Source organism: Balaenoptera musculus, chromosome 8 (assembly GCF_009873245.2).
Source record: "Balaenoptera musculus isolate JJ_BM4_2016_0621 chromosome 8, mBalMus1.pri.v3, whole genome shotgun sequence".
NCBI classification, from domain to species: Eukaryota; Metazoa; Chordata; class Mammalia; order Artiodactyla; family Balaenopteridae; genus Balaenoptera; species Balaenoptera musculus.
Genome location: NC_045792.1, coordinates 101,390,790 through 101,534,968, shown reverse-complemented (window position 1 = coordinate 101,534,968; position 144,179 = coordinate 101,390,790). Strand labels below are relative to the sequence as shown.

General features: G+C 37.9%; 2 protein-coding genes across 3 annotated transcripts; both read right to left on the bottom strand.

The window, feature by feature from the left end:
* Nucleotides 1-45,522: 45,522 nt before the first annotated feature.
* LOC118900279 (solute carrier family 22 member 9) lies at nucleotides 45,523-84,537 on the bottom strand. Its single transcript, XM_036862715.1, has 10 exons — nucleotides 83,896-84,537; nucleotides 83,107-83,210; nucleotides 63,473-63,627; nucleotides 63,202-63,370; nucleotides 61,937-62,060; nucleotides 50,730-50,845; nucleotides 49,847-50,061; nucleotides 48,126-48,234; nucleotides 47,456-47,659; nucleotides 45,523-46,555 (listed from the first exon to the last, which is right to left on the bottom strand). Exons 1-10 carry the CDS (start codon nucleotides 84,295-84,297, stop codon nucleotides 46,495-46,497), a joined length of 1,659 nt encoding a protein of 552 aa, XP_036718610.1. The 5' UTR covers nucleotides 84,298-84,537; the 3' UTR covers nucleotides 45,523-46,494.
* Nucleotides 84,538-110,384: 25,847 nt separating this feature from the next.
* On the bottom strand, nucleotides 110,385-143,804 carry SLC22A10 (solute carrier family 22 member 10). Of its 2 annotated transcripts, XM_036861037.1 has the most exons (11): nucleotides 143,732-143,804; nucleotides 133,707-133,823; nucleotides 132,574-132,677; nucleotides 121,436-121,590; nucleotides 121,165-121,333; nucleotides 119,863-119,986; nucleotides 119,278-119,393; nucleotides 115,559-115,773; nucleotides 113,920-114,028; nucleotides 112,932-113,135; nucleotides 110,385-110,473 (listed from the first exon to the last, which is right to left on the bottom strand). In XM_036861037.1, exons 2-11 carry the CDS (start codon nucleotides 133,785-133,787, stop codon nucleotides 110,413-110,415), a joined length of 1,338 nt encoding a protein of 445 aa, XP_036716932.1. In that variant the 5' UTR covers nucleotides 133,788-133,823; nucleotides 143,732-143,804; the 3' UTR covers nucleotides 110,385-110,412. The 2 variants fall into 2 exon arrangements, with proteins under 2 accessions (XP_036716932.1, XP_036716931.1); XM_036861036.1 differs by lacking the exon at nucleotides 143,732-143,804 and having other exon boundaries at nucleotides 133,707-134,271.
* Between the last annotated feature and the right edge of the window lie 375 nt (nucleotides 143,805-144,179).

Below are 144,179 nucleotides of genomic sequence, written 5' to 3'. Positions count from 1 at the left end.
GTTTCATGTGTTTGTCTTATGCTTATAATCACCTTTTGTTAGCCACAAGCCTCCTGCTTGCTGTGTGTGGGGCGGATAAAGGAAGGGGCCAGTGTGCATGGCTTTTAGCACCCGAGAGGGCTGCAGCTACGGGGAGAAGAGGTTCAGGGACCCCCAGAGGGAGTCCACTGGGAGCAAGCAGACCAGAGTTTCTGTGTGGGAGTCCTCTGGAATCTTCTGGGACAGAACAGGATTTCCTGCAGTCAGGCGGGAGGGGAGCTTGTTCAAAAAAGGAAAGATTTTAAAGGGAATCATGACTTTTGATTCTGCAGGACTGGGATTTTTATGTCACACGTAGTCAAGCACAGCACAGGGGAGGGGGTGTTGGATGCATGGCATGCTGATGCTAATAGACCATTCTGACCCTGCACTGTGCCTACTGACACTTCTTTTATCACTTTAGCCGAACAATACAAACTCTAAGAATGCTTTCTGAGCCACTCAAAGTTCTGTTCTCTTTTTTTTTTGCTTGTTGACATTTTTTTTCACACACACACAGTGTATTTTATTTTTACAAGAGATAAATAGACTGACACTAAGCATTGTACATGGATGACCACAACAAAAACAACAATGATTGCAATTACCAAACCTGAAACACACTCATACTATGTCATAATATTGACATTCAGTCCAGTAATCCTCCACTGTAACAGCTCCTTTACTTTGCAGTGAAAATTGATTTGTATATTCTTTGCCTCTGAGTCCTTGTGGGATTTTTTTTTTTAAATTCAGACAGAAAGTCACAAAAATTATACTTATCCTCATCAGTTCACTCAGTCCCATGTAATTAAATTTTTTTTTCATCTTGATCTTTTGTTAGCACTTTTTTGAGTTCATCAGTTTTTCATTAGAGTTCTGAAAATGCTTATTCATTCAGTTCAGCAGTACAGTCAGTTACCAGAAACCTGTACTTGTCAGAGTCAAAGTTCTGTTCTCTTGAAGTGTCTGTTCCCAGTGCTTTTGAAGCCCACCAGCCCATCGTTAACTGGGCAGATACTTTAACCAGAAGACAACTATTTATGGACCACATGATGTTTCTTGGTGCAAAGTGGTTCGTTGTTTTTTTTTTTTTTTCTTCTTCTTTTTGTTTGATTATGGTGGGTATTAAAAAAGATATATTCGGTTTGCTAGGTTAAATATAAAAAGACTTAATTTTTTCTGTGTGTTTTCAGAAAGATTGCTTAAAGTTCAACTTCAAAGTTAAAGCATATTTGAGTTTGTAGTAACATGGGGGGGTGCCTTGTAAATGAGTAATTTGGGGTTCTTCCAGTTCCATTTCAAAAGAAGGGCGTTTGAAAAGAAATCAATGGAGGCCACAGGTTTCTGGCATTTCCATCTTGATGCAGGATGTCTCCCCCAACCTTTGCTTGATCCTGCGAGCCGTGAGAGCGTGGTGGCAGGGAGAGATCTGAGTTGGAAAGACAAGGGAGGTCTGGCTGGCTTTAGTGGATTTTCCAGAGCCCTGGCTTCTGCACTTTGCATGAGCGTCAGAACCCTCCCTTTAGGCATAATATCATCGAGCTGCCTGATGAGTGAAACGGGAAAAATGGAGCAGCTCTGGGTTAGGCAGGGCCCAGAGCTTCACTTGGGCAGCCTGGGGGGCGTGTGCTAGACCCGAAGCCCTGGCGGACAGGCTCCGCCAACAGTTGAGGGGAATAAAGTAATAATGACAAGGACAGCAGTGACATTCGCGGAGCGTTCACGCTGTTCCAGGCACTGTTTCTTTCTTTTTTTAAAATTTATAGTAAATTTTATTAAAAAATTTTTTTTAATGTAATTTTTATTTTATATTGGGGTATAGTTGATTTACAATGTTGTGTTAGTTTCAGATGTACAGCAAAGTGGTTCAGTTATATGTATACATATACCCATTATTTTTCAGATCCTTTTCCCATATAGGTCATTACAAAGTATTGAGTAGAGTTCCTTGTGCTATACAGTAGTTCCTTGTTGATTATCTATTTTATATATAGTAGCGTGTATATGTTAATCCCAGCCTCCTAATTTATCCCTGTGCTGTTTTAAATACTTCTGGATGACCTTCAGTCACCCTGTGGCTCTATGTGTTCATTATCTCCATTACAGACTTGGCCCCCGTGAACAAGTAGCACCCACTCACCCAGCTTTACACAGTGCTCCAACTGGGTAAATGTTTATAGCAGTCATGTCTCCACTTGGCAAAATAAGGACTTTAAAATCAAGAGCTGCTTTATCATGAACCCAGAGATAAGTACCGGAAGAGGGTATTTAAGGCCCGAAGATGCATAATTGAAAAGGGAAATGTGGGCAGGGAGAAAGGGCTAGTCATCCACGGGGCTCACAGCAGAGGCAGAATTAATTGCATATAATCCTAATACCAGACCTTGGCTTTTGGGTGAATAGTAATAGATATTCATGAGTAGGATAAGCTTTCGAGCTGACCTATGATACCTTTGGGACAGAAAGCCCCTGCAGGGTACAGACACTGAATTGTGATTACCCAAATGCAGTGTCTCTCACAGGGCTGAAGCAACAAGGTGTGTCCTCTTTACCGGGAGGTGGTGGGAAAAAACTCGATCCCGGGAGGAACTCGGGAGCCATGGATCATCAGAACCGCTTTGGTGCGAATCCACTTCCAGGATTGATGCTGCACAGGGCCACCCACCAGTGGCTGCAGCAGAACTTGCCCGGACGCTGAAACCCATCGGGAGGGCAGCTCTGGCGTCTCAGGGATCCCGTCTGGCACGTTGTAGCGGGAGCAGCCTTCACCACCATCTCGGCTCGGGGATAAAACGAGAAGTTTCAGTATTTCTCACTCACATGCAGACACTGAGGGTTCTGTTCCTCCATTCCTCTCTGCCCCATAGGTGGCAGCCCTGGGGCTTCGCAGGGCAATAGGAAAACAGTGCTCTAAACTGATGAAACTGCCTTTTGGGGGCTCACACTCAGGACTTCTACTCTGCAAGGCTGGGCTCCGGAAGGGTGGGGCGGGAGAGGCTCCCTGAGCCTTGTCTGTTTAAGGGCATTACCCAGACCCCAAACACGAGGACCCGGCCAGATATATAATATTAAGAAAAGTGTGGAAAGAAGGATATTTGGCATGGTTGAGCTGTCACCCTCCAAATACAGGGAAATAACCTGTGAGAGATGTGTTGAAGTCTCACCTCTGGATATTCCCTGAGCCACAAGTAGACCTGTGTTAGGACGCTCTTAGTTTCAAGGGACAGAATACTCAACAACAAAATTGCTTAAGCAAAGTGACGAACTTACTGGCTTAAGTGACTGTCAAATCCTGGAACAGAAAAGAGTACATCTGGATTTAGGCCTCATAACATCAGCGTCAAAATACCCTGATGGGCCAGTTCTCCAGAACTGTGTGATTATTGTGGATTAGGAAGTGAAGGAGCCAGGCGGGCAGAAACAGCAAATGACCACAGTACACCTTATGATCTTACATCTTTGCTCTTCCGCTCCCAGTAGGACCCCAAACATGACCTAGTGCACAGAAGCTGATCGTTCTGTCCAGACTCATGGCTGGGATTCCTTAGAGAAGCTTTACATGTAGTGAGATACACGGGTAGCACTTGTTAACAGATTTCCCCCCTTAGGTTATTCCATAGGAAATGTGTGTTTTGGGGTATACAGTTTTTGTGGTTTTAGTTCAATTCAGCATCGTAGAGAATCTATGGTTACAGATCGGGCTCCGTGGAAAACAGAGACTCTGAGGTGGAGGTTCGTGGGCAGGAAGCTTACTGGGGAAAGTAGAGGAAGCAGGCTGGGGCGGAGGGAGAAGCTGAACTGTGATGTAGTCCCAGCAGAGGCCCAAGCCAGCCTAAAGGGAGCTCTGGGGCTGGGATGGCCTTACAGAGTGGTCCTGCGTTGAGGCAAGAGGGCAGTCCTCTCCACCTCTCCATTTATTAGTGTGTGGCTGCTAGCTGCCAAGGATGCGGGGGTGACCTTCCAAGAGAGGGACTCAGCTGGGAGCTGTCAACCACCACCAATCCTAGCAGTTGGGGGAATTTGCCCCTCAGACCTAAAGACGGGGAACCGGGCAGCACACACTTTTCACCGCACCTACTGTTTTCTGGGCAGTGTGTCAGTTTCTGGAGATTCAGTGATAGAGACTCCTTGAGAAATTCAGCCTCTGGAAGAGACACCCACAGGAGAGAAAACCACAGGGTTGCCTGCCCTCACATATGCTATCAATGGGATCCTGTCGGCAAATGTGAAAATGATTTCCATGTTAGGGGTGTTTGGATTTTACTCACTAATGTAAAAGTTGCAGATGGGACTTTCTTTACAGCCAGGTAACTAGTTTGTGCAAAAGTGTAACTTAGAAAAAAGGAATATAACTTCACCTCTACTTGGAGTCCCAATTCTGTCTGATGGCAGACAGCACTGGTAAACTCAGTCATTTCAGGTTTAAATTGAGCCATTTCAGAATATTTTCTTCTCTTTCTTTTGCTCAAGAATGGTACCTAAGTGACACGGGAGGAGGCTGGAGTCCAGTCTTCTACTCCCCTCTGTCCTATGCTTGCATCTGCCCCAATTGAACTTATCCTGTCTCGGTCTGTGACTGTCCCTCTGACCCAGCATCTTGCTGAGGAACTTGCAGGTTTGTTCCTTTCCCAAAGGTGCAGTTCATACCACTTTCCAGTAGGGCGCACCCTCCTCAAGACTCTGAAACTCTTCAAGCCATCAGCCCCCAGCCCCCTTTTAAAAAATGGAAATATAGTTGACGTGCATATTATGTTAGTTTCAGGTATGCTACACAGTGATTTGACATTTGCATACATTATGAACTGATCACCACGATGTCTAGTAACCATCTGTCCCCATACCAAGTTAAATATAATATTATGGACTGTACTCCTTAATGCTGTACATTACATCCTTGTGGCTTATTTTATAACTGGAGGTTTGTACCTCTTAATCCGCTTCACTTATTTCAAGCCATCAGTTCTTAGCTTTAGCTGTTCTCTTGGCCTGTTTGGAGGCCTTGAGAGTCTTGGGTCTGTCGTCACGCCCTTTCTGATATATAGTTGCCTTTACTCTGCTGCTTCCTTATCTTGGGGCAGGGGAACATCCAGACTAGAATGCAGGGGATTTCCCTGGTGGTCCAGTGGTTAGGATTCGGCGCTTTCACTGCAGTGGCCTTGGGTTCAATCCCTGGTCAGGGAACTAAGATCCCACAAACCACATGGTGTGGCCAAAAAAAAAAAAAAAAAAAAATTCCAGACTAGAATGCAGTCAGCTGACAAAAGCCTCCCTTGGGAGCGGGGCACAGATTCCTTCCGCTCTCATTTCCCTAATTTGAGGGGGACAGAACCTGGCGTACATGTCACCTGGAATGGGTCATATTTTAAGCACTTTATCCTCTATGTCAAAATTATTTTTGGTAATAGTCATGAAATGAAACAAATAATAGTAATAGCCAGAATAAAATATATAGTGAAAAAAATTTTTAAACTTCGTATACATAACCATGCAACAAAAACAACAGAATAAAGTAAAAAAAAATTACAAAGCACAACTATTTACTCAAAAGTTTTAATTCTACCTTACAGCTTGAACTTTAGTTCTTTAGCTACAGCCTTATATAATAACATTTTATGTAAATAACTGTCCAGTAAGCAAATTAAAAAAAAAAGGAAACATGACCAAAAGGTACAATCTAGGCAACTATTAAATTGTACCACTGATACAATATTTTGTTTTCTTAATTTTTCTCTTTAGTTTTAAATGAGTTAATCACTTAAAAACTGTAAAATTCAATGTAAAAATATTATTCAAATTCAGTAAAATATTTCATATGCAAAATGATATGTTCACTCACCGAACAAAAATTTACATCTCACAGTTTTTGTTTTACTGTTTTAAATTTTAAACACAGATAAAACTTCAAGTTGTCACATAAAATGACATAGTCAAAGTCATTCAAGTTCAGGTTCTCTATCTTTCCAATCACTATGCTTTCATTGTTTATTTTGAATCCTCTATTTAAAGTCAGGAATATGTCATACCACAGGGACTGCAGACATTCTTATGTCTGCAAAGTGAGCTGGTATGATTCTGAATCCTCACGAACTTGTTCTTGAAATGAATGTGTGTAGCTGGGCCCACAGATGCCTGAAACCAACTGGAAAACTGGGAGTTCTCCAAATCAATGTCCATGTAGGGTACAATATTTATTAAGTGATAAGTAACAAAATGTGCTAATTTGAAGCCTGCAGATATATTATTAAAACTTAACAGTAGGGACTTCCCTGGTGGCACAGTGGTTAAGAGACCGCCTGCCAATGCAGGGGACACGGGTTCGATCCCTGGTCCAGGAAGATACCACATGCCTCAGAGCAGCTAAGCCCGTGAGCCACAGCTACTGAGCCTGAGCACCACAACTACTGAAGCCTGCGCCCTAGAGCCTGTGCTCTGCAACAAGAGAAGCCACTGCAATGAGAAGTCCGCGCACCGCAACGAAGAGTAGCCCCCTGCCTCGCCGCAACTAGAGAAAGCCCGCGGGCAGCAAGGAAGACCCAATGCAGCCAAAAATAAATAAATAAATAAATAAAAACAAAAAACAACAGTAATCACATCAATTATTTAGAACTTAGACCAACAAAATACTGTTTTTGGTTGGTTAGAAGGAGCTTATCATTTACATGAAAGTCACCGATGCTCGGTGATAATAAAACAGAGACTGACTTTGGGTTAAGTTTTATTATTGTTTTCAAATTCTCTATGTAAATGCACCTCCTTTGTTTCCTACTGAGTGGGTGAGTTCATTGTCTCCGTTGTGGAGGGTGGGGTGTGTACCCTGACCAAAGTTCTTTATCAGCTCCTACTCTCTCTCTCAATTTTTTTTTTTTTGAGTCTTAAAAGCTCCTACCCTCTTGTTTCCTCTCAGACACTCCTTCTCCAGCTTAGAAGATCTTTGGCTAGTTTTGGGGTTGAGGGAATGACATAGAGGACAGGATTTGCTAAATACAATGCCTTCCTAAATCTTTCTTACACTTGGACAAAGATTTTTGAACCCAAAGTAAAAAATTTGCTCACTTCACCTTGACAGTCTCCCTCCTATGACATGGTCACTTGCTTTTAGGTTTAATAATTCATTTCTAAATGGTTCTGAAGAACCTAGGGGCAGGACAGGAATAAAGACGCAGACGTAGAGAATGGACTTGAGGACACAGGGAGGGGGAAGGGTAAGATGAAGTGAGAGAGTGGCATTGACATATATTCACTACCAAATGTAAAATAGATAGCTAGTGGGAAGCAGCCGCTTAGCACAGGGAGATCAGCTCAGTGCTTTGTGACCACCTAGAGGGGTGGGATAGGGAGGGTGGGAGGGAGACGCAAGAGGGAGGGGATATGGGGATATATGTATACATATAGCAGATTCACTTTGTTATACAGCAGCAACTAACACAACAATATAAAGCAATTATACTCCAATAAAGATGTTAAAAAAAATTCATTTCTAGCTAGTTGACCTGAAAAGAAAGGTCTTAGGTAGGATGATCATAAAAATGAAACAGGCACTTTCGGTAGTAAAAGGAGACACTCTGAATAATTATTCCAAGATAACAGGTGTAGGCTGGGCAAACCAGGATGTATCCACCCTAGTGCATAAGTGAAGAAGTTAAATGGAGGGGTGTGTGTGTGTGTGTGTGTGTGTGCATTTGGGGCTGGAGAAAACATAAGACATAGTGGTTATTACTTAAAAATGTTATCTTGTTTCATGTAAAAATATAATATACAGCATAGATAAATACCCCAGGCCTTTAAGATACATTTTTGATGATATAATTCTAGCATTGCATATATTATTTTAAATTATGTTCTTTCCCTTTGCACTAAATACAGAGTCTTCTGGCTTAAGCCAAAGTATCACCTAATGTAACCAAAAAAAAGGTTTCTAGTTTTTAAGAATGCCAGATAATTTTTTTCTTCTCCTCAGCAATCATTTTCTGAGACCGTATGTTTCTTTTTTACTAAAAAAATGTGGTGCTTTCATTTTTACATTTTCCAGTTATTTTGTAAAATTATTTGCTGCTTTCCCGGCATTGCTCAGAAAAGTCATTAACTATTCTTTAATAAATCAGTTCCTGATGTAACTCAACCTGGAGTTCACTACCGGGATTTGCCCCTGTGTGAAGCAACTGGATTCCAAATTCCAACTCTTGTCATTCAGAGCATTTGTTCTTGTGCCCTTCAACTGGGGACCGTATTTTAAGTTATACTTGAAATCACATTGTTTTCTCTGTCTTTGGCCTCCTTTGGGACTTTAGGTCCTGCTGCTCTAGAGGGTGACTGCTCGTGCTCTTGAGGTGCTTTGAAGGTCTAGCCAAGAAAGTTTTGAGCCTATGAATGGTCTAGATTTTAAGGCAGACCACCCCCCAAATAAATTCCAAATTTAGTGAAATCCATCCAGCAGTTTTGTGTGATGTTTTTATATACAGACAGAAGGTAGCTTTTGTTTATACAGATAAAAGTGTCAAATACATCAAGTATAAGTGCCCAAACTCTGCTATGTAGTCAGAGATGGTGGTGCTGCCACAATGGAACCGTTAATCTGGTGGGCAATATAACTGCTCGGTAGCTGCAAATGTTTATCCATTGGTGTATGAAGAGCAGCCCATCAAAGGTGCGTTAATGTACTAACACATAGAGATGAAGATTGTATGAAACTCAAGTGCATGGAAGACGAAGCTGTTCCTTGCCCCGGTCAATGCAGTATCACAATAGCTACCCAGAAATGCATTAGTCTTCCAAAAGGCAGGAAGTGAGAGAAGGGCACTTCTTCAGAGAAGAGCCTATTCCCTGCCTACTGATAAAAGAGCCATTTATTCATGGCCATGGATGAATACATTTGAACTAAACTGACCATCTTAAATGGGGTATCTCTGCCCTTGGATTAATCTTTCACAGCTAGGGTCGACTGGATGTGAAATATGTATGAGGTTGCTGGAGAATCTTTCTGAGCAAACATTTCTGTCCTGGGAATTTGAAACTCGGCTGAAGAGATGCACAGAAGGGAAATTGTTGGGCTGAGTCATTTTAATGGCTTCAGAGTACAAGTTCCAGATTCCTGCTGCCCGGGCTCCAGAGGTACCCTCATCCCTGCCTTTCTGAGACCTGTTTCTTCAAATCTTCTTTTGATTTTCTAAGCTGCCTCAATATCCTTTCAAGAACCCTCCTTTTGTTGCGTAAGCTAGCTGGCTCTATTGCTTGAAGTTTGAAGAGCCACCTCCACCCACCAAAAAAATCAGAAACCCTGTTTGATTGTCAGGAATTGTTTTTCAGGCTAAGATGGGTCAAAAGTCAGTGAGACTTCCGTTCCTTACTACTGGATGGGAAAACTGTAGCCTGTGACACACGGTGGGGAATCAGTTTGTGGTTGTCTGTTCTATGTCTTCGGTGAGAAAGAAGGTGCTGTCTAGACCAGAGGTAAAGAGGATGAGGAATGGGAGACTCTGGGTTGGGGTAGTGGCTTCTAGCTGCTCTGCATACCTTAAAATGGAGCTCAACAGAGCCAAACCTTGACATCATTGGTCCGGCATATGAAGCTCAGAGCATTGCCTGAGCCCCCGAATAGCCTCTTAACCACTGCGAGATAATTGAAGGGAGGAGACCTTGGTGTTGTGCGTCAGGACTCTCCTCTCACTGGAGAGTCAAGTTTTAGTTACCACAAGCCCTCCACCCCCCCACCAAACTTTAGGGGCTCCAAAAAAAGCCCAGGGTTCAGGGAGATGGGGTAGGAGAAATACGGCCCCTCTTTATCCATTGCTGGTCCTCCTTTTGCTGGAGGGTGGGTGCAGGTCCCCAGTGCCAATAGGCTAGAGGAAGGATTCCAAAATCCTTTGATGTTGCCAGCTCCAGCGTTATTGAGGTAGAACAAGCTCCTCAAACTGGCTGCTACCAACGTCTCCAGCGGGAGTCCCATTTCCCTTCTGCCTCTCCAGGGGGTTCTCCAAGATCAGCCAGTGGGTCTGACCCAGGCTCCTTTCAAACTACTACCTCTGTGCTAGGACTTGGAGCTTGTGAGATTTTGCGTGCCCCATTTAAGAGTGGACTCTGTTTCCTGCAGCTCTCTGGCTCTCCTGAATATAATCCCGCTGGTTTTCAAGTGAGACTTTCTGGGGTCTTGTCTTCCTGGTGCAGCACCCTTGGGCTGGGGAGCGTGATGTGGGGCTTGGACCCCTCACTCCTTGGGGAGGACCTCTACACTTGTGATAGTCCTCCCATTTGTGGGTCACTGACCTGGGGGTCTGGATCATGACAATATCGTGTCTCTGTCCCTCCTCCTGTCTCATTGTGGTTTCTTCTTTATGTCTTTAGTTGTGGAAAATCTTTTCTGCTAGTTCTCATAGATAGCTGTTCTGTAAGTAGTAATTTTGGTGTGTCCATGGTAAGAGGTGAGTTTTGGGTCTTTCTACTCCACCATATTGGTCACCTGCCAAATCATTGAATATTGAATTTAGGAATAGGAAAAGGGAAAAAATCAAACTGACTCCTAGATTTCTTTCTTCTGCATCAGAATGACATTCTCTAAATACAGAATACAAGAAGGGCAGATTTATGCTTTCCTTCTATTATTTTCTTGGTGATGTTTAGGTAGGGTTTTCTAGTTGGTATTTGAAATAAACGTTTAGACAAACTAGAGGGTCTAGGCTGTAGACATAGCAGGTACAGGTGCACACTAAGGCCCTATCAGTGTCAGGAGTACCAAAGAAGGTCATGTCAAAGGAGAAGAGAAGAGGGCTAAGGATAAGCTCTTGGAACTCTGATTTTAAGTAGAGCATTGAGAAGAGAGAGCCAGCAAAGTAGATATTAAGAGTGGCTAGACAAACTACAAGAGAAAAAGAAATGTATCTTGCTACTATCTCCTTCTGCTATTCTACCTCTTGCTACCACTTGCTCCTCTTGTTTATCTCTGTAAATGGTACTCCCCTTCACCCAGTTACCCAAGTCAAAGCCTTTACAATACGCTTTGACTCTCCTTTATACTCACTCAAGGCTCAGTCAGTTCCACATCCAGTGAATCCTACTTACTAAACATCTTTCCATCATCACAATAAGACCAGAGAGAAAATTGTGGTGTTGCCTGACTTCATATGGTTCTAGCCAAAACTGAAGAAATGATATTCATGTTAATTTGGGCTGCTTCACTGCAGACCCATGAACACTTTAGTATTTGTCTCGGCTTGGTTTCCTGGAAAAGAAGTTCTGAGGCACAAATGTGCACACAGGAGGTTTATTACAGTGTACTCTTAGAATTACATTCCATAAGTACGTGATGGAAGCCTGATTGTTGAGAGGTACATGTTGAATCATGATAGAAAATCCATTTCATGCGCAAGTGTGGAGATGGAATGGCCCTTCAGAAGTGTCTGGAATTAAGCCATAGTGGGAACCTTTGTAACCCCACATTGACTAGTCAATAGATACAGGCTGCCCCTCACTGGAGGGATGTAACCTTGGGAAATGTAGTTCCCTTTGACCAAGGGCAATTCTTTCGGAAGCTATGAGCCATCACTTGCCCAAACTCACAGCAATGGGGGATTAGTATTTTGGTCCTTAAAGGGAGATTTGGGTGGTACATCAAAGCTATCACAGTTTCCATTACAGTCCACGATTTGTGCCACACAGATCCACTTGACTTGTATGAATTCATCTCACCAGGGAACAGCTCCTTCAGGGAAAACTTATAAGAGAGAGTTAGAGTGGTGATCTACACACAGATCCCACCATTGTAGCTGGTCTCAGTGTTGCAAATGTTACTTATCATCTCTCTCCTGCAAGATCCATTCTAGATATCTCTTGGTCTCCTGGTCTGGTCTGCACACCAGGAGGAATGACACAAATCCAATCCCTGAGGCATCAGAGGTCCTATTCACCATGGCTTTTTCAGGTCCTGGCAAATTCTTATGTCCCCTTATTGTCAAAATCATGCAAGGTAGTACCAAGAGATGTCCCAATGGAACACTGATAGCAGAGAAAAGTGATGTCAGGCACACTGGGAAGATCAGCTCTACTTCCTGCTGCTGATCAGGGTCTGTTAATCTAGTCAGATTGGTGACTCCCTTCTAGAAATCTGATGTGAATTAAGGTAGGCATAGCTTAATGTTTGAGGCTCTCCCTGTGTCTCCTGGTGGAAATGTTCCCATTCTGTATACCAGGATCTCTGTACTCAGAGACCCTTGATTTGCAGTGAGAGAAAGAACAAACTTCCCAAATGGGGCGCTGAGAGTTTGATAAAATTGAGCCATTTCAACTTCTACCATTTTGTTCTCAGGCTATTTAATTCTACCTATGGGGGAACAGTACACCATATACTGGTCATTGATTTAGAGTATATACTGCATCCTGAAAAAAGTTTCCCATTTTAGCAGAGTATCATCTCCTAACTGAAGTCTCAACTGCACTTTCACAAGGCTGCTCCATTGCTCTTGGGATTGGCATCTTCTAGGTAGTAGAGTGTGTGACAGAACCAGGGGATCCCATGGTTGTGAATCCACTGCCATGCTCTTTTCCTTCCACGTCTGTTGGTTCAATGAAATGTTATGAAGAATCCTGTTTGGTTGACCATACATTCTCAATGCCTTTGGATAGTTGAGGACTGGTTGAGGGCATGAAGGCAAAAAAGAGAAATCTTTGCCCAGAATATATGTTAATTTTATTCAAGATGACCTCTACCCCTTTGGAAATGAAAGGGATCTAATGTAATCAATTTGTCATCAAGGTGCTCGTTGGTCTCCTTGAGGAATTGTGCCATATTGGTGACACAGCGCTTATCTCTATTGCTTGCAGTTTAGACATTTGGCAGCAATGACAGCTAGTTCAGAGGTAGTGGGTGGGATCCCATGCCATGGGACCTGTACCTAACCTCAATCCCTGCCTCCAATCAGAAGCCAATTTTGCTTACACTGGAGAGGCTGATGACAGACAACGGTGGGCATCAACTCTAAGTCATTTTGGTTATGTCACTGTTTAGTGCCTCGTCTATCCTCTGTGGGCTCTAGTGGGTGATAAATATGATACAAAGACCTTCACAACTCATGCCACTCCCATAGGCGCCTCCACATGCCTCTTGCCCAGGCCTTCTATCCCCCTACTATCCAATCTTTCTGTGTTTAGGCCCAGACTAACAAGCTAAGCCATTTGAAAATCTCTTTAATCCATATATATCTGATGGAAGGCTACTTCTCTTTTTATACAAAGTAGATGATCAGGTGTCATGCCTGAATCTCTGCCCATTTAGAGAAGTTCCTGTAAGCACTGACATTCAAGGTCACCCAGAGTGGGCCAATAGTTCAGAAAACAGTCAGTTTGTGACTTGTATGCATATACCGAGTCATTCCACATGTGAACCTAGCTCAATTATTTTCTTCCGCTGTCTTCTAGTCATGACAGATACCCAGGGGGGCTTGGTGTGAACTGAGATGAAGTGTAATATTAGTAGATAACAGGGACTCTGAACTACACTCTTATGTAACTTATTTGTGTCCTCTGTCCCTGCCTGTGCTTGTCCCTTGCTTCAGAATTCTTGATCCTCAGAAACTGTGAGAGAAAACAAATGTTTCTTGTTTTAAGCTGCTAAATATTGGAGTGATTGTTTTGCAGCAATAGATAACTTCACATTTCTACCAACGTTTATCTTTTTTCTTTTTGATAATAGCCATCCTAACAGGCATGGTTTTGATTTGCATTTCCCTGATGATTAGTAATGTTGAGCACCTTTTCATATCCCTATTAGCCATTTGTATGTTTTCTTTGGAAAAATATCTATTCAGGTCCTTTGCACATTTTTTAATTGGATTTTTTTTTTTTTTGCTATGGTTTCATGAATTCCTCATTTTCAATACAGTTACTGTATTTTTCAGCTCCAGAACCTTTTACAATTTCTATCTCTTGTCCTTATCTTGTTCATATACAGTGTTCCTGATATCTTTCAGTTCTTCGTCCATGTTTTCCTTTAGCTCTTTCAGCATATTTAAGGCAGTTGTTTTAAAGTCCTTGTCTATTATGTCTGAGGCCTATGTTTACAAAGGGATATTTTCTGCTGCCATTTTCTTCCTTTGATTGCACCATATTTTTCTGTTTCTTTGTATACTTTGTTTGGTTGAAAACTGGGCATTTGAAGAAACAGCCACCTCTGCTAATCTTTGTACATTGGCTTTCTGCTGGGAATGTCCATCACTAGTTAGCAGAGTGTGTTTTGAGCCTTAAAATCAGCTCAAGGTGAAGCTTAAGGTCTTCTCAGGTCTTTTCTGAGAATGCATCCTGTGTGGGTCTTCATGTGGCTTTTACAATTCCTCTGTATACACTGCTGCTTTTGAATTTCTTAATTTTGCAAAGAGTCTCACCTCAGCTTCCCCTCGGGGCTTTCATGGTTTATTGTATTTCTCCACCAGTAATCTCTGCCTGAGGCTTCTGTAGATCTGTGGTCCCGCCCAGTTTTTATAACCATTGCCCCTTACTCTTAGTTTCTTTTTTTCAGCCTGAGATCTGAGTTATGCACCTTTTTCTGCCCTGAGCTCTTTGGTGAAACAGAGACCAGTACTTCAGGCAGCCCCCAAATCAGTTAGAACATTGCAAATAAGGTCGTCTTTGCTCCTTCCCGTTCTGCAGAAGGGATTGGGAGCTGGGCTGCTACTTTCCCTGGATTATCACTGTGTTACACTGGGGAAGGGATGGAGTAAAGGTGAGTAAAAATTTCTTACCCTTTTGAATGTACTTTTTCTTGATTGGTGTTCTCTTGGTTGCTGTAGTCCTATGATTGTTTTCCATATCTCCTATAAAATTATTTTAGGCAGTCTCTAGTTTTTTTTTTTTTTTTTTTTTTTTTTAATTAATGTTGCCATGGGGGAATGAGTGCTTTGTGTTTCCTCATTTGCCATCTTTCTCCTTCTTATATTTTGAAGGTCTCTTATTAGGTGTGTAAATGTTTGTAATTGTTAGATGTTCATACTGCATTGAAACTTTTATTAATATATAATGTTCTCTTTTGTCTCTTGTAAACTTTTAGATTTCAAGTCTATTTTTTCTGATACTGGTATAGCCAACCCAGACCCATTTGCATGGAATATCTTTTTCCATCCTTTCACTTTCAACCTATTTGTCTCTTTGGCTCTACAGTGAGAACTATAAATATATCAGCCCCTGCCTTTTTACCCTTGTGTCTTTCCCACATTCCTATAGTTTGTCATGTCTGTGCTTCTTTGTCTCCTGGAAGGCATTTTGCAGGTGAAAAACAGAACTAGCTTGTAAGACTGATTGACTTTGTTTTAAAACTCTGAAGTCCATGGGGATAACTAGAATGTCTCTGGAAGAGGTAATGAAAGAAGGGGAAAGACATTGAGTGTTTGGGAAGGGTAGAAAAATGGGGGAGATTCTGTGGGTTATGGAGGAGAAGGACCCAGTAGTGCCCTGGGGAAACAACAGACCCATAACAGAGTGGCTGCATAAACTGTTGATCAGTAGGCCAGATTCCAGTGCCTGATGTGGCGGTGAATGGCAAGGTGGTAGCAACCAAGTGTGTACAGGGCCAGTATTAACAGATAACTGACAATCAGCTATCTTGTTCTTAACTCATCACTGTGGCATTGCATATGCCCATGAGATCTAGACAGTCCTGGTAGGGAAGGATTATAGAAATAATCCCCCAAACTAACTGACTTGTGATTGACTGTGAACCTAGAGGAAAAGGGAACTTAAAATTATGTTCACCTGTAGAAAATAAAGATGTGAGACCACACCTGTAACTGTGTACTGAGATATATACTGTTACACCTGCTTTAAGCCCATATTTTTCATTTCATCTGTGTACATAGATTGCTTACCACACTCCTTGATAATTACTATGTGCTCAGTCAACGGCTGCTGGATTAATGAAAGTTTATTTTAAAGCTCTTGATAATGATGCCAAACTGTGTTTTTAGCACCCATCTAGCATGAATTATTTTATAATTCCACCATCGATTAATACGTTTCCGTTGAACTGCACTCTCACTAGTCTTGACAATAAACACACTTTAATTTTTGGTCTTTTGAAAATAAAAGTTGATATTTCATTTTAACTTGTAGGTCTTTAATTTCCAGTGGGTTTGTACAGTTCTTCATACATTTATTACCCATGTGGCATTTTTTTCTCTTAAAACTGTTATGTTCTGGCTCTTACCCATTTTTCTATTGACTTATTATCTTTTTTTGGTAGATATTTATGAGAATTCTACATATTAAAATACACTTTGAAAATTTTTTATTTTGTCATTTGTGCTTTCATTTTTGAAACCTTATAATATTTTGAAATTTTAAATATTCCTTGATTAAAACTTTGAATACAGAAACTTATAAAAAAGAAAATAACAATCACTTAAAAGTCCACCATTAAAAGGGAATTGTTGGGGCTTCTCTGGTGGTGCAGTGGTTAAGAATCTGCCTGCCAAGGCAGGAGACATGGGTTCGAGCCCTGGTCAGGGAAGATCCCACATGCTGCAGAGCAACTAAGCCTGTGCGCCACAACTACTGAGCCTGTGCTCTAGAGCCCGTGAGCCACAACTACTGAAGCCCAGGCGCCTGGAGCCCATGCTCCACAAGAAGAGAAGCCACCGCAATGAGAAGCCCACGCACCGCAACGAAGAGTAGCCCCGGCTCACCGCAACTAGAGAAAGCCCGCACGCAGCAACGAAGACCCAACACAGCCAAAAAAAAAAAAAAAAAGTGAATTGTTGGGACTTCCCTGGTGGTGCAGTTGTTAAGAATCTGCCTGCCAATGCAGGGGACACGGGTTCGAGCCCTGGTCTGGGAAGATCCACCATGCTGCAGAGCAACTAAGCCCGCAAGCCACAACTACTGAGCCTGCATGCCACAACTACAGAAGCTTGTGTGCCTAGAGCCCGTGCTCCACAACAAGAGAAGCCACTGCAATGAGAGGCCCATGCACAGCCACGAAGAATAGCCCACCTTGCTGCAACTAAAGAAAGCCTGCGTGCAGCAACGAAGACCCAATGCAGCCAAAAATAAATAAATAAACAAATAAATTTATAAAAAAAGTTAACTGTTTTTATCATTATGGTGACTATTTTTCTAGTTCCTTTGATAAATTGTTAGACTTTTGTCAAGCATAGGCTTTAAGTGAGTATTATTCAACCTACCTGTCTTTAAATTTTTGGCATTTGCTTTACTATTCAGAATTTTTTTTAAACATCTTTATTGGAATATAATTGCTTTACACTGGTGTGTTAGTTTCTGCTTTATAACAAAGTGAATCAGTTATACATATACATATGTCCCCATATCTCTTCCCTCTTGCGTCTCCCTCCCTCCCACCCTCCCTATCCCACCCCTCTAGGTGGTCACAAAGCACCGAGCTGATCTCCCTGTGCTATGCAGCTGCTTCCCAATAGCTATCTATTTTACGTTTGGTAGTGTATATATGTCCATGCCACTCTCTCACTTTGTCCGAGCTTACCCTTCCCCCTCCCTGTATCCTCAAGTCCATTCTCTAGTAGGTCTGCGTCTTTATTCCTGTCTTGCCCCTAGGTTCTTCATAACCTTTTTTTTTTTTTAGATTCCATATATATGTGTTAGCATACAGTATTTGTTTTTCTCTTTCTGACTTACTTCACTCGGCATGACAGACTCTAGGTCCATCCACCTCACTACAAATAACTCAATTTCATTTCTTTTTATGGCTGAGTCATATTCCATTGTATATATGAGACACATCTTCTTTATCCATTCATCTGTTGATGGACACTTAGGTTGCTTCCATGTCCTGGCTATTGTAAATAGAGCTGCAATGAACATTTTGGTACATGACTCTTTTTATATGATTTTCTCAGGGTATATGCCCGGTAGTGGGGTTGCTGGGTCGTATGGTAGTCCTATTTTTAGTTTTTTAAGGAACCTCCATACTGTTCTCCATAGTGGCTGTATCAATTTACATTCCCACCAACAGTGCAAGAGGGTTCCCTTTTCTCCACATGTCTCCAGCATTTATTGTTTGTAGACTTTTTGATGATAGCCATACTGACGGGCGTGAGATGATATCTCATTGTAGTTTTGATTTGCATTTCTCTAATGATTAATGATGTTGAGCATTCTTTCATGTGTTTGTTGGCAATCTGTATATCTTCTTTGGAGAAATGTCTATTTAGGTCTTCTGCCCATTTTTGGATTGGGTTGTTTGTTTTTTTGATATTGAGCTGCATGAGCTGCTTGTAAATTTTGGAGATTAATCCTTTGTCAGTTGCTTCATTTGCAAATATTTTCCCCCATTCTGAGGGTTGTCTTTTCGTCTTGTTTATGGTTTCCTTTGCTGTGCAAAAGCTTTTAAGTTTCATTAGGTCCCATTTGTTTATTTTTGGTTTTATTTCCATTGCTCTAGCAGGTGGGTCAAAAAGGATCTTGCTGTGATTTATGTCATAAAGTGTTCTGCCTATGTTTTCCTATAAGAGTTTGATAGTGTCTGGCATTACATTTAGGTCTTTAATCCATTTTGAGTTTATTTCTGAGTATGATGTTAGGGAGTGTTCTAATTTCATTCTTTTACATGTAGCTGTCCAGTTTTCCCAGCACCACTTATTGAAGAGGCTATCTTTTCTCTGCTGTATATGCTTGCCTCCTTTATCAAAGATAAGGTGACCATATGTGCGTGGGTTTATCTCTGGGCTTTCTATACTGTTCCACTGATCTATATTTCTGTTCTTGTGCCAGTACCATACTGTCCTGTTTACTGTAGCTTTGTATTATAGTCAGAAGACAGGGAGTCTGATTCCTCCAGCTCCGTTTTTCTTTCTCAAGATTGCTTTGGCTATTCGGGGTCTTTTGTGTCTCCATACAAATTATGAAATTTTTTGTTCTAGTTCTGTGAAAAATGTCATTGGTAGTTTGATAGGGATTGTGTTGAATCTGTAGATTGCTTTGGGTAGTATAGTCATTTTCACAATGTTGATTCTTCCAATCCAAGAACATGGTATATCTCTCCATCTATTTGTATCATCTTTAATTTCTTTCATCAGTGTCTTATAGTTTTCTGCATACAGGTCTTTTGTCTCCTTAGGTAGGTTTATTCCTAGATATTTTATTCTTTTTGTTGCAGTGGTAAATGGGAGTGTTTTCTTAATTTCACTTTCATATTTTTCATCATTAGTGTATAGGAATGCAAGAGATTTTTGTGCATTAATTTTGTATCCTGCTACTTTACCAAATTCATTGATTAGCTCTAGTAGTTGTCTGGTAGCATCTTCAGATTCTCTTTGTATAGTATCATGTCATCTGCAAACAGTGACAGCTTTACTTATTCTTTTCTGATTTGGATTCCTTTTATTTCTTTTTCTTCTCTGATTGCTGTGGCTAAAACTTCCAAAACTATGTTGAATAATAGTGGTGAGAATGGGCAACCTTGTCTTTTTCCTGATCTCAGTGGAAATCATTTCAGTTTTTCACCATTGAGGACAATGTTGGCTGTGGGTTTGTCATATATGGCCTTTATTATGTTGAGGAAAGTTCCCTCTATGCCTACTCTCTGGAGGGTTTTTATCATAAATGGGTGTTGAATTTTGTTGAAAGTTTCGCTGCACCCGTTGAGATGATCATATGGTTTTTCTCCTTCAGTTTGTTAATATGGTGTATCACATTGATTGATTTGCGTATATTGAAGAATCCTTGCATTCCTGGGATAAACCCCACTTGATCATGGTGTATGATCCTTTTAATGTGCTGTTGGATTCTGTTTGCTAGTATTTTGTTGAGGATTTTTGCATCTATGTTCATCAGTGATATATGCCTGTAGTTTTCTTTCTTTGTGACATCTTTGTGTGGTTTTGGCATCAGGGTGATGGTGGTATCGAAGAATGAGTTTGGGAGTGTTCCTCCCTCTGCTCTATTTGGAAGAGTTTGAGAAGGGTAGGTGTTAGCTCTTCTTTAAATGTTTGATGGAATTCGCCTATGAAGCCATCTGGTGCTGGGCTTTTGTTTGTTGGAAGCTATTTAATCACAGTTTCAATTTCAGTGCTTGTGATTGGTCTGTTCATATTTTCTATTTCTTCCTGGTTCAGTCTCGGAAGGTTGTGCATTTCTAAGAATTTGTCCATTTCTTCCAGGTTGTCCATTTTATTGGCATAGGGTTGCTTGTAGTTATCTCTCATGATCGTTTGTATTTCTGCAGTGTCCATTGTTACTTCTACTTTTTCATTTCTAATTCTATTGATTTGAGTCTTCTCCCTTTTTTTCTTGATGAATCTGTCTAATGGTTTATCAATTTTGTTTATCTTCTCAAAGAACCAGGTTTTACTTTTATTGATCTTTGCTATCATTTCCTTCATTTCTTTTTCATTTATTTCTGACCTGATCTTTATGATTTCTTTCCTTCTGCTAAATTTGGGTTTTTTTTGTTCTTCTTTCTCTAATTGCTTTAGGTGTAAGGTTAGGTTATTTATTTGAGATTTTTCTTGTTTCTTCAGGTAGGACTGTATTGCTATAAACTTGCCTCTTAGAACTGCTTTTGCTGCATCCCATAGGTTTTGTGTCATCGTGTTTTCATTGTCATTTGTTTCTAGGTGTTTTTTGATTTCCTCTTTGATTTCTTCAGTGATCTCTTGGTTATGAAGTAGTGTATTGTTTAGCCTCCATGTGTTTGTATTTTTTACAGATTTTTTCCCTGTAATTGGTATCTAGTCTCATAGCATTGTGGTCGGAAAAGATACTTGATATGATTTCAATTTTCTTAAATTTACCAAGCCTTGATATGTGACCCAAGATATGATCTATCCTGGAGAATGTTCCATGAGCACTTGAGAAGAATGTGTATTCTGTTGTTTTTGGATAGAATGTCCTATAAATATCAACTTAGTCCATCTTGTTTAATGTATCATTTAAAGCTTGTGTTTCCTTATTTATTTTCGTTTTGGATGATCTGTCCATTGGTGAAAATGGGGTGTTAAAGTCCCCTACTATTATTGTGTTACTGTCGATTTCCCCTTTTATGGCTGTTAGTATTTGCCTTATGTATTGAGGTGCTCCTATGTTGGGTGCATAAATATTTACAATTGTTATATCTTCTTCTTGGATTAATCCCTTGATCATTATGTAGTGTCCTTCTTTGTCTCTTGTAATAGTCTTTGTTTTAAAGTCTATTTTGTCTGATATGAAAATTGCTACTCCAGCTTTCTTTTGATTTCCATTTGCATGGAATATTTTTTTCCATCCCCTCACTTTCAGTCTGTATGTGTCGCTAGGTCTGAAGTGGGTTTCTTGTAGACAGCATATATACGGGTCTTGTTTTTGTATCCATTCAGCCAGTCTATGTCTTTTGGTCGGAGCATTTAATCCTTTTACATTTAAGGTAATTATCGATATGTATCTTCCTATTACCATTTTCTTAATTGTTTTGGGTTTGTTATTGTAGGTCTTTTCCTTCTCTTGTGTTTCCTGCCTAGAGAAGTTCCTTTAGCATTTTTTGTAAAGCTGGCTTGGTGGTGCTGAATTCTCTTAGCTTTTGCTTGTCTCTAAATGTTTTAATTTCTCCGTCAAATCTGAATGAGATCCTTGCTGGGTAGAGTAATCTTGGTTGTAGGTTTTTCTCCTTCATCACTTTAAATATGTCCTACCACTCCCTTCTGGCTTGCAGAGTTTCTGCTGAAAGATCAGCTATTAACCTTATGGGGATTCCCCTCTGCGTTATCTGTTGTTTTTCCCTTGCTGCTTTTAATATTTTTTCTTTGTATTTAATTTTTGATAGTTTGATTAATATGTGTCTTGGCATGTTTCTCCTTGGATTTTTCCTGTATGGGACTTTCTGTGCTTCCTGGACTTGATTAACTATTTTCTTTCCCATATTAGGGAAGTTTTCAACTATAATCTCTTCAAATATTTTCTCAGTCCCTTTCTTTTTCTCTTCTTCTTCTGGGACCCCTATAATTCGAATGTTGGTGTGTTTAATGTTGTCCCAGAGGTCTCTGAGACTGTCCTCAATTCTTTTCATTCTCTTTTCTTTATTCTGCTCTGCAGTTGTTATTTCCACTATTTTATCTTCCAGGTCACTTATCTGTTCTTCTGCCTCAGTTATTCTGCTATTGATCCCTTCTAGAGAATTTTTAATTACATTAATTGTGTTGTTCATCACTGTTCGTTTGCTGTTTAATTCTTCTAGGTCCTTATTAAACAATTCTTGTCTTTTCTCCATTCTATTTCAGGATTTTGAATCATCTTTACTATCATTATTCTGAATTCTTTTTCAGGTAGACTGCCTATTTCCTCATCATTTGTTAGGTCTGGTGGGTTTTTGCCTTTCTCCTTCATCTGCTGTGTGTTTCTCTGTCTTCTCATTTTGCTTAACTTGCTGTGTTTGGGGTCTCCTTTTCGCAGGCTGCAAGTTCTTAGTTCCCATTGTTTTTGGTGTCTGTCTCCAGTGGCTAAGGTTGGATCAGTGGGTTGTGTAGGCTTCTTGGTGGAGGGGACTGTTGCCTGTGTTCTGGTGAATGACGCTGGATCTTGTCTTTCTAGTGGGCAGGTCCACGTCTGGTGGTGTGTTTTGGGGTGTCTGTGAACTTAGTATGATTTTAGGCAGCCTCTCTGCTAATGGATGGGGTTGTGTTCCTGTCTTGCTAGTTGTTTGCCATAGGGTGTCCAGCACTGTAGCTTGCTGGTCGCTGAGTGGAGCTGGGTCTTGACGTTGAGATGGAGATCTCTGAGAGATTTTCGCCATTTGATAATACGTGGAGCTGGGAAGTCTCCTGTGGACCAGTGTCCTGAACTTGCCTCTCCCACCTCAGAGGCACAGCCCTGATGCCTGGCTGGAGCACCAAGAGCCTGTCATCCACATGGCTCAGGATAAAAGGGAGAAGAAAAAAAAAGGAGGAAGAAAGAAGAAGATAAAATAAAATAAAATAAAGTAAAATAAAATAAAATAAAGTTATTAAAATAAATAATAGAAAATAGTTATTAAAATTTTTTTTAAAAAGTAAAAAAAAAAAAAAGAAAGAAAGAAGAGAGCAACCAAACCAAAAAACAAATCCACCAATGTTAACAAGTGCTAAAAAATATACAAAAAAACCAAAAAAAAAACCACGGAAAACGGACAGACAGAACCCTAGGACAAATGGTAAAAGCACAGCTATACATACAAAATCACACACAGAAGCATACACATACACACTCACAAAAAGAGAAAAAGGGAAAAATATATATATATCATTGCCCCCAAAGTCCACCTCCTCAATTTGGGATGATTTGTTGTCTGTTCAGGTATTCCACAGAGGCAGGGTACATCAAATTGATTGTGGAGATTTAACCCACTGCTCCTGAGGCTGCTGGGAGAAATTTCCCGTTCTCTTCTTTGTTTGCACAGCTCCCGGGGTTCAGCTTTGGATTTGGACCCACTTCTGTGTGTAGGTCGCCTGAGGGCGTCTGTTCTTCACTCAGACAAGACGGGGTTAAAGGAGCAGCTGCTTTGGGGGCTCTGACTCACTCAGGCCAGGGGGAGGGAGAGGTATGGAGTGCGGGGTGAGCCTGCGGTGGCAGAGGCCAGCGCGACGTTGCACCAGCCTGAGGCACGGTGTGTTCTCCCGGGGAAGTTGTCCCTGGATCACTGGACCCTGGCAGTGGTGGGCTGCACCGGCTCCCGGGAGGGGCGGTGTGGATAGTGACCTGGGCTTGCACACAGGCTTCTTGGTGGCTGCAGCAGCAGCCTTAGCATCTCATGCCCGTCTCTGGAGCTCCTTTAAGCAGCACTCTTAATCCCCTCTCCTTGTGCACCAGGAATCAAAGAGGCAAGAAAAAGTCTCTTGCCTCTTTGGCAGCTCCAGACTTTTTCCCGGACTCCCTCACGGCTAGCTGTGGCACCCTAGCCCCTTCAGGCTGTGTTCACGCAGCTAACCCCAGTCGTCTCCCTGGGATCTGACCTCCGAAGCCCGAGCCTCAGCTCCCAGCCCCCACCCGGCCCGGCGGGTGAGCAGACAAGCCTCTCAGGCTGGTGAGTGCTGGTCGCCACCGATCCTCTGTGTGGGAATCTCTCCGCTTTGCGCTCCACACCCTTGTTGCTGCGCTCTCCTCCGTGGCTCCAAAGCTTCCCCCCTCCGCCACCCGCAGTCTCCGCCAGTGAAGGGGCTTCCTAGTGTGTGGAAACCTTTCCTCCTTCACAGCTCCCTCCCACTGGTGCAGGTCCAGTCCCTATTCTTTTGTCTCTGTTTTTTCTTTTTTCTTTTGCCCTACCCAGGTACGTGGGGGAGTTTCTTGCCTTTTGGGAGGTCTGAGGTCTTCTGCCAGCGTTCAGTAGGTGTTCTGTAGGAACTGTTCCACATGTAGATATATTTCTGATGTATTTGTTGGGAGGAAGGTGATCTCCATGTCTTACTCTTCTGCCATCTTGAAGCTCCTCCCCCAGAATTTTTTTATTCCAAGATTTTGTAGCCAAATTTTCTATTGAAAATTATCGTTTATTGATTCCATTTAAATTTTTATTAAAGTAGAATATTTTTTGGCTTAGGGTATGAAGTTACATTATTAGTCATTTATCTTTAAATAGTTATGCTATTTGTTGCATAATTATTTTGCCCAAGATTTATAATGCCAAAATTATATATTAAGTGTTACATCTGTGGTTTGTTTCTGGACTTCCTTTGATATTTAAACGCATCTTCTATAACTGTTTTGACTACTGCATTTATAGTAAAATCCAGCATATGCTACTGTATAGACTAGCCAGCCCCTGCTCACTCCATGAGCCTCTCTTTTTGGAATCATCTTGTTTATTATTAAATTCTAGATAAATTTGTGACTATTTTTTCAAATTCTTCCAAAAGTTTGTGGTTTTTCTTTGTAACTACTACATCAATTATTCTACTAATTAATTAGGGGAAAACATTATTTTTAGTACCATTCAAACTTCCTATTCAGAAACATGCTCATTATCTACAATTATACAAATATTCAAAGTCCTTTAAAAATATTATGGTTTTCTTGCAGGGGAACCTTTAAGATGACGGAGGAGTAAGATGAGATCACCTTCCTCCCCACAAATACATCAGAAATACAACTACATGTGGAACAACTCCTACAGAACACCTACTGGACACTGGCAGAAGACCTCAGACTTCCCCAAAGGCAAGAAAATCCCCGTGTACCTGGGTAGGGCAAAAGAAAACAGAAAAAACAGAGACAAAAGAATAGGGATGAGACCTGCATCTCTGGGAGGGAGCTGTGAAGGAGGCAAAGTTTCCACACACTAGCAAGCCCCTTCACTGGTGGAGACAGGGGGTGGGTGGAAGGACAGCTTTGGAGCCACGGAGGAGAATGCAGCAACAGGGGTGCAGAGGGGAAAGTGGAGAGATTCCCACACAGAGGATCACTGCTGACCAGCACTCACCAGCCTGAGAGGATTGTCTGCTCACCCCCTGGGGCGGGTGGGGGCTGGGAGCTGAGGCTTGGGCTTCGGAGGTCAGATCCCAGGGAGAGGACTGGGGTTGGCTGTGTGAAGATAGCCTGAGGGGGCTAGTGCACCACAGCTAGCCAGGAGGGAGTCTGGGAAAATGTCTGGACCTGCTGAAGAGGCAAGAGACCATTGTTTCAGGGTGCACGAGGATAAGGGATTCCTTCCCCATGTGCCCACAGAAGGCAGAGCACCACCTAAGCGAGCTCCAGAGATGGGCACGAGCTGTGGCTATCAGCTTGGACCACAGAGACAGGCATGAAATACTAATGCTGCTGCTGCCACTAAAAATCCTGTGTGCAAGCACAGGTCACTATTCACATGCCTCCACCCCAGGAGCCTGTGCAGCCTGCCACTGCCAGGGTCCCATGATCCAGGGACAACTTACCCGGTAGAACACATGGTGCACCTCAGGCTGTTCCAACATCACGCTGGCTTCTGCTGCTGCGGGCTCACCCCACATTCCAATTATAACTACTGTACTCCTCCCTCCTCCCAGCCTGAATGAGCAAGGGTCACCTAATCAGCCGCTGCTTTAACCCCCTACTGTCTGGGCCTGGAACAGATGCCTGAGGGCGACCTACATGCAGAGTTGGGGCCAAAACCAAAGCTGAACCCCAGGAGCTGTGAGAACAAAGAAGAGAAAAGGAAATTTCTCTGTGCAGCCTCAGAAGCAGTGGATTAAATCCCGACAATCAACTTGAGGTACCCTGTATCTGTGGAATACTTGAATAGACAATGAATCAACCCAAAAGTGAGGTGGTGACCTTTGGGAGCAACTGTAGACTTGGGGTTTGCTGCCTGTGACTGACTTGTTTCTGATTTTTATGTTCATCTTAGTATAGTTTTTAGTGCTTGTTATCATTGGTGGATTTGTTTATTGCTTTAGTTGCTCTCTTCTGGGTTTTTTTATTTTTAATATTAAATTTTTAAAAAAATTTTAATAATTAAAATTCCAATTTTTTTCTTTCTTTTTTTCTCCCTTTTCTTCTGAGCCTTGTGGTTGACAGGGTCTTGGTGCTCTGGCCTGTTGTCAGGCCAGAGCCTCTGAGGTGGGAGAGCCAAGTTCAGGGCGTTGGACCACCAGAGACCTCCCAGTCCCATGTAATATCAATCAGTGAGAGCTCTCCCAGAAATCTCCATCTCAATGCTAAGACCCAGCTCCACTCAATGACCAGCAAGCTCCAGTGCTGGACACCCCATGCCAAACAACTAGAAAGACAGGAACACAACCCCACCCATTAGCAGAGAGGCTGCCTAAAATCATACTAAGTTCACAGACACCCCAAAACACACCACTGGATGCGGTCCTGCCCACCAGAAAGACAAGATCCAGGCTCATCCACCAGAACACAAGCACTATTCCCCTCCACCAAGAAGGCTCCACAACCCACTGAACCAACCATACCCACTGGGCACAAACACCAAAAACAACGGGACCTAGGAACCTGCAGCCTGTGAAAAGGAGACTCCAAACACAGTAAGTTAAGCAAAATGAGAGACAGAGAAATACACAGCAGATGAAGGAGCAAGGTAAAAACCCACCAGACCAAACAAATGAATAGGAAATAGGCAGTCTACCTGAAAAAGATATCAGAATAATGATAGTAAAGCTGATCCAAAATCATGGAAATAGAATGGAGAAAATACAAGGAACGTTTAAAAGGACCTAGGAGCACTAAAGAGCAAACAAACAATGCTGAACAACACAATAAATGAAATTAAAAATTCTCTGAAGGAATCAATAGCAGAATAACTGAGGCAGAAGAACAGATAAGTGACCTGGAAGATAAAATAGTGGAAATAACTACTGCAGAGCAGAATAAAGAAGAAAGAATGAAAAGATTGAGGACAGTTTTAGAGACCTCTGGGACAGCATTAAAGCATCAACATTCGAAATATAGGGGTCCCGGAAGAAGAAGAGAAAAAGAAAGGGACTGAGAAAATATTTGAAGAGATTATAGTTGAAAACTTCCCTCATATGGGAAAAGAAATAGTCAATCAAGTCCAGGAAGTGCAGAGAGTCCCATAAAGGATAAATCCAAGGAGAAACACGCCAAGACACATATTAATCAAACTATCAAAAATTAAATACAAAGAACAAATATTAAAAGCAGCAAGGGAAAAGCAACAAAAAACATACAAGGGAATCCCCATAAGGTTAACAGCGGATATTTCAGCAGAAACTCTGCAAGCCATAAGGGAGTGGCAGGACATAGTCAAGTGATGAAAGGGAAAAAACTACAACCAAGATTACTGTACCCAGCAAGGATCTCATTCAGATTCGACGGAGAAATTGAAACCTTTACATACATGCAAAAGTTAAGAGAATTTAGCACCACCAAACCAGCTTTACAACAAATGCTAAGGGAATTTCTCTAGGCAGGAAACAAAAGAGAAGGAAAAGAAAAATAAACAGAAAACAATTAAGAAAATGGTAGTAGGAACATACATATTGGTAATTACCTTAAATGTAAATGGATTAAATGCTCCAACCAAAAGACATAGACTGGCTGAATGGATACAAAAACAAGACCCGTATATATGCTGTCTACAAGAGACCCACTTCAGACCTAGGGACACACACTGAAAGTGAGGGGATGGAAAAAGATATTCCATGCAAGTGGAAATCAAAAGAAAGCTGGAGTAGCAATACTTATATCAGGCAAAATAGACTTTAAAATGAAGACTATTACAAGAGACAAAGAAGGACACTACCTAATGATCAAGGGATCAATCCAAGAAGAAGATATAACAATTGTAAATATTTATGCACCCAACATAGGAGCACCTCAATACATAAGGCAAATACTAACAGCCATAAAAGGGAAAATCGATAGTAACACAATCATAGTAGTGGATTTTAACACCCCACTTTCGCCAATGGACAGATCATCCAAAATGAAAATAAATAAGGAAACACAAGCTTGAAATGACACATTAAACAAGGTGGACTTAATTGATATTTATAGGACATTCCATCCAAAAACAACAGAATAAACTTTCTTTTCAAGTGCTCTTGGGAAATCCTCAAGGATAGATCATATCTTGGGTCACAAATCAAGCCTTGGTAAATTTACAAAAATTGAAATCATATCAAGTATCTTTTCTGACCACAGCGCTATAAGACTAGATATCAATTACAGGAAAAAAACCTGTAAAAAGTACAAACATATGGAGGCTAAACAATACACTACAAAATAACCAGGAGATCACTGAAGAAATCAAAGAGGAAATCAAAAAGTCCTTAGAAACAAATGACAATGAAAACATGATGGCTCAAAACCTATGGGATGCAGCAAAAGCAGTTTGAAGAGGGAAGTTTATAGCAATACAGTCCTACCTCAAGAAACAAGAAAAATCTCAAATAAACAATCCAACCTTACACCTAAATCAATTAGAGAAAGAAGAACAAAAACCCGCAAAGTTAACAGAAGGAAAGAAATCATAAAGATCACAAATAAATGAAAAAGAAGTGAAGAAAACAATAGCAAAGATCAATAAAACTGAAAGCTGGTTCCTTGAGAAGATAAACAAAATTGATAAACCATTAGACAGAGTCATCAAGAAAAAAAGGACAAGACCCAAATCAACAGAATTAGAAATGAAAAAAGAGAAGTAACAACTGACACTGTAGGAATACAAAGAATCATGAGGGATTACTACAAGCAACTATATGCCAATAAAATGGACAACCTGGAAGAAATGGACAAATTCTTAGAAAAGCACAACCTTCTGAGACTGAACCAGGAAGAAATCGAAAATATAAACAGACCAATCACAAGCATTGAAATTGAAACTGTGATTAAATATCTTCCAACAAACAAAAGCCCAGGACCAGACGGTGTCACAGTCAAATTCTATCAAACATTTAGAGAAGAGCTAAAATCTATCCTTCTCAAACTCTTCCAAAATATAGCAGAGGGAAGAACACTCCGAAACTCACTCTGTGAGGCCAACATCACCCTGATACCAAAACCAGTCAAAGATGTTACAAAAAAAAAAAAAAAAAGAAAACTACAGGGGAATACCTCTGAAGAACATAGATGCTAAAATCCTCAACAAAATACTAGCAAACAGAATCCAACAGCACATTAAAAGGATCATACACCATGATCAAGTGGGGTTTATCCCAGGAGTGCAAGGATTCTTCAGTATACTCAAATCAAGCAATGTGATACACCATATTAACAAATTGAACGAGAAAAACCATATGATCATCTCAATAGATGCAGAAAAAGCTTTTGACAAAATTCAACACCAAATTATGATAAAAACTCTCCAGAAAGTAGGTAGAGAGGGAACTTACCTCAACATAACAAAGGCCATATATGACAAACCCACAGCCAACATCATTCTCAATGGTGAAAAACTGAAACCATTTCCACTAAGATCAGGAACAAGACAAGGTTGCCCACTCTCACCACTATTATTCAACATAGTTTAGGTAGTTTTAGCCATAGCAATCAGAGATGAAAAAGAAATAAAAGGAATCCAAGTCGGAAAAGAAGAAGTAAAACTGTCATTGTTTGCAGATGACATGATACTGTACATAGAGAATCCTAGAGATGCTACCAGAAAACTACTAGAGCTAATCAATGAATTTGGTAAAGTAGCAGGATACAAAATTAATGCACAGAAATCTCTTGCATTTCTATACACTAATGGTGAAAATTCTGAAAGAGAAATTAAGGAAACACTCCCATTTACCATTTCAACAAAAAGAATAAAATACCTAGGAATAAACCTACCTCAGGAGAGAGAAGACTTGTATGCAGAAAACTACAAGACACTGATGAAAGAAATTAAAGATGATACAAACAGATGGAGAGATATACCATGTTCTTGGATTGGAAGACTCAGCATTGTGAAAATGACTATACTACCCAAAGCAATGTACACATTCAGTGGAATCCCTATCAAACTACCAATGAGATTTTTCACAGAACTAGAACAAAAAATTTCACAATTTGTATGGAAACACAAAAGACCCCGAATAGCCAAAGCAATCTTGAGACAGAAAAACGGAGCTGGAGGAATCAGGCTCCCTGTCTTCTGACTATAATACAAAGCTACAGTAAACAGGACAGTATGGTACTGGCACAAAAACAGAAATATAGATCAATGGAATAGGATAGAAAGCCCAGAGATAAACCCACGCACGTATGGTCACCTTATCTTTGATAAAGGAGGCAGGAATATACAATGGAGAAAAGATAGCCTGTTTAATAATTGGGGCTGGGAAAACTGGACAGCTACATGTAAAAGAATGAAATTAGAACACTCCCTAACACCATACACAAAAATAAACTCAAAATGGATTAAAGACCTTAACATAAGGCCAGACACTATAAAACTCTTAGAGGAAAACATAGACAGAACACTCTATTACATAAATCACAGCAAGATTCTTTTTGACCCACCTCCTAGAGAAATGGAAATAAAACCAAAAATAAACAAATGGGACCTAATGAAACTTAAAAGCTTTTGCACAGCAAGGGAAACCATAAACAAGATGAAAAGACCACCCTCAGAATGGGAGAAAATATTTGCAAACAAAGCAACTGACAAAGGATTAATCTCCAAAATATACAAGCAGCTCATGCAGCTCAGTATCAAAAAAAACAAAGAACCGAATCCAGAAATGGGCAGAAGACCTAAACAGACATTTCTCCAAAGAAAAAATACAGATTGCCAACAAACACATGAAAGGATGCTCAACATCACTAATCATTAGAGAAATGCAAATCAAAATGACAATGAGGTATCACCTCACACCAGTTAGAATGGGCATCATCAAAAAATCTACAAACAATAAATGCTGGAGAGGGTGTCAAAAAAAGGGAACCCTCTTGCACTGTTGGTGGGAATGTAAATTGATACAACCACTATGGAGAACAGTATGGAGTTTCCTTAAAAAACTAAAAATAGGGCTTCCCTAGTGGTGCAGTGGTTGAGAATCTGCCTGCCAATGCAGGGGACATGGGTTTGAGCCCTGGTCTGGGAAGATCCCACATGCCGCGGATCAACTAGACCCGTGAGCCACAACTACTGAGCCTGTGCATCTGGAGCCTGTGCTCTGCAACAAGAGAGGCCGCGACAGTGAGAGGCCTGCACACCGCGATGAAGAGTGACCCCCACTCGCTGCAACTAGAGAAAGCCCTTGCACAGAAACGAAGACCCAACAGAGCCAAAAATAATAAATTAAAAAAAAAAAGAACAGACATATTGATCAACGGAACAGAATAGAAAGCCCCAAAATGAACCCACACACACAGGGTCAATTAATCTACCACAAAGGAGGCAAGAATATCCAATGGAGAAAAGATGTAAATATTAACCATTCAATTAATGGTGCTGGTAACACTTGCCAGCTACATGTAAAACAGTGAGATTAGAACATTTCCTCACACCATATACAAAAATACACTCAAAATGGTTTAAAGACGTAAATGGAAGACCTGACACCATCAAACTCCTAGAAGAGAAGATAGTCAGAACACTCTCTGACATAAATCATAACAATGGTTTTTTGGATCTGCCTCCTAAGGCAAAAGAAATAAAAGGGAAAATATACAAATGGGACCTAATTAAACTCAAAAACTTTTGCACAGCAAAGATACTTATCAACAAAATAAAAAGACAACCTACTGAGTGGGAGAAAATACTTGCAAATGATATGACTAATAAGCAATTAATATCCAAAATTAATATAACCCCCCCCCCCACAAAGAAACCAATTAAAAATGGGCAGAAGATCCAAATAGACGTTTTTCCAAAAAAAGTACAGATGTCCAACAGGCACATGAAAAAATGCTCAGCATCGCTAATCATCAGAAAAATGCAAATCAAAACCACAATGAGATATCCCTTCACACCTGCCAAAATGGTTATTATCAAAGTCTACAAATAACAAATGTTGGCAAGGATGTAGAGAAAAGGGAACACTAGTACATTGCGGGTGGGATTGTAAATTGGTGCAGCCACTATGGAAAACAGTATGGAGGTTCTTCTAAAAACTAAAAGTAGAACTACCATATGCCCCAGCAATTCCACTGCTGGCTATATATGTGAAGAAAATGAAAACAGTAACTTGAAAATATACATGCACTCCAATGTTCATAGTAACATTATTTAAAATAGCCAAGATATGGAAGCAACCTTAGTGCCCTTCAACAGATAAATGGATATATCTTTATACACACATACACACACACACACACACATACACAATGGAGTATTAGTCATAAAAAAAGAATGAAATTTTGCCATTTGCAACAACATGGATGGACCTAGAGTGTATTATACTTAGTGAAATAAGTCAAAGGCAAATACTGTTATTACTTATATGTCAAATTTTAAAAATAAAACAAATGAATATATGTGACAAAACAGAAACATACTCACAGATACAGAGTAGAAACTAGTGGTTACCAGTTTGGAGAAGGAAGGTGGAAGGGGTGAGATAGAAGTAGAAGATTAAGAGATACAAACTACTATGTATAAAATAAGTAAATATATATATTATACAGTATAGGGAAATATAGTCATTATTTTGTAATAACTTTAAATGGAATATAATCTGTAACAATATTAAATCTCTATTTTGTACACCTGAAGCTAATATAATATTGTAATTCAACTATACCTTAATGAAGAAAAGGTAAGGAGACAACCCTAAAGGCAGCAAGAGTAAAAGCAACTAGTTTTGTACAAGGGAACTCCCATAAAACCATAAGCTGACTATTCAGCGGAAACTTTTCAGGCCAGAAGGGAGTGACATGATATAGTCAAAGTGATGAAAGGAAAAAAAAAATCAATAACCTAGAATACCCTACCAGGCAAGGTTATCATTCAGATTTGAAGGAGAAAGAAAGAGTTTCACAGACAAACAAAAGCTAAAAGAGTACAGTGCCACTAAACTGGCTTTACAAGAAATGTTAAAGGAACTTCTCTAAGCCAAAAACAAAAGTCCACAAATAGTAATGTGAAAATTATGAAAGTAAAAATCTCACTGGTAAAGGCAAACAGAGTAAAAGACATAGATCAACCATAAAGCTTGTAAGATGGTTAAAGGACAAAAGTAATGATGAAATAAAAATTTGTATTCTAAGGCAAGTCAAAGAAAATTTAAAACAAAAGAATTTTCTCTGCTCTTTGGCCTCCTCTTTCCCCTCTACTGTGCATCACGTATCTGCATTTTGCGTCCACCAAAGCTCCTCATTGGCAGAAACACTTGCTCAACCATAATGAGTAACATTCTCCTGGCATTAACAAGACAACTCCTTAAAAGATAACATTTCTTCTTGATCTTGTAAGGGGTCATCATGACCCACCACTCTGTACTTACAGATTGGGATTATGCAAACTATGTCATTTAATGTACAGCCCACTGTCTCAAAAACCTATATAACTGTTCTTTGACCTCAGATGGGTGGAACAGTTCTTGGAACATTCTGAGAGCTTATTCCTTGGCTACAATCATTAATTTGGTATGGATAAAAACTTTCATTTCTTTCTTAGATTATTTTTTTTGTCAACAGTGGTAAAATCATCTATAACTATAATAAGTAGTTAAGGGATACACAATAAAAAATGATGCAACATATGATGTAAAAAACATTAAATGTGGGGTGGGGGGGAGTAAAAATGTAGGTAACCATCATCTTAAAATAATCATATGTACATATATATATATATATATATATATATATATATATATATATATATATATATGAATCTTATGGTGATCACAAAACAAAAACCTAGATACACAGAAAAATAATAGATACACATGCAAAAAAGTGAAAGGAATCCAAACATAACACTAGAGATAATCATCAAATCACAAGGGAAGAGAGCGAAGAAGAGAAAGGAACAAAAAAGAACTACAAAACAACCAGAAAACAATTAACAAAATGGCAATAAATACATACCTGTCAATAATTACTTTAAACATAAATGGAGGGACTTCCCTGGTGGTGCAGTGGTTAAGAATCCACCTGCCAATGCAGGGGACATGGATTCAAGCCCTGGTCCGGGTAAATCCCACATGCCATGGAGCAACTAAGCCCATGTGCCACAAAGCACTCTAGAGCCTGTGAACCACAACTACTGAGCCTGCATGTCACAACTACTGAAGCCCGAGCACCTAGAGCCCACGCACACCGCAATGAAGAGTAGCCCCCACTTGCTGCAACTAGAGAAAGCCCACATGCAGAAATGAAGACCCAATGCAGCCAAAAATAAATAAATAAAATAAAATAAATGATAAAAAAAGTAAATGGACTAAAAGTGGCTGAATTTATGAAAAAAAAAAACCCCCACAAGACCTATACATATACTTCCTACAACAGACTCACTTCAGATCTAAAGACACACAGAGACCAAAAGGGGGAAGATGGAAAAGGTATTCCATGCAAACGGAAAAGAAAAGTAAGCTGGAGTAGCATTACTTATATCAGGAAAATAGACTTAAAAACAAATACTGAAATAAAGGACTAAAAAGGACATTACATATTGATAAAGGTATGATTCTAACAAGAAAGAATAACAATTGTAAACATATATACATCCAACATAGGCGCACCTAAATTCATGAAACAAATATTAACAAACATAAGGAAGTTGACAGTAATACAATAATATTAGGGGACTTTAACATCATACTTACATCAATGGACAGATTATCCAGACAGAAAATCAAAGAGGAAACACTGGCTTTAAATGATACCTTAGAGCAGAGGGAATTGATATATAGAGAACATTTCATCCAAAAGCAGCAGAGTACACATTCTTTTTAAGTGCACATGGAATATTATTCAGCATATCCCATGCTAGGCCACAAGAGAAATCTCAGTAAATTTAAGAAGTTTGAAATCATATCAAGCATCTTTTCAGAGCACAATAGTATGTGAATAAAAATCAACTAAAAGAGAAAACTGTACAATACACAAACATGTGGGGGTTAAACACATGGCGACTAAACAATCAATGGGTCACTGAAGAAATTAAAGAGGAAATAAAAAAGTACCTGGAGACAAATGAAAATAGAAACATAATGATAAAGAATCTATGGGCTGCAACAAAGGCAATTCTAAGAGGGAAGTTTATAGCAATACAAGCCTACCTAAGGAAACAAGAAAAATCTCAAAGAAATAATCTAGCCTAAAGGAACTGGAGAAATAAGAACAAATAAAACACAAAGTTAGTAGAAGGAAAGAAAGAATAAAGATCAGAGCATCAAAAAATGAAACAGAGACTAAAAACCCCAAACAATGGAAATGATCAAAAAAACTAAGAACTGATTTTTAAAAATTAATTAATTAATTAATTTATTTATTTATTTTTGGCTGTGTTGGGTCTTCGTTTCTGTGCAAGGGCTTTCTCTAGTTGCGGCGAGCGGGGGCCACTCTTCATCACGGTGCGCGGGCCTCTCACTGTCGCGGCCTCTCTTGTTGCGGAGCACAAGCTCCAGGCACGCAGGCTCAGTAGTTGTGGCTCACGGACCTAGTTGCTCCACAGCATGTGGGATTTTCCCAGACCAGGGCTCAAACCCGTGTCCCCTGCATTGGTAGGCAGATTCTCAACCACTGTGCCACCAGGGAAGCCCTAAGAACTGATTTTTGAAAAGAGAAAAAATGGCCAAACCTTTAGCTGGACTCATCAAGAGAAAAAGAGAGCTCAAATAAAATCATAAATGAAACTAACACACCATTGTAAAGCAATTATACTCTAATAAAGATGTTAAAAAAAATGAAAGTGGAGAAATTATAACTGACACCACAGAAACAAAGAATCATAAGAGATTACTGTGACCAATTATGTGTCAATAAAATGGACAACCTAAAGAAATGGATAAATTCCTAGAAATGTACAATCTCCCAAGGCTGGATTCAGTCAGAAAACTGGAAGACTGGATTCAGGAAGAAATAGAAAACAAGAACAGACCAATCAGCAGTAATAAAATTGAATCAGTAACAAACTCCACCAAAACAAATGTCCAGGATCAGACAGCTTCACAGAGGAATTCTATCAAACATTTAAAGAAGACTTAATACTTATCCTTTCAAAAGTTCCAAAAAATTGAAGAGAAAGGAACACTTCCAAATTTATTCAAAAAAGCCAGCATTACCCTGTTACCAAAACCAGACAAAGACACTCACACACACCAGAAATACAGACTAATACCACTGGTGAAAATAGATGCAAAAATCCTCCACAAATATTAAGAAACTGAATTCAAAAATACTTTAAAAGAAAGATACAACATGATGAAGTGGGATTTATCCCAAGGATGCAAGGATGATTCAATAGTCATAAATCAATCCATGTGATATACCACATTAACAAACTGAAGAATAAAAATCATATGATCAGGCCAACAGATGAAGAAAAATTTTTTGCCAAAATTCAACATCCATTTATGGTAAAAGCAGTTGACAAAGTGAGTAGAAAGGGAACATAATAAAGGGTTATATATGATAAACATACAGCCATCATCATACTCAATAGTGAAATACTGAAAGCATTTTCTCTAACATTGGGAAAGAGACAAAGATGCTCACTCTTGCCACTTTTATTAGACATAGTACTGGAAGTCCTGGCCACAGAAATTGACAGAAAAATATTCAAGGGATCCAAATTGGAAAGGAAGAAGTAAAACTGTCACTGTTTTCAGATGACGTAATACTACATATAAAAATCCCAAAGAGGCCACCAATAAACTGTAACAACTAACTAATTTTGTAAAGTTGCAGGATATAAAACTAATATACAGAAATCTGTTGCATTTCTATACATTAAAAAATATTAGAAAGAGAAATTAAGAAAACAATCCCCTTAAAAATTGCATCAAAAGAAAATTTAACCAGGAACATGAAAGACTTGTATTTGGAAAACATAAGACATCAATGAAAGAAACTGAAGTAGATACAAACAACTGGAAAGACACACTCATCTACAACACAAACCACAAGATTCTATATTTGTCTCTATATTTACCTTTATCAGGGATTTTATACTTTTACATGGTTTTGTGTTGCTGTTTATTGTCTCTTTGCTTCAACTTGTAGGACTCCTTTTAACATTTCACGTAAGTCTGATCTAGTGGTGATAAACTTCTTCATCTTTTGTTTGGGAAAGTCTTACCTTCTTTTTTTTAGGGATAGTTTTGCTGGATATAGTATTCTTGGTTGGCAGTTTTTTTTTTTTCTTTCTTTGAATTTATCATTCCACTCCATTCTAGACCACAATATTTCTGTAGAAAATATGCTGATAGTCTAATAGGCACTCTCTTGTGTATAACAAGTTGCTTTTCTCTTGTTGCTTTCAAGATTCTCTCTTTATCTGTGGCTTTTGACAGTATGATTATAATAATGTATCTCAGGAAAGGTCTCTTCAGATTTATCCCAGTTGGAGTTCTTTGTGCTTCTTCAACTTGTATGTCTATTTCTCAGACTTGGGAATTTTTTGGCTATTATTTCTTCAAATAGTTTCTCTTCTCCTTTCTCCCTTTCTTCTCCTTTCAAGACTCCCATAATGTGCATGCTGTTCTGCTTGGATGTGTCCCATAAGTCCTTTTAGCTCTCTTCATTTTTCTTTATTTGTTCTTCTTTTTGATCCTCTGCCTTGGTAATTTCAAAAGTTCTGTCTTCATGTTCATTGATTCTGTCTTCCGCCTGGTCAAGTCTGTTGCTTAGTCCTTCCCATAAATTTTTCAATTTAGTTCTTGTATTCTTCAGTTCCAGAATTTCTGTTTGGTTTTCATTTATAGTTTACATCTCTGTTGATAGTCTCATTTTGTTCATGCATTTCCCCCCTGATTTTGTTTAGTTGCCTTTGCTCTCTTTAATTCATTGAGCATCTTTATCATGGTAATTTTGCATTCTTTGGCAATTCATGTATTTCTGTTTCCTTTAGGTTCAGTTTCTGGAGGTTTAATTGGTTCATTTAAATGTGTCATGATTGCCTGTTTCTTTTTATGTCTTGTTATTTTTGTTATTGAGGTTTTTAGCATCTGAAGAACCAGCTAACTCTTCCAAACTTTGTACTCTGGTCTCATACAGGGAGGACTTTCTTCACAAAGCCTGGCTAGAGATTCTGGAGACCTCTCAAGCCTTTTCTTGGTATGTGCCCTCTCTGGCTTTTGTGTGTAATCTCCAATATGAAGAAGTTGGCTGATTTTTACTCAGGACCTCTCCCTATTGTTTGTAGTGTTGAGACCTAGCAGACACTGTAGTAAATCACTGTCCGGGGTCTCCACCTAGTGTCTGTTTGTGGTATTGCACATTCTGGTGCAGGGTTTATGTCTTTTTTTCAGAGGATGCCCCCCCCAACCTGGCATCCATTCTTATTTGTATAGGTGATGGTCTCCCCAGAAGTGCCCCCCCCCAATAAATCACTTGGACATACAATCTTCTAATTTCCTCCCCAGAAAGAAGATAGGAGTTGGTGGTTTCCAATCCGATGCACCTCAGTGTGAGGTGTGGGGAGGGGCTCTAACTAGAGAGAGTGGAGAGTGTCAGGAATTCCCTACTGGTTGATGCTGTTGGCTTCATGCTCATCTGGGGTGCATGAATTTTTAACTGGCTTCTGGATTTCTCACAGAAGTTTTTTGTCATCTTCTTGTTGTTAAATCTGTGGGGAAGGAAGGTCTAGGGCTTCTTATTCTGCCATCTTGCTAATGTCACTCCCAGAATTAATAGAATTTTTACTTTGAATTGGTTGCCAGTGAGTACCTAAGGAAAAGTGAGAAAAATCCTATTGGAACCTGGAGAAGTGAGGATCCATATTATATAGTTGCAGAAAGCTTAACAACACTGTCCTTACTAATATGTGGAAAGTGGAAAATGGGCTTAATAAACTGGGTGATATAGCTAAGAAAATTATCAAGCAAAATGTCAAAGATGTCACTTGATTTTTCTTGCTGATTTTACAAAAAAATGAATGGAGAGAGATAAATTAAGAACTACTAAAGTAAGAAGAATGAGGACATGATGGGTTTTAGTTTTATTTCTAGATAGCAGGTGAGCTAAAAATTAGCATTGGATTCTCAGGAAAGACCAAATCCAGGCTATTATCAGAAAAAACATTTTTACACATCAAGTAGAGATGTGAGTATAAAATCATTTGATAAGACCTCACAAGGATCAAGGTGTTGCTACAAATGAGTTTATGTTATCTGATAAGCTGCTATGGATGAGAATATGGAAGGCTATAAACTTCCATTATGGGTATTGTAATTCAGGCCTAGGTTTGTAATTGAAAATAAGATAATGAGACATTCATCCAGATTCAGACAGACCAATTTGTTCAATTTGCAGCATCAAGCTACTAGGGACAATTATGTTTTCTCTTGCTCCTTGGACAATAACATATTCTCTTGTGTTTCTGGAAAATGATTCCACTCCTGGGCAATAAAAACCACAGAATTAAAGCCTGAACACAAACTATGGTATATGCTCTCTAGGCTACTGGGCAGTTAAACAGGCCAGTTGAAGATCCATACTGTAGGACTCTTATGTATCTGATGATTACTTTAGGGGGTACCCATGGGAGTGACTGATAATGTTCTCATGGTGGATATTACCTATTGATAACAGGCCAGCAAATGGCAATAAAATTTTAAGATCCAGATTGAAGATCAGTGAGCTCTCTCATTTATAGTGCACAATCTGGCTCCCTCCCGCCTGTGCTGTGTGGACTGGTATTGATTCAATGACTTTGACATATAGTCATACTTTATCCGTTCAAGGAAAAACAGAACTGGGGCAAAGTCTAAAATTCATCAGTTCCTAAGGAGCACCAGATACATTATGCACTGATGAAGGTGTATTGGGGAACTTATGGCAACAAAGGAATCTCTTCATATTTTTGGATACTGAGGAATAATTCACGGTGCTGCCAGGAGGTACTCATGTTACATTGGGAAATTACTTTAACTGGATATGGAAATAACTTTCAGATTGGACAATGGACTGTTATAATTTTGTGGGTGGGAACTTTAGGGCCGATACACATCAAGTAGTGGTGATTGATACTGCTGAATGTATTGTGGGAATAGATATGTTATATATGTGTAGTACTCTGGTTATTGTAAGGGATGTTCCCAATGGGGAAATGTTGTAATTCGAAGCAGATTAGTAAGATAAGTGTACACCAGGAACCATCTATCTTCCCCAGCATTGTCACGTAGTTCCTTTGTGATAGTAGAGGATAGCATTGTAGAGGGAAGCAGGTTACTACAGTAATCATGGAGATAATGGAGGAAGAAGAGCTTAATTAAAATATCACATTATTAAATAGCTTTGTGTGATCAATCAAAAAAGTCCAATGAAGCTTGGTGCTCCACTGTGGACCCCTGAAATTTAGGGAGGCATTATCTCCTCTGCAACTGCAGTTGTGATATCATGAAGTTGTGGAGTCGTGATGGAGTCCATTGTGCAGACCGAGGGCACGTGTTAAGCAGTGATGACATTGCTAATGCCTGTTAAGAGACAGTTTCTCGTTGCCATTTGGGTTCTAGTGAGGTATGAGCCTTCCTGCCCTGCCTCCCTCAGAATGGAGCTGCCGAGTATAAAATATATACTTTAGCTGCAGACTAGCATCAGCTCTTCATCAGTGGGGTGTCCCACAACTCAGATTGTAGTCTTCTGGCCCCTTTTTGTGACCTACTTTGTGGTTTGTGGGACAAAGACTATGAAGAACTTGTATCCTTGGCTACTCTTCACTTCACTGTCTATGTAGATAAATAAAAATGGTTTGTTTTATCTGTACTCTCTGAATTAGTTAAGGCCCTGATCTTTTGATGTGATCTTGACAGACTAAGGATGAGCTCTTGGAGTTGTGGTTCAAAAATGGAGCATGGAGGAAATGTAACCAGCAAAAGAGATATTAGGAATAGCTAGAAAATCTATTTTAGATATTGTCTACTTCAGATATTCTTTTACTTATTATTGCTTGCTTCTCCTGATATCTCTGTAAATTTTACCCTCATCCATACAGTCATCCAAATAAAATGCCTGGTTTTCCCTTAACTCTTTATTGTCATTCACTCAAAATTCAAACAATGTCAAATTCGGTCAATTCTATCTACTAAATCTATTTCTATCATCATAATGAAATCAGAATGAAAATCATAACATTTCCTGACCTAATACAATTTTAGCCCAAAATGAAGAAACAGTATTCATGGTCTCTTGGTGTGCAGTAAAGATTTTAACTCAATGGCTTAGGATGTTCAAAACCTGCTCTATCTGAGGAAAGGGCTGGCCTTTTTCTCTCTCCTGGGAGACAACCTATAAGCCTTTTGAATATTTGATTTGATAAGGGTTTATTTGTATATTTGGGACTTGGGCTATGACAGATAGTTTAGCTATGAATCTGATTTATGGTGAATGAGTGCTTTTGTTAACCTGGGGCCATGGGTCATTTTATATCAGTCTGACCTCTTGGGGGTCCATAACTGAGTAGTTAAGGGCAGTCACTTGGGCCTGTCCATCTTACAAGACAGACACCCAATAAAAACCCTGGACACCTAGGCTTGGGTGAGTTTCTGTAGCTGGAATTTCTTCATACATCTTGTCATATACCACATATGTGTTGCTGGTAGAATTAACCAGTGTATGTAACTCCAAACAGGAAAGGACAACAGGAAGCTTGTGCTTGATTTCTTCTGGATTCCACCTAAGGCATTTTTCCTTTTCTGATTTTAATTTTTCTTTCCACTGTAATAAACCATAAGCATACTATAACGGCTTTTCAGAATTCTGTTACTCCTTCCAGTAAATCAGGAAACTCAAATGTGTTCTTGGGGACCCCCAACACTCTTGGGATACTTCAGTGAAGGTAGATCAACAGATTAGTCTTTGTTTTTTTTTTTTTTTTTAGTCTTTGTTTTGCATCTGGTGTTTTGGGATAAAAAAACCTCTTAGCCATTAATTTTCATGCAGGAGGTTTATTAGAACTACAATCTATAAGTTTGTGAGGAAGGCATGACTGGTTACAGCTAAATGTTGAACCAGTATTGTTGTAACAGAGTGCCCAGGCAATCTATGGGAGGAGGTAGAGATGGAAGAGCCCTTCAGAAATGTCTGGTATCGAGTCAGAGAATGAGCCAAGTTAACACGACAAGGACGAGTTATTGTGTATGAGCAGTCCCTCAGGAGTGTAACATTGAAGGATGTACATCACTTTGACCAAGGACCAGTCCAAGGAATAAATGTGTGCATTAAGTCATACTCTTGTTGTAGCCCATCTATCTTGCCCATAGGGATGGTATGCTTTATTTATCATTGCCATAAGTTATCTAAAATGGAACAGTATCTGCTATATCTAGGAAGTGAAACACATTGATAAATGACAAAAAGCAGCTCTTTAGTTGAGATATCCTTGTATAAGAGTTTTCAGCTCCTATAGAACATGCTATACAGACAATGGCTTATGGTGACTAAGCCACTTAGTCTCTGTCTTGTGATCAACAGCAACTCATGGACTCTGGAGAAAATAGATTCTGGGAAACAAGGATCAACTAATGTATCTTTGAGTTTTCTGAAAAGAAGGATGATAGGATGGTAAAAAACAAAAATAAACAAACCCCACCTTTACTAAATTGCATAAGTGCAATTGCAGGTCTCTAGTTTTCACACATTTCCTTTTCTCAGGTTCACTACAAGACTATATTCCACTCAGTGATGTCATAATAACTTTGAGAATAATAAAGGGTAATAACTTAGAGAGGGTACCAATGGAAGCCTCTTTCAGCAGAGATTTCCATGCCATGTCATTCCATAAATCACCTGCTGTCCTACTAATAGCTGCACTTGCTTTATGTACTATCCTTCTTTAGGAACCATTGACTAGATTCCATGATACTATTTCTGAATAATTAATAGAATCAGGTTTTATATAACGATTGTCAAAAATTATATACAGCCTCATGGTTCAAAAAGGTATGGTTGCCAAGGCCTCTGTTAGTGGGTAGTCTGTGTCTATGTCCAGGAAGAAGCTCTAATATTACAATTAGGAGACAAGATTTGCCATATAGCATTTCCTCACTTGATTTTAAATGTCATTAGTTATCTGAATTCGCTTTTTCCTTTTATAAAAGTCCTTTTAAGAAATACTACAAAATACAGAGTAAATGAAACATGTTCACTGATAATCCTGTTGCAAAACAGTGACAGATTGGAAACAATGGACCATGTTCACTGATAATCCTGTTGCAAAACAATGGCAGATTGGATGTTTTTGAAGAATGACCCTGCAACTCTGTGTCAGACTGAAAGGAAAATTCCCCAAGCCTCTCACCACAATTTACTATACTTGTGCATACTATACTTCTCCACCAAAATATACGTCACTCTACTCTCTGTATCACAGAGCATCTGCTGGGCCACAACTGCTGGTGTAACGTCAAAGACCCATGAGGACCTGTGGGACTTTTTCTGCCATGAAACATCAGATTTTATGGACTGGCAGCTAGCCTTTGGGGTGATGTACAATAGATGCTGTCTAGTCTTTCCCATGATGGGATATCAAACATTTCATTAGGAAGAAGACCGAATAAACCAATGACATTCATTATTGATAATTCCTTGGCATTTCCTTTCTCTCTTTCCCACTTTTTGCAAGTGGTAATTTCTGTGCTTCTTGATCTCTTGGAAGTCATTTGGCAGGGAAAAGGCAAAAGAAGACGTAAGACTGGGGCTTCCCTGGTGGTGCAGTGGTTAAGAATCCGCCTGCCAATGCAGGGGACACAGGTTCAAGCCCTGGCCCGGGAAGATCCCACATACCATGGAGCAACTAACCCCCTGAGCCACAACTACTGAACCCACATGCCAAAACTACTAAAGCCCATGCGCCTAGAGCCTGAGCTCTGCAACAAGAGAAGACACCGCAATAAGAAGCGTGTGCACCAAACGAAGAGGAACCCTCACTTGCTGCAACTAGAGAAAGCCCGTGCACAGCAATGAAGACCCAAAGCAGCCAAAAATAAATGAATAAAAATAAAAAATAGATAAATTTATTTTAAAAAGAACTGAAATTTAAAACAAAGAAGACTGTAAGACTGACTTGATTGTGTTTCAAAAACTAAAGCCCATGGGGTAACTAGAAGGTATGTGTGGACGAGCTAATAAGAGAAAGAAGTTGAGTGTCTAGGAAGTCTGAGGATGGAGGAGTGCTTGTAGGTTCTGGGGGAGCAGGGACCCAGTCCTGAGCCCTGGCAACACTCTGTGGAAACAGAAGACCCCTTCCATTGTGGCTGTAAAAGGAGCTGAGCTGTCAGATGAGAAGCCCCAGATTCCAACATTTCATTGTGGTGTGGATGGCAGAATTGCTGCACCTGAGTGTCCACTGGTCCAGTAGTAACCTCTTTGAACAGGTAACTGATAACCAGTGCAGCTCCTCCTTGTAACCGTATATACTCCTGGAATCTAGATAGCTCTGGTGTGGAAGACTTGTGGAAATAATTTCCCAAAGTAACTGATTTGCAATTTTCTACCAGCCTGGAGGGAATGAGGACTTTAAAATAAATTTTCTTTGCCCATAGAAAATAAAAATGTGATGCCACGCCAGTACACATAGAGTAATATCTGCTACATCTGTTTTTATAACTTTTTTTTCATTTCCTCTTTGTATCCAAGGTTCCTATGATACTGCTTGGTGACTATTACATGCTGAATAAATGGTTGCTGAATCAATGAAAGATTTTTAAAGCTCTTTATAATGACACCATTCTGTTTTATGCAATTGTATGGCATATGTTATTTTATAACTCCACCATCAATTAACAAGTTTCCATTTACATTCTTCGGAAAATAAAAGTTGGTATTTTACTTAGTTTATATGTCTTTAAATTCCAGTGGTTTTGTACAGTTTTTCATAAATTTATTAGTCATAGGATTTTTTCTTTTGAAAATTATATGCTCTTGCCTTTTGACCATCTAATATTGAATTATGTATTCTTTTCATGAATATATATTAGAATCCTACATATTAATATATAATCATTTTGAAAATTGTTAATTTGTCTTTTGCAGTTTATTTTTGATAGTATCTTATAATATTTTAAAATGTTGCATTATCCTTTTAAAATTTAGAGTACAGAAACTTACAAAGAAGAAAGTAAAATCTCATAAAGGTACACCACTAAAAGTTAACAGCTTTTATCATTTTGGTGAATATTTTTTCTAGATTTCTCCCATAAGTTTTTAGAGTTTTGTCCAATAGAGGTTTTAAATGAGTATTTAGTCAAATCTACCTGTATTTAAATCATTGGCATTTGCTTTACTTATCAGAACATTTTCTTAATCCCAAGATTTTGTACCCACATTTTCTATTGAATAACATGGCTTAATTGTTCCATTTGTCATTTTAACCATATGGAATATATATTTTTTTGGTTTAGAGAATGAAATCAAATTATTAGTCATTTATTTCTAAAGTTAGTTAATGATATTTATTACATAATCATTTTTTTCTACCAGTGATTTATGATGCCCAAATTATCAAATTTTAAGTGTTCTACACACCACCGTCTCATTCTGGACTTCTTTTGATTTGTAAATGCATCTGCGTTTCATTTCAGCATATGCTGCCCCAAATACTTGCACCACCTACCCTCCATAAACTTCATTTTTCTGGATCTTGTCTATAATTAATTTGTAGATATATTTGGAACTTTTTCAAATTGTCCCCAAAGTAATTATTACATCAATTACTCAGTCATTAATTAGAGCAGAATCAATGTTTTAAATACTATTCTAGCTTTCTTTCCAGAAACGTGCTAGGGTTCTACAATTATACACATATTTTATTATGATTCCTTTAAAAGTATTATGACTTTCCTCAAACTTCTTATTATGATTAGTCATAGGCATTTTATATATAGTTATTTAGAACTGCAATTGTAAATGGGGTCCATTTTTCCTTTATATCTTTTTATTTATTTGTTTTCCAAATTTTGCCAATATCTGGGAATGATCCCAATTTTTCTTGTTTATCTTGCTCTTTGATTAGCAGTTAGTTCCTGGAATCCTTTAAAACTGTGTCACTTTCATGGAGGTATCTTCCTGCTTTGCTTTTCTTGAGCCTCTTCTCCTAGAGCAAATACAATGAAAACAACAAACAAACAAAATTTTAAAAACATGGAAAAACATCTATGTCCTGCATTCTTTAGAGCAAACTGATTCTTGGTCCATGAGTTTTGATGAAAACCATGACACCTGCCCTGAGAATCTGAGTGAATTTTGTGAAGAAAAAAGCCAAGCTCCCAGGGCAGGATCTGGAGACGCAGCTTTGATAGTTTCAGCGCTCACCCTTGGACACCATGGTATTGGCTAATGGGGTCTTTGGAAGAGGAAAGGGAAGTATATAAAAGTTTTTAAACCCTTTCAAATTATTGATCACTTAAAAATACCAATAACTACCACCTTTTTCCTCTCTTTTCTTAACACTTTCATTCCCAGTGAAAACCAGACGGTCTGAATCTTACAGGCAGCACAATAGGACTCCTTCCCCTGAGATATATTGTCATCTGTGGAAGGGGCTCTTGTCCTCTCCCTGATCTCCCTCAGATCTTCAGTGACCAGGGCAGGTCACAGACCTACAGACACCAGCAATCTCAGAGAGGTTACTGCCCTCACTGGGCTGAGGGCTGCCAGGATCTGAGGGATGAGAATCTGGTGTCTGGATCTGTGCATGTTTGTGAAACACCTTCAAGGGTATGTATGTCACACTAGGGCATTAATTTTGGCTTCTTCATCACTAAACCTACTGGTGCCTACTGGTGTTGGTCTGTGCGATCTAGGGAGGCTTGGGGGAGTCTGAGGTCACTGTGAGGAGGGATGAGGCTGTAGCTAAACCAAAGGCACTGACCACCTGGAGTAGTCTAGGTGTAAGCCTTCTCCTGGGGACAATGGCCCTGCATGGTGCCTTGCCCTCCTCAGCACGAACCTATATCACACAGCAACCCTAAGGGAGAGCCAGTGGTTTACTCACTCCTTTTCCACATCCTGGATGGAGTCAGGCAGAGGCTTATTCCTGGTTTCAGGAAGGAGTGGAACAACAAGGCCAGCGAGGATGGAGCAGACTCCATAGATGATCCAGGGTAGGTGGGGAGAATAGATGGTTAGGATCATCAAGAGGGGAGCCAGGGCTGCCCCAACATTAGAAGCAATTCCCATGAATCCTGAGGCTGTTACCCTTGGAGTGCAAACAACAATACAAAAATAATCTGGTATAAATCCATACAAGTAATTTGTAATTTATTATTTTGCTTTGATTATGGGAGACACCTCAGCAGTATTTAGACACATGAAGGCTGATGACGTACTCTTACATTTAAAATATGCTCTTATTTGCTCACAAATTTTTCAAGTGCACAAGTGCATTAAGACATGTTTTCATCATTTAAAAAATACTCTTGCCAACAGCACCTACCCTTTAATGGTTCAGCAGATTATGGGAGATGATACATTAAAGGGCTTAACTCATGCCTGACAAAAGTGAGATTTTAACAAAAATTTTGGCTATAATTTTTGTTATTATTAATACTATTATAATCAATGCTTTTGATAATGAATCAGATTAGTTTTCTTCCCACTATAAGTCTTGATTAGCTGGGAAAGGTCTGTTTTGACCCTGATAGAGCTTCCATGAGATTGTGTACCTGATAATGGTGGGGACTAGTTCATTTCCATGGACAAAAGTACACATGAGAGCCATAGAAGAAACTGCTATTCCCAAAGTTGACAAAGCCACACGCAAGGTCTGTATTTCTGGAGAAGAAGACAAGTGAGACTCAGGAAATCTGAGCTGAAGAAATCACCATCCACCAAACTATAAGTGAAAAAGACACAGTTGGGGGACATCCCTGGTGGTCCAGTGGCTAAGACTCCACGATCCCAATGCAGGGGGCCTGGGTTCGATCCCTGGTCAGGGAACTAGATCCCACATGCCGCAACTGAAGATCCCGCACACGGCAATGAAGGTCCCGCGTGCTGCAACTAAGACCCGGTACAGCCAAATAAATAATTAAGTAAATAAATAAATATTTTTAAAAAAGAAAAAAGAAAAAGACAGTTGGAGACATTTGCATGTGTTAAATACCTGGTAGAGAAAGCACACAGGGGCAAAGAATGTGCACAGCCTAATAGCTGAGAAATGTGACATCTGTATATTACAGCTTAAATAAGAAATTAAAAACCTGAGTTATTGCATCAACTCTTCCTACATATCAGAGACTTCAGAAATTTGCCAAAGATGGAGAGGGGAACAAAAGCCCAGCAAGAGTTTGCTTTCATTTACTCTGTCCAGTGTCTCCTCTGCCTTTCATGTATAACATAGGACTATCATATGAGCAATTACTGATGGATTTAAGACTCATCAATATCCTCCAGGAGTTCAAAACCTGGGTGTTTACATAATATTGACATGGGGCTAGTAATGCAGTAGAGAGTAATAAAAGAATGGGGCTCATATTAATGGGTAAGCTGGAGAATTGCTTGATCTAGAATAATATTTGAAGATTCAAGAATAAGGATCTGTTTTAGGGAAAATATAGTTAGACTTTGGAAACCTCTGAAAGGAAGTTTCAGAAAGTCAGTTTTCTATTCCATTAGAAAAATCATGAAAGCGTTACAACATGGGAGTGGGCTCTGTTGTAAGGCAGCAAATTCACGTTGATGCTGATATTCAAGATGGGATCCTGTAAAGTGTATCACTGCACTGGGAGTTAGCTGAAACATGGTGACCACCTGGGTTCCCCTATTCATTACATATGGTCATTTAATTTAGCAAAATTGATTTTAAGAGAGGCTGTTAACAGCTTAATGCCTTTTTGCTACTCTCTGTACCTTCTATGCTTGAAGACAAAGGATTAAAAATACCTTAGAGTCAAGATGACACCCTGGGACCAGGGTTACAGTTATGGCGACCTAATTCCAGACACAAGAGTGGATATATAGAATCAGGGAGTAAATTTTCACTGAAACTGTAGTAATAAGAAAGAGACCAGACAGAGAAAGTGACAGTTGTGTCCTCACATGAGATACAATTATACATAGTGACATAATACTGTCATTTACAGTTACAAGTGTGATTGGCCAAAGAGAAAGTGATCAATTGCTCTCCCAGAGAAACTGTCAGGAATAAATGGCACCAATTACCAAATACATCTCAGATATGGTGAAGACAACCATATGTCTGAACTGACTTTTCCTGACCTTTGACTATTTCTCAGCCACTTAATGACAGAATCTATCCTAAATCCGCAGATTGGTTTTGGAAATTCCTTAGAATCCTAGTCTTCACTTCCTTCTGGCTTCAGATTCTGTTTTCAAATCTCTGAGGTAAGACATTTTCTTATTTCAACCTGTGCTCTTTTCTCACCTTGAGGTGCAAATGTGATGGCCAGAATGGAGACTCCAAGGAGAAACATGAAGAGCGTCTGGCTTACTTGACGGCCCAGGTGATTCAGTGCCAAAAATGCAACATAATTGGCTGGGAGGTTGACTGCACCAAAAAGAACCTGGAACAGGAAAACATTGCTCCCCATGTACTGGAGGTGGAGAATCAGGCCAAAATAGGACATGAAGTTTGCAAATCTGTGGTGAACAAAAATGAAAGACACTTACCATAAGATTTAGAGCCTTTGTCTTACAAATGATGATAATAAATATTAACCAGGCAGCCAGTGGTTGGTTTTAAAGTATAAAAACATGGCATATTTTATGGAATAATTCATCGCAAGGTGATGATTTTAAAATTCTAAACTTGGAGCCCCTACTTATTGTTAAGTTTTGGGGGAGGGTTTGGAGTGTTTTTTGTGGAGGATGCATGATGGAGCCTTCTAGTGTTTTAGAGTTTTTTTCTATATCTTTATCTGGGTGATGGTTGCATATTTACATGTGGAAATATTCATTGAGCTGTATATTTTTGTGCACTTTACAGCTTGTAATTTTACCTCCATTAAAATGGAAACAAACAAGTGAAGAAAGTTAAAGCCAATGTCTGTACCATGACTGAAGTTCTCAGTCTCAGTTTCCAGTGATGAGATTGGTAAGGTGATATGATAAATAAAACTCTCTGCTGTATAAATAGCTCTGGGTCAGTATTTTCATAACCTTTTGACTACTCTAAACACAGCAATTATCATTATGGCTTCCTCTGTATTTATCTCAAATCTGTTCCCACAACATGTTGTATCCTTTGATATGGGATAGATTCATGTCTCCACTACTTTAACGTCCCTCATGCACTCTGAGAAGCCCACCTCACAAAGGACAGGAGACAGATGCTCTTACGCAGGCTGGGTGTGCGGAACAAGTCAAACACAGAAGGTTTGGTCTGTGCGGCCTCCAGCTCTTCCTGCAGGATGGATCTCACAACCTTCAACAACAACAACGACAGACTGTTCAGTTGTCACACAATGGGAGGCACTGTGAGGCCCTAAACAGATGACAAGATAGGTGATGTCCCTTTCTGTCTACTGGAAAATATAGTCACTGAGGATGTAATGACAGGAGTAAAAGTGGTATGAATAGAGAATTACAGAGTTAAAGGGGACAGAAGGAAATGATGTAGCAACAAAAATATTCAAACATAAGATTCGAGAGGGCTACAGGGCCTCAGAAAGGGAGTGTACCTTAGATACTCAGATTAGAAAGGGAATCAAATGCAGAGTTGCTTGGATTATGTTCCAAAGCTCCATTTGTGCCAGATGGGCATGAAAGACCTGAGAGCTAAGCTTGGTTATCAGCTGGCTGTCCTTTGCAGAGAAACTGTTTATCTCAGGAAAAAGAACATTTCCTGAGAATCTTTATTTTGGTTCTTTTCTCAGTCACTTTGGGGGAAATCCTGGCATGTTATGCCTTCATGAATGAGATGCCTAGAATTAAAACTGAGGATGAAATTAGGAGAGATCTTGGTATAGAATGATTTAAACCCAGAGTTGGTTATAATCTAGAGTTACTTAATAGCCCTGGGACGTGCTAAGTATATACCTTGAGGAAGGTAATTAAATATTTCTAAAACTCAATTTATTTGTCATTAAAAAGAAGAATAAGTAGAAGAATCAGAGTAGGAGGAGAGTAGGTGGAGAAAAATAATAGCATTTCCCACACAAGGATTTCCTGGTCCATACATGAGGCTAAAAATATGCATAAGGAATTATATCCAGCATACCTCAGATACTTGCTTATTAGTTATTCAAACAATATAGTCTTAATTCTTATCCCACCTCTACAAATGAAAATGTACCATGAAGTCCATTGGAATAATTCCATGAGGAATTCAGAGAAATGAAAGGCCACCCTAACTGAGGACCTACACATGCAAGAATGTCCTTTCATTTAAAGAACAAGCCTAAATAGTGAAATATTGGACTTACACTTTCAGAAGAGAGGAGTCAGGATTGCATCTAACACCAGAATCCCATGACCACAGGCCATTGTCATGGATGATAATGTCAGAATGTGCTCAGATAATACTTTAAACTTGGGCCAGATGAGGGATGCAATGCCTGCAAGACTAGCCTTAAATTTCATTCAATATCAAAGTTAAAGTTTGGGATATGGTGTGGTTATTTTACACTGGCCGTTCATTTTTGGTGAGCAAGCAGAGATGTGAATAGTGTTAGCAGATGTATTTGGGGGGCGATGCCAGATCACTTACAGGAACTCAAGGAGCTCCTCCTACCTGGTAAAATCCTTATTCAGGGGAAAAGAGGCCCATATTCAAATGGGAGCCTGCTGTATCTTCACTTTTTAAAAGGCACTTTTCTCTCTGATCTTCACTTCATTTTCTTGCTTAAAAAATGCTTTGTACCGGGCTTCCCTGGTGGCGCAGTGGTTAAGAATCCGCCTGCCAATGCAGGGGACACGTGTTCGAGCCCTGGTCTGGGAAGATCCCACATGCCTCGGAGTAACTAAGCCCGTGTGCCACAACTACTGAGCCTGTGCTCTAGAGCCCGTGAGCCACAGCTACTGAAGCCTGCGCGCCTAGAGCCTGTGCTCTACAACAAGAGAAGCCCACGCAATGAGAAGCCTGCACACCGCAACAAAGAGTAGCCCCCCTGTTCATCGCAACTAGAGAAAGCCTGCATGCAGCAACGAAGACACAACACAGCCAAAAATAAATAAAATAAATTTATAAAAAAAAAAAAGCTTTGTACCACTCATAACACCATCCTGGGGTAAAAAGCATGAAACAGCCCTCGTCTGAACCCTTGCCCAGTAGTGTTCTGGAATCAGTGTGTAAAAATTCACAAAAGCCCTTTGTTAAATTTTTAGATAGTTTGTAAAGCAGTTGCCATCTTGTTGGTGGCATGAAACTCACTGTGGTGGTAATAGTCACACCACGGAAATTGATAATTACCACAAATCTGAGATCTATGGCTTTTTTTCCTCTTGAAATGTTAAGTGTTAAACATTTACCAACACACCACTGGCTTGACCCCTCTGCAAGTCATTTGGACTGCTCTCAACTGCAAATTTAATCATCTCTCTGCCTGGTTTATACCTGAATAGTTCTACCTTAACCTGTAAGACCCATTTCAGATATAACTACTTCCAAGATGCATTCATTGCCCACATACCTGCAGTTCAGATTATATGTCCCTCCTTGACATTCACGTTCCACCCTTGCTTTAATTCAAAGAGACTTTATCAAGCCCATTTTACTTGTTGAGTGTGATCTTTCTGAAGATAGAAACAGTAGACTTTTCCACTCCGCGACTGTTACAGGATCTGTCATCAAGTAGTCCTGAAATAAATTTGGAAGGGAAAGAGGAAGACAAAAAGAAAGAGAGAAGACAGGGAGGGTGGAAGAAACTGGCTGAAGGTGGAATGCATTTAGAAGCTGAAAGATCTGAAATTCAAGAACCAATATAGGTATAAAACATTGATTTGGAGAGTTTTGAGAAGATGTTTGTCAATGAGATCAGAAATGGAGAAAATGGACATTTATTTCTTCAAAATTACAATCTATGATATTTAGAAAGAAACGTCTCTTAATGTAGAATAGTTGGGAAAACTCTGAAGTTTTATGGATGTAAGAGAAACCTGTGGAGGATTCAGGGGAGAAATTTGTGTTGCTCTCTCATAGTTGCCATGTCACTTACCGTCACATAAGTGTGCCATCATTGAGTTTGTGAGAATCGAGTTTCAATTGAATACTTTTTTATGGTTTGATTGGACAGTGCACCTTGGGATCCTTTAAGAAAGTGTATTTCTTATACAGCCTGAAGTGTAATTCGGTCTGGGCTACTGTGGAGCATGAGTTCTTGTGTTTCTACTGGGTCTGAAACAATTAGGACAATAGAAAAGAAGACTGAAAAAGACTGTACATGTCACACAGGAATGGGAGGAGGAAATTGGACAGAGCAGAGGTGAGAGGAGAGTATCAGAATTTGGAATGTACAGAGTTTAGAGCAGGAAGGAAGGTAGATAAGACCACAACTGCATTGAAATACCAGAACCAGTAGAATGAAATGAGCAGGGGAGGAGGACAATTTATTAAAAGATAAATAAGAAAAAAATGGAAAAATGAATCTGCCAAAGGATGATTGAAATAAGAACTGACCAAAAAGAAGTTGCCTGAGAAACACTAGTGGCTTGGGGTAGGGACACTTTCTTCATAATCTTCATGTTTCCAAGAAGAAAGACTTTGAAAGAGTAATACTACAGACCACTTTATACCTACCCTCACTGCCCCTGGAGGACTGAGGTATTTGACTGGTAAATTAGGAGAATGCAATGGATATGCTTCAGTGACCCAGAATGCCTTTAGAATGAAAATTCATTCAGATTTGCTGCCTGGGTCACACCTTATATTTAGCAATGTAGGCTCTGCATCTGTGGAAAAACCTGGCACTTGTGAATAAGTTCAGTTGTGGGTTGAAGTGTTAGCAAACTTATTGTTGCTTGAAATTTAGACATTTCCTCTATTTCAGTTTTCACTGTAGTGAAAAACATAATTTTTTATTGTCATCTTTCTGAGCACATTAACTATCCCTCAGTTGGGTGTGATTTAGGCAGAGGAAATGTTTATCATTTACTGGACTCCAAGACAGCCAAAACTGGATTAATCAATGGATTGTTATTGATATAAAGGGGAACAGCTTTAAGTTAGAAGGATTGCCTGGAGTGAATGTGTTTAGCAATCTGTCAGATGGAGGTTAAACATGACTAAGACCACAAATTTCTGAATAATCTTTACAAAATTTAAAAATGAAATTAAGGCAATTTGGGGTCCTCATTCATGCAAAGAATCCAGTTCCTAAAACAAATTTCATTTGTTCCTCTTGTACAATGTTGTCTTTCTTCTTGGCACTGAGGTGATTGTCAGTTGCCATTTACCCTGATAATGCATTGTTCCTTTCTTTCTTCCAGCTCGTAACACTTATTTTTGTTATTTACCTGGCAAATAACTTTCCTGTAAGATTTAAGCTTTAATTCTTTGGATTGGGCCAACCTGGTAGACAAAATACTAGGTGTGGGCTTGGAACTAAAGATACTTCCAAGATGTTAGTTGGCCCAAAATAATTTCCTATAAGTCAGGTATATATTGACACAGTCTCAGAGTGCCCTAGAGCTCCACCTAAATTTCAAAATTTCTTTAAAAAAAGGACTATGCCAATGGTTCTTTATCATCTCAGGGCCTCTCAGTGCCACTGCCTCTGTGTAATAACCCCAGGCACCACGCCACCCTTCTCAGGACCCCAGCAACATGCCTGCCTGTGGATCCCATCACCAGACCTGCCCTTGGCCCATGACCAGCAGCAGGCCCATCCAGGGACCCTGAAATGAGACTTGCCTACCAACAACAGCACCTGCGGACCCTGGCATCTAGCCTGTCCACAGACAATGGCACCAGGCCTGGCCACAGACCCCAGAACAAGTTCTGCCTCTCCATGGATGCTAGCAGTGGACCCTCCCACCTGCAGACCCTGGCTGAAGGCACAGCCATATGTGGACTGAGGCAGTTGGACCACTTATGAACCCTGCTAACTGACCCACCTGTAGTCTCTGCCAAGTGGCCTGCCCAGAATTTCCAGTGACTGGTGAAGAGCTTCCCTGCCAAAGCCAGACTGTAAAGACTGGAAGAAGTAACTGCTTCTTCATATGCACAAACACCAATACAAGGCTGCAAGGATCACAAAGAATCAGGAAAACATGACATCACCAAAAGAACAAAATAAAGCACTAGTAACCAATTCTTAAGAAGTGTAGATCTACAAACTGCCTACAAAGATTTCACAATAATCATAAAGAAGCTAGTGAGCTGCAAGAGAACCCTGAAAGACAACAAAATGAAATTAGGAAAACAACACATAAGGAATATAAGGAGTTCAACAAAGAGACAGAAACCATAAAAAGGAACCAAACAGAAATTCTGGAGCTGAAGCATATAATAAATGAACTAAAAAATTCAATTAAGAGCTTCAACAGCATATTTGATCAAACAAAATAAAGGACCTATGAACTCAAAAACAGGCCATTTGAAATTATATAGTCAGAGGAACAGAAAGAACACAGAATGAAAAAGAGTGAAGACAGCCTAAGGAACTTATGGAACAATATAAAAAAATCAATATACACGTTATAGGAACCCCATAAGGAGAAGAGAGAGAGAAAGGACCAGAAATCGCATTTAAAGAAATAATGGATGAAAACTTCCCTTATCTGGGGAGAGTGGTGGATATTCAGATTCACAAAGCTCAAAGGACTCCAAATAGGTAGACCCTAAAGAGGTCTACATGGAAACATATTATAACTAAATACTCAAAAGTGAAATATAAAGAGAAAATTTTGAAAGCAGCAAGAGAAAAGTGACTCACCACACTCAACAAAACTCCCATAAGACCATCAGTGGATTTCTCAGCAGAAATTTTGTAGGAAAGGAAAGAGTGGAATAATATATTCAAAGTACTGAGAGAAAAACCTGCCAACCAAGAATGGAGTACAGCAAAAATGTCCTTTAAAAATGAGGAAGATAAAGACTTTCCCAGAGAAAAACTGAGGGAATTTGTCACCAATAGACGTGCCTTACAGGAAGGGCTAAAGGAAGTTGAAATGAAGAGGATACTAAACAGCAACACGAAAGCATGTGAAAGTAAAAATCTCTATGGTTAAAGTAAATATAAGACAAATACAGAATAATCTAATACCGTAATGGTGGCATGTAAATTTCTTTAACACTAGTATAAAAGTTAAAAGACAAAACTGTTAAGAATAACTAGAACCACAAAAATTATTAATAGATATATGATTTGAGAGACGTGAATTCTCGCATTAATAACATCAAACATGTGTTTAGGGAAAGTAAAAGTATAGTTTTTGCTCATAATAGAATTTAAGTTGTTATCAGCTTAAAATAGACTGTTATAACTATAAGAAGTTTTATGCAAGTCTCATGGAAACAACAAAGAGAAAACCTACAGTAGATATACAAAATAAAAACAGAAAAGAATCAAAGTATTGTATATCACTACAAAAAAATCAAATCACAAGGGAAGATAGCAATAGAAGAGAGGAAAAAAGAACTATAAAACAGAGAGAAAACAATTTATCAATTGTAAGTACTTACCTATCAATAGTTACTTTAAATGCAAATGGATTAAACTCATCCATCAAAAGATATAGGGTGGTTGAATGAATTAAAAAAAAAAGATCCAATTTTATGCTATCTGTAAGACAGTCACTTTAGATTTAAAAACACAGTAGACATAAAGTGAATGGATAAAAAAAGACATTCCATGCAAATGAAAACCAAAACAGAACAGGGATAGTCAACTTGTATAGATAAAACAGACTTTAATCTAAAACTGTCACAAGAGACAAAGAAGGTAATTTATAATGATAAAAGGATCACTGCAACACAAAGATATGACATATAACCCACAAAGATTGAATCAAGAAGAAACAGAAAGCCTCAATAGGCCAATAACTAATAAAGAGTATGTGGCCGTAAGTTTTAAAATTCCAGAAATAAAAGCCTAACACCATAGGGCTTTACAGGTGAATTCTACCAAACATTTAAAGATTAATTAATTAGATATTAATTAATTAATACCAATCCTCTCAAACTCTTCCAAAAAATAGAAGACAGGGACAGTTCTAAACTCATTTTGTCAGACCAATATATCCTGATACAAAAGTGAGACAAAGATACCATAAGAAAAGAAAAGAAAAGAAAAATGCAGGCCAATATTCTTGAAGAACATAGTTGAAAAAATCATCAAGATATTAGCAAACCAAATTCAACAGCATATTAAAAGGATCATGCACCATTACCTAGTGGGCTTTATTCCTGGGATGCAAGGATGGTTCAATATAAGCAAATCAATGTGATACACCAAATTAACAGAATGAAGGCTAAAGATCGTGTGATTACCTCAATAAATGCAGAAAACACATTTGACAAAATTCAATGCACTTCCATGGTAAAAATTCTCAACAAATTAGGTATTGAAGGAACTTACATTAAAGGACATGTATGTAAAGCCCACAGCTAACATCATACTCTATGGTGAAAAACTGAAAGCTTTTCCCTTAAGATCTGGAACAAGACAAGGATCACACTTCAATGTAGGACTGGAAGTCCTGGCCAGAGCAATTAGGTAAGAAAAAAAATAATAAAAGGCATTCAAATCAGAAAGGAAGAAGTAAAATTATCTGTTTGAAGGCAACATGATCTAATTTGTAGAAAACCCTAATACATATCCAAAAAATTGTTAGAACTAATAAATGAATTCAGTAAAGTTGCAGGATACAAAATTAACATATAAAATCAGTTATATTTCTATACACCAGCCATAAACTGTCTAAAAATAAAATTAAGAAAACAATCCTGTTTGCAATAGCATCAAAATAATAAAGTATTTAGGGATAAACTTAACCAAGGAGGTGAAAGACTTGTATACTGAAAACTATAATCCCTGAAGAAAGAAATTAAGGCAGATACTAGAAAATTGAGAGACATCATGTTCATGGATTAAACAAGTAAATTAATACTGTTAAGATGTCCATACAACACAAAGCAATATGCAGATTCAATAAATCCCTGTCAAAATCCCAATGGCATTCTTTACAGAAATAGAAAAAACAATCCTAAAATTCATATGGAAACACAGAAGATCCCCACAGTCAAAGCATTTTTTTTTGTTAGTTTCTGCTTTATAACAAAGTGAATCAGTTATACATATACATATGTTCCCATATCTCTTCCCTCTTGCATCTCCCTCCCTCCCGCCCTCCCTATCCCACACCTCTAGGTGGTCACAAAGCACAGAGTCAAAGCATTTTTGAACAGAAACAAAGCTGGAAGCATCACATATTCTGATTTCAAAATATATTACGAAGCCACAGTAACCAAGAGTGTGATACTGGCACAAAAACAGACATATAGACCAATGGAACAGAATAGAGAGCCCAGCAATAAACTCATGCATATACAAACAATTGATTTCTGACAGTTGAGCCAAGAATTCACAATGGGGACAGGATATTGTCAATAAATGGTGTTGGGAAAACTGGATATCCACATGCAAAGGAATGAAACTGGAAACTTACACTATACACAAAATCAACACAAATGGATTAAAGACTAAAATGTAAGATCTAAACTGTAAAATTCCTAAAGAAAACATAGGAGAAAAGTTTGTTGATATTGGTCTTAGCAATAATTTTTTGGATGTGACACCACAAGCATAGGCCATGAGCAGAAATAGACAAATTGTACTAAATACATCAAACTGAAAAGCTTCTACACAGCTAGGAAATAACTGACAAAATGAAAAAGCACCTACAGAATGCGAGAAAATATTTGCAAGTCATATGTCTTATAGAGGGTTAATATCCAAAATACATAGGAAACTCGTACAACTCAATAGTAAAAAAGGCAAATAACTTAATTAAAAAATTGGCATATGAACTGAATACACATTTCTGCAAAGACAACATACAAGTGGCCAAGAGGTACATGAAAAAGTGCTTAACACCACTAGTTGTTAGGGAAAGGGAAATCAAAATTACGAGTTATCACTTCACACCAGTTAGGATGGCAATTATAAAAAAAAGTAATTAGTGTTGGTGAAGATGTGGAGAAAAGGGTACCCTTGTACACTGCTGCTAGGAATGTGAAATGGTGTAGCCACTATGAAGACATTATGGAGTTTCCTCAAAAAATTAAAAATAGAACTAGTATATTATCCTGTAATCCCTCTTCTGGGTATATATCCAAAGGAATTGAAATCAAGATCTTGAAGAGATATCTGCACTCACATGTTCACTGGATCATTATTCACAATAGCTAAGATATGGAAACAACCTAAATGTCCATCCATGGATGAATAGAAAATATATATATGTGTGTGTGTGTGTATACACATATATATGTAAAATGGCATATTATTCAGCAATAAAAAGAAGGAAATTCCACCCTTTTCCACAGCATAATGAACCTAGAGGTCATTATGCTAAGTAAAATAATCCATGTGCAAAAGAACAAATACTACATGATACCACTTATACGAGGAATCTAAAAGAGTCAAACTCGAAGAAGCAGAGAGTAGAATGGTGTTTGCCAGGTGCTGGGGGATGTGAGAAATGGGGAAATATTTGTCATAGAGTACAAAGTTTCAGTTGTGCAAGATAAGTCAATCCTAGGGATCTACTTTACAGTCTAGTGTCTAGGGTTATAATACTGTACCGTATACTTAAAATTTGCTGTGAGGGTAGATCTTATGTTGAGTGTTATCACAAAAAAATAATGAATAAAGGGCAGAGAAAGTTTTAGGAGGTAGTGGATATGTTTATTGCATAAACTGTGGTGATGATATTTAGATGTATACTCATCTGCAAATACATCAAGTTGTGTACATTAGATATGTACAGCTCTTTGTATGTTAATCATACCTCAATAAAGTGTTTTTTAAAAAATCTATCACACGTGCAATTGAACTTATTTGCAGAAATGTTTTATTGCTTCTCTTTGGCTGTCTAGCTCCTAGCACTCTCTTTTTCCTGTTAAATGAGGGCAGATGATTTCTCCTTGTCTCTATTAGCATTCTTTTCATTCTCTTATCATTGGAAACAAAAAAGTTAACGACAGAAATACCATATGATCTGGCAATATCAATTATGGTTATATAGCCAAAAGAATTGTACACGGCATCTTGAAGAGATATTTGCATACTCATATTCATTGCCACACTATTCACATATGGAAACAACCTAAATGCCCATCAATGGATGAATGGATAAAGAAAATGTAGCATATTCATACCATAGGATATTATTCAACCATAAAGATGAGGAAATCCTGCCATATGCTATATCATAGATGAATCTTGAAAATTTTGCTAAGTGAAGTAAGTCAGTCACAAAAGGATAAATAGTTCTCATAGAAGGACAAATACTGCATGATTCCACTTATATGAGGTATCTAAAATATTAAAATAATAGAACAATAAGTAGAATGGTGGTCACCAGGGACTGGGGACAAGGGAATTGAGAAATTGTTGTTTAATGGGTATAGAGTTTTAGTCACGCAAGATGAAAAAGTCCTAGAGCTCATTGTACTTATAGTTAACAATATGGTATTGTACAGTTAAAATTTTTAGATTTCATTCTATGCATTTTGACCACAATAAAAGTTATTTTAAAACATATGTTAAAATTTCTCTTATTAATATTAAAGCTCTGTGAAAAATGGAATTCTGACTCATACTGCTATGCATGACCAAGCACCATGCCTACTACATTTTTTCAATAAATAATTTATATGTTCATGACATGATGAATGGTCTACTTTATGACATACAGCAGCGTCTGCCTTCCATACCTGGGGTGGAAAATAAAAAAAGAGAAAGACCTCTTTGAAGCATTTCCACTCAGTCATGCTCTTGGAACTTGTAATAAGTAGGATGTAAACTCCACAAAACAGGGATTTGGACTATTGTGATCATTACCATATTTCCTATATAGAACAGAATGCCCTTTCAGTAAATATACCATGAATGGAAGCATATATGATTGACTTGACAAATAAGCCTCCTTATGCTCTATTCTGCATGGTCACTAAGCTGCCCTTCAACTTGCCTTACTATCCTGAAAAAAAAAAAAAACCATTGAAATGTTAATTGGAAAGAAATGGATTAGTTTTTGTTACTTTCTCTAATACAAAGTGATAACAATAACAACCTTTACAATCATAAATGCTGTACCATTTTTCTAGATTCCACATACATGCGTTATCTGCCTCTGTTGAGTAAAATATCTGCATCCAGTCCTTTCGGCATCAGCATCCTAATGTTCACTCAAACCATGTTGACAGCTATTGAAGACCAGGACAATGAGGTAAGAAGACCCCAAACCACACCAGTGTTCCCACCCTTTATTCACTTTATGGACACCGACTAGTGTATATGTCAGGTCATGTCTTTCCTATATTCCATAACCAACTCCCTCTCCTGTTCACCTCCATGGTTAGGGCGTCTCCAGCATTCTTCCTTCCATTCCTGTGAGCAGCTTTCCTGAGCTCCTTTAAGCCCTCCTCGGGTTTGTTGGTGATAATCAACCACCGAGCAGACTCCGCCAGCCACCTGATCAAAGAAGGGGACCGAGGTGCCATCAACTTTCATTTGCCCATTTTTTTTCACGTAGGCCTTTTCCTGAAATGCCTCTCCCCTCCCATCTAATACCTATCTCTTGTTTTGTTATACCAGGAAATATAAACTTATGTTCTTTTGTACCATAACTAGGAAGCTGTGAAGATGACCTCTCCATGCAGTACACCTTCACTGCCGGGAATATAGAGTTGGAGTCATAGTGCCCTCCCCCCATTATTCAGGGGGATATTATCAGTTTTAGCAAATGAAACACTGTGTTTGGGCTTCCCTGGTGGCGCAGTGGTTGGGAATCTGCCTGCCAATGCAGGGGACACGGGTTCGAGCCCTGGTCCGGGAGGATCCCACATGCCGCGGAGCAACTAAGCCCATGCGCCACAGCTACTGAGCCTGCGCTCTAGAGCCCACGAGCCACAGCTGCTGAGCCTGCGTGCCACAACTGCTGAAGCCCGTGCGCCCTGGAGCCCGTGCTCTGCAACAACAGGGACCACCCCAATGAGAGGCCCACGCACCACAGCTAGGGGTAGCCCCACTCGCCACAACTGGAGAGAGCCCGCGCGCAGCAACGAAGACCCAAGGCAGCCAAAAATAAATAAATAAATAAATAAAAACTAAAAAAAGCACAAACAAACAACAAAAAAACCCACTGTGTTTAGTTAAATTTGAATTCAGATAAACAGTGAATATGGGTAATTCTTGAGTATGACTATGTCCCATGCAATATTTTGGACATACACTAAAAAGTATTTGCTGTTTGTTTGAAATTTTACTTTAATGAGACACTATTTTATCTGGTTAGTAAATAAAAATACAGAATTCTTAGGTAAATAGAAATTTCATATAAACAATGAATAATTTTTAGTGTAACTATGCTCCATACAATATTTGGCATACTATACGAAAAGTTTATTGTTTTATCTAAAATTCAAGTTTAACTGAATGCCCTTGATATTATCTGGCAACCCTACCCGTTCTGCTTCTTTAAGTGTACATAGGGCACAGATTAGTAGAGCATATGCTCAAGTGTTGACTAAGACCAACCAGAATTCTTGCATCCTACCTTCAGGTACCTTGCATCTAGGATCCTCTAAGACAAAGGAAGTAAGAAAGCTTATACCTTGAGGAAAGAAAGAAGACAAATAATGGTACAGAAAACACCAGCTGAAGGGTGTGCCAGTCTCGAATGGCAAAAGCTAGTCCTCCTAGGGCGATCTGTCCCATGCAAGCAGCACAGATTGACATGGTCATTCCCATGACTTGGAATCGGGGCACTGTCCATTCTACAACTGAAAGAAAACACAAACAGGATTTTGACTTCAAACAAAGTTAGAATTTCAAAGTCAAAGTTAAGGCTTGGAAAATGTCAAAGACCCAAAGTTTTGACTTACTAAGCACAGAAATATTTGTCAGGATGCTCATGGTAGAAAACCCAGCCAAGAAGCGTAGGGAGCAGTAAATGAGGAAGGTGGGAGCAAAGGCTGCACAGGTGTCAGTAATGGCGAGCTGGAGAAAACACCATCTGAGCATGAACCTCCTCCCAAACCTGAGAAATGGAAACAGGTTAGATATAGTAATAGTAACAGCCTGTTGTAGAAATGAACAAAAAGAAGACACACTTTGAAATTTAGGGGATGTTTTGTTATTTTTATTTTATTTTAAAATGTTTTCTGTTTTTCTTTTTTTCCCCAGTTTTATTGAGATATAATTGACATACAGCACTGGACAAGTTTAAGGTGTACAGCATAATGATTTGCCTTACATACATCATGAAATGATTATCACAGTGTTTAGTGAACATTCGTCATCTCATATAGATACAACATTAAAGAAATAGAAAAAAAATTTCCTTGTGATGAGAACTCTTAGGATTTACTGTCCTAACAGCTTTCATATATAACACACAGCAGTGTTAATTATATTTATCGTGTTATACATTACATCACTAGTACTTATTATCTTATAACTGGAAGTTTCTACCTTTTGACTGCCTTCATCCAGTTCCCCCTCCCCTCATGCCCGACTCTGGTAACCACAAAACTGATCTCTTTTTCTATGAGTTTGTTTTTGGAGTATAATTGACCTACAACACCGTGTTAGTTCCTGTTACACAACATAGTAATTCCATATTTCTATACATTTCAAAATGATCACCACGATAAGTCTAGTCTGTCACCATACAAAGATATTACATTGTTATTGACTATATTCCCCACACTGTACATTTCATACCCTTGACTCATTTATTTTGCACCTGGAAGTTTATACCTCTTAATCTCCCTCACCTATTTCTTTCCCCACACACCTGTCCCCTCTGGTAACTACCTGTTTGTTTGTTCTCCGTATCTATAACTGTTTCTGTTTTGTTATGTTTGTTCACTGTTTTCTTTTTTAGATTCCACATATAAGTGAAATCAGTACTTGTCTTTCTCTGTCTGAATTATTTCACTTAGCATAATACCCACTAGGTCCATCCATGTTGTTGAAAATGGCAAGATTTCATTCTTTCATATGTTTTATATGTTTCATATATATATATATAAAACATATCTTCTTTATCCATTAATCTATTGATGGGCACTTAGGTTGCTTCTATATCTTGGCTATTGTAAATAATGCTGCGATGAACTTAGGGGTGCATATATTTTTTTGAATTATTGCTTTTGTTTTCTTCAGATAAATACCTAGGAGTGGAATTTGTGGGTCATACGGTAGTTCTATTTTTAAGTTCTGAGGAATCTCCACACTGTTTTCCATAGTGGCTGCACCAATTTACATTCCCACTAACAGTACCTAAGCGTTCCCTTGTCTACACATCCTCACTAATTTATTGTCTTTTTGATAGTAGCCATTCTGACAGATGTGAGGTGGTTTCTCATTGTGGTTTTGATTTGCATTTCTCTGATGGTTGCTGATGCTGAGCATCTTTTCATGTGTCTGTTGGCCATCTGTATGTCTTCCTTGGAAAAATGTTTATTCAGATCCTCTGCCCACTTTTTAATTAGGTTGTTTGCTTTTTTGATGTTGAGTTCTATGAATTCCAGTATATTTTGGATATTATCCCCTTATTGTATGTATTTTCTCCCATTAAGTAGTAACCTTTCATTTTGTTGATAGATTCCTTCCCTGTGTAAAAGCTTTTTAGTTTGATGTAGTCCCATTTGTTTATTTTTACTTTTGTTTCCCTTGCCTGAGGAGACATACAGCACCCCCCTCAAAATTACTAAGACCCATGTCAAAGAGTGTGCTTCTTATGTTTTCTTCTAGAAGTTTTATGGTTTCAGGCCTTACATATAAGTCTTTAATTCATTTTAAATTTATTTTTGTGCTTGGTGTGAGAGAGTGGTCTAGTTTGATTATTTTGCGTGTAGCTGTCCAGTTTTCTCAACACCATTTATTGAAGAGACTGTCTTTTTCCATTGTATATTCTTGCCTCCTTTGATGAGACTAATTGCCCATATAAATGTGGGTTTATTTCTGGGTTTTCTATTGTGTTCTATTGATCTATGTGTCTGTTTTTGAGCCAGTATCATACTGTTTTGATTACCGTAGCTTTGTAGTATAGTTTGAAACCAGAGAGCATGATACTCCAGCTTTGTTCTTTTTTCTCAGGATTGTTTTGGCTGTTTGGGGTCTTTCATGTTTCCATACAAATTTTAGAATTATTTGTACTAGTTCTATGATAAATACCATTGGTAGTTTGATAGGGAGTGCATTGAATTTGGAGATTGCCTTGGGCAGTATGGTCATTTTAACAATATTTATTCTTCCAATCCTTGAGGACGGTTTATCTTTCCATTTGTTTTGTTGTCTTCAGTTTCTTTAATCAGTGTCTTATAATTTTCCAAGTACAGGTCTTTTACTCCCTCAGTTGGACTTATCCCTAGGAATTTTATTCTTTTTGTTGCAATTGTAAATGGGATTGTTTTCTTAATTTTTCTTTCTGATAGTTTCTTGGTTAGTGTATAGAAATGCAACAGATTTCTGTATATGGTAAGTTCCCTATATATGAACGAGTTCCGTTCTGAGAGCACATTCGTAAGTCCAATTTGTTCGTAAGTCCAACGATGTTAACCTAGGTACCCAACTAACACAATCAGCTGTACAGTACAGTACTGTACTGTAATAGGTTTATAATACTTTTCAAACAAATAATACATAAAAAACAAACACAAAAATAAAGAAAACATTTTTAATCTTATAGTACAGTACCTTGAAAAGTACAGTAGTACAGTAAAACAGCTGGCACACAGGAGCTGGCATCAAGTGAACAGGCAAGAAGAGTTACTGACTGGAGGAGGGAAGGGAGGTGGGAGATGGTAGAGCTGAAAGATCGTCAGCAATAGGAGACTGAGTGCAAGCTGCAGTTGCACTCATGGGTGACGTTGATGGCACAGCTTCTGGTTCCTTGATAGATTCAATTCTATCTACCCTCTTGAAAAACCAATCCAGTGATGTCTTGGTAGGAGATCTTTTTTTTTTTTTTTTAAATTTCTCATCATAGATGACACAGTAGCACTGGATTGCATTCTGAATGGCTGCTGCAAACTTCATGTACTGTTCTACATTTTGGTCCTGTGTCTCAAAAACTAACAGTGCCTCCTCAAAGAAAGAAAATCCCCTTGCCATCTCCTGTGTCATGAATCTCTTTGGTTCTTCCGTTACTTTTTCTTCCTCTTCTCTCTCTTCGTCCTTTCTCTGGGCACATTCACATCTTTGAAAGTTTGCAACTTACTGTATTAATTTTATATCCTGCAACTTTTGCCAAGTTCATTGATGAGTTCTAGTAGTTTTTTGGTAGCATCTTTAAGATTTTCTGTGAATAGTATCTTGTCATTTACAAACAGTGACAGTTTTACTTCTTCCTTTCCAATTTGGATTACTTTTATTTCTTTTTTCATCTGGTTGTTGTAACTAGGACTTCCAAATCTATGTAAATAAAAGTGAATAAAATTGGTGAGAGTGGGCATCCTTGTCTTCATCCTGATATTACTAGAAATGCTTTCAATTTTTCACCATTGAGCATGATCCTACTTAGCTATGGGCTTGTCATATATGGCCTTTATTGTGTTGAGGTATGTTCCCTCTTTGTTGAGAGTTTTTTTTTTTTAATCATAAATGGATATTCAATTTGTCAAGGTTTTTCTGCATCTATTGAGATGATCATATGATTTTTATTCTTCAGTTTGTTAATGTGGTGTATCACATTGATTGTTTTACAGATATTGAACCATTCTTGCATCCCTGGGATAAGTCCCACTTGATCATGGTTCGTGATACTTTTAATGTATTATTGATTTCTGCTCTGATATTTATGATTTTTTTTCTTTCTACTAACTTTGGGTTTTGTTTGTTCTTCTTTTTCTCGTTCCTTTAGGTGTAAGTTTAGATTGTTTATTTGAGATTTTTCTTGTTTTCTGAGGTAAGCTTGTTTAAAACTCCCTCTTATACTGCTTTTGTTGTATCCCATAGATTTCAGATTGCTGTGTTTTCCTTTTCATTTGTCTCTAGGTATTTTTTAATTTCTTCTTTGATTTATTCAGTGAACCATTGGTTATTTAGTAGCATTTGTTTAACCTCCACATTCTTGTGGTTTTTGCAGTTTTTTTCTTGTATTGGATTTCTGGTCTCATAGCATTGTTGTCAGAAAAGATGCTTGATATGATTTCAATTTTCTTAAATTTACTGAGACTTGTTTTGTGCCCTATCATATGACTTATCCTGGGGAATGTTCCATGAGTACTTGAAAAGAATGTGTATTCTGCTGCTTTTTGATGTGATATTCTGTATATATCTATCAACTCCATCTGATTTAATGTGTCATTTAAAGCCCTTATTGATTTTCTGTCTGGAAGATGTCTCCATTGGTGTAATTGAGGTGTTGGAGTCCCCTAGTATTATTGTGCCATGTTGATTTCTCCCTTTAGGTCTGTAAATATTTCCTTTATGTGTTTAGGTGCTCCTATGTTTTATATATGTATACACACACACACATACATATATACATATATATTTGTGTGTGTATATATATATATATATATATAATTTTTATATCTTCTTCCTGAATTGAGCCCTTGATCATTATGCAATGGTCCTCTTTGCCTCTTGTTACAGTCTTTGTTTTAAAGTCTCTTTTGTCTCATATAAGTATTGCTACTCTGGTTTTCTTTTGATTTCCATTTGTGTGGAATAACTTTCTCCATTCCCTCATTTTCAGCCTGTATGTGTCTCTAGATATGAAGTAAGTCTCTTGTAGGCAGCATATATAAGGGTCTGCTTAGGTGTGTGTATCCATTCAGCAACACAATGTCTTTCAATTGGAGCATTTAGTCTATTTACATTTTTAATAATTATTGTTAGGTATGTACTAATTGTCATTTTGTTAATTGTTTTTATAGTTCTTTTTTGTTCCTTTCTTCTCTTTTGTCCTCTTCCCTTGTGATTTGATTTTACTTGTGATAGATTTTACTATCGTTATTGTTATCTTTGAATTCATTTCTCTTTTTGGGGGGGGTGGGGAGTGCATCTATTATAGGTTTTTGGTTTCTGGTTACCATGAGGTACATATATATCAATCTCTCTATATGTGTGATTATTTTAAGCTGATGATCTCTTAAGTTAAATGCATTTTAACAACACTGCATTATTACTCCCCTCCCCCAACAATTATTGTTTTTGACGCCATATTTTACATCTTTTTGTTTTTGGAAACCTTTAAATACTTATTGCACATAGAGATGATTTAACTAATTTTCTTTTAACCTTTAGCTTTATACCTGGTTCATTTACTACCTTTACTGTATATATGCCTTAACCAATGAGATTTTTCCTTTCACAATTTTCTTGTTTCTTTTTTTTTGAATTTTATTTTATATTTTTTTATACAGCAGGTTCTTATTAGTTATCTATTTTATACATATTAGTGTATATATGTCAATCCCAATCTCCCAATTCATCCAACCCCGCCCCCCCACTTTTCCCCCTTGGCATCCATACGTTTGTTCTTTACACCTGTGTCTATTTCTGCCTTGCAACCCAGTTCATCTGTACCATTTTTCTAGATTCCACATATATGCATTAATATATGATATTTGTTTTTCTCTTTCTGAGTTACTTCACTCTGTATGACAGTCTCTAGGTCCATCAACGTCTCTACAAATGACCCAATTCTGTTCCTTTTTATGTCTGAGTAATATTCCATTGTATATATGTACCACATCTTCTTTATCTGTTTGCCTGTCAATGGACACTTTGGTTGCTTCCATGACCTGGCTATTGTAAATAGTGCTGCAATGAACATTGAGATACATGTGTCTTTTTGAGTTATGGTTTCCTCTGGGTATATGCCCAGTAGTGGGATTGCTGGGTCATATGGTAGTTCCATTTTTAGTTTTTTAAGGAACCTCCATACTGTTCTCCATAGTGGCTGTATCAATTTACATTCCTGCCAACAGTGCAAGAGGGTTCCCTTTTCTCCATACCCTCTCCAGCATTTGTTGTCTGTGCATTTTCTGATGATGCCCATTCCAACCAGTGTGAGGTGGTACCTCATTGTAGTTTTGATTTGCATTTCTCTAATAATTAGTGATGCTGAGCAGCTTTTCATGTGCCTCTTGGCCATCTGTATGTCTTCTTTGGAGAAATTTCTATTTAGGTCTTCTGCCCATTTTCGGATTGGGTTGTTTGTTTTTTTAATGTTGAGCTGCATGAGCTGTTTATATATTTTGGAGATTAATCCTTTGTCCATTGATTCATTTGCAAATATTTTCTCCCATTTTGAGGGTTGCCTTTTCGTCTTGTTTAAAGTTTGCTTTGCTGTGCAAAAGCTTTTAAGTTTCATTAGGTCTTATTTGTTTGTTTTTGTTTTTATTTCCATTACTCTAGGAGGTGGGTCAAAAAAGATCTTGCTGTGATTTATGTCAAAGAGTGTTCTTCCTATGGTTTCCTCTAAGAGTTTTATAGTGTCTAGCCTCACATTTAGGTCTTTAATCCATTTTGAGTTTATTTTTGTGTATGGTGTTAAGGAGTGCTCTAATTTCATACTTTTACATGTAGCTGTCCAGTTTTCCCAGCACCACTTATTGAAGAGACTGTCTATTCTCCATTGTATATCCTTGCCTCTTTTGTCATAGATTAGTTGACCATAGCTGCATGGATTTATCTCTGGGCTTTTCATCTTGTTCCATTGATCTATATTTCTGTTTTTGTGCCAGTACCATATTGTCTTGATTACTGTAGCTTTGAAGTATCGTCTGAAGTCAGGGCATCTGATTCCTCCAGCTCTGTTTTTTTCCCTCAAGATTGCTTTGGCTATTCGGGGTCTTTTGTGTTTCCATACAAATTTTAAGATTTTTTGCTCTAGTTCTGTAAAAAATGCCACTGGTAATTTGATAGGGATTGCATTGAATCTGTAGATTGCTTTGGGTAGTATAGTCATTTTCACAATATTGATTCTTCCAATCCAAGAACATGGTATATCTCTCCATCTGCTTGTGTCATCTTTAATTTCTTTCATCAGTGTCTTATAGTTTTCTGCATACAAGTCTTTCAACTCCTTAGGCAGGTTTATTCCTAGGTATTTTATTCTTTTTGTTGCAATGGTGAATGGAATTATTTCCTTAATTTCTCTTTCTGATCTTTCATTGATAGTGTATAGGAATGCAAGAGATTTCTGTGCATTAATTTTGTATTCTGCAACTTTACCAAATTCATTGATTAGCTCTAGTAGTTTTCTGGTGGCATCTTTAAGATTCTCTATGTATAGTATCTTGTCATCTGCAAACACTGACAGTTTTACTTCTTCTTTTCCAATTTGTGTTCCTTTTGTTTCTTTTTCTTGGATTGCTGTGGCTAGGACTTCCAAAACTATGTTGAATAATAGTGGCAGAGTGGACATCCTTGTCTTGTTCCTAATCTTAGAGGAAATGCTTTCAGTTTTTCACCATCAAGAATGATGTTTGCTGTGGGTTTGTCGTATATGGCCTTTATTATGTTGAGGTAGGTTCCCTCTATGCCCACTTTCTGGAGAGTTTTTATCATAAACCGGTGTTGAATGTTGTCAAAAGCTTTTTCTGCATCTATTGAGATGAGCATATGGTTTTTATTCATCAATTTGCTAATATGGTGTTTCACATTGATTGATTTGTGTATATTGAGCAGTCCTTGTATCCCTGGGTTAAATCCCACTTGATCATGGTGTATGATTCTTTTCATGTGTTGTTGGATTCTGTTTGCTAGTATTTTGTTGAGGATTTTTGCATCTATATTCGTTAGTGATATTGGTCTGTAATTTTCTTTTTTTATAGTATCTTTGCCTGGTTTTTTATGAGGGTGGTGTTGGCCCCATAGAATGAGTTTGGGAGTGTTCCTTCCTCTGCAATTTTTTGATAGAGTTTGAAGAGGATGGGTTTAACTCTTCTCTAAATGTTTGATAGAATTCACCTGTGAAGCCATCTGGTCCTGGACTTTTGTTTGTTGGAAGATTTTTAATCACAGTTTCGATTTCATTACTTGTGATTGGTCTGTTTGTATTTTCTATTTCTTCCTGGTGCAATCTTGGAAGGTCATACCTTTCTAAGAATTTATCCATTTCTTCCAGGTTGTCCATTTTATTGGCATAGAGTTGCTTGTAGGAGTCTCTTATGATGTTTTATATTTCTGCGATGTTTGTTGTAACTTCTCCTTTTTCATTTCTAATTTTATTGATTTGAGTTCTCTCTTTTTCTTGATGAGTCTGGCTAAAGGTTTATCAGTTTTGTTTATCTTCTCAAAGAAGAAGATTTTTGCTATTGTTTTCTTTGCTTCTATTTTATTTATTTCTGCTCTGATCTTTATGCTTTCTTTCCTTCTACTAACTTTGGGTTTTGTTTGTTCTTCTTTCTCTAGATCCTTTAGGTGTAAGGTTAGATTGTTTATTTGAGATTTTTCTTGTTTCTTGAGGTAGGCTTGTATACCTATAAACTTCCCTCTTAAAACTGCTTTTGCTGCATCCCATAGGTTTTGGATCGTCGTGTTTTCATTGTCATTTGTCTTTAGGTAGTTTTTGATTTCCTCTAATTTCTTCAGTGATCTCTTGGTTATTTAGTAACGTATTGTTTAGCCTCCATGTGTTTGTGTTTTATAAGGTTTTTTTCCTCGTAATTTATTTCTTATCTCATAGCATTGTGGTCGGAAAAGATGCTTGATATGATTTCAGTTTTCTTAACTTTACCAAGGATTGATTTGTGACGCAAGATGTGACCTATCCTTGGGCTTCCCTGGTGGCGCAGTGGTTGAGAATCTGCCTGCCAATGCAGGGAGCACGGGTTCGAGCCCTGGTCTGGGAAGATCCCACATACCGCGGAGCAGCTGGGCCCGTGAGCCACAATTACTGAGCCTGCGCGTCTGGAGCCTGTGCTCCGCAACAAGAGAGGCCGTGATAGTGAGAAGCCCGCGCACCGCGATGAAGAGTGGCCCCCGCTTGCCACAACTAGAGAAAGCCCTCGCACAGAAACGAAGACCCAACACAGCCATAAATAAATAAATAAATAAATATTAAAAAAAAAAAAAAGATGTGATCTATCCTGGAGAACGTTCTGTGTGCAGTTGAGAAGAAAGTGTAATCTGCTCTTTTCAGATGGAATGTCCTATAAATATCAATGAAATCTATCTGGTCTACTGTGTCATTTAAAGCTTGTGTTTTCTTATTAATTTTCTGTATGGATGATCTGTCCATTGGTGTAAGTTTTCCTCTTTTATAGCTGTTAGCATTTGCCTTATGTATTGAGGTGCTCCTATGTTGGGTGCCTATATATTTATAATTGTTATATCTTCTTCTTGGATTAATACCTTAATCATTATGTAGTGTCCTTCCTTGTCTCTTGTAACATTCTTTATTTTAAAGTCTATTTTATTTGATATGAGTATTGCTTCTCCAGCTTTCTTTTGATTTCCATTTGCATGGAATATCTTTTTCCATCCCCTCACTTTCAGTCTGTATGTGTCCCTAGGTCTGAAGTGGTTCTCTTGTAGACAGCATATGTATGGGTCTTGCTTTTGTATCCATTCAGAGAGCCTGTGTCTTTTGGTTGGAGCATTAAATCCATTCACATTTAAGGTAATTATCGATATGTATGTTCCTATTACCATTTTCTTAATTGTTTTGTGTTTGTTTTTGTAGGTCCTTTTCTTCTCTTGTGTTTCCCACTTAGAGAAGTTCCTTTAGCATTTGTTTTAGAGCTGGTTGGGTGTTGCCAAATTCTCTTAGCTTTTGCTTGTCTGTAAAGCTTTTGATTTCTCCGTCAAATCTGAATGAGCTCTTTGCTGGGTAGAATAATCTTGATTGTAGGTTCTTCCCTTTCATCATTTTAAGTATATCATGCCACTCCCTTCTGGCTTGTAGAGTTTCTGCTGAGAAATCAGCTGTTAACATTATGGGAGTTCCCTTGTATGTTATTTGTCATTTTTCCCTTGTTGCTTTTAATAATTTTTCTTTGTCTTTAATTTTTGTCAATTTGATTACCATGTGTCTTGGCATGTTTCTCCTTCGGTTTATCCTGCATGGGACTGTCTGTGCTTCCTGGAGTTGGGTGGCTATTTCCTTTCCCATGTTAGGGAATTTTTCGACTATAATCTCTTCAAATATTTTCTCATGTCCTTTCTCTCTCTCTTCTCCTTCTGGGACCCCTATGATGAGAATGTTGGTGTGTTTAGTGTTGTCCCAGAGGTCTCTTAGGCTATCTTATTTCTTTTCATTCTTTTTTCTTTATTCTGTTCCATGGCAGTGATTTCCACCATTCTGTCTTCCAGGTCACTTATCCGTTCTTCTGCCTCAGTTATTCTGCTATTGATTCCTTCTAGTGTATTTTTCATTTCAGTTATTGTATTGTTCATCTCTTTTGTTTTTTAATTCTTCTAGGTCTTTCTTAAACATTTCTTGCATCTTCTTGATCCTTGCGTCCATTCTTTTCCCAAGGTCCTAGATCATCTTCACTATCATTATTCTGAATTCTTTTTCTGGAAGGTTGCCTATCTCCACTTCATTTAGTTGTTTTTCTGGGGTTTTAACTTGTTCCTTCATCTGGTACATAGCCCTCTACCTTTTCATTTTGTCTATCTTTCTGTGATTGTGGTTTTCATTCCACAGACTGCAGGATTGTAGTTTTTCTTGTTTCTGCTGTCTGCCCTCTGGTGGATGAGGCCATCTAAGATGCTTGTGGAAACTTCCTGATGGGAGAAACTGGTGGTGGGTAGAGCTGGGTGTTGCTCTGGTGGGCAGAGCTCAGTAAAACTTTAATCTGCTTGTCTGCTGATGGGTGGGCTTGAGTTCCCTCCCTGTTGGTTGTTTGGCCTGAGGCAACCCAGCACTGGAGGCTACAGGCTTTTTGGTGTGGTTAATGGCAGAGTCCAGGAAGGCTCATGCCAAGGAGTACTTCCCAGAATTTCTGCTGCCAGTGTCCTTGTTCCCATGGTGAGCCACAGCCACCCCTGGCCTCTGCAGGAGACCCTCCAGCACTAGCAGGTCGGTCTGGTTCAGTCTCCTATGGGGTCAGTGCTTCTTCCCCCTGGGTCCTCATGTGCACACTACTTTGTGTGTGCCCTCCAAGAGTGGAGTCTCTGTTTCCCCCAGTTCTGTCAAAGTCCTGCAATCAAATCCTGCTAGCCTTCAAAGTTTGATTCTCTGGGAATTCCTCCTCCCATTGCCGAACCCCCAGGTTGGGAAGCCTTACGTGGGGCTCAGAACCTTCACTCCAGTGGGTGGACTTCTGTGGTATAATTGTTCTCTAGTTTGTGAGTCACCCGCCCCAAGGTTATGGGATTTGATTTTATTGTGACTGCACCCCTCCTACCATCTCATTGCCGCTTCTCCTTTGTCTTGGATGTAGGGTATTTTTTTGGTGAGTTTCAGTGTCTTCCTGTTAATGATTGTTCAGCAGTTAGTTGTGATTCTGGTGCTCTCAAGAGGGAGTGAGCGCATGTCCTTCTACTCCACCATCTTCCCTTTTTATTACAATTTTCTTTTTTCTTATTGTGGTCTTTTCTTTTTCACTTAAAGACTTCCCTTTAACATTTCTTGTAAATCTGATTTGGTGGTGCTGAACTCTTTTAGCTTTTGCTTGTCTGTGAAACTTTTGGTTTCTCCATTAAATCTGAATGAAAGCCTAGCTGGGTAGAGTATTCTTGGTCAAAAGTTTTTTTCCTTTCATCAGCTTAAATATTTTGTGCCACTCCCTCTGGCCTGCTGAGTTTCTGCTGAAAAGATAGCTGGTAAACTTATGGGAGTTCCTTTGTACATAACTTGTTGCTTTTCCTTTGCTGCTTTTAATATTCTCTCTTTATCTTTAATTTTTGCCATTTTAATTACAACGTGTCTTGGTGTGGTCCTCTTGGATTAATACTGTTTTGTACTCTTTATACTTCCTGGACCAGGCTGTCTGTTTTCTTTCCCAGGTTAGGAAAGTTCTCAGCTATTATGTCTTCACATATGTGCTCTGCCCCTTTCTCTCTCTCTTCTCCTTTTGAGATCCCTATAATGTGAATGTTAGCCCACTCGATGTTGTCCCAGAGGTCTCCTAAACTGTACTTATTTCTTTTTATTGTTTTTTTCTTTTGCTTTTTCTTTTGTTCAGCTTTAGTGATTTCCACTACCCTGTCTTCCAGTTTGCTGATCTTTTCCTCTTTATCACTTACTCTACTGATTCCTTCTAGTGTATTTTTCATTCCAGTTATTGAATTCTTCATCTCTGTTTGGTTCTTCTTTATATTTTCTAACTCTTTGTTAAAAGCTTCTAACTTTTCATTCTGTTCATCCAATCTTCTCTCGATTTCTTTGATCATCATTATGATCATTACTTTGAATTCTTTATTGGGTAGATTGGCTATCTCCACTTCACTTAGTTCTTCTGGGGTCTATCTTGTTCCTTCATTTGGAATGTCTTTCCTCTGTTTCCTCATTTTGCCTAATTTGCTGGGGTTTTTTTTTTTTTAACATCTTTATTGGAGTATAATTGCTTTACAATTGTGTGTTAGTTTCTGCTGTATAACAAAGTGAATCAACTTTATGTATACATATATCCCCATATCTTCTCCCTCTTGTGTCTCCCTCCTAACTTCCTTATCCCACCCCTCTAGTTAGACACAAAGCACCAAGCTGACCTCCCTGTGCTATGCAGCTGCTTCCCACTAGCTATCTATTTTACATTTGGTAGTGTATATATGTCCATGCCACTCTCACTTCATCCCAGCTTACCCTTCTCCCTCCCCGTGTCCTCAAGTCCATGCTTTTTGTCTGCATCTTTATTCCTGTCCTGTCCCTAGGTTCTTCAGAACTTTTTTTTTTTTTTAGATTCCATATATATGTGTTAGCTCTATTTATAATTTGCTGTTTTTATTTCTATGTATTTGGTAGGTTGGTTATGTTTCCTGACCTGAAGAAGTGGCCTTTTGTAGGAGTTGTCCTATGCATGCCAGCGGTGCAATTCCCTTTGGTCACCAGAGCTATATGCTCTAGAGGTGTCCCCTATGTGCGCTGCATGGGTCCTTCTGTTTTTGTGGATGCCTACTGTGGGCAGTCTCATAGGAGTTGCTGGTCCCCAGTCCAGTTGGTTGCCAGGCCCTGCCTTGTGCAGAGGCTTCTGGCTGCTGGTTGGCTGGGCTCAGTTATAAGGAGGCTGATGTAGAGTGCTGCATTGTCCCAGGGCTAGTGCTGGCCCACTAGTGGGTGTGTTCTGGGGTGGCTGCTTTTGTGGCCAGTGTTCCAGATCTAGTGTTGACCTGCTGGTTGTTTGGGTCAGTTCCTGACATACCTGGTTGTGAGGTCTGGGTTATTCTAAAGCTGTTTCTGGCCTGTTGGTGAGTGGGGCTGGATCCTGGGGCAGCTGGCTGAGGGGTCCAAGGTGCCTTGGAGCTGGTGTTAGCCTGCTGGTGAATGGGCTCAGTCCTGACATGGTGAGCAGTGGAGCTGCCATGGTCCTGGGGCTGGAGTTTGCCTGCTGGTGGGCAGGGCTGGGGCCCAGTGGGTCCTGGAGTTGATGCCTGTCCACTGTCATGTGTGTGGCTGGCCCAGGGCTAGTGCTGGCCATCTGGTGGGTGAAGCTGGGTTCCAGATTCTCTGGTTGCAGGGCCCTGGGTGTCCTGTGGCTAGTGATGGAACACTGGTGTGTGTGGCTGGGTCCTGGGTCCTCTTGTGGAAAGGGATGTGTGCTGGGGTTGCTGTGGCCTCAGGGGATCTTAAGGCTGCTCTCTTGCTGGTGGGTGAGGCTGTGTCCCTACATGGCTAGTTGCTTGGCTTGAGGCATCTCAGTACTAGTGTTGACAAGCTGGTGAGCAGGGCCAGGTCCTGGGAGAGGGAGGATTCCAAAATGGCACTAGCCAGCAGCAATGTCCACATTGTAGAATGAGCGCCCCAAATGGCTGATGCCAGTGTCTATGTCCCCAGGGTGAGTTCCAGTCACTACCTGCATCTCTGGGAGGCTCCCCAAGATCAGCAAGTGGGTCTGACCCAGGCTCCTTTCAAATTTCTCTTTCTGTGCTGCATCGCAGAGCATGTGAGATTTTGTGTGAGCCCTTTAATAGTGGAGTCTCTATTTCCCACAGCCCTCTGGCTCTCCTGAAATTAAGCTCTGCTGGCCTTCAGAGCCAAACCTTCTGGGGGCTCATCTTCCTGATGCAGGGCCCCAAGGTTGGGGAGATCAATGTAAAGCTTGGGCCCCTTGCTTCTTGGGGAGAACATCAGCAATTGTAATTATCCTCCCTGTTTGTGGGTCACCCACCTGGGGGTATGGGTATTGACTATACTGCATCTCTGCCCTTCCTACCTGTCTTGTTGTGGTTGGTTCCTTCTTTATATCTTTAGTTGTAAAAGATTTTTTCCCTGCTAGATTCTGGTCTTTCTTATCAATAGTTGCTATGTAAATAGTTGTAATTTTGGTGTGCCCAAGGGAGGAAGTGAGCTCAGGGTCTTCCTACTCCAATCATCTTGGCCACCTCCCCCAAAACAGCAGTCTTGACTTTCTCCTCTGTATGTGCCTCATTCCCTATTCTCCTTCATCTCACTAAATCGTATCAGCATTCATCCATTTCCTCAGCCTGGACACATAGATATCTTCCTCGACCCTCTGCCACACCATAACCTCCTTCTTAAAAATCTGAAAGCATCAGGAAGTTCTACTGCATTGTCCTCAAATTATGACCCAAATCCAGCTATTTGTTACCATTTCTGGGGTCATCTTCCTAATTCATATTCCCACCATCTTTCCTAAGACCTATTTTGACAGACTTTTGAAATGTCTTCCCTAACATGATTCTGGCTCTCTCAGTTAATTATCAATGGAGAGTCAAGAATGAGGTTTAAAATATTGTATTATAATATTCCTCTTAAAAGCCTCTGATGCATACATTTCTGGTTCCAGGAATAAAGGCCTTAAACCCTATTATTTGCCCTCCATTCCCTCAGAAAAGAAATATAATGCAGGCACATACACAAAAAGAAACTACTGGAACATAGGTGAGCGTGAACAAAAGCAGATAGACTGTAACAGGGTGTGTATACTCTCTCAGATAAGAGCAGATGGAGAGCAATATAAGGAAGATCCTGTTTCCATGGCTGTTAGCCTGGAATAAGGTGCAGTCCTCACAGTAAAGTGAAAAAGGTGCATGAAAAAAACCTGCCATCCTGCAATCTGGAGAATCAGGGCACAGGTGGTGGGAAACTGGGAACAATGAAAAAAGTGGGGGTTCCAGCAAGGGAAAGTGGTAAAGAGGGGATCCCAGAATTGTGTCTACTGTACATCCCGCAGATGGCCCCTGAAACATACACCTGCAGAATAAGTTCAACTAAGGACAAAGATCTAAACTGTGGTCAGAGCTGCTGCATAAGAAACAGTTTTTAGTTTAATTTCAGGCATGAAAATTACTTGTTAAAATGAAGGAATCACGGGGCTTCCCTGGTGGCGCAGTGGTTGAGAGTCTGCCTGCCAATGCAGGGGACACGGGTTCGAGCCCTGGTCTGGGAGGATCCCACATGCCGCGGAGCAGCTGGGCCCGTGAGCCACAACTGCTGAGCCTGCGCGTCTGGAGCCTGTGCTCCGCAGCAAGAGAAGGCCGCGATGGTGAGAGGCCCGCGCACCGCGATGAAGAGGGGCCCCCGCTTGCCACAACTAAGGAAAGCCCTCGCGCAGCGGCGAAGACCCAACGCAGCCAAAAATAAATAAAATAAATAAATAAAGAAGCTTTCATTTAAAAAAAAAAAAAATAAAAAAAAAAAATAAAATGAAGGAATCAGTATTACTGATGAATAATAATGGAAAATAGAATCTTCACAACTTAATATTTATGATATTCAAGATATAATTCAAAATATCTTTATATGTGAAGAACCAAGAAAATGGAACTCATTCCTAAGAGAATGGAAATCTTTCAAATCTTCTCCTGAGATGAGACAAATTTTGGAACTAACCAACAAGGATTTTAAATATCAAAGATCCATTTGATACGATTGATGAACCTACAATTATACGTCATTATCCCCCAATGTTCATAGTTTACATTAGGATACACTCTTGGTATTGTACATTTTAAGGGTTTTGACAAATGTATAATGACATGTGCCCACCATTACAGTATCATAAAGAGTAGTTTCACTGCCCTAAGATACCTCTGTACTCTGCCTATTCATTTATTTCCCCCCTTACCAACTACTTATCCTTTTACTGTTTCCATAGTTTTGACTTTTCCAGAATGTTATATAGTTGGAATCACACAATATGTAGCCTTTTCAGATTAGCTTTTTTCACTTTGTGATACATATCTAAGGTTCCTCCCTGTCTTTTCATGGCTTGATAGCTCATTTACTTTTAGCATTGAATAAGATTCTATGGTTTGATGTATCACAATTTATTTATGCGTTCATCTACTAAAGGACATGTTGGTTGCTTCCAAGTTTTGGCAATTATGAATAAAGCTGCTATGAACATCCACAAGTAGGTTTTTGTGTGGACATAACTTTTCAACTCCTTTGAGAAAGTTCCAAGGAACATGACTGTTAGATTATTTGCCAAGAGTGTGCTTAATTTTGTAAGAAACTGACAAAATGTCTTCAAAAGTGGCTGTAACATTTTACATTCCCATCAGCAATGAATGAGAGTTCCTGTTTCTCCTCATCTTTGTCAGCATTTGGTGTTGTCAGTGTTTTGTTTTTTTGCCATTCTAATAGGTGTGCAGTAGTATATCATTGTTTTAGTTTGCATTTCCCTAATGACATATGTTGTGGAGCATCTTTTCATATGCTTATTTACCATCTGTATAACTTCTTTGATGGGGTGTCTTTCAAGTTTTCTGACCATTTTTAAATTGGAATGTTCATTTTCCTTTTGTTAAGCATTCTTTGTACATTTTGGATAACAATTCTTTTTCAGGTGTCTTTTGCAAGTATTTTTTCCAAGTCTGTGGTTTGTCTTCTCATGCTCTTGATTAAGTTTCTTTTTAATTGCAGTATAATATATAAAATATGATTTGCTATTTTAGCCACTTTTTTTTTATAACTTTATTTATTTATTTATTTTTGGCTGTGTTGGGTCTTCGTTTCTGTGCGAGGGCTTTCTCTAGTTGCGGCAAGCGGGGGCCACTCTTCATCGCGGTGCGCGGGCCTCTCACTATCGCGGCCTCTCCTGTTGCAGAGCACAGGCTCCAGACGCGCAGGCTCAGCAGTTGTGGCTCACGGGCCCAGTCGCTCCGCGGCATGTGGGATCTTCCCAGACCAGGGCACGAACCCGTGTCCCCTGCATTGGCAGGCAGACTCCCAACCACTGCGCCACCAGGGAAGCCCCTAGCCACTTTTGATTGTATAGATCACTCACTGGTATTAATTACATTTACAATGTTGTGCAACCATCGTCACTAGCTACTGCCAAAATTTTTCAAAATCCTCAACAGAAACTTTGTACCCATTAAGCAATAACTCTCCATTCCTCTTTCTCCCCATCTTCTGGTATCTATATTCTACATTATTCTCTATGAATTTTCCTATTCCACATATTTTATATAAGTGGAATCATAAATATTTGTCCTGTTTTTTCTGTCTTATTTTACTTTACATGTTTTCATGGTTTTAGTATGATTCAGAACTTTATTTCCTTTATGGCTGAACAATTTCCATTGTATGTACATATCACATTTTATCCATTCATCTGTTGATGGATACTTGGGTTGTTTTCATTTTTTGGCTATTGTGAATAATACTGCAATGACATTGTTGTATAAGCTATCTGTTTGAGTTCCTGTTTTCAATTCTTTCTGTTTTATACCTAGCAATGGAATGCTGGGTCATGTGGTTTCCCTAAATTTAGCTTTTTGAAGAACTCCCAAAGTATTTGTCATAGTGGTGGCACCATTTTACCTCCCCATCAGTAATGTACAAGATTCTAATTTCTCTATATCCTTGTGAATACATGTTATTTTCCTTTTTTTTTTGAATTACAGCCATCCTAGTAGGTGTGAAGTGGCATTTTATTGTGGTTTTTGACTTGCATTTTTAAAATGACATCATGTTGAGCATCTTTCTATGTACTTATGCACTATTTGTATAACTTCATAAAAGAAATGTATATTCAATTCCTTTGCCCATTTAAAAATTGAGTTTTTTGTCTTTTTGTTGTTGAGTTGTAGGAGTTGTACAGTCTTTGTATAGTCTAGATATTAAACCCTATTCCCTTGGTCTATTTGCCTATCTTTATTCTTTATATATGATTTACAAATATTTTCTCCCATCAGATAGGTTATCTTTTCACTTTCTTGATAATGTCCTTTGATGTGCAAAAGTTTTTAATTTTGATGAAGTCCTATCTATATATATTTTCTTTTGTTACTCAAGCTTTTGGTGTTATATCTAAGAGTACATTGTCAAACCCAAAGTCATGTAGATTTACACCTGTTTTTTCTTGAGTTTTATAGTTTTAGATCTTATATTTAAGTTGCTAATCCATTTTGTGTTAATATTTATTATGTTTTTAGGTTTTATCACATTCTTTTGCATGTGGATATCCAATTGTCACAGCACCATTTGTTAAATGGGCCGAATTTTACCCATTGAATGGTCTTGGAACCTTTTTCAAAAATCAATCAGCATAGATATATTGTTTTATTTTTATTTCTGCAAGATGAGTAGTTCTGTGTTACAGAACTGTTAGAAATGAACATTCTGACTCTGAACACTTTTATAAGGTACCTTTTATAAGGTCATAAATTCAGAATTCACAGTTTTCACCTGAGATAACAGATGGCATTATGCTAGTAGTGGTAAGGGGCACCTTAACTCCCCATACCCTTTAGAGGAGACAGGCTTGGGTGGTGGCAATTGTTGGCTGTCTAATTCAGAAGTGGTATGGTCAGGCACAGGGTATTCCAATTTCTAATACTACAAGTGGTGACAGAAATTGTCATTAGATTAATTACCTTACATGGTTGAAAAATTTACCTTTAAAGTAATGTTTCAGCAAAAATAAAAATCAAGGTCATTGGAATACACCACCAAGACACTTTGCTATGTATAACACAGGTTTCTTAGGAATGTCTACCCATCACACTTGAGAAACAGGGACATGATGACCTTGCTCTGAAAATCCACAAGCATTCAGCTAAGAGAGACTGAACAGGGCCCCCTGGCTAAGGCATGCAACACTGTTTTCCATATTGTATCATTGAACAGGTTGAATCTCATGATGTGAAACATCCTTCTCTCTGTTCCCATAGGTACCTCTTTCTCATCTTTATAAACCACATGTTGTGGCACCTCTGTTCTAAACCTCATCCTAAAATGCTCCCATATCTGATGGAGATGTTGTTTCTGTATCCCATACACAGTGCTCACAGCTGATAAAATAGCCCTCGCCACATGGACTGTAATTCTCCATTTGTTTGTGTTTCTAGATCCCTGGGGAGCAAGGAAGCCCCAGGGCAGTGTAATTTGCCATAAGTGTTTCTTAATGGAAGAATGATTCATGAGTTCATGAAAATACCTGAGTAAAGAGAGCTGTGATCCAGAGACACTCACCTGTCTGATAAATGGCCATATATGATGCTTCCCACCAGCATTCCAGCCATGAACAAGAATTTGGCCATTGATTTTAGTGACTGAGATTCACATACCAGGTCCCACTGGAAGAGAAGGAAACCAACAAAGGAGAGCTCCACAACTTATAACCCCTCAGTGGAAACCTGATTGAAACAGTTTAAATGATTTACACATTTCTTTATTTCAGCCCCTTTTTCCTCTCCAGCTTCCTTTTTTACTTTAGTTGACTTTTATCATTCAGGTATCAACTTAAACATAACTTCCTTTAGGAAGCCTCCTCTAAACCTGTTGGTTATATTGATGCCTTTTTTAATTCCATAATAAGTGATTCTCAAACTTGGCCACAGAGTGCAATCATTTGAGGAGCTTTAAAAATTTACTGATGCCAGAATTTCAGTACAGATTTTCTCATATGGTTGCTCTGGGGTTCAGTGCTTGGAGGTTTTGATCAATATCCCTGATATTTCTAATTTTCAAGCCAGGCTGAGCATTACTGACCTTTTAAACATATCGCATAAATTACTTGCTTAACCTTTGGTCTTTTAAAAATAAAAGCCATATAATAGCAAGGTCACATCTATTTTTGAGTTCATTAGACTCATTAAATATATAGGTGTCTGGCATTCAGTAAAGAAGTAATTAATATTTGCTGAAAGAATGAAGAATGAGCACCTAATAGTGACTAAAAAGTCTAGAAGTTTGTTCATTACTCTGTTACCCTTAAACACCCAGACCATGCACTCATAAGATGTAAATGGGACCTCTTACCTCAGTCACCACAGTGGAGGAGAAGGAGCTTTGGTCATACACCCAGCCATCCACACAGGGTTCTGTGTCCAGGTCACTCATGTTGGGTAAGGTCCCGTTCAGGTGAAGGAGCTGCCACTGGGGGAGGAGGAAGCGACGACACTTCTCTGGCCTCAGGTTTGAGTCCAGTGGGATGGAGATTCTCAGGAGGGTGTCTTGGCTGAGGGTCCCAGTGCCATTAGCAGAGTCAGTGTCATTGTCAAGGATGTGAACCCAGCAGCGATGACCAGGAACAGCTGCAGTGAAGTTCTCCAGTAGAATATGAGGGTACACTATGAGGCTGGAGATACAAAGGAAAACCATCTGAAGGATCTGGAATCTCCCCAGGCCTCCAACTTGATCCAGGAGGTCCTGAAAGGCCATTGAGCTGAGCAGTGATCCCCAAGGGGAGGCAAAATGACTGTTTAGAGAAGTTCAAAGGGAGGAGAAGTTTCCTCTCACTATGTCACACACTAAGTGTGTATTGATCCTGATCTCAGTGTAAGCTCAATGGGCCCTGTCTCACCTTCACAACAAGGCCATGGAAGCTATTTCTCCAACTTGTTTGGGGATCAGGTCGGTAACTGTCTTCTTTAAAGTCACAGAGAAATATTTTGCTGAGATGCTTCCAGCAATTGACAAAACTGTTTAAAGGTCTACTTTGTGAAAATTCTTTTTGTCAGCAGTGTCCCAAAGTGACATCGGACTTTGAGCTACACATCTGTAAATAAAATAAAATAAACCTGCTACATGGTTTGCAGTCCCTTTCAGAACATGTCATTTGTCAGACTCGAAAGTGAAACGTTTTTTGTTTTTCTGTGAAAAGTACTGAAAGTAAGTGCTTTGCTTGCTTAGTACTGAATTTTGATTAAAAGAGTTAATGAAAATAGTTCTGAGTTAATTTAAAGCAAGTGAAATATGATACAATATTTTTCTTTTGGTAAATGACATTATTCTGCTTAAAGTCAAATCAAACCATGATTTCACGTTGAAAATAAATTACTCAAAATGGGGGCAGGGTGGGTAGTGATGGAGGGCAGAGGGCTAAGTCAGTGGTAAGTGCATAGAGAAGTTTATTTTTTACAGGCTTACAGATTCATTCAGATAATATTTGTGAGGACCTTTTCTGTTCTAGGAACACAGCATTGTGCTAGACAAGGTCTTTAAGTGTAAGACTATGGTGAGTAAGGGAGAGGTATGTAAATAACTACAATCTGATATTATAAAACATATATATGGCAAATGCACAATGTGCTATGGAAGAATTGAAGAGCAACATAGGAAAAATATCACCTTTGTTAACACTAAATCTTCCATTGAAAATTCTTTTGAAGCCTTATTGTGGTATAATTCATATAACACATAATTCTCTTTAAAATATACACTTACATGGATTTTATTTGTTCACAGTTGTGCATCCATGACTACGCTCTCATTACAGAACATTTTCGTCACCACAAAAGAAACCTGTACCCACGAGGAGTCACACTCCATTCCCCACTTTACCCCTAACTCTTAGCAACCACTAATCTACATCTGTCTCTATGGATTTGCCTAATTCATGTATTTCATAGAAATCATGTTATAAAATATGTGGGCCTTTGTATCTGGCTTCTTTCTGGCTTTTTTTTGCACTTAACATAATGTTTTCAAGTTTCATCTATGTTGTAACATATGCCATTCTTTCATTCCTTTTTATGACTAATTAATTCTTTTTATGGCAATTAATTTGACTTTATTATTTTTCTACATATATATTTAATTTTTACTTTATATTGGAGTATAGTGGATTAACAATGTTGTGTTAGTTTCAGGTGTACAGTAAAGTGATTCAGTTAAACATACACATGTATCTATCCTTTTTCAAATTCTTTTCCCATTTAGGTTATTACAGAATACTGGGCAAAGTTCCCTGTGCTATACAGTAGGTCCTTGTTGGTTATCTATTTTAAATATAGCAGTGTGTAAATGTCAATCCCAAATTCCCAATTTATCCCTCCCCCCACCTTTCCCCTTTGGTAACCATAAGTTTGTTTTCTAAGTCTGTGAAACTCTTTCTGTTTTGTAAATAAGTTCATTTGTATCATTTTTAAAAAGATTCTGCATATAAGAGATATCATATTATATTTGTCTTTCTCTTTCTGACTTACTTAGTATGATAATCTCCAGGTAATCTATGTTGCTGCAAATGGCATTATTTCATTCTTTCTTACAGCTGAGTAATACTCCACCGTATATATGTACTACATCTTCTTTATCCATCCCTTTGTTGATGGACATTTAGGTTGCTTCCATGTCCTGGCTATTGTAAATCTCATTGTAGTTTGCATTTCTCTAATAATTAGTGATGTTGTACATTTTTTCATGTGCTTTTGGCCATCTGTATGTCTTCTTTGGAGAAATGTCTATTTAGATCTTTTGCCCACTTTTTGATTGGGTTGTTTGCTTTTTTGATATTGAGCCACATGAACTGTTTGTATATTTTGGAGATTAATCTCTTGTTGGTCACTTCATTTGCAAATATTTTCTTCCATTCTGTGAGTTGTCTTTTCAATTGGTTTTTTTTTTTTTATGGTTTCCTTTGCTGTGCAAAAGCTTTTCAGTTTAATTAGATCCCATTTGTTTATGTTTGTTTTTATCTTCATTACTCTAGGAGGTGGATCCAAAAAATATTGCTATGATTTATGTCAAAGAGTGTTCTATGTTTTCTTCTAGGAGTTTTATTGTATCTGATCTTACATTTAGGTCTTTAATCCATTTTGAGTTTATTTTTGTGTAAGGTGTTAGAGAACGTTCTAATTTCATTTTTTTACATGGAGCTGTCCAGTTTTCCAAGCATCACTTATTTAAGAGACTATCTTTTCTTCATTGTATATTCTTGCTTCCTTTGTCATAGATTGACTATAGGTGCGTAGGTTTACTTCTGGGCTTTCAATCCTGTTCCCTTGATCTCTGTTTCTGTTTTTGTGCCAATACCATACTGTTTTGATTATTGTACATCTGTAGTGTAGTCTGAAGTCAGGGAGCCTGATTCTTCCAGCTCCATTTTTCTTTCTCAAGATTACTTTGGCTATTGGTGGTCTTTTGTGTATCCATACAAATTTTAAGATTTTTTTGTTCTAGTTCTGTGAAAAATACTATTGGTAATTTGATAGTGATTGCATTGAGTCTGTAGATTGCCTTGGGTAGTATAGTCATTTTGACAGTATTGATTCTTCCAATACAAGAACATTCATATATCTTTCCATCTGTTTATGTCATCTTCAATTTCTTTCATCAGCATCTTACAGTTTTCAGAGTACAGGTATTTTGCCTCCTTAAGTAGGTTTATTCCTAGGTATTTTATTCTTTTTGATGCAATGGTAAATGGGATTGTTTCCTTCATTTCTCTTTCTGATCTTTCATTATTAGTGTATATGAATGCAAGAGATTTCTCTGTATTAATTTTGTATCCTGCAAATTTACTGAATTCATTCATGACCTCTAGTAGTTTTCTGGTAGCATCTTTAGGATGTTCTATGTATAGTTTCATGTCATCTGCAAACACTGACAGTTTTAATTCTTTCTTTCCAATGTGGATTTCTTTTATTTCTTTTTCTTCTCTGATTGCTGTGGCATTTGCCTTATATATTGACTTGCTCCTATGTTAGGTGCATATATATTTACAATTGTTATATCTTCTTCTTGGACTGATGCCTTGATCATTATGTAGTGTCCTTCTTTGTCTCTTGTAACAGTCTTTTTTTTTTAAACAACTTTATTGGAGTATTATTGCTTTACAATGGTGTGATAGTTTCTGCTGTATAATAAAGTGAATCAGCTTTACGTATACATATATCCCCATATCTCCTCCCTCTGGCGTCTCCCTCCCACTCTCCCTATCTCACCCGTCTAGATGGTCACAAAGCACCAAGCTGATCTCCCTGTGCATTGTGGTTGCTTCCCACTGGCTATGTGTTTTAAATTTGGTAGTGTATATATGTCCATGCCACTCTCTCACTTTGTCCCATCTTACCCTTCCCCTCCCCGTATCCTCAAGTTCATTCTCTAGTAGGTCTGTGTCTTTACTCCCGTCTTGCCCCTAGGTTCTTAATGACCATTTTTTTGTTTGTTTTTTAGATTCCATATATATTTGTTAGCATACGGTATTTGTTTTTCTCTTTCTGACTTACTTCACTCTGTATGACAGACTCTAGGTCCATCCAACTGACTACAAATAATTCAATTTCATTTCTTTTTATGGCTGAGTAATATTCCATTGTATATATGTGCCACATCTTCTTTATCCATTCATCTGTTGATGGGCACTTAGGTTGCTTCCATGTTCTGGCTACTGTAAATAGAGCTGCAATGAACATTGTGGTAATTGACTCTTTTTGAATTATGGTTTTCTCAGGGTATATGCCGGGTAGTGGGACTGCCGGGTCATATGGTAGTTCTATTTTTAGTTTTTTAAGGAAACTCTGTACTGTTCGCTATAGTGGCTGTATCAATTTACATTCCCACCAACAGCGCAAGAGGGTTCGCTTTTCTCCACACCCTCTCCAGCATTCATTGTTTCTAGATTTTTTGATGATGGCCATTTTCACCAGTGTGAGGTGATACTTCATTGTCATTTTGATTTGCATTTCTCTAATGATTAGTGATGTTGAGCATTCTTTCATGTGTTTGTTGGCAATCTGTATATCTTCTTTGGAGAAATGTGTATGTAGGTCTTCTGCCCATTTTTGGATTGGGTTTTTGTTTTTTTGATATTGAGCTGCATGAGCTGCTTGTAAATTCTGGAGATTAATCCTTTGTCAGTTGCTTCATTTGCAAATTTTTTCTCCCATTCTGAGCGTTGCCTTTTCATCTTGTTTATGTTTTCCTTTGCTGTGCAAAAGATTTTAAGTATCATTAGGTCCCATTTGTTTATTTTTGTTTTTATTTCTATTTCTCTAGGAGGTGGGTCAAAAAGGATCTTGTGTAATTTATGTCATAGAGTGTTCTGCCTATGTTTTCCTCTAAGAGTTTCATACTGTCTGGCCTTACATTTAGGTCTTTAATCCATTTTGAATTTATTTTTGTGTATGGTGTTAGGGAGTGTTCTAATTTCATTCTTTTACATGTAGCTGTCCAGTTTTCCCAGCACCACTTATTGAAGAGGCTGTCTTTTCTCCATTGTATATTCTTGCCACCACTGTCAAAGATAAGGTGACCATATGTGCAAGGGTTTATCTCTGGGCTTTCTATTCTGTACCATTTGATCTACATTTCTGTTTTTGTGGCAGTACCATACTGTCTTCGTTACTAGCTTCGTAGTATAGTTTGAAGTTGCAGAGCCTGATTCCTCCAGCTCCGTTATTCTTTCTTAAGATTGCTTTGTCTATTCAGGGTCTTTTGTGTTTCCATACAAATTGTGAAATTTTTTATTCTAGTTCTGTGAAAAATGCCATTGGTAGTTTGATAAGGATTGCATTGAATCTGTAGATTGCTTTGGGTTGTATAGTCATTTTCACAATGTTGATTCTTCCAATCCAAGCACATGGTATATCTCTCCATCTGTTTGTATCATCTTTAATTTCTTTCATCAGCGTCTTGTAGTTTTCTGCATACAGGTCTTTTGTCTCCTTAGGTAGATTTATTCTCAGGTATTTTATTCTTTTTGTTGCAAAGGTAAATGGAATGTGTTTCCTTAATTTCTTTTTCAGATTTTTCATCATTACTGTATAGGAATGCAAGAGATTTCTGTGAATTCATTTTGTATCCTGCTACTTTACCAAATTCATTGATGATCTCTAGTAGTTTTCTGCTAGCGTCTTTAGGATTCTCTTTGTATAGTGTCATGTCATGTGCAAACAGTGACAGTTTTACATCTTCTTTTCTGATTTGGATTCCTTTTATTTCTTTTTCTTCTCTGATTGCTGTGGCTAACACTTCCAAAACTATGTTGAATAATAGTGATGAGAGTGTGCACCCTTGTCTTGTTCCTGATCTTAGGGGAAATGGTTTCAGTTTTTCACCATTGAGAATGATGTTGGCTGTGGGTTTGTCATATATGGCCTTTATTATGTTGAGGTAAGTTCCCTCTATGCCTACTTTCTGGAGGGTTTTTGTCATAAACGGGTGTTGAATTTTGTCAAAAGCTTTTTCTGCATCTATTGAGATAATCATATGGTTTTTCTCCTTCAGTTTGTTAATATGGTTTATCACATTGATTGATTTGCATATATTGAAGAATCCTTGCATTCCTGGCATAAACCCTACTTGATCATGGTGTATGATCCTTTTAATGTCTGTTGGATTCTGTTTGCTAGTATTTTGTTGAGGATTTTTGCATCTATGTTCATCAGTGATGTTGGCCTTTAGTTTTCTTTTTTTGTAACATCTTTGTCTGGTTTTGGTATCAGGTGAATGGATAAAGAGGATGTGGTACATATGCACAATGGAATATTACTCAGCCATAAAGAGGAACGAAATTGGGTCATTTGTAGAGACGTGGATGGACTTAGAGACTGTCATACAGAGTGAAGTAAGTCAGAAAGGGAAAAACAAATATAGTATATTAACGCATATATGTAGAATCTAGAAAAATGGTACAGATGAACTGGTTCGCAAGACAGAAATAGAGACACCGATGTAGAGAACAAACGTATAGAGACCAAGGTGGGAAAGTGGTGGGGTGGTGGGTGGGGTATGAATTGGAGGATTGGGACTGACATATATACATTAATACGTATAAAATAGATAACTAATAAGAACTTGCCATATAAATAATAAATAAAATAAAATTTTAAAATATTAAAATAAATATGTCATTTATTATAAACATTATGAATAGTTTTCTCATTAATGCTTGCCTTTGAATTCTTAAATTATTTTATTTCACAATTTACATTTTTTTAACACCATTGGGAAAGTGGCTGGGGTGTGTGATGATGTGATGAATTGAGAGATTTGGATTGACATATATACACTAAGATGTATAAAATGGAAAACTAATAAGAACCTGCTGTATAAAAAATAAGTAAAATAAAATTCAAAAATTCAGAAAAAAAAAGGATAATAGTACGTGACTTTAACTCCCCACTTACAGCAATGGACAGATCATCCAAACAGAAAATAAATAAGAAACACAAGCTTTAAATGACTCATTAGACCAGATGGACTTAATTTATATTTATAGGACATTCCATGCAAAAACAACAGAATACACTTTCTTCTCAAGTGCACACAGAACATTCTCCAGAATAGATCACATCTTGGGTCACAAATCAAACCTTGGTAAATTTAAGATAACTGTAATTGTATCAAGCATCTTTTCCAACCACAACACCATGAGACTAGATATTAGTTACAGGGGAAAAAACTGCAAAAAATGCAAACACATGGTTAAACAATATGTTACTATACAACCAAGAGATCACTGAAGAAATCAAAGAGGAAATCAAAAAATACCTTGAAACAAATGACAATGAAAACACGATGACCCTAAACCTTTGGAATGCAACAAAAGCAGTTCTAAGAGGGAAGTTTATTGCAATTCAATCCTACCTTAAGAAACCAGAAAAATCTCAAGTAAACAACTTAACCTTACACCTAAAGCAATTAGAGAAAGAAGAATAAAAAAACAGAAAAAAACCCCAAAAGTTAGTAGAAGGAAAGAAATCATAAAGATCAGATCAGAAATAAATGAAAAAGAAATGAAGGAAACAATAGCAGAGATCAATAAAACTAAAAGCTGGTTCTTTGAGAAGTTAAACAAAATTGATAAACCATTAGCCAGACTCTATAGTAAAAAAAGGGAGAAGACTCAAATCAACAGAGTTAGAAATGAGAAAGGAGAAATAACAACTGACACTGCAGAAATACAAAGGATCATGAGAGACTACTACAAGTAACTATATGCCAATAAAATGGACAACCTAGAAGAAATGGATAAATTCTTAGAAAAGTACAACCTTCTAAGACTGAACCAGGAAGAAATAGAAAATATAAACAGACCAATCACAAGCACTGAAATTGAAACTGTGATTAAATATCTTCCAACAAACAAAAGCCCAGGACCAGATGGCTTCACAGGTGAATTCTATCAAACATTTAGAGAAGAGCTAACACCTATCCTTCTCAAACTCTTCCAAAATATAGCAGAGGGAGGAACACTCCCAAACTCATTCTACGAGGCCACCATCACCCTGATACCAAAACCAGACAAAGATGTCACAAAGATAGAAAACTACAGACCAATATCCCTGATGAACATAGATGCAACAATCCTCAACAAAATACTAGCAAACAGAATCCAACAGCACATTAAAAGGATCATACACCATGGTCAAGTGGGGTTTATCTCAGGAATGCAAGGATTCTTCAATATAGGCAAATCAATCAGTGTGATACACCATATTAACAAATTGAAGGAGAAAAACCATATGATCATCTCAATAGATGCAGAAAAAGCTTTTGACAAAATTCAACACCGATTTATAGTAAAAAACCCTCCAGAAAGTAGGCATAGAGGGAACTTACCTCAACATAATAAAGGCCAAATATGACAAACCCACAGCCAACATCATTCTCAATGGTGAAAAATTGAAACTATTTCCTTTAAGATCAGGAACAAGACAAGGTTGCCCACTCTCACCACTATTATTCAACATAGTTTTGGAAGTTTTAGCTACAGCAATCAGAGAAGAAAAAGAAATAAAAGGAATCCAAATCGGAAAAGAAAAAGTAAAACTGTCATTGTTTGCAGATGACATGATACTGTACATAGAGAATCCTAAAGATGCTACCAGAAAACTACTAGAGCTAATCAATGAATTTGGTAAAGTAGCAGGATACAAAATGAATTCACAGAAATCTCTTGCATTCCTATACACTAATGGTGAAAAATCTGAAAGAGAAATTAAGGAAACACTCCCATTTCCCATTGCAACAAAAAAAATAAAATACCTAGGAATAAACCTACCTAATGTGGCAAAAGACCTGTATGCAGAAAACTATAAGACACTGCTGGAGGAAATCAAAGATAATACAAACAGATGGAAAGATATACCATGTTCTTGGATTTGAAGAATCAACATTGTGAAAATGACTATACTACCCACAGCAATGTACAGATTCAGTGCAATCCCTATCAAATTACCAATGGATTTTTTCACAGAACTAGAACAAAAAGTGTTACAATTTGTATGGAAACAGAAAAGACCCCGAATAGCCAAAGCAATCATGAGAAAGAAAAACAGAGCTGGAGGAATCAGGCTCTGCAACTTCAAACTATACTACAAAGCTAGTAACAAAGACAGTATGGTACTGCCACAAAAACAGAAATATAGATCAAATGGTACAGAATAGAAAGCCCAGAGATAAACCCACGCACATATGGTCACCTTATCTTTGATAAAGGAAGCAAGAATATATAGTGGAGAAAAGACAGCCTCTTCAATAAGTGGTGCTGGGAAAACTGGACAGCTACATGTAAAAGTATGAAATCAGAACACTTCCTAACACGATTCACAAAAATAAACTCAAAATGGATTAAAGACCTAAATGTAAGGCCAGATACTATAAAACTCTTAGAGGAAAACATAGGCAGAACACTCTAAGACATATATCACAGCAAGATCTTTTTTGGCCTACCTTCTCGAGTAATGGAAATAAAATAAAAAATAAACAAATGGGACCTAATGAAACTTAAATGTTTTTTCACAGCAAATGAAACAATCAAAAACCAAAAAGACAACCTATAAAATGGGAGAAAATATTTGCAATCGATGCAGCTGACTTGGGGTTAATATCCAAAATATATAAACAGCTTGCAACACTGAAGAAACAAATAATCTGAACAAAAATGGGCAGAAGACCTGTACATACATTTTTCCAAAGAAGACAAATGGATGACTAACATGCAAATGAAATGATGCTCAACATTGCTAATGACTAGAGAAATGCAAATCAAAACCACAGTGGGGTATTAGCTCACAGCTGTCAGAATGGCTATCATCAAAAAGACCACAAATAACAAATGTTGGTGAAGATATGGTGAAAAGGGAGCCCTTGTACACTGCCGAACAGAATGTAAATTTGTGCACCCACTATGGAAAACAGTGTGGAGATTCCTCAAAAAAAACTAGAAAAGAAACTACTATATGATCCAGCAATTCCACTCCTGGGTATACATCCCCCCAAAACCAAAACACTAATTGGAAAAGATACAGGCACACTAATGTTTGTAGCAGCATTATTTACAATAGCCAAAACATGGAAGCAACTCAAATGCCCATCAGCAGATGACTGGATTAAGAAGATATATTCCATAAGTATATATGGAACATTACTCAGCCAAGAAAAAGAATGAAATATTGCCATTTGTAGGAACATGGATGGATCTAGAGTATATCATGCTTAGTGAAGTAAGTTAGACAGAGAAAGACAAATACTATATGATATCAGTCATATGTAGAATCTAAAAAATAATACAAACGAATGTATATACAAAACAGAAACAGACTGACAGACATAGAAAACAAATTTATGGTTATCAAAAGGGAGAGGGAGTGGGAAGGGACAAATTAGGGGTATGGAATTAACAGAAACAAACTACTATACATAAAATAGATAAGCAACAAGGATTTACTGTGTACAGGGAATTATACCCAATATCTTGTAATAACCTATAATGGAAAAAATCTTAAAAATCCCTGAAACACTATGCTATACACCTGAAAATGACACAATATTGCACATAAACTATATATCAAATTACAAAAAAAAAAAAACAACCCTAACAATCTTATTTAAAAATGGTCAGAGGAACTGAACAGACATTTCTTCAAAGAAGATATTCAAAAGGCCAACAGATGCATGACAACGATTTCAACATCACTGGTCATCAGGGAAATGTAAATCAAATCTACAATGAGATACTACCTCACACCTGTTAGAACAATTATTGTATAAAAGAGGGGAGATGTTAAGTGCTGGTGAGGATGTGGAGGAAAAGAACACATGTAGACAACTGATGGCAATATGAATTGGAACAGCAACTAAAGAAAACAGTATGGAGGGTCCTCCAAGTATTAAAAATATAAACACAATCTGATCCAACAATCCTATTTCTGGGTACCTAACCAAAAGAATGAAATCTCTCTCTTAAAGAGATATCTGCACTACCATGTTCATTGCAGCATTATTTATAATACCCAAGACATGGAAACAACTTAATTATCCACCAATAAGTGAATTAGAAAAAAATATATATATACCACCTATGAGATATAGATAGATGAAATATAATAGATACAGATATAATAAATAATATGAAGAATATTATTCAGCCATGTGAAAAATCAAGAAATCCTGCCATTTACAACACGGATGACTCCTTGAGGGCATTATGCTAAGTGAAATAAGTCATAAAGAGAAAGACAAACACTGTATAACCTTCCATATATGTGGAATCTTAAAAGCCTGAACTCATAGAAACAGGGAAGTGATTACCAGGTTGGTTGCCACGGGTAGCAGAATTGAGTGATGTGTTCAAAGGGCACAAACTTCCAGTTATACACTTAATAAGTTCTGGGAATGTTATGTACAGCATGTTGACTAGAGTCAGCAATATTTTACTGTAAATTTGAAAGTTCCTTAAAAATTAGATTTTTAAAGTGCTCAACAAAAAATATATATAACTATGTGAGGTGATGGATGTGTTAACATTCCTTATTGTGGTAATTATTTCACAACATGTACATATATCTAATCATTATGTTGTACATTTTAAACGTACACAATTTTATATAAATCTTATCTCAATAAGCAGAAATTTTTTAATTTTAAAAAAGAAATAATTTGATTTGTAATCTTTTGGAATTGGCTTTTTTCACTAAGCAAAATTATACAGGTATCCATCCAAGTTGCTATGTTTATCTATAGTTTGTTTTCTTTTTATTGGTGAGTACACAAAATGTATATGCAAAAGTTAGTTTAACCAATCTTCTGGGGAAGGCCATCTGGATTGTTTCAAGTTTTTGTTTGCTTGTTCTTTATTGTAATATAATTGACATATAAGCTGTATAAGGTTAATGTACACAACATGTTGATTTGATACATTTGTATATTGCAATATGATTACCAGCATAGTGTTACCTAACACTTTATTCATGTCACAAAATTATTATTTATTTTTTGTGTTGAAAACAATTAAGATCTAACTTATCAAGTTTGGCATTTATAAAATAGTATTGTTGACTATAATCGCTAGCTGTGCATTACATCTCCAGACTTTATTTATCTACTAGTTGCAAGTTTGTAACATTGAACATTTCCCCATTTCCCCCGTCCCCTGATAACCACTATCCTACTCTCTGTTCCATGAATTTCCTTTTTCTTTTTTAGATTTGACATCTAAGTTACCTACAGAATCTGTCAATCTCTGTCTAACTTAATCTCACTTATCACAGTGTCCTCAAGGCCCATCCATGCTGTCACAAATAGCAGCACTTCCATTTTTATCATGGCTGAATTATATTCCATTTTTTATACATATATCATATCTTTGTCCATTCATCTGTGGATGGACACTTAGGTTGCTTCCATATCTTGGCTATTGTAAATAATGATGCAATAAATATGAGAGTGCAGGTAACTTTTAATTATCTTGTTTTCATTCCCTTTGGATATATGACAAGAAGTAAGATTGCTGGATTTTATGGTGTTTTTAAAAAAAAATTTTTTTTGTGGATCCTTCATACTGTTTTCTGTAGTGTCTGTACCAATTTACATCAGCATCAACAGTGTACAAGTATTCCCTTTACTGAACATAACTTATTATCTCTCGTTTTCAGATGATAGCTGCTGATGAAAATTAATCAATCTTCAATCAAAAGGGAGAAATAAAGAATTTTATTCGAGCCAAGCTGAGCATTATAACCCAGGAGAAAGCCTTCCAGAAAATTCTGAAGCCTATCCCGTTTGTTAGAAGTCAAAAGCACAGTCACATACATTTTTGAGACAAAGAATTTTACATCAAAATGACACACTGACATTTTACATCAAGTTCACCAAAGATACATAGTCCAGTTCTGCACATACCAAGCAAGGAGCAGGTCACCATGACCTGTTAAATCAAGCATGCATTCCCTCCTTTCAGGAGGTCTGGTTAATGTATAATGCAGAAGCACATTGCCTACTAAGGAGAGTCCAATATGGGCAGGGAATATGCTATGCTTAAATTTTCTCGTCCTGCCTTAAAACATAAATTTTTTTCCATCATAGCCATTCTAAGAGGTTGAGATGATTCCCCGTTGTATTTTTGATTTGCATTTCCATGATGATTAGTGAATTTGAGCAACTTTCCATATACCTGCTGGCAATTTGTATGTCTTCTTTGGGGAAATGTCTATTCAGGTTCTTTGCCTATTTTTAAAGTAGTATTTTGGGTTTTGCTGTTGAGTTGTAGGAGTTCCTTAAGTATTTTGGATATTAAACCCTTATCAGATAATGTGGTTTGGGAATACTTCCAAGTCCGTTTTATGTAATACTACACAGCAATAAAAAGGAATAAAATATTGATACAAACAAAACATACATTAATTTCATGTACAATATACTGAGAAAAAGCCAAATACAAAAATATTAACTTGTAATTCTAATTATAGGTTAATAATAAACCTAATACCTAGTGAAATATATATTGGAAGAGAAGTGAGGGTTATGTGACAATTCTGACTGAGGAATGAGCACAAAAGAGCTTTCTGGATGATGGAATTAATCTGCCCCTTGAAAGGATTGTAGATGATAGTAGTATATGAATTTATGCAAATACATTGAATTTTAACTTAGGATTTGTACATTTGACCATGTGTAAATTTTATCGAATAAAGGAACCATAAACAACAACAAAATGATATGAATTGAAATGATTACTATAAACATTTAGAGGGTGATTATTAATAAAATGGTAAGAAGGAATATTACTTTGTACAGAACATGTGTATCATCTTATTTACTAGTATGTTATATTTTCTAATTTGGGTGGTGGTTAAACAGTTGTTGTCTTTATAATAATTCTTAAAATATACTTATATTTTAATATACCCTTCTGTATGTAAATTTCAGTGCTCACAAGTTTAAAAATGTATATGGAATAAAAATGTTTTGCTGATAGCTATGCTAATTTTGAAAAAGAACAAAGGTAAGTGACTTTCTCACCCAGATTTTAAAGATACATAAAACAAGTGAGTTACTGAAGTTAAAGAAACACTGAGTTATAGGAACAGGAGGAGACAAGCTGACCAATAAAATGGAATAGGTGTTTCTGAAAACAAAGAATATGTTATATGATACAGAAAGCATAACATATAGAGAGGTTAGAGGATTTGTTTTAAAAGATTGTCGTGGAAGTATATCCCATTCTGAACACAAATATAGGTGGATATCACAGCATTTGCTAGAGTTGAACCCCAATAGAACTTAAGATAATAACCAGGTTGGTGTCCTTGCAAACTACATTTCCAGATGGCCTTGCCAATTGGACTATGGTTCGGGCAGTAGGAGGTGATGGTGAAAGATTGGAGAGCAAAAGGAGAAGGGAAGCAGTGACTTCACCAGTGACAATATCTCCTCTGTTTCTCCAGCAACCACCATCTGGTCCATTTCTTCCAGGCTCCTCTGGGTGACTCTGGAACCTGAACCTCCTCTGGTAGCACCAACTCCTCTATGTGTTGTCTAGACTTGTGGTAGCAGCTTCTTGTTACTGATGACCTAAATTGTCTTGCCACCCCTTGTTGGAAAATTTGCAACTTAGTTCCCCATATTAAATCCTTCTTATTGAAATAAATGATATTTTGTGGGTTATATGATTGGATCCCAATACCTCGAGCTTTCTCATGTTCCTTTTATTCAATATTCCACAGTCACTTAATATGTTCCCAAAACTCTTAATGTGCCAAGAATTCTTCAACGTGATACAACACAGAACAAAACATACCTCTTCTATTTGAATAATGAGGAAATAGACAATATTCAAATATATAGCTGGGAGTACTAAGTGGTGTGAAGAAGATGAAGCAGGACAAGGAAATATTAACATGTAAGGAGAATGCATAGGGAAATTCTCTCAGATGTGGTAACAATTGGCTAGAGAACTGAAAGAACTAAAATATTTTTGAAGTAAGTATTTTGTGGGGAAAAGAAAGGCAGTGGGAGTATGCCCGGTATCTTTTGAGACATAAAGGAAACTGGTGTGTCTATAACAAAGTTAGATAACACAAGAAAGGTAAAAGAGACAGAGGGGGACTAAATCTAGCATGGACTTGAGTGTAACAGTGTTGACTTTCATTCTGGATGAGCTGGAAGCCATAAGAGATATTTGAGCAGAGATTTGACATCGCATGATAAATTTTTAAAGATTTACATGAAGATTTATTTGGAGAAATTGGGGAGGGGACAATAGTCCAGATGAGAAATGAGAGTGACTTAGACTTGGGAAGTTATAGTGCAGATAGTTAGGGTCAGCCAGATTCTGGATGTCATTTGAAGGTGGAGCAAGTTTTAAAACCTGGGGTTTACAGGAGAGGCTATGCTGGAGATGTAAATTTAGGAGCCATCAGTAAAGAGATGAAGAGAGTGGGTACACATAAAGAAGAGAAAATATTCAGGACCTGAGCCCTTCAGCACTCCAGTGTTGGAAGAGTCAGCACAGGAGAATGAGAAAGAGAAGCCTGCAATGTGTTAGTAAAACAAAAACAGAGTAGGGTTTGGTGGCCAAAAACAGTTTCTAGGAAGAGGAATTTACCAGCTACCACAAATAACCATTTGGATGTGAAAATATGGAAAACATTAGGATCTTAAGAAATTTGGTGGGGTTGAATATGTTATAGGAATGGGTAAAAATATAAATGGGAAAGAAAGAAATCAGAGAATAGGGCAGTAGCTGAAGGAGAAAGTGGGTTCATAAGAAGTTTATTTTGTTTTCTGTTTAAGTTGGAATACTTCACTCCCTGTTTGTACTTCAGGGCCCTGGTGATTAGAGAAAGCTTATCTCATACCACAGAATTCTTCTGTCTATGTCCTATTTTCTTGTCTCCCCCAAATTTGCGACAGCTCTGATCCCATTGATATAGAAGAATATGTCTTTTGGTTGAGGACAGCATCTTCCAGGGGCATCTTTCTTGGGAGGCCCCTTGAGAAGACCTCAGTTTTCAGTGCAACCTTGCCTTACAGAAGTTTCTCATGTGGTCTAGGCACTGTATGTCTCCACTAAGCAAACATGGATATGAACCCTAATTTTGCCCCCTTGTAATATTGAAGGGTTTCAATGAGATCAAAGGAATGAACTGAACTTTGGAACAAATCAATGAGAATGTCTTTTTGTGTGTGTGGTAATATACTTTGATACTTTCCTCTTTATAATTTTGTATCTACTGTCAGTGTTTCCTTTCTGGTTACCATATTCTTGCATAAAGCTTTTTATAGTTTGGACAGTCTATTTTAATCTGATAACAACTAACTTCGATTGCATGCAAAAACTCTACAGTTTTACTTGCCACAAAACACACATGGTATATGCTATTTGTGTCAGAATTTACATTTCTTATTCTGTATTTATAAAACAAATTTTTTATTATATTTCACTTTATTTTTTTAACATCTTTATTGCAGTATAATTGATTTCAATGTGTGTTAGTTTCTGTTTTATAACAAAGTGAATCAGTTATACATATACATATATCCCCATATATCCCCCCTCTTGCGTCTCCCTCCCATCCTCCCTAATCCACCCCTCTAGGTGGTCACAAAGCACCGAGCTGATCTCCCTGTGCTATGCGGCTGCTTCCCACTAGTTATCTATTTTACATTTGGTAGTGTATATACGTCCTTTCCACTCTCTCACTTCGTCCCAGCTTACCCTCCCCCCTCCCTGTGTCCTCAAGTCCATTCTCTACGTCTGTGTCTTTATTCCTGTCCTGCCCCTAGGTTCTTCAGAATGATTTTTTTTTTTTTTTAGATTCCATATATATGTGTTAGCATACGGTATTTGTTTTTCTCTTTCTGACTTACTTCACTCTGTATAACAGACTCTAGGTCCATCTACCTCACTAAAAATAACTCAATTTTGTTTCTTTTTATAGCTAAGTAATATTCCATTATATATATGTGCTATATCTTCTTTACCCATTCATCTGCTGATGGACACTTAAATTGCTTCCATGCCTTGGCTATTGTAAATAGAACTACAGTGAACATTGTGGTACTCTTTTCAAATTATGGATTTCTCAGGGTATATGCCCAGTAGTGGGATTGCTGGGTCGTATGGTAGTCCTATTTTTAGTTTTTTAAGGAACCTCCATACTGTTCTCCATAGTGGCTGTATCAATTTACATTCCCACCAACAGTGCAAGAGTGTTCCCTTTTCTCCACACCCTCTCCAGCATTTATTGTTTCTAGATTTTTTGTGATGGCCATTCTGACCACTGTGAGGTGATACCTCATTGTAGTTTTGATTTGCATTTCTCTAATGATTAGTGATGTTGAGCATCCTTTCATGTGTTTGTTGGCAAACTGTATATCTTCTCTGGAGAAATGTCTGTTTAGGTCTTCAGCCCATTTTTGGATTGGGTTGTTTGTTTTTTTGTTATTGAGCTGCATGAGCTGCTTGTGAATTTTGGAAATTAATCCTTTGTCAGTTGCTTCATTTGCAAATATTTTCTCCCATTCTGAGGGTTACCTTTTTGTCTTGTTTATGGTTTCCTTTGCTATGCAAAGGCTTTTGAGTTTCATTAGGTCCCACTTGTTTATTTTTGTATTTATTTCCATTTCTCTAGGAGGTGGGTCAAAAAGGATCTTGCTGTGATTTATGTCATACAGTGTTCGGCCTATGTTTTCCTCTAAGAGTTTTATGGTGTCTGGCCTTACATTTAGGTCTTTAATCCATTTTGAGTTTATTTTTGTGTATGGTGTTAGGAAATGGTCTAATTTCATTCTTTTACATGTAGCTGTCCAGTTTTCCCAGCACCACTTATTGAAGATATTGTCTCTTCTCCATTGTATATTCTTGCCTCCTTTATCAAGGATAAGGTGACCATATGTGTGTGAGTTTATCTCTGGACTTTCTGTCCTGTTCCAAAGAACTATATTTCTGTTTTTGTGCCAATACCATAATGTCTTGATTACTGTAGCTTTGTAGTACAGTCTGAAGACAGGGAGCCTGATTCCTCCAGCTCCGTTTTTCTCTGTCAACATTGCTTTAGCTATTCGGTGTCTTTTGTGTTTCCATACAAATTGTGAAATTTTTTGTTCTAGCCCTGTGAAAAATGTCATTGGTAGTTTGATAGGGATTGCACTGAATCTGTAGATTGCTTTGGGTAGTATAGCCATTTTCACAATTTTGATTTTCCAATCCAAGAACATGGTCTATCTCTCCATCTGTTTGTATCATCTTTAATTTCTTTCATCAGCGTCTTACAGTTTTATGCATACAGGTCTTTGTCTCCTTAGGTAGGTTTATTCCTAGGTATTTTATTCTTATTGTTGCAATGGTAAATGGGAGTGTTTCCTTAATTTCTCTTTCACATTTTTCATCATTAGTGTATAGGAATGCAAGAGATTTCTGTGCATTAATTTTGTATCCTGCTACTTTACCAAATTCATTGATTAGCTCTGGTAGTTTTCTGATAGCATCTTTAGGATTCTCTATGTATAGTATCATGTCATGTGCAAACAGTGATAGCTTTACTTCTTCTTTTCCGATTTGGATTCCTTTTATTTCCTTTTTCTTCTCTGTTTGCTGTGGCTGAAACTTCCAAAACCATGTTGAATAATAGTGGTGAGAGTGAACAACCTTGCCTCGTTCCTGATCTTAGTGGAAATTGTTTCAGTTTTTCACCATTGAGAAACATGTTTCCTGTGGGTTTGTCATATATGTCCTTTATTATGTTTTGGTAAGTTCCCTCTATGCCTGTTTTCTGGAAGGTTTTTATCATAAATGGGTGTTGAATTTTGTCAAAAGCTTTTTCTGCATCTATTGAGATGATCATATGGTTTTTCTCCTTCAATTTGCTAATATGGTGTGTCACATTGATTGTTTTGCGTATATTGAAGAATCCTTGCATTCCTGGGATAAACCCCTCTTGATCATTGTGTATGATCCTTTTAATGTGTTGTTGGATTCTGTTTGCTGGTATTTGGTTGAGGATTTTTGCATCTACATTCATCAGTGATATAGGCCTGTAGTTTTCTTTCTTTGTGACATCTTTGTCTGGTTTTGGTATCAGGGTAATGGTGGCCTTGTAGAATGAGTTTGGGAGTGTTCCTCCCTCTGCTATATTTTGGAAGAGTTTGCGAAGGATGGGTGTTCGCTCTTCTCTAAATGTTTGATAGAATTCACCTGTGAAGCCATCTGGTCCTGGACTTTTTTGAAGATTTTTCATCACAGTTTCAATTTCAGTGCTTGTGGTTGGTCTGTTTATATGTTCTTTTTCTTCCTGGTTCAGTCTCAGAAGGTAGTGCTTTTCTAAGAATTTATCCATTTCTTCTAGGTTGTCCATTTTATGGGCATATATTTGCTTGTAGTAGTCTCTCATGATCCTTTGTATTTCTGCAGTGTCAGTAGTTACTTCTCCTTTTTCATTTCTAATTCTATTGATTTGAGACTTCTCCCTTTTTTTCTTGATGAGTCTGGCTAATGGTTTATCAATTTTGTTTATCTTCTCAAAGAACCAGCTTTTAGTTTTATTGATCTTTGTTATCGTTTCCTTCATTTCTTTTTCATTTATTTCTGATCTGATCTTTATGATTTCTTTCCTTCTGCTAACTTTGGGGTTTATTTGTTCTTCTTTCTCTAATTGCTTATGGTGTTATGTTAGGTTGTTTATTTGAGATGTTTCTTGTTTCTTGAGGTAGGATTGTGTTGTTATAAACTTCCCTCTTAAAACTGCTTTTGCTGCATCCCATAGGTTTTGGGTCATCGTGTTTTATTGTCATTTGTTTCTAGGTATTTTTTATTTCCTCTTTGATTTCTTCAGTGATCTCTTGGTTATTTAGTGGTGTACTGTTTAGCCTCCATGTGTTTGTATTTTTTTACAGATTTTTTCCTGTAATTGATATCTAGTCTCATAGCGTTATGGTTGGAAAAGATACTTGATATGATTTCAATTTTCTTAAATTTACCAAGGCTTGATTTGTGACCCAAGATATGATCTATCCTGGAGAATATTTCATGAGCACTTGAGAAGAAAGTGTATTCTGGTTTTTTTGCATGGAATGTCCTATAAATATCAATTAAGTCCATCTTGTTTAAGGTATCATTTAAAGCTTGTGTTTCCTTATTTATTTTCATTTTGGGTGATGTGTCCATTGGTGAAAATGGGGTGTTAAAATCCCCTACTATGATTGTGTTACTGTTGGTTTCCCTTTTTATGGCTGTTAGCTATAAAACAAACTTTTATGGTCATAATTATTAATACTTTTGTATTTAACTTTTATGTCAGTGCTAAAAGGTAATTTACATATCACTGGTCCAGTATTACATCATTATTTGTCTATATATTTCCCTTTACCTTTACCAGTGAGATTTGCACTTTCTTACTCTTTCATATTGCTGCTTAGCATCATTTCATTGCAACTTAAAGAGCTACCTGAACTTCTCTGAAATGATTATTTTGAATTCTTTGTCAGACAGTTCATAGTTATCCATTTCTTTAGGGTCAATTAGTGCAGTTGCATTTTGTTTCCTTGGTTGTATCATATTCCCCCAAGTCTTCTTGGTCCTTGCAGCCTTGCATTTCTGTCTGCCCATTTGAAGAAGCAGTCACCATTTCCAGTCTTTACTGACTGGCTTAGGCCAGGAAATGTCTACACCAGACAGCTTGGCCAGAGACTCTGTACAGTCCCGTTGTCAGGGACCCTGGGCAGGCTGCCTGGTGACATCCATGGTTGTGGCCTGATGCTAGAATCCACAGACAGTCTTTCTTTCTCTTTCGCCAGTGAAAGAACTTGTGGGCCAAGGGGATCTTTCTCAGTGCTGCTCCGTGACTTGTTGGGAGGAGAGTGACAGGAGGAAAGTGGAACTTTTCTGTTCACCCTTTCAAACAGGTCTTTTCTCATTTCTGTGCTGCACCACGTTGATGAACCCTCTCACCTGGATTCCAGGTATCTCATAAAGGAATTTTCATCCATGGACAGTTGTTAAATTGGTGTTACTGTGGGAGAGGAGGGCTGGGACCTCCTATCCTGCTATCTTTCTGATGTCAATCTCTTTTATCATTTGTTCTTTTGTGTCACATTTAAGAAATCATCGTCTAACCAAAATTGTGAATATTTGCTCTTATGTTCTCTTCTGAAAATTAATGGTTTTAGTTCTTATATTTAAGTCTATGATTCATTTTGAGACTTTTGTTTGTTTGTTTATGGTATAAGATAGAGGTCCTGAAACTTTTTGTATGTGTATATCTATTTCTCCAAGCATCATTTCTTGAAGACTTCCTTTCTCCCACTAAATTTTCCGGTCCCCTTTGTTAAAAATCAATTGACCATAACTTTAGGTTTTATTTCTGTGCTCTCAATTTTATTCCTTTATGTAAAAGTCTATCCTAATGCCTGAATCACACTGTACTATAGCTTTGCAGTAACCTTTGAAATTGTAAAGTGAAAGTCCTCTAAGTTTATTTTTCTTTTCCAATATTGTTTTGGTAATCTGGGTCCTTGAGTCCATATCAATATTAATGACAATGATATTATAAATTGACAATTAATGATATAATTGACATTAATGTCAATTTCCACCCAAAAGTAAGCCAGCTGAGATTTGGATAGAAATTTTATTGACACTATAGGTCAACTTGGGGGTATTGTTTTACTGACAACACTAAGCCTCCCAATACAAGAATATGAGCTATCTTTCCATTTATGTAGATCTTCTTTATTTTCTCAGAACACTGTTTTTTTGGTTTACACTGGGCAATTCTTGCACTTCTATTAACTTTTTCTGTGTATTTTATTCTCTGTGATACTATTGTAAATTGATTTTTATAAGATTTGTTTTTGGATTGTCTATTGCTAGTGTAAAGAAATACAATTGATTTTTGCAATTTATTTTGTATTTTGCAAAGTTCATAAACTCATTTATTACTTCTAACAGATATTTAGTGGATCCTTGGGAATTTCTACATGCAAAGTTATGTCATCTACAGATAAAGACAGTTTTGCTTTTTCTTTTCGAATATGGTTATATTTTATTTATTTGTCTTCTCTAATTACCTTCACTAGAACTTTTAATATTTTGTTGAATATACATGATGATAGCTGACATCATTATATTTTCCCTGAATTTATGGTGAAGAAATCAGCCTTTCACCATTTAGGGTGAGAATTTCTGTAGGTTCTTTGTATTTGCTCCTTTTTAGTTTTATTGGGGTATAATTGATATACCAAATAATTCACATTTTGTTGAGATTGTGCATAGGCATACACTTATGATACCATCACTAAACTAAGGTACTAACCATATTGATCACCGGGAAAAATTCCCTTCTGTTCCTTTGTAGTCTTTTTTTATTGAACACAACATAAGATCCATCCCTTTAACATATTATAAAATGCACAATACCATATTGTTAACTATAGCCTTATTCATCATGAATAAAAAAACTTTATACCCATTGGAAAACAATTTCCAACTTCTCTCTCCCCCCAGCCCCTGACAACTACCATTCATTCTACTCTCTGCTTCTATGACTTTGACTATTTTAAAAACCTCATATAAGTGGAATCATGCCATATTTGTCATTCTGTAACTGGATTATTTCACTTATAATAATGTCTGTATGCTTATCCATGTTGTCCCAATGGCAGGATTTGCTTCTTTTTTATGGACAAATAATATTCCACTTTTAAGCAAGATGTAAACACTGACTTGGAACTCTAAAACTCCTCAGAGAAAAAGCTAGGGAAAAACTTCTTTGACATTGTTGGTGGCAATGATTTCTTGGATTTGGCATGAAAATCACAGGCAACAAGGTCAAAAATAGAAAAGTGGACTACATAAAACTCAAAAGCTTCAAAAAGCAAAGGAAATAATCAACAAAATGAAAAGGCATATACGCCGTTTACCAGGGTGAACTCCCTTTTTTTTGCTCACTTCTCACCTATTTTCTAAAAGAGTTTGTTAAGGATTCATGTTAATTCCTTTTAAATGTTTGGTAGAGTTCACCAGTGAAGGTAAATTAGACTGAGCTTCTCTTTGTAGGAAGTTTTAAAATTAGTAACTTAAGATCTTTAATTTTTATAGTCTTATTCAGATTTTCTATTCCTTCTTTGAGTCAGTTTTGGTAAATTTTGCCCTTCTAGGAATTTGTCCATTTCATCAAATTATCTTATTTCTTGGCATTCAGTTGTTCACAGGATTGCCAATCTGCTCTCTTTTATTTATGATTTTAGAAACTTGAGTCTCTTCTAATTCTTTTCCTGGTTAAGGTACTTAAAGTTTATTCACCCTATTTTGTTCACCTTTTCAAAGGATAAATTTGGTTTCATTTGTTGTTCTCCATTGTTTTTCTATTATCTCTCTCTTTTTTATCTTTGTACTAATATTATTACCTTCCTTCTGCTTTCTTTGGATTTAGTTTTCTCTTCTTTTAAGTTCAAATATTGAAGGTTAGATTGCTGATTTGCGCTCTTTTTCTTTAATATAGTCATTTTTTCCCATGTCTTTTCCCCTAAACATTGCTTTAGTGCATCCTATAAGTTTTGGTATGTTATGTTTTCCTGTTCATTCATCTTGAAAAGTTCTCTAATTTTCCATGTGATTTCTTCTTTAACTAATGGTTAGGTAGAAGTGTATAACTTAATTTCCTCATATTTGTACATTTCTCAAATTTTATATTGTTGTTTTCTAATTTAATTCTATTGTGGTCAAAGAACATATTTTGCATTATTTCCATCCTTTACTGTGTATAAAGGCTTGTTTGATGGACTAACTTATGGTCTATTCTGGAGAATGTTCCATGAGTTCTTGAGAAGAATATGTATTGTGATGTTTTAGGTGAAGTGTTCTATATTTGTTAGGTCTTGTTTGTTTATAGCATTGTTCAAGTCTTCTTTACACTTCCTGACCTTCTAACAAAGTTTCTATCCATTATGTTTAGCAGGATATTGATATTTCCAACTATTATTGTTGAATTTTCTATTTCTACCTTCAGTTCTGTCAGTTTTTGCTTCATCTATTTTAGGGTTCTGTTGTTACATTTATGCACATTTATAATTCTATATCTTCTTGATTAATTGACCTATTTATCATCCTAAAATGTGTAGATTTTGCTTTAGTAACAGTTGTTGTCCTAAAGTCTATTTTTTATGATATTTATATAGTCACACCAGCTATCTTGCAGTTGCTGTCTGAATGGTATTTCTTTTTCTATCCTTTTACTTTCAGTCTATTGGTATCAGGTCTAAAGTATATTTCCCAACATGTAGTTGGATATTTTTGTTTTTCATCCAGCCTGTTTCTGCTTTTAATTAGATTGTAAATATTATTATTGATACAGTTGGAATCACATCAATTATTTTGATCTTATTTTTCTTTCTGTCTCATGACTATTTTATGCCTCTGGTCCTCTTTTAATACCACCTTTAAAGTAAATATTTTCTAGTGTATCATTTAATTCATTTAGGTATTTTAAACTCTTTTTTTTCTCAGTGGTTTCTCAGTAGTTGCTCTAGAGCTTATAATACACAGCATAAGCTATCAGAACCTACTTCATATTTATACTCACTGAATTCCATAATATATGGAAACTTTACTTCTATAGAGCTCTATTTCCTCCCCCATCTACTTTGTGCTATTATTTTTTAGACATGTTAATATATTACTATATATACTTTCACAGTCTAAAATAGTTGCCCCATGAGTTCTTTCATGGTGCATTTAGTCAAAAGAGAACAGATTCAGTATGCTTACTCTATCTTCTTCAGGATCAGAACCCTTCTCCTTTTTTAAGGGAAGCTCTGTACCACAGCAAACTAGTCATATATGTTTAATTTTGGTATATATGGTGTATATATGTGTCTTTTAAAAACTGTTTTCTGTAGATAATTAAGTTCCATAATTAAAATTTTTAAAAAGAAAAAATAAAGAATAAGACAAAAGGGAAATGAACAGGAAGCAGAGAAACACATAAAGTTTGGTAGCAAGAGAGAAAAAGATGATGAAGAGGGAGAAATTATGAAACCATGCTCCATAGGATTAATGGAAGCTGGTGTTTAACAGAAATCATTGAATGCATCTAACAGAGCAGCAGATAAGGGAACAGTTTCTTAGAAAACCCTCTGCTTGTAACCTGCCTTTACTGATTAAGCCTACTTCATTTGTATTTTTTCCCCTTTCTCTAACTGCAAACCCTCCAAACTTCATGAACCCTACATAATTTATCATCAGACTTCTAACCACCCCTATAGATAATACTTCTGATGTATGAGTCACTATAGTAATGGGGGCTTAAGTTGTTTTCCAAAAATTTGGAGTCAGCTCCTGCCCAATACACCTGGCTAAGACTAGCTGAGCCCACTGACCCTAAAGCTGGACCTGCACAGAAATGAGTTACTTCATCTTTCCCCAATCTCCAATCACCTTTCCAAATGCCTGAGACCACTCTGCTTCTTTATATCATAAATATCTCAAGCCTCTGGCCTTTGGAGATGCATATCTGAGATTTATTCTCCTGTGCCCTCACTTGGCTACCTCACAAATAACACTTTCTCTGTTGCAAATGTCAGTGACTCAGTGTTTGGCTTGCTGTTCGATGGGCAAACAAACCTGGTTTTCTTACATATTTGGTGAGCAAGCCAGGAGATAACTCCAGACAGTCCTTTTGCCCATGGTTCTTCAGCCCCTCCAGTATTGATAGCCTGTGGATGAGTCCAAAGAGCTGCCTGGTAGACACTCCACAGGATTTCCCCCAGACCCAAAAAGATCAGTGTTTTCAAGTCACTTTGGCATAACCCAAACAACTCAATAATATTTTTAGGAATAAAAACTATCTAGCACCCAAGAAGTTAAGAAAAAATGCTTGGCATCCATCAAAAATTAGGTAAGTAAAGTTATAGGAAAATAGAATCCATGATAAGGAGAGAAACTATTAATGAAGAAAAAGATAAACTAAATAGTCCTATATCTATTACATAAAATAAATTTATAGTTAAACATTCTCCCACAAAGAAAACTACAGGTATCTTCACTGGAAATTTTACCAAATATTTAAGGAAGACGTATTACCCATTTTACACCAACTCCTTCAGGAATAGAAGAGGAAAAAATGTTTCCTAACATTCTATGTGGGTACCATTTTTCTGATCATGGAATTACATGTTCCAAGAAATCATATGTTTAATTGCAAATTAATGCCATGATTGTAAATGAGATTCATGTTCCAGTATATTTTCTTGCTAGTATGTAAAGATAAAGGAAAACTCCCATTTTTTTCTTCATATTTTTATTTTCCTCACCAGTCATCTCATGAAATCCACTTAAAATTTTGTCACTTTAATGTAGAAATCTTTTTCATTTGCTTCTCTTGAGAACTTTTTGCTGGAAAAACAAAACAGAAACAACCAAATCAACCAACCAATTAGCAAATAAAAACACACATTAAAAAATAGAAAAAAATAAAAATAAGTTTGGATGCCATCCCTGCACAAGTACAAACTGATCCTTAACCATCAGCTTTTTTTTGTTAATTTATTTATTTATTTATTTATGGCTGTGTTGGGTCTTCGTTTCTGTGTGAGAGCTTTCTCTAGTTGTAGCAAGCGGGGGCCACTCTTCATCGCGGTGAGCGGGCCTCTCACTATCGCGGCCTCTCTTGCTGTGGAGCACAGGCTCCAGACGCGCAGGCTCAGTAGTTGTGGCTCACGGGCCTAGCTGCTCTGCGGCATGTGGGATCTTCCCAGACCAGGGCTCGGACCCGTGTCCCCTGCATTAGCAGGCAGATTCTCAACCACTGCGCCACCAGGGAAGCCCCATCAGCTTTTTATAATCCAGTAAAATCCATGAGAGATTGACACTCATCCTGCAAAAGGCTCTGCTGACTGTGCAGACTCAAGAAAGCAGCTAGAAAGTGCTGCTCTCACTTGGTCTTTTTAGACCTCTGACCAAAGACACCTTTGGAAAGTCAAGGGGTGAGTTGAAAATCTTAACCCCATTTGTTATGCAGTGAAATGTGTCCCTTCAAAAATTCATATGCTGAAGCCTTAACTCTCAGTATCTCAGAATATGAGATTGTCATATTTAGAAACATGGTTCTTGCAGATATAATTAATTAAGATGAAGTCATACTGGACTAGGTTGGGCCCCTAAACCAATTTGACTGGTGTCATTATACAAAGGGGATATTTGGACATAGAGACATGCCAGGGAGATGCCATGTGGAGACTGGAGTTAAGCTGCCACAAGCCAAGGAACTACCAGAAGCCAGGAGAGACCTGGAACAGACCCTTCCCTAGAGCCCTCAGAGGGAGCATGGCCCTGCCAACAACTTCAGCTCAGACTTCCAGGCTCCAGAACTGTGAGACAATACATTTCTGTTGTTTAATTCACTCAGTTTGTGGAACTTTATTATTGAAGCCCTAGGTTACGAAGATAGCATATTCCTCATATTAAAAGACTTTTACCAGTTTCTTTTTTCCCCATCCTTGATACTTTCCATTACTTGTAGTGACAAAATTTGCCTGAATCTTGCAAGCACCTACACAAGATTTATTTCTTTATTATCTTTTCAAAGAGAGTCTTTATTTTTTTTCTTTTAAAAAGTTTTTTTAACATCTTTAATGGAGTATAATTGCTTTACAATGGTGTGTTAGTTTCTGCTTTATAACAAAGTGAATCAGCTATATATATACATATATCCCCATATCTCCTCCCTCTTGCATCTCCCTCTCACCCTCCCTAACCCACCTCTCTAGGTGGTAACAAAGCACCGAGCTGAGCTCCCTGTGCTGTGTGGCTGCTTCCCACTAGCTATCTATTTTACATTTGGTAGTATTTATAAGTCCATGTCACTCTCTCACTTCGTCCCAGATTACACTTCCCCCTCCCCATGTCCTCAAGTCCATTCTCTACGTCTGCATCTTTGTTCCTGTCCTGCCCCTAGGTTCTTCAGAACCTTTTTTTTTTTTTTTTAGATTCCATATACATGTGTTAGCATACGGTATTTGTTTTTCTCTTTCTGACTTACTTCACTCTGTATGACAGACTCTAGGTCCATCCACCTCACTACAAATAACTCAATTTTGTTTCTTTTTATGGCTGAGTAGTATTCCATTGTATATATGTGCCACATCTTCTTTATCCATTCATCTGTCGATGGACACTTAAGTTGTTTCAATGTCCTGGCTATTGTAAATAGAGCTGCAATGAACATTTTGGTACATGACTCTTTTTGAATTATGGTTTTCTCAGAGTATATGCCCAGTAGTGGGATTGCTGGGTCGTATGGTAGTTCTATTTTTAGTTTTTAAGGAACCTCCATACTGTTTTCCATAGTGGCTGTATCAATTTACATTCCCACCAACAGTGCAAGAGGGTTCCCTTTTCTCCACACCCTCTCCAGCATTTATTGTTTGTAGATTTTCAGAATGGCCATCACCAAAGAGTCTTTAACTCAACATGATCTTCTTAACATTGTTCCTTCACTGGTCATCCCATTTCTTTTCCCTTTATATCCCCTACTCTTATGGATCTGAGGATCATGAAATACTATCATGAGGGCAGGTAGGATATGCCCTCACAACAGAACTAATTACTGTCTCTTCAGCACTAAAACTACCAATGAGAACAAGGCAGAGAGGAATCTCTGCAGTCTAGACTGGAACTCACAATGGTTAGAAATGACCTTGCCACTTGTGAAGGCAATGACCCAAGATGGAAGTATCCCAGGCAGGCTCAGCCTTCCCAGTGATCTGAGGGACCCACTCTGTGTTTTGTCTTTCTCACTCACAGATCCAAAGCACACAGTCTCTCCCAGGGGATGGCTAGAAGCATTACTCACTTATTTTCCACATCCTGGATGGTGTCAAGCAGAGGCAGATTTCTGGTTTCAGGTTGGAAAGGGACAACAAGACTAGCAATAATGGGACATACTCCATAGATGATCCAGGGCAGAGTGGGTAGATACACCACCAGGGTCATCAAGAGGGGAGCCAGAGCTGACCCACACCTACTAGCCATTACATCTAATCCCAAAGCTTTTGCCCTGAAGGGTAAACAAGAATACATAATAATCCAGTAAAAATCCACACATGTAACTTATGATCTATTATTTTGATGTGATTATGGAACACACTAAAACACAATTATTACATATGTGGGCTTTACGAAAACACTCGTTTTTGTGATTTGCTCTGTGATTTTCTAGCTGCCTTTGACAAGGTCAAAATGTGTTAAGACCCATTTTCATCATTTTAATAAAAACAGATGTATTGAAGTACTGCTTAGCACAGTACCTGGCACCAAGTCAGCTTTTTTGATAAACATTGGTGATAATTGTTTTTTAGTATGTTGTTACTATTACTATTACAAATAATTGCTTTATAATTAACATTTCTTATTATGTTATTCCACAATAAGCATCAATTAGCTGGGAAAGTCCTATTTTTTTGGCCCTGGAGGGATATTCAAAGTTCTTTATTTTTGATTTTCCATTTTTCTATTCTAGTAGTACAGTTTACAGCTATTAGATGATAAACAATAAAAAGTCACTTTTTAGAAAATCCATATCCAAAGCCAACCTCAAGTACACAGTAATTAAGGTTAAATCCACTTTTTGTTTTTGTTTTTAGTTTCTAATATGTTTGGTGCTTTATATTTCTGTTTTACACTCATAACTGGAACTTACAAATGGGCAACTACTACCTTATTATTAGTGGAATTAGAACATTTTCCTGGTCCCTTTCCTAAACCACAAATTATATTAAACTACTGGACACTATATATCAATCTTTACTCAGGCTTCGGAAGGATATAAAAAATCCTTATACCTGAGGAGAGTGGGGATGAGTTCATTACAGTGGACAGAATAACTGGTGATAGAAGCGGCAACACAGCTGATTCCCACACTTGCCAAAGTCACACGCAGGGTCTGCATTTCTAGAGAGAGGAAGACCAGTGAGATTAAGACAGCTGTGTTCAAGGAATCAGCATCCACCAAATTTATTCAGGACAAACAACTCTACAGGTTATTTGTATGTTTGAAATAGATTGTAGAAAATATTACAGTAGCAGGATCATGGAGTCTTTTATAAACTGAGAAAGATAAAGTTATCAACATAGGTTGTAAAATGTACATAAAATTATCTCGGTTAATTGTAGCAAATCTCTCTGTATATCTGAGATTTGCCAGAGAAGAAGAAGAAAAGGTGAGTGTGGCAGAAATTTGCTTTTAGTTATTCTGTCCAGTACTTGCTCTATGCTTATTATAGAAGGTAGGACTGTCATGTGGACAATTACTGGGTCTAAGTCTCAGCTCTAACCTTGAGGACTTTACAATTAAAGTGCAGAATTTAAAGTGACCAGTCATCCTGGTTTTCCTGGGAATTAGGAGGTTTTAGCAATGTGAGATTTTCATTAATAAAACCTGGAAAGTCCCAGACAAACTTCAATGAGTCAGTCAACCTAGTGTAGATACAGCACTGCCATAGGGTGAATATGGCACAAGAGAGTAATAGAAGGACAGGGCCTTTCTGTTAGTGGACAGGCTGAAGAGAAGCTGGATCTACATCAATGTTAGACATGAGGAACCAAGAATGGAAACTTCTATTTGGAAAAAAGGAATTTGGGACCACTAAAAAAAAATTTCAGAGAAACAGTTTTCTGCACAGTATAAAAAGAAATCTAATTATAGCTTTATAATATTGGAAAGAACTCTCGTGTAAGGGAGTAAGCCTGCATCATTAATGATATTCTAAAGAGCAGAGTCCACCCATCTGTAATGCTGTGAAGCATATTCTTGCATTGGGAGATGGTGAGGCATAGTGCCCACTAAGGTTCTACTAATCATCACATACCATCTTTCTATTAACTTGTAAAGTAATCTAACAGGGAATGGACAAGGCTTTTAATCTGCTTAAATTCTATTCCTACTGTTCACTCCTTCATTCCTTGAAAAAGGGGGATTTTTTTCATTTCCTGGGAGACTCTCATGAGCAAGAGCTGCAGTCATGGTGACTAAACACCACACTCATGTGTGGGTATGTAGAGATGGGGAAGTGACTAGTCATCAAAGCTGGTAATGAAGAGCCCAAACAGAGGGAGTGACCATGCTGTGTCCTCACCTGGGGGATCATTGCAAGGCCTCAGCCCTCCATGTTTGTTATTTGAAGTGTGAATGGACAAAAGGCAGGTAAACAATTGCTGTCCTAGAGAAATAATCTGGGATATTTAAGACACTTCACAATGTGATGAGACGAACATATGCCTGATTTGCCCCTCTCTGACCTTTAGTTTTTTTCCCAAAAATTTTTAGCAGAATTTCTCATAAACCATCAGATTGGTTTAGGAGAATACTTAGCGCATAACTGGTACCTCTTTTCAAACCTGACTTCAGACAAGTGTGACCAATACAATCCCTGAAGGGTGGGAAAAAGACACTTTTTTCCCCAAAGTCCAGTCTTCTCTCACCTTGGGGCACAAACGTGTTGGTCAAAATGGAAAGTCCCACCAGGAACATGAAAAGCATCTGGGTTGGTCGACGGCCCATATAATTCAATACTAGAAGTGCAAGACATCGGGCTAAGGCAGTGAGAGCTCCAAAGATTACCTGGAACAGGAAAATATTGCTCCCAAAGTGCTGTAAATTGATAAAGATGCCAAAAAAGGGTATTGTGCTTGCAAATCTGTAGTGAACAAAAGAGGAAAGACACAAGCTGTAAGATTTAGAGCCAACGTGTTGCAGTTGATTATTATATTGACCCAGGCAGCCAATGATCAATATTTAAGAATAAAGGTCTAGTCTGATTTGTATAACACTTCCTTTTAGGGTGATAAAGTTACCATTAAAATAACATGGCTATAAAGGAAAACGATATTCCTTTTGTCCTTCTTTTTTTTGAGTCCCTAAGCATAGAGTTGGCAGTGACGGGAAAACATAACCTGACTCAATCACCAAACTGGATGGTATAGAGAATTTGAATATATGAGCATTAAAACTTAAAATTTAGGGAAATCATTTCTTTTTGAGAGTTGTCTGTATGCTGTGAGTCCTCCCTCTATTCCGCCAACCCCAATACTGTAAAGCATTTCCCTTTTCTCAACTAGTGACTGAAACTGCAAAGAAACTACCTGTGTCCCCTTGACTGGAAGCATAGTGTCCTGGTTTCAAACACAGTTCTGGGAAATTTAAAGTTCATATCAGAGTCCTTGGGGCTAAAAGAAAACGTAAGAATTCAGGAAAGCAAATATGTACTAACTGTGCCATCAGAAATGGAAGCAAAGATTCCCACTGAGGATCTACCTTTTATCCAAAGAGCATCTAAGGGAAAGGAGTCCACCTAAAAGATCTATTTCACCCAGAGAGAGACAGATTTAGGTATTGCAATAAAAGAAACCATCACACTAAATAGGCATTTCTCCAAAGAAGATATACAGATTGTCAACAAACACATGAAAGAATGCTCAACATCATTAATCATTAGAGAAATGCAAATCAAAACTACAATGAGATATCATCTCACACTGGTCAGAATGGCCATCATCAAAAAATCTACAAACAATAAATGCTGGAGAGGGTGTGGAGAAAAGGGAACCCTCTTGCACTGTTGGTGGGAATGTAAATTGATACAGCCACTATGGAGAACAGTATGGAGGTTCCTTCAAAAACTAAAAATAGAACTACCATACGACCCAGCAAGCCCACTACTGGGCATATACCCTGAGAAAACCATAATTCAAAAAGAGTCATGTACCAAAATGTTCATTGCAGCTCTATTTACAATAGCCAGGACATGGAAGCAAACTAAGTGCCCATCGACAGATGAATGGATAAAGAAGATGTGGCACATATATACAATGGAATATTACTCAGCCATAAAAAGGAACAAAACTGAGTTATTTGTAGTGAGGTGGATGGACCTAGAGTCTGTCATACAGAGTGAAGTAAGTCAGAAAGAGAGAAACAAATACCGTATGCTAACACATATATATGGAATGTAAAAAAAGAAAAAGAAAAAAAATGGTCAGAAGAACCTAGGGGCAAGACAGGAATAAAGATGCAGACCTACTAGAGAATGGACTTGAGGATACGGGGAGGGGGAAGGGTAAGCTGGGACAAAGTGAGAGAGTGGCATGGACATATATACACTACCAAACGTAAAATAGATAGCTAGTGGGAAGCAGCCGCATAACACAGGGAGATCAGCTCCGTGCTTTGTGACCACCTAGAGGGGTGGGATAGGGAGGGTGGGAGGGAGGGAGATGCAAGAGGGAAGAGATATGGGGACATATGTATATGTATAACTGATTCACTTTGTTATAAAGCAGAAACTAACACACCATTGTAAAGCAATCCCACTACTGGGCATATACCCTGAGAAAACCATAGTTCAAAAAGAGTCATGTACCAAAATGTTCATTGCAGCTCTATTTACAATAGCCAGGACATGGAAGCAACCTAAATGTCCATTGACAGATGAATGGATAAAGAAGATGTGGCACATATATACAATGGAATATTAGCCATAAAAAGAAATGAAATGGAGGTATTTGTAGTGAGGTGGATGGAGTTAGAGTCTGTCATACAGAGTGAAGTAAGTCAGAAAGAGAAAAACAAATACAGTATTCTAACACATATATACGGAATCTAAGGAAAAAAAAAAAAAGGCCATGAAGAACCTAGTAGCAAGACGGGAATAAAGACATAGACCTACTAGATAATGGACTTGAGGATATGCGGAGGGGGTGGGGTGAGATGTGACAGGGTAAGAGAGTGTCATGGACATATATACACTACCAAATGTAAAATAGATAGCTAGTGGGAAGCAGCCGCATAGCACAGGGAGATCAGCTCGGTGCTTTGTGACCACCTAGAGGGGTGGGATGGGGAGGGTGGGAGGGAGGGAGATGCAAGAGGGAAGAGATATGGGAACATATTGTATATGTATAACTGATTCACTTTGTTATAAAGCAGAAGCTAACACACCATTGTAAGGCAACTATACTTCAATAAAGATGTTTAAAAAAAAAAAAAGAAAAAGAAAATAGAAAAAATCATCACAGAACACAGCAATTGCAAACAGGTCTTCTCTTTATCATTATATGTACTTTTTCCTTCCACTCTGATTATCTAGAATTCAGAAATGTAAGTCTGTGTCCTAGTGGATATGAAAAGGTCAAAAAGCACAATGTAGTTAAATGAATAAGCAGTCTACTAGGATATGTCTGGGAAAGATAAATTATACTATTCAGTAGTCACTTTCTTAAGCTTGGCGGTGGGTGTTTATGGTCCTGTGTGCTTTTTGTCCATGTGTGTAAATCTTCAAAAATTCAGAATTTAAAATTTCTCCTCCTGACTATACCAAAGTACATACTTAATATCCCCTCAAGAGATAATGAGCAAGACTTTAACAGAAGGCCTTGTGCTAACACACAAAAAACTGTATCCAAATTGGAAACAAATAAAAGTCCATCAATATTGAAGTACATAAAGAAATTGTAGTATATTCATCTAATGGAAACTAAAGCACTAGAGAGGAGAACAACCTACTGTTACATGCAACAGAATGGATGGCTCTTCATGAATGAGCATGAGGAAAGGCGGCCTGTCACAGAACACTTCTATCATTTATATTATGTGAAGGTCAAGATCAGGCAACACTCATCTGCAGGGAAGGAGATCAGAACCGCTGTTAAATTTTATTTGGCACAGGAGAGGGCTGTAAGGAGAGAACAGAGTCAGGCAATGGTGTGGAGGTGGTGAATATTGCTGTACCAGATAGTTGAGGGGAAGTCTTGGGGAATTAGGATTTTCTATCTTGATCTGTATGTTGGCTAACTTTTTACATACTGACATATTCATTGATTTGTATATATTTCTGACCTCTTCATGTTTCTGTTTGCAACGTTTACTTCAATTAAAATTGAAAGAAAAACGAAGAAAATTAAGTGCCCAAATCTGTACCATGATAGAAGTTCTCAACATCAATCTCCAGAGAAAGACTGATAGTGTGATATGACCTAACTAACTTTTCATCATATAATCAGTTTCATGTGAGTGTTATTTGGTGTGATTTCCTCATTTTTTCTCCAAATCAGCGCCTCCCTCTCACAGCACTGTTAAAACCTATGAAATACATAGATTCATGTCCCCACTCTTTGAATGTTGTCATGCACTGCGTGGAGCCCACCTCACGAAGAGCAGGAGACAGATCCTCTTACGCAGGTTGGGTGTGCGGAACAAGTCAAATACAGTAGTTTTGGTCTGTGCGGCCTCCAGCTCCTCCTGCATGGTCGCTTTGAAACCCTTCAAGAACGACAAACGTGTCATTTGCCAACACAGTGCCAGGTATTGAGATGAGCACTGGCACCCAATAGGACAGGAGGGATGTGTTCCCGTTCTTTATAACGTAACATATTACACATGCAATCACAGGAGTGAACATGGGGTGAAGAAGGATGCAGGGAGTTAAGGGAGACGCCAGGAAATTAAATGGCAACAATGATATTTTGAAAATGAGGCCACAGCGGTGGGCAGGGCACCCAGGAGAGTACATAGGGTATAGAGTCAGATCAGGAATTGAGCTATAGGAAGAAGCTCTGTACAGTGCTCACAGCTTCTTTTCTATGAGATGGCCATGAAAGACCAGGGAATTTGCATTCTCAACTAGCTGCCCTTGTTAGAAAAGCAGTTTGTCTATCTATAATAAGGAGAAGGCAAGTGTCAATTTGTGTCTTCTCTCCAACCCAATAACCACCTTCCCCTTCCTGCTTACCTCCATGTTCAGGGCTGCTTCAGCATTCTTTATTCCATTTCTATGTGCTACTTTTTTAAGTTCCTTTAAGCCCTCATCTGGGTTATTGGTGATTATCAGCCACCTAGCAGATTCCACCAGCCACCTGATGAAAGAAGGGCACCAAAGTGCAGTCAACTATCTCTTGCTTATTTGTCCTATGCTTAATTACAACATATGCTTTTTACTTTCCATCCAATATCCACCACCAGTTGAAGTGGTGGATATTGGATGGAAGGCAAAAAATGTACTACATGCATAGGATCACAGACTTTGCTTTCAAATTGCCTCTCTGCTTATTCACCAGGAGATTTTCCAAGGGGCTTATGAAGCTGAAGTTTGAGAGTCCCTCACTTGCATAATTCCCTTCCAAAGCTTAGCATGAGATCTGGCAACTTTGTGCCATAGTATATATTCATAATGTATATTATTTTGAAAAAAGAAGTCCCCAAATTATGTAAACTTTTAGGCCAACAAATATTGTGAATACTCCTGCCACTACCAGAAGTATTGGTAACTAACTACATAAATGAGTCACTTATTTACATCTGCCTTAGTTTTCTTATAAATAAATGGAAACAATAAGCACATCTTCCTTGTTATGAGAATAGAATGACTTAGCAGATGAGTCTGACATGGATTACACTCTTCTTTCTCTCTGTGCTCTTCTCACTATATTAAACCTGTAGTCATCTTTCTGTGATCTACTAAAGCTAATTCTCCCTAGAGTGGTTTTAAGTGTAGGGATGGAATTATCCATAAATAAATATTTGTTAAAATTATTTAAGGGAAGAGGGAGTGTTGAACACGTAATGTAAGTCATCCAATCTGCATGTCATTTTCACTTCTGGAGAAATTCTGTTGTTATTTTGTTAAATTGCTCTATGAATAAATTTTCTGCCTCTTCTTTATCCAATTTCATCTGCAACATGGAAAATCATGGAAAACTTTATTGTACCTTTTTCATTCCAAAGCCAAAAAATTGAAGGTATATCTTCAAGTCTATAAGAAAAATAATATTGGAATAACTCAATGACCACAATATTGGGTAAGACTTAGGAAGCAAAATGGCAGAAAACACCTAGAGCTCCCTGGAAGGAAGATCACTGTTACTCCCTGTTCTGCTTCTCAAATCTCAAATTGATCAGAGTGAACAAATGAGAAACCCTGGTTTAGGTCAAAACAACAGGAAAGGGTCCAGGGAATAAGAAAATCAGTATATCCCAATTCAATATGCATTTTCATCCTAGGTTCCCTTAAGTGGAGTGAGAGAGAGGCTCATACCTTGAGGAGAAAAAGAAGACAAAGAATGGTATAGACACCACCAGCTGCAGGGTATGCCAGTCTCGAAAGACAAAAGCCAGTCCTCCCAGCATTATCTGTCCAATACTAATGGCACAGGTTATCAGTGTTATTACCATGGCTTTTGATTGGGACCTTGTCCACTCTACAACTGAAAGAAAACCCAATTGGGATAGTAATGTCACATAAGGGTGAAATTTCAAGGTTAAATTCAAGGTTTGGAAAATCAAGAAAATCAAAACTGTTGACTTACTGAGCATCCAGTTATTTGTTATAATGACCACAGCAGAACATCCTGACCAGAAGCGTAGTGAGCAGTAAATCAGGAAGGTGGGAGCAAAGGCTGCACAGGTCCCAGAGATGGCGAGCTGGAGCAAACACCACCTGAGAATCAACTTTCTCCCAAACCTAAGAAACAGAGAGGCAGGTTAGATTATGGGAGTAATGATAATTTGTGGTAAAAAAAAATTAAGAAAACAAAGCATACTTTGAAATTTAGACAATGTTTTAACAAGTGATTCTTTGTACCTGAAACCTTGAGTAAACAAGAGCTAAATCAGCAACGGAAATAGCTTCATACTAACACTCTGGTTTACAGACTAATATTACTAAAACTTCATCATCCAGTCCCCAGGAGGACTCTGACGGGAAGTGATACCATACAAAAGAAACTACAGTGCTGGAAATTGGAATACACCATGAGCATTCATTGTACTAACATATGTATTTAGCATAGTGGAGAGTCTGTATAGTGTGTAGAACACAAGAGAGCTAAAAGTGTACTTTGGTCTCTAGCACCAGACAGGTGAAGATGCAACTGATGCAAATGATCAGTGAAGCAATGCATCAAAGTGGTTGAAGATTTATGTAAGAGTCACTCTTTGTTGAATCTGTATTTATAAACCTCAAGTAATGTGCTTTCCTAGAATAGAATATACGAGCACCATAACCCAGACAGTGGCTATTATATCAATCTCTCACAGGAAAGAAGTATGTAAAATGGAGAATGAAGGGAAAAAGAAGGTGAAAGACAAATAAGGAAAAGTGAATTTTGTCTTTCATTGGGCATGAAGAAAAGAGGGTCTTAGTAGAGACAACATGGACTAAACGAGATGTGCTAATGTAAATATAAACCCATTGTCTGTAATAAAAACAGACAGACAGTGTTTGGTATTAGGAATTCCTCTGCAATATTTAAAAATAGCATCAAATAATTTCCCCCAAACAGAAAATGGGATACATAAGAACAAACACAACACCAAATAACCATGTTCATAATCACTATCATCATCAAGAAAATAATTTAGAAGAGAAAACTTTATTCTATTATATGTGGACATTTAGTTGTTCAATGCCATCTGCTGAAGAGACTGTTCTTTCTCACATTAAATGGTCTTGGCACCCTTGTCAAAAGACAGTTGGCTATAAATGTATGGGTTTATTTCTGAACTCTCAGTTCTATTACATTTGTCTGTATGTCAATCCTTATACCAGTACCATAATATTTGGTAACTGTAGCTTTATTGTAGTTCTGAAACTGAGATGCATGAGTCCCCTGAATTTACTCTTCTTTTTCAAAATTGTTTGGCTATTTGGAGCCCTGATTTCATATGAATATGTTTCAGCTTTTCTGTTTCTAGAAAAACATTACATTGGAGTTTTGATAGTGATTTCATTGAAACTGTAGTTGCATTAAATATGATTGACTTCATTGATAATATTAGGTCTTCCTACCTCATTAACATGGGATACTTTCCATTTATTTAGGTCTTCTCTAATTTCTTTCAACAACGCTGTATAGTTTTCAATGTGCAAGCCTTTTACATCCTAGGTTAAATTTATTTCTAAGTATTTTATTCCTTTAGAAGATGATGTATGGATAATACATTTCCTAATTTTCTTTTCAAATTGTTCACTTCAAATATATAGAAAAACAACTGATTTTTGTGTGTTCGTTTTGTACCCTGCAACTTTGTTAAATTCGTTTATTAGTTCTAATGAATTTCTTGGGCATTCTTTGGAATTTTCTATATATATATGATCATGTCATCTATCTATCTATCTATATATATATATATATATATATATATATAAAATTATATTCTTATTCTTCCTTTTTACTTTGGGTAAATTTTATTTCTCTTTCTCTCTAATTGCTCTACATAGGTTTACAGTATGATGTTAAATAACAGCAATGAAAGCAGACATCTTTATCTTTCTCCTTATCTTAGTGTGAAAGTTAATATTCTTTCACCATTGACTGTAGTGATAGTTGTAGCTTTATTCCTAAACACCCTTTAAAATATTGAGGAAGTTACATTTAATTCCTATATTATTTTCACCAAGAAAATTGTATGATTTTATAAAATGCCTCCTATGCATCAGTTGACATTTTATAGGTTTTTTTCCTTCATTGTATTGATGTGGTATATTATATTGGATGATTGTCTTATGATGAACCACCTTTGCAGTTCTGGGATAAATCCTATTTGTTTATGGTATATAAACGTTTTAATATGTAGCTGGATTCAGTTTGCTTGCATTTTGTTGAATATTTTTAGGTCTATATTCAGAGGGGATATGGCTCTGTAACTTTCGTTTTTCTGATGTCATTATCTAGCTTTGATATCATAAGAACACTGGTATTATAATATGAGTTAGGAAATTTTCCTCCTCTTCTGTTTTATGGAAGAGTTCAAGAAGTATTGGCGTTGGATTCACGATAGCAGAGTAAAAGGACGTGCACTCACTCCCTCTTGCAAGAGCACTGGAATCACAACTAACTGCTGAACAATCATCAACAGGGATACACTGGAACTCATCAAAAAATATACCTCACATCCAAAGACAAAGAAGAAGCTGCAATGAGATGGTAGAAGGGGCGCAAACAATAAAATCAAATCCCGTAACCACAGGGTGCATGACTCACAAACTGGAGAACAATCATACCACAGAAGTCCATGCACTGGAGTGAAGGTTCTGAGCCCCATGTCAGGCTTCCCAACCTGGGGGTCTGGCAATGGGAGGAGGAATCCCCAGAGAATCAAACTTTGAAGGCTAGCAGGATTTGATTGCAGGACTTTGACAGGACTGGGAGAAACAGAGACTCCACTCTTGGAGGACACACACAAAGTAGTGTGCACATCAGGACCCAGGCGGAAGGAACTGTGACCCCATAGGACATTGAACCAGACATACCTGCTAGTGTTGGAGGGTCTCCTGCAGAGGCCAGGGCTGTGGCTCATCACGGAGACAAGGACACTGGCAGCAGAAATTCTGGGAAGTACTCCTTGGCATGAGCCCTCCCAGAGTCTGCCATTAGCCCCACCAAAGAGCCTATAGCCTCCAATGCTATGTCATCACAGGCCAAACAACCAACAGGGAGGGGACTCAGCCCCACCAATCAGCAGACAGGCAGAAAAGTTTTACTGAGCTCTGCCCAAAAGAGCAACATCCAGCTCCACCCACACTAGCCCCTACCATCAGTAAGCTTCCACAAGCCTATTAGATAGCCTCATCCACCAGAGGGCAGACAGCAGAAGCAAGAAGAACTAAAATCCTGCATCATGTAGAAGGAAAACCACATTCACAGAAGGACAGACAAAATGAAAATGCAGAGGGCTACGTACCAGATGAAGGAACAAGATAAAACCCCAGAAAAACAAATGAATTGGAGATAGGCAACCCTCCAGAAAAAATAATTCAAAATAATGATAGTGAAGATGATCCAGGACCTTAGAAAAAGAATGGAGGCAAAGATCAAGAAGATGTAAGAAATGTTTAACAAAGACCTAGAAGAATTAAAGAACAAACACCTAGAAGAATTAAAGAACAAACAAACAGAGATGAACAATACAATAACTGAAATGAAAAAAAAATACACTAGAAGGAATCAATAGCAGAATAAATGAGGCAGAAGAACGGACAAGTGACCTGGAAGACAGAATGGTGGGAATCACTGCCATGGAAAGAATAAAGAAAAAAGAATGAAAAGAAATGAAGACAGCCTAAGAGACGTCTGGGACAACATTAACAAACCAGCATTCACATTATAGGGGTCCCCAAAGGAGAAGAGAAAGAGAAAGGACGCAAGAAAATATTTGAAGAGATTATAGTCGAAAACTTCCCTAACATGGGAAGGGAAATAGCCATCCAAGTCCAGAAAGCACTTGGATGATTGTTCATCCAAGCCAGAGACTCCCAAGCAGGATAAACCCAAGGAGAAACATGCCAAGACACATAGTAATCAAATCGAAAAAATTAAAGACAAAGAAAAATTATTGAAAGCAACAAGGGAAAAATGACAGATAACATACAAGAGAGCTCTTATAAGGTAACGGCTGATTTCTTAGCAGAAAATCTACAAGCCAGAAGGGAGTGGCATGATATATTTAAAGTGATGAAAGGGAAGAACCTACAACTAAGATTACTCTAGCCAGCAAGGATCTCATTCAGATTCAACAGAGTAATCAAAAGCTTTACAGACAAACAAAAACTAAAAGAACTCAGCACCGCCAAACCAGCTGTACAACAAATGTTAAAGGAACTTCTTTAAGTGGAAAACACAAGAGAAGAGACGGACCTACAAAAACAAAACCAAAATAATTTTTAACATGGTAATAGGAACATACATACTGTTAATTACCTTCAATGTGAATGGATTAAATGCTCCAGCCAAAAGACACAGGCTGCCTGAATGGATATGCAAACAAGACCCATATATATGCTGTATACAAGAGACCCACTTCAGACCTAGGGACACATACAGTCTGAAAGTGAGGGGATGGAAAAAGATATTCCATGCAAATGGAAATCAAAAGAAAGCTGGAGTAGCAATACTCATATCAGACATAATACTCTTTAAAATGAAGAATGTTATAAGAAACAAGGAAGGACACTACTTAATGATCAAGAGATTAATCCAACAAGAAGATATAACAATTATAAATATATATGCACCCAACAAAGGAGCACCTCAATACATAAGGTAAATGCTAACTGCTATAAAAAGGAAATCTACAGTAACACAATAATAGTTGGGGACTTTAACACCTCACGTACAGCAAAGGACAGATCATCCAAACAGAAAATTAATAAGGAAACAAAAGCTTTAAATGACACAATAGACCAGATAGATTTCATTGATATCTATAGGACATTCCATCCGAAAACAACAGATTACACTTTCTTCTCAGGTGCACACGGAACATTCTCCAGGATAGATGACATCTTGGGTCACAAATCAAGCTTCAGTAAATTTAAGAAAGTTGAAATCATATCAAGCATCTTTCTGACCAAAACTCTATGAAATTAGAAATAAATTGCTGGGGAAAAAAGTAAAATACACAAACATATGGAGGGTAAACCATACATTACTGAATAACGAAGAGATCACTGAAGAAATCAAAGAGGAAATTAAAAAATACCTAAAGACAAATTACAAAGAAAGCACCATGATCCAAAACCTATGGAAAGCAGCAAAAGCAGTTCTAAGAGGGAAGTTTATAGCAAATATAATCCTACCTCAATAATCAAGAAAAGTTTCAGATAAACAATCTAACCTTACGCCTAAAGGAACTAGAGAAAGAAGAACAAACAAAACCCAAAGTTCGTAGAAGGAAAGAAATCATAAAGATCAGAGCAGAAATAAATGAAATAGAAACAAAGAAAACAATAGCAAAGATCAATAAAACGAAAAGCTGGTTCTGTGAGAAGATAAACAAAATTGATAAATATTTAGCCAGACTCATCAAGAAAAAGAGGTAGAAGACTCAAATCAATAAAATTACAAATGAAAAAGGAGAAGTTACAACAGACACTGCAGAAATACAAAGCATCATAAGAAACTACACCAATTCTATGCCAATAAACTGGACAACCAGGAAGAAATGGACAAATTCTTAGAAAGGTATGACCTTCCAAGACTGTACCAGGAAGAAATAGAAAATATAAACAGGTAAACACTACAAAAAAAGAAAATTGCAGACCAATATCACTGATGAATATAGATGCAAAAATCCTCAACCAAATACTAGCAAACAGAATCCAACAACACATTAAAATCATCATACACCATGATCAAATGGGATTCATCTCAGTGATGCAAGGATTCTTCAATATACACAAATAAATCAATGTGATTCACCATATTAACAAATTGAAAAATAAAAACCATATGATCATCTCAATAGATGCAGGAAAAGCTTTTGACAAAATTCAATACCCATTTATGATAAAAACTCTCCAGAAACTGGGCATAGACGGAACCTACTTCAACATAATAAAGGCCATATACAACAAACCTATAGCAAACATCATTCTCAATGGTGAAAAATTGAAAGCATTTCCTCTAAGACCAGGAACAAGACAAGGATGTGTACTCTCACCACTATTATTCAACATAGTTTTGGAAGTCCTAGCCACGACAATCAGAGAAGAAAAAGAAATAAAAGGAATACAAATTGGAAAAGAAGAAGTAAAACTGTCACTGTTTGCAGATGACGTGATACTATACATAGAGAGTCCTAAAGATGCCACCAGAAACCTACTAGAACTAATCAATGAATTTGGTAAAATTGCAGGATACAAAATTAATGCACAGAAATCTCTTACATTACTATACACTAACAATGAAAGATCAGAAAGAGAAATTAAGGAAACAATCCCATTCACCTTTGCAACAATAAGGATAAAATACCTAGGAATAAACCTACCTAAGGAGGTAAAAGACATGTACTCAGGAAACTGTAAGACACTGATGAAAGAAATCAAAGATGACACAGATGGAGAGATATACCATGTTCTTGCAATGGAAGAAAAACTAGAAATAGACTACCATATGATCCAGCAATACCACTTCTGGATACATATCTGAAAAGAAAAAATACACCATTCAAAAAGATAAGTGCATACAAATGTTCATAGCAGCATTATTTACAATAGAAAAGATATGAAAGCAACCTAAGTGTCCATCAACAGATGAATGAATAAAGAAGATATTATATATATATATACATATATACATACAATGGAATATTACTCAATGATAAAAAAGAAGGAAATTCTACAATTTGCAACACTGTGGATGGGCCTACAGAGTATTATGCTTAGAGAAAAAAGTCAGACAGAAAAAGACAAATACTCTGTGTTTTCATTTATATGTGGAATCTATAAGATAATACAAATGAATTATGTAATTATACAGAAACAGACTCACAAACTAGTGGTTACCAATGGGGAAAGGGAAGGGCGGGGGAGGCAAGATAGGGGATGAGATTAAGAGACATAAACTACTATGAATAAAATAGATAAGCCACAAGGATAAATTGTAGAGCACAGGTAAATGTAGCTGTTAATTTGTAATAACTTTACATGGAATATAATCTATAAAAATATTGAATCACAATTTTATGTACTTGAAACTAATACAATACTATAAATTGACTATATTTAAACTTTTTTAAAAAGACCTGATAATTTCACAGGTGAATTCTTACAAACATTTGAAGAAGAATAAACACCAACTCTTCTCAAACATTTCCAAAACACTGAAGAGGAGAATACAGTCTCAAACTCATTTTATTTATTTATTTATTTATTTTTATTTAATATCTTTATTGAAGTATAATTACTGTACAATGTTGTGTTAGTTTCTGCTGTACAACAAAGTGAATCAGCTATATGTATACATATATCCCCCATCCCCTCCCTCTTGAGCCTCCCTCCCACCCTCCCTATCCCACCCCTCTAGGTCATCACCAAGCATCGAGCTGATCTCCCTGTGTTATGCAGCAGCTTCCCATTAGCCATCCGTTTTACATTTAGTAGTGTATATATGTCAATGCTACTCTCTCACTTCGTCCCAGCTTCCCCTTCCCCCTGTGTCCTCAAGTCCGTTCTCTATGTCTGCATCTTTATTCCTGCCCTGCCACTAGGTTCATCAGTACCATTTTTTTAGTTTCCATACATGTGTGCTAGCATACATTTTCCTGTTGTTTTTCTCTTTCTGACTTACTTTACTGTGTATGACAGACTCTAGGTCCATCCACCTTACAAATAACTCAATTTCGTTCCTTTTCATGGCTGAGTAATATTTCATTGTATGTATGTGCCACATATTCTTCATCCATTCATCTGTCGATGGACATTTAGGTTGCTGCCATGTCCTGGCTATTGTAAATAGTGCTGCAATGAACTTTGTGGTACATGTATCTTTTTGAATTATGGTCAAACTCATTTTAGAAGACCACCATTTTCAAGATATCAAAATCAGATAAGGACACAACAAGAAAACTACAGTGCAACATCTCTGATGAATATAGATGCAAAAAATTTCTCATCAAAATAATAGCAAACCAGGGCTTCCCTGGTGGTGCAGTGGTTGAGAATCCGCCTGCCAATGCAGGGGACACGGGTTCGAGCCCTGGTCTGGGAGGATCCCACATGCCGCAGAGCAACTGGGTCCGTGAGCCACAACTACTGAGCCTGCGTGTCTGGAGCCTGTGCTCCACAACAAGAGAGGCCGCGATAGTGAGAGGCCCGTGCACTGCGATGAAGAGTGGCCCCCGCTCGCCACAACTAGAGAAAGCCCTCACACAGAAATGAAGACCCAACACAGCCAAAAATAAATAAATAAATAAATAAATAAATAAATTTTAAAAAAATAAATAAATAATAGCAAACAAAATTTAACAGCACATTAAAAGGGTCATACAATATGATGAAGTGGGATTCATCCCTAGGATGCAAGGAGTTCAACATATGGAAATCAATACACATGATACACTATATTAATGGAATGAAAGTTAAAAATCATATGATCATTTCAAAAGATAAAGAAGAATCCAGAATTGGGCGATTGGGATTCACATGTATACACTGATGTGTATAAAATTGATGAATAATAAGAGCCTGCAGTATAAAAAAACAAACAAACAAACAAAACAACTAATACTAAACTTTCATTGGGTTATCTGTACGGAAATACGTTAATATAAATGTTTCAGACATTACATGAAATTTCTAAAAATCTTATATGTTCTGGTATAATGTTATAAGTCATAATTCTAGCTATTACTTTAAAATGTATATCTCAGAAATAACTAAATTTCCTTGTCAATTGCACTACTATGAACTTTCATCAAATCTTTAACCGTGGTCATTTTTAAGTCTTTTGTCATTTACAGACAGTTCTGGGTGTACTCTGATGCTTTTGCAAATATGTTCCTATAAAAGGGTTTCATCCTCAAGGAATTCATAGAAAAGACTCTGACAAGTACAGGTTTCTGGTAACTGTACTGCTGAACTGAATGAATAAGCATTTTCAGAACTCTAATGAAAAACTGATGAACTCATAAAAGTGCTAACAAAAGATCAAGATGAAAAAAAAATTAATTACATGGGACTGAGTGAACTGATGAGGATGATTATAATTTTTGTGACTTTCTGTTTGAATTAAAAAAAAAATCCCACAAGGACTCAGAGGCAAAGAATATACAAATCAATTTTCACTGCAAAGTAAAGGAGCTGTTACAGTGGAGGATTACTGGGCTGAATGTCAATATTATGACATAGTATGAGTGTGTTTCATGTTTGGTAATTGCAATAATTGTTGCTTTTGTTGTGGTCATCCATTTACACTGCTTGGTGTCAGTCTATTTATCTCTTGTAAAAATAAAATACAGTGTGTGTGTGTGAAAAAAAAAGATAAAGAAAAATCCATTTATATAATACAATATCCTTTCATGATAAAAATGCTCAATTAATTGGGTGTAGAAGGAACATACCTCAACACAATAAAGGTGATATATGACAAGCCTTCAGATAACATTGTACTCAGTAGTGACAGTTTGCAAGATTTTCCTCTAAGTTCAAAGGAATAAAGGGAGCCCACTCACACCACTCCTATCAGCATAATCCTGGAAGTCCTAATCAGAGCTATCAGACAAGAAAAAGAAGTAAAATGCATTCAAATGGGAAAGAAGGAATTACATTCTTTTTGTTACAGATGATATGAACTTGTATATAGAAAACACTGAAGACTCAACCAAAAACTTTGTTAGAACTTATCTACAAATTCAGTACAGTTGCAGGAAACAAAATCAACTTATGAAAATCAAACACATTACTATATACCAACAATGAAATATCTGAAAAGGGTAATAAAAGAAACAATCCCATTTACTATAGCATCAAAAACAATAAAATGATTAAGGAGATGAAAGATCTGGACACTGAAAAAAACAAGATGATGAAAGAAATGGAAGTGGACAAAAATAAATGGAAAGAACTCATGTTCATGGATGGGAAAAATTAATATTTTTAAAATGTCCACACTACCCAGAGCCATCTATAGATTCAGTGCAATATCTATCAAAATTCCAGTGGCATCTTTCACAGAAACAGAAAAAAACTGTCCAAAAATTTATATGAAATCACAAATGAACCCAAATAGTCAAAGCAATCCTGACAAAGATCCAAGCTAGAAGCAGAACATTGTCTATTTCAAGCTATATTACAAAGCTATAATAATCAAGAGTATGGTACTGGCATATAAAGAGACACATAAACCAATAGAACAGAATCATGATTCGAGAGGTGACACATTCGGAGTCCACAATTTTCAGCTGTAAGATTAAAGGATGTTAGGCTTACAGATGACAAGGGATACTTTCCCCCATGGGAGACTTGAGTATGTGGCAGCCGTGCTGGTCCTCTTACTTTTGGATGACCCCTGCCAGGCACAGGATAACCCAAACTTCTCACTCCAAAAATTATGACTCCTGAGTTCTATAGATTAGTTACCTTATATTGTTGAAAGTATTACCTCTAATGAGGCTTTTTTCTCTTACAAAATTAGAGATTATAGCCACAATTATTTCTAATTCAACTTCAGTACCATCTCACTGAGCACACAAATTTTATAGAAATCAATACTAATTACAGTGGGGTAACCATGATATGAGGACTAATGTGAGAACCCACAAGCATTTAGCTCACTGAATCCTTGGGAAAGGCCTACAATGTTGTTTCTTCAAACAGGCAGAACCTCCTGTCTTGAAGCACCTTTCTCTCACTTCCCATTGGTAACTCCTTCTCACCTTTATAAATGAAGTTTATGGTAACTCACCTCTAACTACTATTCTGAAATGCACCCAGATCTTATGAAGAGGTCATTTCTGTGTCCAGTACAGAGAGCTCTGTGGCAACAAAATGACATTCATCACAATGATTCTAATTCTGCATTTCCATCTATAGCTCCCTTGGAACCAAGGCAACCCACAACGGTATAAATTGTATATTGGTACTCAATAAAGAATCTTTATGAAAGAATTAATCATAAACTGTGAAAACACCACAGAGGAATGGCAGCAGTGATCTGGAGACACTCACCTGTCTGAGAGATGGCCATATATGAGGCCCCCCACCAGCATTCCAGCCATGAATAAGGATTGAACCACTGGTTTCTGCGACTGATAATCACATACAAGGTCCCACTGGAAGAGAAGGAAACCAGCACAGAGGAGCTTCACAGCATCTTTTAACACTCGATGTGCACTCACTCCAATAGCCCTCAGTGAACACGTCCTGTGATTTCCTTTACTACATCTACTCATCTGTATCATTCATGTCTCAGCTTAAGCATGGCTTTCTCTAGATCCTCAGCTCACTGTCCCAGGTTATACCAGGGCCAATCTTTATATTGACTGAGCACTGCCTACCTCAGTGGTTCTCAATCTTTGTCACACATTGGAAAAATTGAGGTTTGTTTATTTTTTTTAATCACTGATGCCTGGATCACGCCTATAGTGAAATACATTCTGATTTGTTTCTCTGACAATCAGTCAGGAAATGGAAATTTTTAAATTAATTAATTTATTTATTTATATTTATTTTATTTTATTTATTTATGGCTGTGTTGGGTCTTCGTTTCTGTGTGAGGGCTTTCTCTAGTTGCGGCAAGTGGGGGCCAGTCTTCATCGCGGTGCGCGGGCCTCTCACTATCACGGCCTCTCTTGTTGCGGAGCACAGGCTCCAGACGCGCAGGCTCAGCAATTGTGGCTCACGGGCCTAGTCGCTCCACGGCATGTGGGATCCTCCCAGACCAGGGCTCGAACCTGTGTCCCCTGCATTGGCAGGCAGATTCTCAACCACTGCGCCACCAGGGAAGCCCAGGAAATGGAATTTTTAAAAGTTAATACAAATATTTCCAATTGCAACTAGACTGAGAACAAGTGACCAAGAATAATTTTTCACACATTATATTAAGTATGTCCTTGTCTAAACGTCAATATTCACATTAAATTTTAAGCTTTGTGATAGTAAAATTCATAACCGGTTTATTGATTTCATCATCCTCAGTGGTAATGTAAGTGTTTGGCAATTAAAAAGATAAACAATCACTGAAAGAATAAAAGAGAGCTGGTTATACTATCTACTCAGTAACTGAATATTTGAACAGTGCCTATTTATGTTATTCTAAACACCCACACCATGTACTCAGAAGAGGTAAATGGGGCCTTTACCTCAGTCACGATGGTGGAGGAGAAGGAGCTTCGGTCATACACCCAGCCATCCACACAGGGCTCCGTGTCCAGGTCAGTCATGTTGGGGAAGGTCCCGTTCAGTTGAAGGAGCTGCCACTGGGGGAGGAGGAAGCGATGACATTTCTCTGGTTTCAAGTTAGAATCCAACGGGATGAAGATTCTCAGGAGGACATCAGGGCTGAGGACCCCAGTGTCATTATCAGAGACAGTGTCATTATCAAGGATAGGGACCCAGCAGCGATGACCAGGAATGGCTGCAGTGAAGTTCTCCAGCAGTATGTGACAGGCTGCTATCATGACCGGAGGAAGAATGAAAACCATCTGAATGATCTGGAATTTTCCCAGGCCACCAACTTCATTCAGGAGCTCCTCAAAGGCCATTGTGAAGAGGCAATTTTCAAGAAAACTCACAATGAATTTGTAGAGATAAGTTCAAAGGGAGAAAAATGTTTCCTTTCATTAACTCACACTAAATCTATGTGACCTCACATCAGTTTCTCATCAATGGTTCTCATCACTTCGCTACTGCACCAGAACATTGGAAGCAGTTTCCCCAATCTGTCTGGAATCACGAGGTATTAGTTTTTTAAGTAAAGCCATAGAGAAAATTATTTACCAAAGATACTTCTATCTCATGAACATTAAATCTGTTTAAAGGTTTACTCACTTAACGTGCTTCTTCTCAGTGATTCTGTAAAATCAACATTGGACTTTGGCATGTACATGGTCTCTAAATAATCTAAAATATGCCTGCTACAGTCTTCAGTCATTTCCAGAAAATGGAATTTGAGAGACACAGAAGTGAATGCTTTATGATTTTTCTGGGGAAAGAACAGAAAGCAAGTGTTTTTCTTGTTTATACTGACTTTAAATTACAATAATTAACAAAATATAATCCTTTGTTTCTAATTAAAGCATAGTGGAATATGGTGCAATTACTACCTTTTAGCAACTGATATTGTGCTTCAGTTTCAGTCACACCCAGAACTCAAAATAATTGTAAATTCCTTCAGATAGAGATACTGGAGAAAGACAGAGGTGAGCTCACCTAAGGATTTATCTTCTGAGGTTTTCCATTACAGAATATATTAAGGATCTTTTATGTGCTACTGGTCAGAATCCTGATGAATTGGCCATTTTATCAAGATGCTCCTGGCCTCTTTACATCTAGTAATGCTTCTCGATTTCCAGTATGTATTTTACTTATATTAATATAACAATTCCAGGTTTCTTATGCTTACAGTTTACATGCTACAACTTCCAATCTGGTATACTTTTAATTGAAATGTTTATTGATATTATTGAAGATTCACATGCAGTAGCAAGAAAAAATATAATGAGAATCTGCGTGCACTCAGTTTCCCCCAATAATAATATTTATAAAATTATAGTATAATAATCACAGCTAAGATATTGAGAGTGACACAGTCTACTGATCTTATTCAGATTTCCCCAGTCAGGTTTTCCTGTACTTGTGTTTGTGTGTGCATGTAATTAGAACTGTATAGTTTTATCACCTGTAGCTTCCTGTGCCCACCGCCATAGTCAAGATACTAAATAATTCCCTCTCCACAGGAAATCCTGTTTTAGTACTCTTATAAATGTACCACCAACCCTTGCTCCTGTCATTCCCTTTCCTACCTTTAGCATCTAGTGATCTGTTTTCCATTATTTAACCTCTGTCATTTAAAAGTTGTTATAAAGAGGGGAGGGATCAAAATGGATTGGGAGGATGTGGAGCTCACCAATCCTTACACACATGAAAAATACATCAACATGTGGAATAATTCTCACAGAATACTGAATGGAAATTGTCAGAAGAACTCCTATGCAAACAAAGCTGCAAGAAAGATTTCCACATAACAGAGGAGGACAGAAAAAATGCCTATGGTCAGGATCCCAGCCCTGGAAAGGGATCTTCAAGTAAGAGAGAAGTTTTGCAGGGGCAGACCCTCACCCTGAGGAGCTATCTGGTTGAATCACAGCCTGGACATCGCAATCTGGGTTCCTGCGTGGATGAGACAAGACCTCTTGGTGGCTGGGAGAACCTCTGGGACAGATAGATGAGCTGGAGGAACCTTGACCCTACACACAAGGAGAGCACACATTTTGGCTCCAATAATCAGGGTGGACAGACCTTTGAACTGGCAGCTACCGCCTCGCTGCACTCCCCAATCTGAGGGGGCAAACATCCCACCCCTACTCACTCCACAGCACATCTTACTGCTGGATCTGGGGCAGAGAGGTCCTGGGAGAATACTGCCAGTGAGACAGCCCATATACCTGACAGAAGTGCAGCCACCTCAATTCCTGCAGCCATAGCGCCCTGACCCCAAGCCCCAGTCTAGTGAACGCACCAGCCTGGCCACTCCACACCACAGCCTTGCACTAGATCTGGGATGAACACATCAGGGAAAAAGATGGGGTGCATCTGAGTGGAGCTGTGGACAACAACACAGGCAGCGCTTCAGTTCTCTGTGAGCACACGGACCTCAATTGCTTCCATACTCCCTTCTTTTTGGGCAGGGCATGCACTCAAGGGGAAAGAAACCAGATGGAACCTGACTTTCAGAGCTTCTACTCCAAAAACTGGGGAGCAGACCCGCCCATGAGAGCATGGTGATAGGCATGGAGAGGAGAGGAATTCCTGCCTCACTCTGGACTGGCTTTAGATCCCCCAAAACCAACCGCACCAACCTGAGAGAAGACATGGCTAGCCTCCATTACAAACCAGCCCTTGAACCAAAGATATTGGACACACACGGTCTACACCAGGATGCTCCCATCTAAAACACCCCTTCAACAGCACAATATATAACTGTTTCCCCTAAATTCATAGAGATAGAGAAAGTTAAGTAAAATGAAAATTCAGAGGAACTACTCCTAATTAAAAGAACATGAGAGATCCTCTGAAAAAACAAAGCAGACCTCACCAGTCTATTACAACCCCAGTTCTAAAAGGAGGTAATAAAGATGCTAAAGGAATTAAGAAAAAATATCAATAGAAACACAGATCACTGTAGCAAGGGACTAGAAACTATATAATAACACTTATCTGTTATTACAGGATATTGAATATAGTTCCCGGTGCTATAGAGTAGGTCCTTGTTTGTTATCTATTTCATATATAGTAGTGTGTATATGTTAATCCCAACCTCCTAATTTTCTCTCCCCCCACCCCCTTTCCCCTTCGGTAACCATAAGTTTGCTTTCTATGTCTGTGAGTCTCTTTCCGTTTTGGAAATAAGTTCATTTGTATCTCTTTTTTTAGATTACACATATAAACGATGTCATATGATATTTATCTTTCTGTCCAGTTTACTGCACTTAGTATGACAATTTCTAGGTCCATCCATTTTGCTGCAAATGGCATTATTTCATTCTTTTTTATGGTTGAGTAATATTTCATTATATATATGTTTATATACATACATATATATATATGTTTATACACATACATATCCATTCATATGTTGATGGACATTTAGGTTGCTTACATGTCTTGCCTATTGTAAATAGTGTTGCTATGAACATTGGGGTGCATGTATTTTTTCAAATTATGATTTTCTCCAGATATATGTCCAGGAGTGGGGTTGCAGGATAATATCGTAGCTCTATTTTAGTTTCTTGCAGAACCTCCATACTGTTCTCCATAGTGGCTGTACTAATTTACAATCCCACCCACAGTGTAGGAGGGTTTCTTTTTCTCAACACTCTTTTCAGCATTTGCTATTTGTAGACTTTTTTGATGATGGCCATTCTGAATGGTGTGAGGTGATACCTCATTGTACTTTTGATTTGCATTTCTCTAATAATTATCGATGTGGAGCATCTCTTCATGTGCTTTTTGGCCATCTGTATGTCTTCTTTGGAGAAATGTCCATTTAGATCTTGTGCCCATTTTTTTGATTGGGTTGTTTCTTTTTTGATATTGAGCTGTATGTGTTGTTTGTATATTTTGGAGATTAATCCCTTGTTGGTTGCATCATTTGCAAAAATTTTCTCCCACTCTGTATGTTGTCTTTTTATTTTGTTTATGGTTTCCTTTGCTGTGCAAAACGTTTTAAGTTTAATTTGGTCCCATTTGTTTATTTTTGTTTTTAAATCCATTACTCTAGGAGGTGGACCCAAAAAGATATTGCTGCAATTTATGTCAAAGAGTGTCCTACCTATATTTTCCTCTAGGAGTTTTGTGGTATCCTGTTGTACATTTAGGTCTTCAATCCATTTTGAGTTTACTTTTGTGTATGGTGTTAGAGAATGTTCTAATTTCATTCTTCTACATGTAGCTGTCCAGTTTTCCCAGCACCACTTATTGAAGAGACTGTCTTTCCACCATGGTATAGTCTTGCCTCCTTTGTCTTAGATTAATTGACCATAGGTGGTGGGTTTATCTCTGAGCTTTCTATCCTGTTCCATTGATCTATATTTCTGTTTTGGTGCCCATGCCATACTGTTTTGATTGCTGTATCTTTGTAGCATAGTCTGAAGTCAGGGAGCCTGATTCCTCCAGCTCTGTTTTTCTTTCTCAAGATTGCTTTGGTTGTTGGTGGTCTCTTGTGTTTCTATATAAATTTTAAAATATTTTGTTCTTGTTCTGTGAAAAATGCCATTGGTAGTTTGATAAGTATTGCATTGAGTCTGTAGATTGCTTTGGGTAGTATAGTCATTCTGAAAATATTGATTCTTTCAATCCAAGAACACCATATATCTTCCCATCTGTTTGTGTCATCTTTGGTTTCCTTCATCAGTGTCTTATAGTTTTCAGAGTACAGGTCTTTTGCCTCCTTACATGGGTTTATTCCTAGGTATTTTATTCTTTTTGATGTGATGGTAAATGGGATTGTTTCCTTAATTTCTATTTCTAATCTTTCATTGTTAGTGTATAAAAATGCCACAGATTTCTCTGTATTAATTTTCTATCCTGCTGAATTACCGAATTCATTGATGAGCTCTAGTGGTTTTATGGTACATCTTTAGGATTTTCTATGTATAGTATCATGTCATTTGCAAACAGTGACAGTTTTACTTCTTCTTTTCCAGTCTGAATCCCTTTTATTTCTTTTTCTTCTCTGATTGCTGTGGTTAGGACTTCCAAAACTATGTTGAATAACATTGGCAAGAGTGGACGTCCTTGTCTTGTTCCCGATCTTAGAGGTAATGTTTTCAGCTTTTCACAATTGAGTATGATGTTAGCTGTGGGTTTGTCATATATGGCCTTTATTATGTTGAGGTTGGTTCTCTCTATGCCCACTTTCTGGAGAGTTTTTTCATCATAAATGGATGTTGAATTTTATCAAGAGATTTTTCTGCCTCTATTGAGATGATCATATGGTTTTTTTTGTTTTTTTTTTTTCTTTTTTTTTTTCATATGGTTTTTATTCTTCAGTTTGTTAATGTAGAGTATCACACTGATTGATTTGTGGATATTGAAAAATCCTTGCATCCCTAGGATAAATGCCACTTGATTATGGTGTATGATCCCTATATTGTATTGTTGAATTTGGTTTGCTAGTATTTTGTGGAGGATTTTTACGTCTATGTTAATCAGTGATATCAGCCTGTCATTTCCTTTTTTTTGTGGTATCTTTGTCTGATTTTGGTATCAGGGTGATGGGGACCTTGTAGAATGAGTATAAAAGTGTTCCTTCCTCTGCAATTTTTAAAAATAATTTCAGAAGGATAGGTGTTAATTCTTCTCCAAATGTCTGATAGAATTCATCTGTGAAGCCAGCTGGTCCTGGACTTTCGTTTATTGGGAGTTTTTAAATCACAGATTCAATTTCAATACTTATAATTTGCCTATTCATATTTTCTATTTCTTCCTAGTTCCATCTTGGGAGAGTGTACCTTTCTAAGAATTGGTCCATTTCTTCTAGGTTTTCCATTTTATTGGCATGTAGTTGCCTGTAGTACTCTGTTATGGTCTTTTGTATTTCTGTGGTGTCTGTTGTAAGTTCTCATTTTTCATTTCTAATTTTACTGCTTTGGGCTGTCTTTCTTTTTTTTCTTTTTTTTTTTTTTTTAAACAATCACTGGGGATAATTTTTTTTTTTAAGTGTACATTCTATTTTTTTTAATTTACTTATTTATTTATTTATTTATGGCTGTGTTGAGTCTTCATTTCTGTGCAAGGGCTTTCTCTAGTTGCGGCAAGTGGGGGCCACTCTTCATCGCGGTGTGCGGGCCTCTCACTATCACGGCCTCTCTTGTTGCGGAGCACAGGCTCCAGACGCGCAGGCTCAGTAATTGTGGCTCACGGGCCTAGTTGCTCCGCGGCATGTGGGATCTTCCCAGACCAGGGCTCGAACCCGTGTCCCCTGCATTGGCAGGCAGATTCTCAACCACTGCGCCACCAGGGAAGCCTTTTCTTTTTTTCCTTGATGTGTCTAGCTAAAGGTTTTTCAGTTTTGTTTATCTTTTCAAAGAACCAGCTTTTAGTTTCATTGATCTTTTCTATTGTTTTCTTAGTCTTTCATTTATTTCTTCTCTGATTTTTATGATTTCTTTCCTTCTACTAACACTGGGTTTTGTTTTTATTTCTCTATTTGCTTTAGGTGTAAGGTTAGGATGGTTATTTGAGATTTTTCTTTTTTTCTGAGGTAAACTTGTATCACTATAAAGTTCCCTCTTAGAACTGCTTTTGCTGTGTCCCATAGGTGGTGGATTGTCATGTTTTTGTTTTCATTTGTCTCTAGGTATTTTTTAATTTCCTCTTTGATTTCCAAGTGATCCATTTGTTGTTTAGTAGCATATTGTTTAGGCTACATGTGTTTGTGTTTTTCACAATTTTTTTCTTGTAGTTGACTTCTAACCTCATAGCCTTGTGGTTGGAGAAGTTACTTAATATGATTTCAATTTTCTTAAATTTACCAAGACCTCCTTTGTGGTTCAGCATGTGACCAATTCTGAAGAATGTTCTATTTGCACTTGAAAAGAATGTGTATTCTGCTGCTTTTGGATGGAATGCTCTATAAATATCAAGTCTATCTGGTCTAATGTGTCACTTAAGGCCTGTTTCCTTATTGATTTTTTTTTTTTTTTTGGTCTGGATGAACTTCCATTGATGTAAGTGGGGTGTTAAAGTCCCCCACTATTATTGTGTTACTGTCAATGTCTCCTTTTATGACTGTTTGTATTTGCCTTATATATTGAGGTGCTCCTATGTTGGGTGTATATATATTTACAGTTGTTATATCCTCTTCTTGGATTGATTCCTTGATCATTTTGTCATGTTTTTCTTTGTCTTTAGTTTTAACAGTCTTCATTTTAAAGTCTATTTTGTCTGATATAATTATTGCTACTCCACCTTACTTTTGATTTCCAATTGCATGGAATACCTTTTTCCATCCCCTTACTTTCAGTCTGTTTGTGTCTCTAGATCTGAAGTGGGTCTCTTGTAGACAACATATATACGGGCCTTGTTTTGTATCCATTCAGCCAGTCTATCTCTTTTATTTGGAGCATTTCATCTGTTTACATTTAAGGTAATTATCCATATATATATATTCTTATTGCCGTTTTGTTAATTGTTTTGGATTTGTTTTTGTATGTCTTTTTTTCTTCCTTTCCTCTTTTGTTCTCTTCTCTTGTGATTTGTTTGGATTCATTTTTCTTTTTTGCATGTATATTATAGATTTTTCGTTTGCAGTTACCATGAGGTTCTGATATAGCAGTCTATAAGTATACAAGATTGTTTTACATTGCTGATCTCTTAATTTGAAATGCATTTCCAATATGCTGCATTTGTATTCTCCTCCTCTCATGTTTACTGGTTCTGATATCATATTTGTGTGTGGATGATTGCCTGCCTTTACTGTATGTTTGTCTTTATTGGTGAGCTTTCCCATTTTGTAATTTTCTTGTTTTGAGCTGTGGCCTTTTGTATTTCACTTAGAGAAGTTCCTTTAGCATTTGTTGTAAAACTGGTCTTGTGGTGCCGAATTCTCTTAGCTTTTGTTTATCTGTAAAGCTTTTGATTTCTCTGTCAAATCTGAATGAGAGCCATGCTGGGTAGAGTATTCTTGGTTGTAGTTTCTTCCCTTTCATTACTTTAACTATGTTGTGCAACTTCCTTCTGGCCTGCAGAGTTCCTGCTGAAAAATCAGCTGATAGTCTTATGAGTATTCTGTTGGATGTTATTTGTTGCTTTTCCCTTGTTGCTTTTAATATTTTCTCTTTGTCTTTAATTTCTGTCAGTTTAATTGCTACGTGTCTTGATGTGTTGCTCCTTGGGTTAATCCTGTATGGGACTCTGTGCTTTCTGGACTTGGGTGACTGTTTCTTTTCCCATGTTAGGGAAGTTTTCAGCTATTATCTCTTCAAAAATTTTCTCAGGCCCTTCTCTCTTCTCCTTCTGTGACCCCTATAATTCGAATGTTGTTGTGTTTGACATTGTACCAGAGGTCTCTTAAACTATCCTCATTTCTTTTCAATTTTTTTCTTTATTCTGTTCTGTGGCAGTCTTTCCACCACTCCATCTTCCAGCTCATTGATTTGGTCTTCTGCCTCATTTATTCTGCTATTGATTCCTTCTAGTGTACTTTAAATTTCAGTTATTGTATTCTTCAACTCTGGTTATTCTTTGTATTTTCTAACTCTTTGCTAAAAACTTCTTGTAACTTCTCACTCTTTGCATTCATTCTTTTCCTGAGTTCTTGGATCATCTATGATCATTATTCTGAACTCTTTCTCAGGTAGATTGCCTATCTGCACTTCACTTAGTTGTTCTTCTGGTGCTTTATCTTGTTCCTTCATCTGGAACATATCCTTTTGGTGTCTCATTTTGTTTAAAATTGTATTTGCATTTTGTGTATGTAGTAGCTTAGTTACATTTCTTGACTTGGAGAAGTGGCCCTCTCTAGCGGATGTCCTATGTGTCCCAGGAGTACAATCCTTTCTCGTCAACCTAGGGCCAGGGACCAGCTGGCCCCAGGGTCGTCTCTGACCTGTGTTTGCAAACTCAGTGCTATAGGCTGAAGGATTGTAGTTTTCTTGCTTCTTGTGTTTGCCTCCTGGTGGGTGAGGCTGGTCTAGAGGTGTGTACAGGCTTCCTGGTGGGAGGGGCTGGTACCTACCCACTGGTGGGTGGAGCTGTGTCTTGTCCCTCTGGTGGACAGGGCTGTGTCAAGTGGCGTGTTTAGAAGTGGCTGTGGGCTCAGGAAGTCTTTAAGCAGCCTGTTTGCTGATGGGTGGGGCCTTGTGCTGACCCTGTGGTTTGTTTAGCCTGGGGCATTCCTGCACTGCTTTCTTTCAGGTTTCAAGGTGCATTTAGTCAGAGACCAGAGGAAGTATGCTTAGTCTCTCATCCCCAGTATCAGAGCCTTCCTCCTTCCTCCTTTCTTAAGGAAAGCTCTGTACTATGAACTAGTAATAACTGTTTAATTTTTGTGTATATGGTGTATATATGAGTGTCTTTTTAAAAATTGTTTTCTGTAGATAAGTAAGTTCTATAATTAAATTTTTAAAGAAGGAAAAGTAAAAACTTGGACAAGATGGAGATGAACAAAACTCATAAAATTTAGTAACCAGAGAAAGAGGGATGTTGAAGAGAGAATAGAGATATTCATAGAAGCCAAGTCTTTGAGTAGATGTGGGGAAATGAGATTCCTTAAAAAATGAAATGTTTGGCTTTGGTCAGGAGAAGGTCATGCTGTGCAAATGAAAAAATGCAGCGTTTGTGGTAAAGACATGTGTAAAAATGAGGTCTCCTCTGTTATTTTTCCCCTTATTGAGATAACTAACTGGGTGCCCATCAGGTAGTATACCTGTAGGAGAAGCAGTGTTGTAAGTCTGAGGAGAGAGGACTGGGTACATAAACTGGAAGACTGGTCCTGCTCTAAAGTCAGGGTTAAATCATCCTGCAAATATAGTAGAATTGCCAGGGAATTCCAAGGATTCACTTTGTAGTTACAGTCTCACATTTACTGGGAAAAATGAGCAACCACAGTCAGTGACTTGAGTCCAGAGTGCAAAATGGAGAGAAGTTACTTCAAACCACATACCTGAGTTCACTGAGTTGTGTAGGTGACACGTGGCAGTTTCAAGGAGCACAGATGGGATGGGATTGACATCTTGCTCAGCAACCTCTTCCCCTGCCTGCACAACTCCATGCACTTCCCAGTCTCACAGAGAAGGGTCCTGTGTAGAGAAAGGCCAGTCTATTCAGAATTTTTTTCAGGGAGGGGGGATATTCAGGGAGCCTTTGGGTGATCCCTGGCCTTAGAGTAGATGTCCCCAGAGGGGCACTTTGGCAGGATAAGGAATGGGAGCTTGATTCAAGGAGGGGTCTGATGAGTGCCTAAGGAAGAGGGGTCAGGGTTAGGAGGGGCTGTTGAGCCTCCACAAGCTGAAATGAGTAGTTGTTGGAAGAAGTAGGTCTATTGGCCAGCTTGGCCAGGACTTGCCATAAATTGGGTTCTGGAAGGTCCCAGCTTTAGATTCATAGAGGCA

What these genes read in the sequence shown, in the direction of transcription:
- SLC22A10 (XM_036861036.1), bottom strand. Translation starts at nt 134,108, where the DNA reads ATGGCCTTTGAGGAGCTCCTGAATGAAGTTGGTGGCCTGGGAAAATTC. An exon ending in CCTCCACCATCGTGACTGAG is followed by an intron (nt 132,678 to 133,706) that starts GTAAAGGCCCCA and finishes CTTCTCTTCCAG; the next exon opens with TGGGACCTTGTATGTGATTA. An exon ending in TATGGCCATCTCTCAGACAG is followed by an intron (nt 121,591 to 132,573) that starts GTGAGTGTCTCC and finishes TCTGTTTCTTAG; the next exon opens with GTTTGGGAGAAAGTTGATTC.
- LOC118900279 (XM_036862715.1), bottom strand. Translation starts at nt 84,297, where the DNA reads ATGGCCTTTCAGGACCTCCTGGATCAAGTTGGAGGCCTGGGGAGATTC. An exon ending in GACAAATATTTCTGTGCTTA is followed by an intron (nt 63,371 to 63,472) that starts GTAAGTCAAAAC and finishes GTTTTCTTTCAG; the next exon opens with TTGTAGAATGGACAGTGCCC. An exon ending in CATCACATTTGCACCTCAAG is followed by an intron (nt 48,235 to 49,846) that starts GTGAGAAAAGAG and finishes CTTCTTCTCCAG; the next exon opens with AAATACAGACCTTGCGTGTG.